The sequence below is a fragment of the Trichosurus vulpecula genome, chromosome 1 (genome assembly GCF_011100635.1).
Source record: "Trichosurus vulpecula isolate mTriVul1 chromosome 1, mTriVul1.pri, whole genome shotgun sequence".
NCBI lineage: Eukaryota > Metazoa > Chordata > Mammalia > Diprotodontia > Phalangeridae > Trichosurus > Trichosurus vulpecula.
Window position 1 is genome coordinate 37,719,468 of NC_050573.1, and position 122,098 is coordinate 37,841,565.

The following is a 122,098-nucleotide window of genomic DNA, read 5'->3' on the forward strand; positions in this document are numbered from 1 at the left end:
AGCAGGTGTCCCAGGCAGGGGCACTGCCCCTCCTTCCCACCCACCTCTGTGGAAGGAGCTTGGGATGGACAACTGAAACCCTTCCACATTCCTTGTATGCCTCCCTGTACTGTACTTAACACCCAGGGAGCAGGAGTAGAGCTAGCCCAAAGCATGGATGACTGAGGAGAAGGGGAGGAGAGGGAGGAAGATGAGGGGAGGGGTATGAGAGGAGGGAGAGAAGGGATAGGATGAGGGGGAAGAGCGGGAGAAGGGGGATGGGGAGGGGGGAAGGGAGGAGCAGCAGCAAGGACAGGCATGGAACCCAAGTTGGTAGGCCAAAGATACAGGCCCAGGTCTCCCGCTGGAGAATGTAAGTGCATTCCAAGCTGGGACAGTTTCAGTCTTTGTACTTATACTCTTAGCTCCTAGCGTGGGGTCTTCGGTACAGGAGGCACCTAATGAATACCTGTTAAGTGACTGACTGATTGATTCTAAGAGGCCGGGATCAAGGAGAAAAACACGTCTCCTGTGGGGGACTGGGGGAAGTGTCTATCCCCATACAAACAGGGCAAGGATCAGATATAATAGCAATCAATAGATCTACAAGTCTTTATGAAGTGCCTACTATGTGCACTACACCGTGATAGAAATCAAGGATACAAATACGAAAATGAAACAAGTGCCTGCCCTCCAGGAGTTCTGGTTCCATCAAGAGAAACAGCACAGATAGGAACCAAGAGCGTGTACTTAGATGAGGAGGGGGAGGAGGGCTGGGCACATGCTGAGAGGCATCTCACTGGCACTGGTTTAGAATCAAGGGACCTGCCCACGGGGAGCCTTGAGCAAGTCACTTCACTTTTCAGTCAGTCAAGGGGCATTTAGTGAGCACCTGCTACACGCCAAGTACAGGGTAGCCAGGTGGCACCACAGTGCATAGAGCAGAAGACCTGAGTTCAAATCCTGCCTCAGACACTTAGTAGCTGTGTGACCCTATGCAAGTCACTTAACCCTGTTGGCCTGAGTTTCCTCATTTGTAAGAATGAGCTGGAGAAGGAAATGGCAAAACCATTCCAGTAACTCTGCCAAGAAAAACCCAAATGGGGTCACAGAGAGTCAAACAGGACTAAAAACAATTCAACAAATGTACCAGGCACTGTGCTAAGCCCTGGGGACACAAAGAAAAGCAAAAGCCAGTCCCTGCCCTCAACGAGCTCATAACATACAAACAAGCTGTGGACAGGCTGAATCGTTGGGCAGCAACAGAGGAAGCCACGAGGGGCACAGGGAACTCCCGGCCTGAAATGGAACTAAATGGACTCAAAGGTTCCTTCCAGATACACGAGAGAGGGAGGGATGAGCAGCCTGCATGCCCCACTGGCCTATATTCACAGTCCAGAATCCTCGAGGAAAGACTCGGACTTACGAAGGAAAAGGCTCTCCATCCTCAGAGAGACAAAGGGCAAAGAAGTATAGCACGGGCTTACATACATGCATATGAATGTATATGTCCATACGTGACTATGATGATAGATATCCAAGTGTATGCATATGTATATGTATGTATATATCTTTGTGTGTAGGTTTGTATATGTATGTATATATCTTTGTGTATATATGTATATGTTTGATATTACATGTATGTGTTTATATATCTTTGTGTGTATGTTTGTAGATGTACGTATATATCTTTGTGCATATATGCAAACATGTTTGTATATACATGCATGTGTGTATGTGTGTATAGATGTATATTGTGTATTTATATGTATGTGTATATGCATATGTCTTTGTGTATATGTTTGCATAGTATGTTTGTGTGTATATGTAAATATGCATCTTTGTGTATATGTGTGTATGTATAAATCTTTGTGTGCATATGTGTACGTACATGTATGTGTATGTGTGTACATGTATATATGTGTATATATAGGCTTAATTGTAGCCTTCTGGGGGAGTCGGCGGAGAAAGGGGAAAAACAACAAAGAAAACAGCGCCCAGGAAAGAACAAAAGAAAACTTACAAGGAAGCACAGAAAAGATAAACAGCTCTGAACACACTGAGTATGATTTATTATATAGACTTTCTTGAAATGAAAATTTATTGTTGTTCATTTTGAATCCTTTCATGTTCCGCCATGCACATGGCAATGCTTTTTCCTTTCCTTATTTTGAATTTAAGTTTTAATATTTGAGTTTATTATATGTTTCTTTCTCGTTTCTTACTGTGTCATTTAAGTTTTCATATTTAAGCTTAAAATAACTTAATAATAATTTAAAAAAAAAGAATCCTGGAGGGAGGCCCCTAGCATGTTCTGAGGACCGTCTGGGGCCAAGAGCTACCCAGAAGAAGGAGGCCTGCCGCACCTTTGGAGGACAACACAGTATAACAGAGGGTTACTCTTGGAATCAGTAGGACCTAGGTAACCTATCATAGCAGGGTGCAAAAATTAAGCATCTACTGGATACCTAGTGGCTAGAATCACCCACCAGAAGCTCTCTCTACTTTACAAACCAACAGATGACAAATATCCATAGTATAACCGTGCCTCCCACCCCCAAATAGCTTTAAGAATTCCACAAATAAACTCCACAGGGCCTGGAGCATCACTGTGCTCAGGCCAGTTTCTCACAGCAATCTGCACGTGGTAGGGATCCATAAAAATTTATGAACCACATTTTTAATAGCCTCTGACATAAGGAAGATTCCACCACCAAACCAGGTAGAACAAAAACTCTCAGAAGAGAGAGAAGCTATGAAAACCACATACAAACAGGACAAGGTACACAGCCCAGTTGTCCTGACTTGCTACTTGCATCCAAAAGATGCTTCCTAGCAGCCTACCAAAGATGAGCTGTCATCCCTAGATGACCGTTCAATTACTATGAAAGGTAATCATTTGTCCATCTGTGCAACAATCCATAGCACATTAAATATAAGAGGATGAGAGCAGGATGGTTACTTGTCCTCAAATCATTTCTATATGATGCCCAACAAAAAACATCAAATTATACGTAATTACAATAATTGTAGGGGCAATGGATAGAGCGCTAGGCCTGGGGTTAGGAAGATCTGAATTCAAATCCGGCCTCAGATACTTACTACTTGTGTGACCCTGGGCAAGTCACTTAATCTTGTTTGCCTCAGTTTCCTCATCTGTCAAATGATCTGGAGAAGGAGATGGCAAAGCACTCCTGTATCTTCACCATGAAAACCCCAAATGGGGTCATGAAGAACAGGATGTGACTGAAAATAACTGACCGACAATAATTATAGTAATAGGATATGATCTAGAATGATGATTTCATTGGTATTGGAAATCCCAGATTAGGTGACTCCTTCTACCAATGCAAAAAGGTACCTTCTCTTCTATGTCTAGTCTCAGTCAGCTGCCTAGGGCACTGAGAGGGTATAAGTGACTTACTGGGGTCACATGGCCTAGACGTGCCAGAGGCCTTTGGGCAATAAGAATTATAAGAACAATGAATTAGCTGCAGAACTCCAATGGCCAACCTAGTGATGACCAGGCTCTCTGCACTTAGCTGGACTGTTCCTCAAACCTCACTGCCTACAGGGGTGGGGAACCTGAGGCCTCAAGGCCACACGTGGCCTTCTAGGTCCTCGGGTGTGGTCTTTTGACTGAGTCCAAGCTTTACAGAACAAATGCTTTTATTAAGGGGATTTGTTCCGTGAAGTTTGGATTGAGTCAAAGGGCTGCACTTGAGGACCTAGAGGGCTATATGTGGTCTAGGCCTCAGGTTCCCCGCCCTGGCCTAGACCAAAGTCAAGGCCTTCCCTGCCTGATAAGGCTAGCCAAAGCTAACTCTGCTGTTCCCTACCCTAACCAATCCTAGGCCATAGTTGGTTGGTTGTTGTCCTCTGTTTTCAAAGAGGACCAAAATGACATCACTATGTTAGAGTCAAGGTACAGTGGGTCCAATTGTGGCTGATCATAGTGAGGCATCAGAGGAGGGCTTCATGGAACCATATGGAACAATTACGTGTCTGGCCTAGCAATGGACTCTGAAGTCCGATGGATTGTATGGCTGAGATAAGATGGAAATCACCAAATCTATTCCTTCTAATGAGATGGAGGAGCATCAGGCCATACTGCTTCTGAAGGGTGTGCGGGCTTTACCATCTACCCTGCTTCTACACCCCTGCAGCTGTCATCTGATAGGCCTTGCCATCCATACTCACTGCTGCACCCTGAGGATTTCCAGCCCTTTCTTTCATTTGTTGGCTCCTTCCCTTCGACTGTGAAGGCAGAGGACAGTCTGAAGGTAGGGACAATCTGATGACAAGGACATTCTAAAGGCAGGGGACAATCTGAAGGCAGAGGACACTCTAAAGGCAGAGGACAATCTGAAGACAGAGGACAATCTGAAGGCAGAGGACACTCTAAAGGTAGGAACAATTTTCATCCTTTTTTGTATCCCCAGCACTTAGCACAGTGCCTGTCCCAAAGTCAGTATTTTATTAAATGCCTGCTAACTGACTGACTGAGAGCAAAGACAATCTCATTTCCCCCATTGTTTGGTAGCTAGTAAGCACTTAAATGCTTTTTCATTCATTCTTTCATATTATAATATTATATCTTTTCAAAAGTCCAACTGCTAACAAAGACATGGAAGAAATTTTGATCCCCTCTGCAAAGGACAGCAGAAATCGGGAAAGCTGTAAGCACCCTGGTGTTAGTAATGCTTCAGTTTTCCATAGCACTTGCAGTTTTACTTGTGGACCTCTGTCCTCAGAGCAGACCTATGGACACAGCTATCAAAAGGGTCATCCTAAGGTACAGCCTGACCATGTCCCTGCAGCAAGTCTGGTGGCTTCCTGTTGCCTCGAGGACAAACTCTAAACCCTCTTCTGTTCAGTATTTAAAGCCCAGCCCCAACCAACCTCACCTTTCCAGCCTGATCAACCGCTAATCACCCCGTCCACACCATCTGGGGTGGCCAAACTGGCCTCTTTCACTGGCGCCATCTCCTATGCCGGGATCCTCTCCCTCCTCATCTCTACCTCTAGAATCCTTCCCTTCCTTCAAAACGAAGCACCAGCACCACCCCTTTAGGCATGAAGTTTCTCTGGATCTCCTGAGCTCGTAGCAGCCCCTCCCCTCCCCAAATTACCTCATACTGATTTTGTCGAGGTCTTTATATGATTAATGAGTATGTAGCAATAATGTGGCACGATAGTGTGGCATAGTAGATAGAGACAGATAGCCTTGCAGGTGGGAAGATCTGGTTCAAGTCCACCTCTGACACATACTGGCTGTGTATCTTTGGGCAGCTTATGTAACCTCTCTGTGTGCCCCGAGCAACCCTCTAAGACTACAAAGTGCCAGCCTTCATTGGTAGAGGGACTTCCCTCATTTGGGAATTACTTATGCAGATGAAATTACAGAGCCAGTCCTTATCCTTTTATTTATTTTGTTTTGGTGGGAGGCAATCGCAGTTAAGTGACTTGCCCAGGATCACACATGTCTGAGGCTGGATTTGAACCTAAGTCTTCCGGATTCCATGAACACCGCTCTACCCACCAAACAACCTAGCTGCCCCTTCCCTTTATTTTGTATTTACTAAGACAAAAGCAGGGGTAGCTAGAGGGCCAGCCCTGGAGTCAAAAAGACTTGAGTTCAAATTCAGCCTCAGACACTAGCTGTGTGACCCTGGACAAGTCACTTAACCTGTTTGCCTCAGTTTCCTCATCTGTAAAATGAGCTGCAGAAGGAAATGGCAAACAACTCCACTATCTGCCAAGAAAACCCCAAATAGGGTCGCAAAGAGTCAGACACAACTGAACAACAACAAAAACATAAGCTCCTGGAGGACAGGGCCTGGTTCATTTTTGTTCTTGTACCTACTACATAGTAGGAGCTTAATAAATGCTTGTTTCATGACTGTACTACACTGCAGGCACTTAATAAATGCTTGTTTCATGACTGTTGTGAAAGTATTCTTATCCCTGCTTCACAAATGAAGAAAAGTGACTCCCCATGGCGTGCTCTGTCCATGGCCATCCACCTGGTAAGTGTCAGAGGCAGGATCTCTTGACTCCGTGGGAGAGAAATCACCTTCTCTTCACAACACCCCCCTGCCCTGCCTCTCTCTCCCACAACCTCCAAGCACAGGGCCTGCTCAGCACACCACGGGCTTCACAAGGGACAGAGATCACAGCATCATCAAGTTTCTGACCTGGAAGGAATCTCAGAGGTCATCCAGCCTAATGCATCCCTGACCAGGGGTCCAGCCCTTAACCTAGGCTCCATCAACCTGATTTTTAAAATATTTTGATAATTTTATTTCAATATAATCTGTTTCCTTTGTAGTCCTGGTTATTTTATTTTATTATTTAAAAACATGCTTCAGTGTCCACGACACAAACAAGGTGTCTATAGCATAGCATAGCTAGCTAACAGGAGATCTAGCCTTTGCTCAGGAGGGGGAACCCACTTTTCCCTACCACCAACCCGAGCTTGACTTTCTGCAGCTTCCACACATTTTTCCTAGTTCTGCCCTCTAGCTACCAAATACACCCTACCAGCTATCAGATCGATTAATCACAGCCTCTGAGTCAAGTTCTCTCTTCTTAATGAAAGAACTAAACCACCGACAAGTCCAGGAGGCCTATATCCCAAAGCACGATACAAATAAAAGCTATTACTAATATTGTCAAGCTAGGGACACATCTGGGCTTCAGTTGGGGCACAAAGCACATGAAGGATGCTAAGACCACTCAGTGTGGCGGCCATTCACACAATGAAGCAAAATCAGCCAGCACTGGGCTAGGTGCTGGGGAGACAGAGAACAAAAAGATACAAGGATATATAAAGTATCAGCTATGTGTCAGGCACTGTGCTAAGGCCAGGGATACAAACAGAAAAATCAAAACTGTCCCTGCCCTCAAGAAGCTTACATTCTATTGTGGGGAGAGGAGATGGAGAACAAATGCACACAAATGCACACACACACACACACAACATACAATATATACATATGAGAGGGAGAGAGGGGGGAAAGAGGGAGAGGGAGGAGGGAAAGGTGGGGGAGAGAGAAAAGGAGAGACAGAGAGAGAGACACAGAGAGAGAGAGAGAGGGAGAGAGGGGGAAGGGAGGGAAAAGAGATTGCGGGGAGAGGGGAGGAGGGAGAGAGGAAGGGAGGGGGAGAGAGAGGAGGTGGGAAGGAAGGAAAGGGGGGAGAGAGAGAGAGAGAGAAGAAGGGAGGGAGAGAGAGGGGAAGGGAGGGAGGGAGTTCGGGGCAGGGGGGCGGGGGAGAGAGGGAGAGAGACAGAGAGAGAGAGAGAGAGAGAGAGAGAGAGAGAGAGAGAGAGAGAGAGAGAAGAATTAAAATAATTTGTAGAAGTGGAGGGCACTAGTAGTCAAATAACCCTGGATTATAATCCCAGCTCATTTACTTAGTCTTAGTTCTTTTATGATTCTAGGCAAGTCGATTTCACTGGGTCTCAGTTTCCTTTTCTATAAAATGGGAATTATTTTTTGGCCAGGATCTATGATTTCATCAGCACAGGAATCTCCCAGAGAGGAATCCCCCTCTACTAGTGCAGCCCCCACTCTGCATTATAGTCTTATATAATTTCTACAGGTTGGATTTGAATCCAAGTCTTCCGAGTCCCTACAAAACAAGGGGGTTGAACCAGATGATATCAGGCTCCATCCTACAACGGGGCAAATTCAGCCTAAGACACTTCCTACCCGGGCAGCCCCTCACAAGGTACTGTCTCAGTTACTTAGTAAGTATGCGCTCCAGGTCAAGTCACTTCACCATCAACCTCAGTTTTCTCGTCTGTAAAATGGAGACAGTGACAGCACCTACTTCCCACGGCTATTTTGAAGATCAAGTGAGATAACCCATGCAAAGTGTTTCGCATACCTTAAAGCACAATATAAAGGCTTTCTTTTGAAAGGTGAGGAAACTGAGGCCCAGAAGGATAAAGTGACTTTAAGATCACAGATTTAGAGTATCCAGGTCACCTAATTCAATCCTCTCCTTTTACATACACCTAAGGTCATGTAGTCAGTCACTGCCAGGACTAGACTCCCTCCCCAAGTCTCCCCACTCCTTGGCCAAGACTATTCTACCAAGTAAAGGTGCCTCAGTCTCCTATATAAAATGGGAACAGCAGACCTGCCAAGTCATCCTATCTTGACTGACTAAGCATTCAATACATCACAAGGGAAGGAAAAGGAAAGGAGAAGAGAGAGGAGGAGGAAAAGGAGGAGGAGCAGGGGAGAGGGAGAGAGAGAAAAGAGAGAGAGGAGAGAGAAAAGAGAAGGAGGGAGAGGGAGGAAGAGAGAGAGAGAGGAAAGAGAAGTGGGGGAGAGCGAGAGAGAAAAAAGAGAGAGAGGAGAGAAGGAAGGAGGCAGGGAGGGAGAGAAAAGAGAGAAAAAAGAAAAAGAGAGGGAAGGAAGAGGATGAAGAAGAGGGAGACAGGGTAAAGGGAAAGGGTACAGGCATTGATGGTATAGATAACAGAGGGCTAGTCTGGGAATCAGGAACTCTTATGCACAATACTGGCTGTGTGACCCTGGGCTAGTCATGAATCTCTAAGTTGTAAAGGAGACACAGTGTTTGAAATGAGAATTTCCTAAACCAATGAAATCACAGATCCAGTTTCCCCAGTTCACAGCCACAGAAGACAAAAATAAAACAGTCCTTGCCCACAAGGAGCTTACATTCTATTGGGAAGCACAGTAACTTAACTTAGCAGAGTCTCCACTGCCCAAAATGTAGCAAGATAAATTCTTTTTCATTCATTCAATCAATCATTTATTTATTTAGTCGGCATTAACTGGAGGAATTCGGACACCAAATAAGCCATGTAAATAACCTCCAGGCTTCCACAGGGGCCTAGAGGGAAGGGACAGTGGTTCCCAAGGCACCTGGGAATTCCCAAGGCATTTAGATGTAGGCACCTTTTAAGTAAAGCACTCAAAAACCCACCCATGGCACCTGTGACTCTTGTCCCACCAAGTGCCCAGAACCATCGTTCCAATCTCTCCTTGTTAGTTTTCTCTACCAAAGTCCTGCTCCCTGAAGCCCTGGCCTGGAGGAGATCTTGGGGAAGGCCAGGAGGCCAAGCTCTGGCATGGCCTACACCAAGGTACCAGGGCTTCAGGTTCAGGCCTAGCTGTGGACTGAGAACCAGTTACCCAACGGCTCATGGTCAGGCTGACTGCAGGAGGAACAGTTGCTCACGGCAACTCTTGAAAATGGTCTAAGTTTCAAGGAGGGGTTTCGACCAGCTACTATGGGAGTGCAGACATCCATAATAATAACAGGAATGATTGGAGCTCTGTAAGTCCTTTTCATTTTCATTTCACATGAATCGCCTCATTTAGGCCTCACAACAACCCTGGGAGGTGGGCACTCTTGCTATTATTAGTCTCATTTGATAAATAAGAGAAACTGAGGCTGGAATCATCCAGAGGTCCCTGATAGTCCTAGAATTGGCCCCTCTTACTGAGGTCAACCCAGTCTGCAAGAGGGCTGAAAAGGGATGGAGGGGATGAGTTCTGTGAGAAGGAAGGGAAATCTCAGCAGGGGAAAAAGAGAGTCAAGCAGGAGAACTGAAGGAAGGTAGAGAGAAGGAGTGAAGTACCTCCAGGCAAAGGGGGGGCGGGGCTCAACAAATGGGGGAGAATTCAACTGAATTCAACAGACATAAAGAGATCACAACAATGTGCCAAGCAAGAACACAAACACTAAAAAAAAAATATGAAATAGCCTCTGCCTTCTTAAGGGGGACTACAAAGAAAAGTAAATGCAAATCCACGAAAACTACTGCTCAAGGGAAAGAACACTTATAAGTTGTGTGCAGGGAGGGCATCCCAATAAGCTTTCTGGTAGTGGACAGAACTTGGCTTTGCAATCAGGAAGCCCCGGGTTCCAATTCAGCCTTGGACAGTAGTGAGTTCACCTCACCTCTCAGGAAAATTCAGGGATTGGCCTCAAAGGCCTCCCCCATGGCCCTTTTCTAGCTCCAATCTATGATCCTATGACCAGGATATATATACCTGGAGCGGGTGTTCAAAGAAGGCAGGGAGTCATGAGGTGGGAGTTCCATTTCCCATATGGAAAGCAACCTTGACAGTGGCACGGGAACGGGAAGGGGGCTACTCTTACCCCTTAAGGCCCTCTCCTGGCCTGTGTGGCCCCTGCTCCTCTGGGTGGGGGGGGGGGGTCACACATCCCAGGAAAGCAGCCTTTTGAGGAGAGAAAGAAAACAGGCAACCAGCCGGCTGGAGAGAGGAAAGGAACTGCACAGGGCTGGGGCGCCACCCCAACACCTTCCCCAGCCTGTGCTTTCAGTAACCAGAGGGTGAGAGACTGGGAACACTCAGCATTCCAGGGAAATCACACACACACACACGCAAGCACGCACTCCAACGACCACAACACTACTTAGCCGTAAGGGCGGCCCGCTCTGTAACACTAGGGACCAGAGCCCACCATGACTGGGTGGAATCCGAACGACGTGAACCGAGCAGAAGCAGGGGCAGGGGCAGGGGCAGGCCCGTGACTCACTCACTCACCCCTGGACCAAAGCCTCTGCAAAAAGAAATGTTCTATTTTCCTGCTTGAGTGCATTCTTCCCCGGGCGTCACTTTTGTGTGTTTACAATTGCTTCCTTGCACATTAGTATTCGGCCCAAGCTCCTGCAGGTTTGGGGGTGTGTGGGGGTGTGTGTATGGAGGGGAGGGAACCTGGAAGTCTTAATACTCACACACCCAGCCCGGCCTGGGGAAACCAGAGACCCAGGAGCCAACCTCTGGGGTGGGGAACAAGACTTCAATCCAGATGCGCTCTTATGGCACTGCTAGCACGCGGATGGGGGGGGGGCGGATTTCTGCTCGGGAGGGAAACGTTTTCGTAGTAGGCAGTGTTTATGCGGGCTGAGGAGACACACCGAGAGCCCAGGGCCGCCCGAGGCGGCCAACTACAAGGGCTCAGCAGCGAAACATCTCGTTCTCTGCCTGCTGCACACCCAGCCCCGGAACAAAATCTCCGGGGGGTAGGGGCCACTCCCCTCCCCCCGGGGTCGCCGCGGGGCACAGGCGGGTTCTGTCGCGGGTGGAGGGAGGGGCGGGGAAGGGGCTTTCGGCTGGGGGGAGTGGAGAACAGAAGGGAGAGGGAGAATGGACCCTTGGCCACGGACCCCCTCCCCCTACTCCAGCTCAGCTAGGTCCGGGTTTGGCAACACCTGGAAGTAGTTTCCCCCACACCTGGAGAGGAGCGGAGGGGCTTCTTTACCGCGCCCCTGGTGCCAGAGGAATCGCTTCCCGGCCGCCTCTGGAAGGGGCAGAGGGCTGGGACCGTCGCTCGGGGGGCTCCAGGCAGAAGGGGCGGAAGGAAGCCCCCCCCGCACCTACCCAGCCGGAGGCGCTGGGACCCGGACTGCCCTCGCGAGTGACGGGGGTGCCCAGGGCTGTGCCTCTGCCCAGCCCTCCCGGGGTGGGGGGATCTGGGTGCCCGAGAGGACACTCACCTCTGCTGGCCTCGGACTGCGTGCGTGCGTGAGGTGCGGGGCAGAGCAGGGCAGGGCAGGGCACTCCCCTCCGGCCTGGAGCGGCCCCGAGCTCTTCCTCCTGCCCCAGCCCTCCGGGGGCCCGCTGCTCCTCCGCTTCAAGGCTGCGCGGCCGGGGCCCCTCGGTGCGGCGGCCCCCGGGCACGGCCGGCCCCTCCGCCTCGGCCCGGGCCCCGGTAGCAGCTCCTCCTGGCTGCCCGGGCACCTCCTTCTCCTTCTCTTCCTCCTCCTCCTCCTCCTCCTTCTCCTCCTCCTCCTCCTCTTTCTCCTCCTCCTCCTCCTCCTCCTCCTCTGGCCACTGCTGCTCCGCCGCTGCCGGATGCAAGTTGGCCTCGGCCCCGGCCGGCTCCCAATGGCATAGTCCGCCCTGGGCGCGGAGCGCGGGGCGCAGGGCGCGGGGCAGCGCCGAGGTCCGGGACTGCCGGCCGCCGCGTGCGCCCCCGCCCTGGCGCCGGCTCCCACCCTCCGGCTCCGGCTCCGCTCCCGGGGCTGCAGCGGCTCGGGGCGCACGTGCCGCGCTGCCGCTCGCGCTCCGGGGCTACCTGGAGGCTGGGGGCGGGGGCCCGGGTCCGGCCGGTGCGCGCCCAGCCCAGGGCACAGGCGCCGTTGACAGCTTTCTTTTCGTGCCCCGGCCCGGGCCACCGCCGCTGCAGAGGAGCCGCTGCCTGTCTGCGCTTGGAGGGGATTGCATTCCCTCACTCGGGGCGGGCGGGGAAAGGCGAGCGGCCTGCGCCTCCGTCAGGCCACGCGGGAGAGCGGCGGCAGCAGCGACGGGGGTGGGGGGTGGGGAAGACCAACCGGCCGGGTCTGTGCCTGCTCGGATCGGTCCCAGAACTGCCCTCCAACACCCGGCTGCTGGGCGGCCACCGGGGGCACTGTCAGCCACTTTGGCCGAAGACAGAAAGGAGTCCAGACTCTGAACTTCTGGACCCCAACTGGGGAGAACCAAGTTCAGGAGAATTGGAGCGCCTTAGAAAGTGGGGTGCCCTTGATGGGGCTCTCCATCCCGGGTCAAAGACCCTGGAAACCTCCAGGGCCACTTGTGCTTAGTCCTAAAACAGTTGACTTTGGCTTCCTGAGTTCCAGATTATTTTGTCATCTTTTCACTCCCTTTTAGGAAATTTACGCTCGCACCACTTGGGGTCAGCTATTTTTAAAGGCTTTTATTCTTTGAAAGAGCTTAGCAGGTTTTCAGAGCAAAGCGTAGTTAAATTGTTGCTCTTTTTTTCACTTCCTGAAGACTATTCTCCCTTCACTTTTATAACAAGACAAGCAAAAAGAAAACACATTGGACCCATCCTAAGCTGTTTGCCCCTCATTCAGTAACCTATAACCCGCTACCATTCTGCCGAGAACTGGTCCGGCATCAGTCCTCCGAAGTCATAATTGGTCACTGCTTCCATCGACCTTGAAATGTTTTGTTTACTGCAGTCTGCCTCCATTCTGAGAGGTCTTTTCTGAATTCTTCCTATTTGTCATTTCTTGTTCAGACACGTCCAGTCGGTTCCTGACCCCATTTGGGGTTTTCTTGGCCAAGATACGGGAGTGGTTTGTCATTTCCTTCTCCAGCTCATTTTACAGATGAGGAAACTGAGGCAAACAACGTGAAGTGACTTGTCCAGGGTCACACAAGTGTCTGAGGTCGGATTTGAACTCAGAAAGATATATCTTCTTGACTCTGGGCCTGACACTCTGGCCACCATGGCGCCACCTACCTGCCCTCTTTGTCATTGCTTACACCACTATATTCCATTACATTCATATACCACAATCTATTCAGCCATTCCTGTCAATGGAGTTCCCATTGCCACTATAAAAAGCTCATTTTGTATATATCTCCTTGGGATATATGCGTTGATTGACTATCACTGGGTCAAAAGGCCCATAGAGACAGCTTAGTGACACGTCCCAGTCTGTGACAGGCCAATGTATATTATTAACCTGACAGTAATGTGGTCTCTTCCCCTTACTCTCTGATAGCCGGGCTACCCCGTCCTCCCTTTCCTCTTCTAAAATGAGAGGACTTGGTACACGTGACCTTCTTCGAGGCCCCTCCAGTTCTATCCCCAAGCCTAAATGTAATTCCAAATCACATGTCACAGCTGTCACAACTTTACTCTTTGTATTAGTGTACTTGGCTTCCAACATTTGCTCTTTCCTCATCTTGGCCAGTGGGTGTGAAATGAAACTTGAAGAGGTTTTTTTTTTTTTATGTGCATTTCTCTTATTAGTGATTCACATGGTGTGGCCCTACTTTTTTTCTAACTTCCAATATATCTCACAGGATTCCACACAAGCCTAAAAAAAAAAACACACCAGAGTGAAAAACACTTGATAGGTAAGAATAAAAATATTTGGTAATGTGGAAGTGTGAGCAGTGGGGTCCCTCCAAAGACTTAAAATTTTAATAAATTTTCGAGAAATCCCTTCCCCTCCATGCTGACAGTGCTCTCTTCTGACCTTCCTCTTACCTGGCTGACTTTTCTCACCCTTCAGTTCTCCTTGGAGAATCATCTACTCTGAGCAGATATATCCCAAAGGCTCTGTACCTGGCTCTCTCCTCACTCCACTTCTGCCCCCTTGAAAAGTTCTATCATGTCTACGTAGATGACTCCTAAGTATATCTACCCCAAAATCTCTCCCCAGTTAGTAATACATCTTCAGCTACCTGGTCATCTCTCTCTGGATGTACCATCAACATCTCAAATTTAGTATGTCCAAAATGGAACTCATTTCACCCATCTCTCCTCCAAAGTTTATTTCTGTTGAGGACATTGATGTTCCAGCACTCACCCAGGCTAACAATCAATGCTCAGTCTTCCTCCTTCACCCTCTTGCTGCCAAGCCAACAACCCATTCCCCCACTCAGCCACCGATTCAGGCCATCATCTCCTTGATCCCCATTTTTCTTCTCTTCCAGCCTATCCTCCACATCGCTTTCAGAACGGGCCAGACCAAGTCACTCCCCTGCTCAGAAATATTCCCTGGCTCCTTGTTGCCTCTAGGACGAAGTATGAACTCATCTCAGCATTTGAAGCCCTTTACAATGTTATCTTTTAAAATTTATTTTATGGTACTACTCTTTGCCCGTGCATTCCAACCAAACTATACTACTAGCTATCACCTCAACAGTCTATCATCTCTATTTGTTTGTATAGGCCATGCCCCATGCTATTAAGCACTCCCTCACGTTTCCTTCTTAGAGTTATATTGTTTTCCTTCAAGGATCAGTTAAGGAATTCTACCCTACCATCAAGTCTTTCCTGATTCCTCACCTCCTCATCTCTAGCAATTAATGCCCTCTTCTCAGACTGCATTATATTTACCATTTACATGTTCCGTATCTCCACGTGGAATGTAATTTGCTCGAGGTCAGAAACTTTTTGTCTCTGTAGACCATGCTGCCTAGCATGATGTCTCTTACACAAAAGGCACTTTTTATTCACTATACTGAGTTGAATGAAGAGTGGTAATCCCCAAGCTGGCACATTACATTAAGCTTTTCTGGGTAGCGAAAGCCAGACAAATGAGAATAAATTTCCACAAAATCTCAGGTGGCTGTGTGCATTGAGAGAAAAGTGGCAGATGAGTTTTGGTGTGGGCAAGTGTAAGGCAATTTATTTAAGAAAAAAATAAATAACAACATAAAGTGATGGGCTTCGAGTTAGGAGTTACAAATAAGAGATATAGGAATCTGCTTAACACAATCGCACAATGAGCCGCCTTGATCCAAAAGTAGAAAATACAGAGGAAAATTAAGAAACATATCAGAAACCAAACAATTTGATTATCCTTACTAACAGTACAAAACCTAGATGCACCAAGCCAAGAATATTGAATTTGTTCTCTTCCCCAGCCCCCCAAAGACAACAGAGTGGGAAAAGATCCAACAACAGCTCAGATGATCAAAGGGCTTCAATTTAAGGAGAGAGTAAAAAAAAAAATTAGGATAAATCAACCTGCCGCAAAAAATGGCTGAGAGGCTATAGGAGCAGTGTTTATGAAACTATAGAAGCATGTGACCACAGCAAATGTGGACTTGTTCACCAAATCCTGAAATATAGAACTGATGAGGCACTTGAAACTCAGAAACTAGGTTTTGGGGAAAAAAAGGGTCTACTTTCTGTGGCAGGCAGTAAATATATGGGTATCAGTATTCCAAGGAGTGATACCAGCTGACTCTGAAGAGGTTCAAAAAGGGCTTGGAATAAACCCCTCAATTAAAAGAGTCCTAACAGGTTATTTGTTCACTGCTTAGCTTCAGTGTCAGAGGCTGGACACTGTGTCCTCATGTGACATTTATGGCCTTATGTGGAAAAAAAGATTTTTAATTCTCATCATAGAAGGTTCAAACCAAGATGAACTTACAAATGGGTCACAGAAGCAGAACTGGAATGAACTTTAGTGATCTAAGCTCCTGTTTCACAAAGAAACTGAGGCCCAGCGAGGGTAAGTGCCTTGCCCAGTCCTCAGCATAAGTTACTTTCCTACCACTTCTTAAAAATATATTAGGATCAGTTAGGGTTTTCTAGGGGCATAGGGAGCCATCTAAAAGGACAACTATCAAAAAACCAGCTTCTTGTTCTCTAGGTCATTCAAAATGCAGCCCATGTTCTGATACCACCAACAGCAAAGCAACTATCGGATTCAAACAGGTGAATTCCAACTTATCCCAAGCATTGTCTTAAAGATTCCTATTAAACTAGACATATTTTATAGCAGTTAGACACTATCAACTAGTATTCCTAACAGGCAAGCCATACAACAGACTATTTTAGAAGTATTTATTGAGTAACTACTTTGTATAAGGCACTGTGCTAGAAGCTAAGCTCATAGAGAGAAGAAAGTATGGTTTCCACCCCACCCCCCCACTACCACCACAAAGCTTACCATCTAGTAGAAAATTGACCTCGGAATGTGAACCATGTAAAATAACCACCAAGGATGCCTTCTTTTACTTATCACCAGCATAAATCACATCTAGTGCCTGCCATTTCATCACTATTTCACTAATGTGATGAAACTGTCACATGATGCGTAGGCCCTTCAGCACAAAACTTGCCAGGGCCAGAAATGGGGTGAGTAAAAATGTACAGGTTGCTAGTGCTATGGAAAGTTGTGCCAGTAGGCTAAGGTCACAGGAACCTGTTCAGATTGACTGAAGATCTGATGGTGTCCAACAATAAACGACTCAACCATTATTTGATCTTGGGAAAAAAAGCAATTACACCAGAACAAAACAATTCTTTTTTTCCAGGAAGGTCAAGCGATTATAATAGGTAATTCAGCAAATTCAAAAATTGTGGTTAGATTCCTCAGACTTGAGCAAAACATCAAGTGGTAAAGCTGAAAAAAAAATCCAAAAGAAACCCCCAAACTAAAGAGGAACAGTAATAGGAGACCCCAGGAGTTCTCCTACATTTTAATCTCTAGTCAAGCTAGGCTACTAGTCATGAAAAGATGGGAATCAATCCTCAATGACCAAATGGGTAGGTAGGCCTGACAATACCCATTCACTCAAGCCAGTAAATAGGTTTGCATCTTATTTTTATAAAGCTTCTGAAAGACCTGCAGCATATAAAGATTTAGTGACATTTGCTTGTGTTGTCTTTAAGGAACTTAGAAAGCAAAACACTTTAAGTAAATTTTACAAGAATATAAGTGCTTCAAAATTAAAACTTCCAGCAAAACCTACATTGCTTTTCTAGACTCTAGGAGGTCATATACATAATCTTAAAAATAATAATTTTACAGTGCTGATATTAAAGCTTTCTAATACTCATAAAAGGATAAATAAGAATGTCATTTTAAGTATAAAGAATTTCCTTTGTATATTCCTATGTACATTTAACATTTCTCAAAGAGACATGTATTTTAATGGAATTTTAAAAATTATTTTTGAAAAATATTTTGGCTATATTCTTTGGAAAAGTCATCCGGCATCTATTATTTATTTCAAATAGGTTAAAATTTACCAACTTTGTGTAGAATCAAGGTAGTATCTGAACCTGTACTCTTTAATTTGTCTTATTACTTTCAATCAACCAACAAGCATTTATTAAGCACCTACTATGTGCCAGGCACAAAGCAGCAAAGTGAAGGTCTTAAGCTATAGGAAATGGGGGGGGAGGCGCGCACCGGGTGTAGACAAAGCTTATAGCCTTCAACCATCAAGTACATCACTTAAAAGTTTGTTGTCCAGAGTTCAGAATCCATTTTCTCTTTGAAACAATGTATACTGGTTAAATTATCCAACCAGCACACAAAAGTCTGCAATACTAAACAGTGCTATTAGCTTGTAAGAAAAAAAAATGCATTGCAAGTTCATGCTAGGGACACCACATGAGGGTGGGGAAGATTTCTACTGGCACCACCAATTTGTGAACTCTCCATATCTGCATAAAAAAGCAGCCCTGACAAAAGCCCAGCCACTTATAAACAATACAGAGAACTGGGAAATGAAGGACCACCCAGAGGTCAGAGTAGGTCTCTCTAGACTTAGATGCAGAACTTTTAAATAAGTCTGTTCCTGCTTGCTGAAACTTCTTGTAGGGTATAAAAAGCAGCAAAGGGAAAAAAAAAAAACCCTGATAGGGAGAGCTTTTCCGGTTTTCCCTTTTGTGCAAGGTATACAGATAAAAGACCTCCACAAAAGTTCTTTTTTTTTGCCTCACAGCATGGGCAGAACCCTGGGTTCTCAAAGATTATACAACAGATAGTACACAAGCTCTGAAAAGTTCTACCATTCTGCAAAAGTTTCAAGAATGGAACCTGTAACAAACTGTGTCGACCTGGCCATATATCACAGAATTTTCAAGGTGGAAGTGAGTTTAATGGCCATCTACCCATTCGTGAAAGGAAATCCCCACTATAATATCCCCAACTAGTGGTCATCCAGAATCTGCTTGAAATACAGAAATTCTGGAAATTACATCATGAACTCTGTGGACATGGCAACCCATGACACAAAATAAAAAATGACCTTCAGTCTTGTGCAGGCCTTTTCCACTGCTACAGTGATGGTGGTAGAGTGGTGCAAAAAAAACCAAACCACCTATTTTACCCTATCCACAATCACTACAGATACTCTTAAATGTCAGATCCTTAACCAACGAAAGCATCCACATACTACTGGAGGAACCAACTTTGTGGATATTGACACAAATGAAGCCAGTTGCACCAAAAGGGAAGGTTGGCTCATCTTGGAGAGGGTGATACAGGAGTTAGTTTTTTCCTGCATTCAAAGAAAAGAAATTTTGATGATTGAGGATGGTATTCTTGATGAGCATAAGCAAAAAGATCACATAAAAAAACTGTAGCTTATGTGCTAACAGATGCAGAGGGAATAAGGAGGTAGAGAAGTTTTACAAAGCCTTTGATAAGACCCTCCAAATCAGACTGATATATAGTCTAATACTTGCTGACTTCAATGCAAAAGCAGGCATAAAGAAAAAGAGCAAAACATTTTAAGGAAAATATAGCACAGAATTAAGAAGCAAAAGGGACCTAAGAAACCTCATATAATGGAATATTTTCTTCAGGAAGAAAGTTGGAAGGCACTGGACCTGACAAGCACCAAACACCACACACACAAAAATTAAGCTGACTATATGTTTTAAAAGACAGGAAATGACTAGTTATAAATGTGGGAGTCATTTCCAAATCTGTCTGTGCAGTAAGACTACTGATTTATTAGAGCAAAGATCAAAATCAACACGAAACTGGTGTGTAGCAATAGTAGCTAATAGCACTTATTAAATGCCCAGCAACTGTACTATGCTTACAAAACTTATTTAGGAAAATATAGCACAGGATTAAAAAGCAAAACGGACCAAAGACTCCCATATAATGGAATAATTCCTTCAGGAAGGCAGAGAGTTGAAAGGCACTGGACACACCAAGTACCAAACATGACACACAAAAATGAAACAAACTATATCTTTTTTTTTTTTTTACTTTTTTTTTTACAAACTATATCTTAAAAAGGCAGGAAATGACTAATTACAAATGTGGGAATCATTTCCCAACCAGCTGTCTGTGCAGTAAGACTACCAACTTATTAGAGAATCAACATGAAATCTTAAGTATAACAATAGCTAATACTAGCTAATATATAAGCGCTTACTAAGTGCCAAGCAAATACGGATAAAGACAGAAGCGATATGTGCAATTCAAATTACTCCAATCTGACATTTAAATAGATTGCCGACAGGGAAATAGATAAAGGAACAGACACCAATATGAGGTATCACCATCTCTATGAATTTTAACTGATACAAAGCAATCATCACAATGAGGCCAAAATGCAACGCTTGCTTTCCTTACCAAGCACAGAAACATGGCACCCTAGAGGAAGAGCGGTTCAAAGCACAAACTCATTTGCAAAACCTTACAGAGAATGTAAGAAGTTGAGCCACAATATTCCCTAAACTAGCAAAAAGCAGTGGAGGAAAAAAATGAATTTGTAGATAGTATAGCATGACAACCAGTTCAGCCAGAGATCATCCTCAAAGCATTTAAAGATGAAACCAGGAAGGATAAAAAATGGGAAAAAAAAAACCGTAAAGATTTCCATGACAATTTCTTTTTTCTATTAACATTGGAAGCACCACATTTGGATTCTATCTAACATAACCGTTCCCAATGTGTTGCACAGGGAAGGTAAACTAGCACTAACAGAAAAAAAGACGAGAACCCCAGACCAGGTCCGTGATGGAAGTAACATGATTCTGAAGGCCTGATTCTCAGAAAATCCAAACAAGGGAAGACAGCAAAGAGAACTCAGTGTAGGACAGCAGAAAGTGCACTGGATTTGGAGGCAGCTGACTTGGGTTCACATCCTAGGTCTTACTACCTGTGTGACTTTGGCCAAACTACTTAACATCTCTGGTCCTGTTTCCTTATCTATAAAATGCCAGGTTTGGACAAGTGAACTATAAAGGTCCCTTCCAGATCAAAATCTATTAACCTCATGAGTTAGAAAATGCAAGTTACCCAAAAGACAGTGAAGAGATGTATGATGGACATAAACATATGTTAATATATGGCAAACTGTCTACAAGAAGCAGCATAAAAGATATCACCAAAGAGACCTGTGATAGACAATGCAATCGTGGTCAAGTCATGAAGCAAGAGCAAAGGATGACAGATGGGACAGCCTACCAGCTTCAGCAATATTACCAAATGTTAAGAGGCTCAGAGAAAAGCCCCTTTGGGTTGGGTGGAGACCTCCCTGTGTATTTATGGGGGTTCACGGACAGGGTTCAGGAAAGATGAGGACATCTACATATGGTCTGATCTGCACTACTGGAGGCAGGAGCCACACTGAGGAAATCACCAAAGATGGATATTCTTTCTTTAACCTCCTTTTTTTTCTTTGTTGTATATAAGCAAGTACAAACTGTCTGTTACTTCTAATCAGTTACACGATTCAAAACAAAGTATATCTTTTCCAGGAGACAAATACAGCAGAGTATATTCACTAGAGAATTTTCATATCATTCTTGGAATAATCCAATATTGGCTACTTAAGAGATAAATAATGGACAAGATAAAACCATAATCTCTTCTGCTTTGTTAATTTTCATCTTTAAAATGTTAACTGAAAAGCAGGATATAATGCAACTTCTTTAAAGAGGATCAATCTTTTTTTTTAAACACTTATATATGTGGGAAAAATTATAGACCAGAGATATCAATAGTAAGGCCAATCCTTTCACTAGATTCTGATACAGGCAAAAATGACAGCAGTCAGGCACACTCTGTTCCCAGGACAGTATTCCTTCATACTGGCTTGGAATCCTGCTCCAATAGCTCTCCTCCTGCCCCCCCCATCCCCCCCACCCCAAGTGTGTGTGTGTGTGTGTGTGTGTGTAGAGAATGTATGTATGTGTGTGTGTATACATATGTGTCTTTCTATATCTTGAGTGTGAAGTGCTTCAATCAAATTATGTGTTGTCAATAACTACATGAGAGGAAAAAAGGCAAAAGAAAATATAAAACCTGAACTTTCTGGTAGAACTATATATTAATTTTAAAAGCTGGATGCTCACAGAGGTACAGAGCTTGAAGAATCCTATCATTAGACCTTAACTGATCACTGCCTCAACAGCAGAGGCTCTTCCTTGTCCACAACTGCTGGTTTTGCCAAGAGCAGTCAGATAGTGCCCTCTGCCAGAGCAGATGGGAAGACACTAAGCTTTGAGGATGGCTGTGAATGAGGGCCCAGTTAAGACTGGTGCTTTTACCAGAGCCTGCTGTATGGAAGCAGGGGCACCTGGAGGACTGTTATTTGCCACCACCCTCTGCTGACAGCTGACCAGTTAAAAGTCACCACAGATAACAGGAACCAGATCTACCATTTTGTTAATGCCTTCCAAGTGGCAGCAAGTAATTTTCAGGTGTGATACACATAGCACATTTCCAGACTGGGAGCCAGCAAAGCCTCCTACTCAACAAAGTGACCCCAAGAACATCACTAAAACAAAGGATAATCTATGTCAATACCAGGTATTTATATAGACCCAGGCTTCTCCTCTATGTAATAAATAATCTTCACAATTTTCAAGCATTGCTATGTGGCAAAATAAAGAATTAAATCCCTCTGATTACTTCCTCACAAAAAATACATTTTAGAGGGGAAAAATGACAATTATTCTCATATTATTCATTTTAAAAACTACTTAAGCATCTTCTAATCTACCAAGAGATGAGGAGCTGGTCATTTTCTCACACCTGTATTTGAAACAGAATTTGCATCCAAATATTTTCAACTAAATACAATGTTACACTGAAATCCTTTTTTGCATTGAGCTTCGATTGTTCTGCCACTACAAAAAGCAGGTGCTGCTAAGTACTTATACAAAAAAAATCCCAAAGTGCATATTTACAATATAAGTCTAGAAAAAATGGTGTGCAAAAAGTTCATCTTAAAAGGGTAACACTTTGTTTTTAGAAAACAAAAAGCCTCCCTATTTATTCTTCCTTATCTTTATAAATTGGAGACATACACTATTTAAAAATAAGACTTTTTAAATAGTAAAATATACAATTAAGAGATTCCTGAGCATAACAAAAATAGCTTTAAAATTTATGTTGGCTATTTGAAGTAAAAAATATTAAGTGTAAATAGCATGATTTTAAAACTACCATTGAGGATTTACAAACTGTATAAAATGATTTGCATTTTCTGAGTGCATAATTATACATTAGTGCAAAGAAAAATGTCTCAAAATTTAATAGCTTCAAATCTCAGAGATTTGCAGAGGAGTGCAAAACATGAAATCTCTTCAGCGTCATCCGAATTGGACCCAGTTCTCTATTAATCCTTTCCAAACGATCTTCTAGGGCCTCCTGAATAAACACAGAAAAAATGTGAAGTTAGCAGCATACAATTAGTTCCATGGCTCTGTAACCACTAGCAAAACTACTGTTTCTAAACTGCTTTTGAATTTACCATTCCCTTTGCAAAGAAGCAGCTACAGACATTAAATTATCAATGTGTTTTATTTCACCTTCAGCACAAACCTCTTTGATCACTTACATTGTCCTCTTTTAACTGAATAATAAAAAATAAATTTCTGTCCTTGGGAAATAATTATGTACCTTCAAAAAGGATCTCATATTTTGAAAAAGCTGTTCACTATCATTACAGAAAAAGAAGAGATCTCTTCTCATTCCAGTGAAAATGAAGAAACTTATTTTAGGAACTTCACAATGGATTTTGAAATAACAACTGTCACCTATACATCCACACTAGGATTTTTTTAATCTAGAGAAATTATATAGGCAGAAAGAAATTTAAATTATCTCTCCTGGATCTATTTTCCAGGTCAGTGGTTTTTCCAAGGAGATATTTCACATTGTCTTCCATTTTTTCATTCCTTTGGTTCTGTTTTATAATATCCTGATTTCTCATAAAGTCACTAGCTTCCACTTTTTTAAAGTAGTATTTTCTTCAGTGGTCTTTTGGACCTCCTTTTCCATTTGGCTAATTCTGCCTGTGTGGGACAAACCACAGGCTCAAAATAAACAAAAACAGAGGTGTCTCGGTTTTCTCAAGGTAGAAACAAAACAGAAGCTTTATTTGATCAAGTCTCGCAAGAATTGGGCATCTCCCACTACCAGGGTGGGATGGTAGTGCAGAGAGGCAAGGGGGAGAAGGCAAGCAAGGGGATATATAACCTTGTACAAACAATTCTAAGAAATTCCACCCCTAGAGGCTGGACCCCTGTCCCTATTTGCTGGGACAGGTGGCCTCACAATCTATGCCAGAATAAGTTTATCCAATACTAGCACAGAAACTACAGAATTACCTTATAGGGAAATCTCAATGTTAAGATGACGGCATGCGAGTAGGCTAGGGGAGGGGGAGAAGGGGAGACCACCTGATTTCCCTGAAATCATATGATTTACAGGAAAACGAAACTTAGGCCTAGTGAGGTCTACATCCTAACTAAATTTATACTATCTGAGTATTACCTTGCTTGATTTATTCATGGGAAGCTTTCACAAACAATCTTGTATCCCACACATGCCTTTCAAGGCATTCTTCTCCTCATTGGCTTTTTGGAGCTCTTTTGCCATTTGAGTTAGTCTGTTTTTTAAAGTGTTGTTTTCTTCAGTGTATTTTTCAGTATTTTTTTGAGTCTCCTTTAGCAAGTCATTGACTTGTTTTTCGTGGTTTTCTTGCATCCTTCTCATTTGTCTTCCCAATTTTTCCTCTACTTCTTTAACTTGCTTTTCCAAATCCTTTTTGAGTTCTTCTATGGCCTGGGGCCAGTTCATGTTTTTCTTGGAGGCTTTTGTTGTAGGCTCTATGACTTTGTTGTCTTCTTTAGGCTGTATGTTTTGGTCTTCTTTGTCACCAAAGAAAGAATCCAAAGTCTGAGACTGAATCTGGGTGCGTTTTCACTGCCTGGCCATATTCCCAACCAACTAACTTGACCCTTGAGTTTTTCAGTGGGGTATGACTGCTTGTAGACTAACGAGTTCTATGTTCCACGTTTGGGGGGGAGGTGCCAGCTCTGTCAGACCCGCACTACTCCTTCCCCAAGAACCCCCAGTCCAGACTGGGCTTAGAACTTCAGCAGGCTGTTGCACTCCTGCTTTGATCCGCCACTTAATTCCTCCCACCAGGTGGGCCTGGAGCCGGAAGTAACAACAGCTGTAGCTGCCCCACCTCCACTGCCCCCGGGGCTGGAAGCTGAACCTCGAACTCCTTCCACTCCTGCAGCTTTTCCCACTAACCTTCTCCGCAGTCTTTGGTGTTTGTGGGTCGAGGGGTCTGGTAACTGCTGCAGCTCACATATTCAGGGCTCTAGGGCCCCCTCCGCCCGGCTTCTGGTCTGGACGGTCCACACCGCTCAGGCTGGGCTCTGCTCCACTCCGTTCCCAGCTCCCAGCTCCCAGCTCCGTGTGGGATAGACCTCACCCAGAGACCATCCAGGCTGTCCTGGGCTGGAGCCCTGCTTCCCTCTGCTGTTCTGTGGGTTCTGCCGTTCTAGAATTGGTTCAGAGCCATTTTTTGTAAGTTTTTGGAGGGACTCGGGTACAGAGCTCACTCTAGTCCCTGCTTACCAGCTGCCATCTTGGCTCCACCTCCTATCTCCCAGAAAGAAATTGAGAGATACAGTGGGACATATATGTAACAGAGGGGCACCAGGTTTGTAGTCAGGACAGACTTGGGTTTGAGTAATGGTCTGAACAATATAACTGTGGCCAAGTTACTTAAGTCTCAGTTTCCCCATCTGTAAAATGAGAATAGCACTTGTAAAACAAACCTATGGTAGGGGGCAGGGGGAGGGGTTTGTGAAGAAAGCCTTTTGCATAGCAGTACATAACTGTGAGCTACTTATCACACCAAATAACATTGGAAATTTTCTATTTCATGTGTATGTTTACTATTGACTTTTAAAAAATAAAGCCCTAGACAAATCTCCAAAGGGAGAGGGACGGCGAGTGAGATTTCATCAGCAGATTAGCAAGGAACGTTTTGCCAGAATTTGTAATTTAAAAAATATACGTAGCCTGATTTTACTATCTTGGGTATTAAAATGTTACATACCATTATCAACTTAGAATACTATGCTAAAAATCAGGTTTTTCAATTTTATCTTAAGTTACAAAGAATTACATCATCTGCTCTTACTTGAAATTCAATATACGACCAACACAAAGGCAAAAATGAAACAGTCCCTCCCCACAATAAGCTTACACTCTTCTGAGAAAACACAAAGCCCACAGATTTTGAACGGGTTTTAATTCAGGGAGCAAAATTCTCTGTATGACAATTCAAAGAACCACTGAAAAGGAAAGTATGTGTTACATCTTATGAAATGTTAACTACTTCACAACAAAATAAGACTGAAGGGTAGGGGAGAAAAAAGAGAAATTAAGGCCCCTGGGCCTTGAATATTTCATGCGATATTATTTTACAGGGGGCCAGGCCAGCAGGATTTTTGCCAACCATGATTTCCCAGATCACTTTAAAAAAAAAAAAAGCTTAAGAGGAGCTTTCCCCAAAGGCTTAGGAAATCATATAAGAAATCATGAAGCCAGAAAGGAAAATTATTTAATAATAGAAACACTGCCCAACTTAAGAGCTAATACTCTTGCTGCAATGTGTAAAATATTACAAAACAGAATAATGAAGACAAAACAGAGCTAAAATAGCCCTATAATTATAAGCATTTCTCTTTTACTTTGAGAAGATTCCAGGAGAAATGCCTGAGGGTTATTTAACACCTGCCACCTCCTGGCCATCTAGTGGAATGACAGCCACAAAGCAACTCCAGTTGCAAAGTGCAACTATTTTAAGTGATCACTAAATTAAGGGACTCAGAGCTATGCTAGTCTGTGGAAAACCTTAAAATCATGTTTTGAAATGGTTCAGTACAAGAGAACTGTAATTTGAAAAAGATATTCTTAAAAAGAAGCACGTGTTTGGAATCCTCCAAAATCGCATTACTTACCAAAACCCACCAAAATGCATTCTAGTTTTTCGCAACTAAAAAATGACCATTTGAAAAAGAATACATTGTGGCCTTAGTAGTCACTCTGGATTTAGACAGATCCGATAATGGGGCTCTAATGTGAGGAAAATGGAAGGCCCAAAGTGAGTTACAAGAAAGCTCCTGTAGGTAGAGCCTTCCTGCAAGCCTCTGGGCACATTTAAATGCCTCTCACCTGGCTCAATCTTGTTTGCAAGGTCGTTCTTCCTCCAGAAGTAGGCATTCGACTCAGCGCTGCTTCTATCTGTGAACACATGCAAAAAACTATAAAACAACATTCTAGGAGTGGGGGGGGGGGCAGGGGGGGCGGAGCCAAGATGGCAGCTGGAAAGCAGGGACTTGCTTAAGCTCTCCCCCAGTTCCTCCAAACACCTGTAAAAGATGGCTCTGAACAAATTCTAGAGCTGCAGAACCCACAAAATAGCAGAGGGAAGCAGGGCTCCAGTCCAGGACAGCCTGGATGGTCACTGGGAAGGATCTATCACATGGAGCTGGGAACGGAGCAGAGCCCAGTGTGCACCGTGCCAGGACCAACCAGACCAGGAGCTGGGCAGAACAGGCTGTAGGGCCCTGAATCATTGAGCTGTGCCAGTTACCAGACTTCTCAACCCACAAACACCAAAGACAATAGAGCAGGTTAGTAGGAAAACCTGCTGGGACAGAGTGAAAGGAGTCTGCCATTGGCCACCAACCCCAGGGGCAGCAAAAGTGGTGCAACTCTGAGGCTGCTTCCAGAGCTACAGCTGCAGTTGCTTCCAGCCCCAGGCCCACTTGGTGGAAGGAATTAAGTGGTGGATCTGAGCAGGAGTGCAGAGCCTGCTTTGCCCTGTCTGGCTCTGGGCCACAATCCCTGTTGGCAGTTCTAAGGGGAGAAGGAGCGCTGGTGTGGCAGAGCTTGCTGTGTAGAAGCAGCGCAGCCCCTCAAGCTTGGGACAAAGTACTCTCTACTCTACAAGCAGTCATACCTTTACAAAAAACTCAAGGGTAAAGTAGATGGCTGGGAATATGGCCAGGCAGCGAAAACAGACTCAGATTCAGACTCAGACTTTGGAATCTTTCTTTGGTGACCAAAACATACAGTCAGAAGAAGTCAACAAAGTCAAAGAGCCTATATCAAAAGCCTCCAAGAAAAACATGAATTGGTCTCAGGCCATGGAAGAGCTCAAAAAGGATTTGGAAAAGCAAGGAAGAAAAGTAGAGGAAAAACTGGGAAGAGAAATGAGAGTGAAAACCATGAAAAACATGTCAATGACTGGCTAAAGGAGACCCCAAAAAATGCTGAAGAAAATAACACCTTAAAAAATAGACTAACTCAAATGGCAAAAGAGCTCCAAAACGCCAATGAGGAGAAGAATGCCATGAAAGGCAGAATTAGCCAAATAGAAAAGGAGGTCCAAAAGACCACTGAAGAAAATACTACCTTAAAAATTAGATTGCAGCAAATGGAAGCCAGTGACTTTATGAGAAATCAAGATACTATAAAACAGAACCAAAGGAATGAAAAAATGGAAGACAATGTGAAATATCTCATTGGAAAAACCACTGACCTGGAAAATAGATCCAGGAGAGAGAATTTAAAAATTATTGGACTACCTGAAAGCCATGCAAAAAAAGAGCCTAGATATCATCTTTCAAGAAATTATCAAGGAGAACTGCCCTGGTATTCTAGAACCAGAGGGTAAAATAGAAATTGAAAGAATCCACCGATTGCCTCCTGAAAAAGATCCCAAAAAGAAAACTCCTAGGAATATTGTCGCCAAATTCCAGAGCTCCCAGATCAAGGAGAAAATACTGCAAGCAGCCAGAAAGAAACAATTTGAGTATTGTGGAAACACAATCGGGATAACACAAGATCTAGCAGCTTCTACATTAAGGGGTCGAAGGGCTTGGAATGTGACATTCTGGAAGTCAATGGAGCTAGGATTAAAACCAAGAATCACCTACCCAACAAAACTGAGTATCATACTCCAAGGCAAAATACAGACTTTCAATAAAGTAGAGGACTTTTAAGCTTTCTCAGTGAAACGACCAGAGATAAATAGAAAATGTGACTTTTAAACACATGAATCAAGAGAAGCATGAAAAGGTAAACAAGAAAGAGAAATCATAAAGGATTTACTAAAGTTGAACTGTTTTGTTTACATTCCTACATGGAAAGATGACGTGTGTAATTCATGAGATCTCAGTATTACGTTAGCTGAAGGGAATATACATATATATAAACATAGGGCACAGGGTGAGTTGAAAATGAAGGGATGATATCTAAAAAAATAAAATCAAAATAAGGGATGAGAGAGGAATATATTGAGAGAGGGAGAAGGGGAGAGATAGAATGGAGCAAATTATCTCACATAAAAGTGGCAAGAAAAAGCAGTTCTGTTGGAAGGGAAGAGGGGGCAGGTGAGGGGGCATGAGTGAATCTTGCTCTCATTGGATTTGACTTGAGGAGGGAATAACATACACACTCAATTGGGTATCTTACCCCACAGGAAAGGAGGAAAGGGATAAAAAAAGGGGGATGATAGAAGGGAGGGCAGATAGGGGGAGGAGGTAATCAAAAGCAAACACTTTCGAAAAGGGACAAGGTCAAGGGAGAAAACTGAATAAAGGGGGATTGGATAGGAGGGAGCAAAATATAGTTAGTCTCACAACATAAGTATTGTGGAAGGGTTTTGCATAATGATACACGTGTGACCTATGTTGAATTGCTTGCCTTCTTAGATAGGGTGGGTGGGGAGGGAAGAGGGGAGAGAATTTGGAACTCAAAGTTTTAAAAGCAGATGTTCAAAAAAAAAGTTGTTTTTGCATGCAACTGGGAAATAAGATATATAGGCAATGGACACAGAAATCTATCTTGCCCTACAAGAAAGTAAGGGAAAAGAAGATGGGGGGGAGCGGGGTTACAGAAGGGAGGGCTGACTGGGAAATGGGGCAATCAGAATATATGCCATCTTGGAGTGGGGGGGGAGGGCAGAAATGGGGAGAAAATTTGTAATTCAAAATCTTGTGGAAATCAATGCTGGAAACTAAAAATATTAAATAAATAATAAAGTATTTAAAAAAACATTCTAAAAAGAATTCTCCTTTAATGACAAGGTTTAATTTGAGGTTATTCACTTCCCAATATTTAATGTGAACTAAAATAAATCTATTTATTCTATCCTTGTCTTTGTTCCCTTGCCCAGTTTGTCTTCAAGTGACTCCATTCTGTTACCGAGAACAGCAACTGCCAGAAAGAGGGGCCCAGCCTCAAACGACTGAGGCCTACTGGGAAAGCTCCAGGAAGAGCAGTTAACAGCACTTCTCTCTCCCATAAAAGGTGAAGCTTAAACTGAAATCTCTTCTGTATCATTCCTTAGTCATAAGCACTAAACTGAGAAAACAAAGTTTAGTTTTCTTTTTCAAAAAGATTGTTTTTACCTGTTGCTTTTCTCTTGTAAGGTCATCAAAAAGCTGTTCAGTTTCACTCAGGGTCCTCACATGTGCCAGATATTCAAAGTCGTTTTCATAAGATGTTACTGCTGACTTAGTTTTACAGGGTTCATAGGGTGACTTATTCTTTTCCAAACTTGGTATTTTCTTCATTCCATTTGGCAATGATTGTTCAGAAGTACAAGAGCTATGTTTACCATGGTGATCAGTAGTAGTGCTGCTTGAATGTTTACCTTCTAGCAGGAGGAAAGGTTACTTTTAAATCAATCTTTAATAAAACACACACAGATTAAATACAATATAGGCAGATGAAAATGTGTCACAGTAATTCAAAGAAAAATATTGATCGTTTGGTGGAAACACTTTCTTAAACAGTGAAGGATACAAACCAACATGCTATAATCACCTCTTTCATAAAGGTGCCTTTTCTCTAAGGAGTTCTAGAGAATCTATGGCTATCTTTACAAAATATCTGACTAATAAACTTTCATTTCAGAGTAAGGAAACCATTCCATTTCTAAGTTGTAAACTATTCTATTTTGGACACTGAGAAATAATTGGACAGAGTATGGCCCCAGTAAAAGGGATTACAGATAATTTTAACAGGGTTTTTTTTGGTCCAGAACTGGATTTAATGACTGTGAGGACTTCCTGGTATGAAAACTCCCTTAACCTATGCAGTTCAGCAACTCTGTAACTTATGTTCTATTTTAAAAAGTTGACTGCGGAACTGAGTTTTGTTAAGTGACTTACCCAGGATCACATGGCCTGGATATGTCAAAGACAGGACTTGAATCCAGATCATCCAGAAAGTAAAACTGTTCTCTCAACCTTCTACATAAACCATGCTTTCTCTCAATGCTAACTAAACGTTAACCATTTGGTTTTTCAGTCTCGCAACTCTTCAGCCCGGACAGCCATGATTCACTCAAAGCTTTGAAGCTTAACTATAACTTTTTTTTTAGAGAACCTAAGATACAAAATGTTTTCAAATGCAAGACACTGTAATATACAGTTCAGACCCTTCAAAGATACCAAATCATGAAGGTAAGACAACTGTCAGAATTTTAAAAGCATTTTGAGAAAAAATACCTTCCAAATCATCCACAGGGAGAAACTGGAGTTGTTTCCTAGAATTGTTAAGTTGCATTGTTGACACAGGAACAGTATCTAAATCGTCCATAAGTACGTCAAACCTATTAAAAGATGAAAATAATTTGATTATTTATGAGGTAAAAGGGTTGAACAGCGCTAGTGATATTATTTCTTTTGTCCCCTTTAACAACTAGGGCGCCAGCACTGGCCACTTGCACTTCAATCCTTGAAGAGGTCTGCCTGCGTAGGGGTACATCTGCCTTCTCCTAGGTCCCTGACCTTAGACTGCAGCATTTCAATGACTTCAGGGCTGGGGGTCCTCCTCTCTTGTGGCACAGATCACAGCCCAGTCACATCTTTCTCATCTTATAGACCGTACTCTGTGTCCTCCCACAAAGCGCCACTGAAGCTCTGCCCAAGTGCAGATGACCTTCTTTCTCTGGTCTCTTAACATTCCCTGGGGCCTAGAGCATCACTCGAGCTCATTCATCTGTTATTGTTAGCTCTCACTACCCAAGGAGCCCAACAGCTTTCTCTAATCATACATTTCCTGGGTGATACCACTTACATCATTTATTGTACACAAGTCTCTCTAGACTTTGTCCCTTGTGATTTCATCCTCTCCCATGGCTTTGCTTATCATCTCTACATAGATAATTCCCAAATCTATAAATCCAACTCTAATCTCTTTGGCAGAAGGCCAGTTCCATAACACCAACTGTCTGCTAGACATCTAGTTTACTGACATCTACAACTCGGTGGATCCAAAACAGAACTCATTATCTTTTACCTAAACCAGTTCCCTTCTGTAATCATCTCTGTTTAATTTCAACAAACATTTATTAAATGCCTACAATATGCTAGATACCACTAGGTACCAAAGATACAAATACAAAAATAAAGCTCTGCCCTCAAGTTTTATTCTACTGGAGGGATATAACATGTACACAAATGTATACAAAGTAATTTCAAGAAGGAGAGATCACTAATAATCGGAAGATGAAAAAAAGCTTCACATACAATATGGCACCCATGCTTAGCAACTATTTCCACTGAGGTCACGACCTCACACCCAATCATTTGCCAACCCTTGGCAATTCTCCTTTAAAATGTCTCCCACCAAAAAGGACCCATATGTACAAAAATATTTATAGTGGCTCTTTTTGTAGTAGCTAAGAATTGGAAATCAAGGGGATGCCCATCAATTGGGGAATGGCTGAACAAGCTGTGGTATATGAAGGTAATGGAATACTATTGTGCTATAAGAAATGGGGATGATACGGACTTCATAACAACCTGGAAAAACTTACACGATATAATGCTAAGTGAGTGGAGCAGAGCCAGGAGAACATTATACATAACCACAGATATATGGATTCTGTGACAACTAACCCTGATAGACTTGGTTATTCTCAGCAACACAAGGTGCAAAGACAACTCCAAAGGACTCACAATGGAGAATACTATCTACATCCAGAGAAAGAACTATGAAGTATGAATGCAGATTGAGGCACACTTTATGCTTGCCTTTTTTTCCCTCTCTTTTGTTTTTGTTTTTGGGGGTTTTTTTGGTTCTGTTTTTTCTTTCTCATGATTCATTCCATTGGTCATAATTCTTCTCCACAACTTGACTAGTGTGTAAATTAGTTCCATGCGAAGTTATACATAGAAGATATATCAGATTCCATGCCATCTTGAGGAGGGCGGGGGGAGGGAGGGAAGAAAATCTGGAACTCAAAATTATGTAGAACCAAGTGTTATAAACTAAAAATAAAAAAAAAATCTAAAAAATAATAAAAAAAAGAAAGAGGATCAAAAAGTAAAAGCCTTTTATCACATAATCGGAATGTGAGACTGAATGACCACTGGGGATCTATGTGAATTCAGCTATGAAAGTATGGAATATCTTCACCATAAAGTGTAAAAGTAAAAAATAAAATAAACTGAAATGAAATGTCTCCCACCTATCCCCTTCTCAACACTCACAAGGCCACTGTCAACTTGGGCTTTTTGCTACCTCATCTGGATGATTGCAAAAGCGTCCTACATGGTGTCTCTGCTTCCAGTCCCTCCCCACTTTAATCCCTCTACCAGACAGCTACCAAATCAATCTTTATAAGGTCTAGCTCTACCATGTTGCTCCCCATTGTCTATTGTATAAAATACAAACTTCTCAACCAGCATTTAAGGTGCTCCACTGGCTGGCACCTGTCTTCTTCAATCCCTCCTTTATACTATTTCCCTTTATGAATGCTACATTTCAACCAAACTGGATTACTAAATGTTGCCTGAATTCAGTGCTTCATTTCCTGATGTTGCCTGGATGCACACCTTGCCCCTCCCTGCCCCGCCCCCCACCCCCCATCTACCTCTCAGAATCCTTTAAGGCTTTAATCTTCCCTTAAGGCTCAGCTCAGATGCTACCTTCTCTATAGAGCCTTTCTTAATTTCCTTCCCCCAGCTGTTAACTGCTCTGTCCCCTCCTCATTTTCCTTGTGTGAGCATCTTATTCCTCCCCCTTTTTCCCCCACTCCAATAGAATACCAGCTCCTGGAGGGACAGGATTGTTCTTCATTTTGACTTTCTATCCCTAGTCCCTAAAATACTGCCTTGCACATAGCAACTTAATAAATAAATGTTTACAGAACTGAATTAATGTTCATTAATAAACGCTATATATTTTTGACCATTGGGGGGTCATCTACAATTCTGCCTCTTGGGAGATGTTGTTCCATTATTTTTAGGGCATTATTTTATTGGGCTTCTGTGTCAAGAAGCAAATAGTACACCTGCTCTCCTCTTCCTAGTCAGTTCCAGGGTGTTTCCTACCCCTCTGCAATGCCTGTTCCCCACCTACAGACTAAGTCAGTGGGCTGCCCATTCAAGGGCACATCATAATTTGGACAGTATGGCTTCTTTCTCCCATTTGGTTCTTCCCTTCATCAACCATGAGGCCTGTCTCTTTGAATGAAGAGGCCCTGCAGCCATTCTGGAATTTGATGCCATCAGTACAATGTCATTTGCAAAAAGGAGCACCAGAAGAACCTCACCATCTGGAGGAAATTCTTCCTCCATTTGGAACCTGAGCTGAGCTTCTTCCACATTAATGAGGAACACCACTGACAACGTCTCCCTCCCTGGGAGTTTTATGTCTATGACGATGATAATCAGAAGATTGACGAAGTTATTCCTAGGTTTGTATCTATCAAGGAATCTTGTAATCTTAAGTTAGGATCATAGGGAGATTTCTTGTTTGAGGAGAGCGCTGTTATTTTGTTCTAGCAAGTCCAACACTTTTTGTAATGGTAAAGTCATAAATCATACTGGATTACATATGATACGGCAGCCAAATTCACCAACGTTATCACAGGCTGCTTTAGATGAGGAAGAGTGTCTAGAGCCAGAAGGTAAGGTTCTACTGCTACTGTCCTCTCCACTGGTGAGGTCCAGATTATACCTGGACTAATACTGCCATCAGTTATGGGCATCATATTCTAGGAAGGACATAGCTAGAATGGGGCACATCCAGAAAGGGGTAACCAGTATAGTCAAAGGACTTAAGACCATATCACATGAGGATTATCTGAAGAAGCTATAATAGATATTTAGCCCGAGTCAATTTAGGGAAGATATGAGAGAAATTGTAATGTACTTTAAGGACTTATCATCTCTGCTAGGCCCCAGAGGGCAGCGGAAATTACAAAGAGGCAGAGCTAGAATCAATATAAGGAAAAACCAACAAGGGAGTTAGCCAATGAAGAATGGGCTGATTTGGGAGGCGGGGTGGGGATGGGGGATTCCCCATAACTTGAAGGCTTCAAGCAAAGGCTCATAGTTAGTTGGAATGAGGATGTGTTTGGACTAAATAACCTCTAAGGTCCCTTGCTACTCTAAGATTCTATAAAACAGCAGAGCTCTAGTTATACTTTCCTTGAAACTAACAACTTAGATCTTTATCCAGGTATTTTTTTTGAAAAGGAAATGCCTTATATTTTTCTAATGCTTTGAGGTTTTCAAAGCATTTTTATACACGGTTGCCTCATTTGGGCCTCAAAAAGTGCTCAGGATTAGTACTGTTTATGGCTGCTTTTCAGATGAGAAACTGAGGCTTAGAGAAATTGAAGTGACTTGTCAAGGTCACACAGGCAATGAAAGGCAGAACGGGGGCAAAAATCATGATCGATGTGCCTGCTTTCTAGTCTAGTACTCCCTTCCTCCTCCCACTAAAACACACATCACACTTTTCTTAAGGGCTATTCAGAAAGTGGACAGAAAGGGTCACATTCTGCTTTCCTTCCACTTTCTCACAGCATGGCTGAGGACAGACCTAAACATAGGGCCAGGACTACCCCAACACCAACATAGCCCTCTACAGCATGAAAGAATCAATTGTCTCTCATAATCATCACGGGATTTAGAGCTAGAAGGTCTAGTCCAACATCTTCATTTTACAGATGAGAGAACTGATACCCAGAGAGGGGAAAGTGACATCCCCAAAGTCACAGAGGCAATAGAGACAGGATTTTAACCCATGTACTCAGAACATAAATCCAGTGCTCCTTCCATCAGGAAATACTGAGGTTCGAACCAAAGTGCTCTCTCCATAACCTGTGTTTTGGTTCATGTTATTTCTTCTGCCTAGAAGTGCCCTGTCAAGGAAGCAAACCAACACAGCCACCCCACACCTACCCTGAACCCCTACGTGCTCGCGCGCGCACGCGCGCACACACACACACACACTTACTCTGTTATGGAAGGGGTTTTGAGGTAGATGAATGGCCGTACACAAATGATAGTCATTAATGGCCCCATATCAGTTTGAAGGGAGATCTTTAGTTGAGTGACAAAACACACATGCTCAGCCCCCCAAATTTTTCATTAACGTTTTAGATGGAGGCATGTCATGCTTATCAAATTTACAGATAACATACAGGTAGGACGGATAAGTGATGTGCTGAGTTCGGTTCAACAAGCATTTATGTTGAAGGTGCCTAGGTAGGAGGGATACAAAGACAAAATCGGTCCCTATTCCTCAAGGAACTGACATTCTCTGGGGTGACGAGAGATACAACATATACACAGAGAAGCAAAAACAAGAGATTTGAAAAGGGAGATGGTACTAATAACCAGGAGATCAAAAAAGACTTTCTGCCAATGGTGGTACTAGTATTGAGCTTTGAAGAAATCCAAGGACTCTTAAAAATAGGCCAAGGAGTGGCCTCTAAGGTTGGATGGGGTGGCCTCTGAGGCCTCTCTTCAGTATGGAGCCTAGAATCGACCAATTCAACCATATACCATTCTGCTGAATCACTTTCTGCCTTGTCCTCTTGTCCAGCTCCAGCAGGTGGGGTTAACCTCCTGTCAGCTTTCTTCATTTCTGCTCTTGCTATTGAACACCAATGGAGAAAAGTTATATAGTCACACCAATGAGGTCCACAACAAATCTGTTATCTAATCCCAGATGGACACTCAGTGCTGTGCAGAAATCCTTTTATTTTTCCTTGACTGACTTGCTTGCACACTACAACAAAATGGTTATTCCAAACCCTCCCTTCTCTCTTCAAATTCCCAACCAACAACCTTCTCCCCTCTTCCCACTCAACACAGGCTCTCTACCCCTATTGGTTCTAGGAGCCACATTTCAAAGTGGACATAGGAAAAATGGAGTGTCCACAAGAGGGCAACCAGGGTGATGAAGAAATTCAAGTTCATGCCATAAGTGGACCAAATGAAGCAGCTAGGAAGGTTTATTAACCTAGAGGGCTGCTGACTTGGGAGGAAATGACAGCTGTCTTCAAGTATCTAAAGGGCTCTCACGAGAAAGAAGAGTTAGATTAGTTCTCTTTGGTCCCAGAAGGCCAAACTAGGAGCAATGACTGGAAGCTGCAAAGAAGCAAAGTTAAGCCTAACAACAGGTCAAAAGCAGAATAGGCTGCCTTGGGAAGTGGGTGGGTGGCTCTTCATTGGAAGTCTTCGAGCAAAAGCTGAATGACTACTTTTTGGGTAGGAGAGGAAATTAGTTTTGAGGTACAGGTTAGAGTGGCAGGCCACTGAGGTCTGACCTTTCCAACTCTGAAATTCTGTGAGATTTTACTGAGAAAACAGAGGCCATCTGCCATGAGCCCTCTCTTTTCCCCCCAAATCCCTCTATCTGACCCCTAATTCCTTCCTCCTTTGCTGCAGTCTCTCGAGTAAAAGGATGCCTTTCCTCTTGCTACATGTGCCCTTGTGATCCCATCCATGACTTCTCCTCTCCAAGGATGCCCCTTCAATGATTCCCACTCTCTCATTTTCAATCCCCTTTATCCACTGACTAACTAGTTCTCTGCTACCTCCAAACATTCCCAGATTCCTCTCGTCCTTAAAAACAAAAATAAAAACCTTCTTTTCATTATTCTGTCATCCTCTCTCAAGCTGTTATCTTAGTTTTCCCTTTCACAGTTCAACTCCTAGAAAAGTCTATCTTTATTTGTTCCCTCTAATTCCCCACCTCTCAGGAATTTAGCTTCCAACCCATTGCCCCAAAGAAACCAATGACTTCTTAACCACTACATCCCATGATTTTTCTGTCTTCGTTCTACTTGACCTTCCTGTTAACACTGTCAACATCCCTGGCCTCCTGGACACTCTTTTTTCCCCTTAGCTTCTGGGACACTGCTTCCTCCTGGCTCACCTCTTACACATCCATCTGACCACTCCTTTTCAGTCCCCTTTGCTGGGTCATCACCATGATCTAGGGGCAGCTGGGTAGTACAGTGGACTTGGAGTGAGGAAGACCTCAATTTGAATCTGGCCTCAGACACTTACTAGCCGGCTGATCCTGGGCAAGTGATTTAACATCTCTCTGCCTCAGTTTCCTCATTTAAGAAAGAATAATAACACCTACCTCCTAGGATTGCTATGAAGATCAAAAGAGATAACATTTGTAAAGTGCTTAGCTCAGCGCTTGGCACATAGTCATTGCTGTCAGGTGCCTCAGTCATGTCCAACTCTTTGTGACCTCTTTGGGGGTTTTCTTGGCAGAGATACTGGAGTGGTTTGTCATTTCCCTCTCCCGCTCATTTTACAGATGAGAAAACTGAGGCAAACAGGGTTAAATGACTTATCAAGGGCCATACAACTAGCGTCTGAGGTGCATTTGAATTCAGGTCTTCCTCATTCCTGGCCTGGGGCTCTATCCACTGAGCCACCTAACTGTCCTTCTGGCATATGCTGTTTAATAAATGCTTGTTTTAAAAAAAAAAAAGGTTCTTAGGTATCTCTTCCAGCTCTGGATTCTATGATCTCCCACCTGCTAAGCAGGTGCACTCCTTAGTTGCCTCTTTACACTTTCATGGATCTCATCTCAGTGAACTTCCATGAGTTCTTAGGATCATCTGATCTGACGTCTATCCTGCCCCAATTTCTCTCCAGAACTCTAGTCCTACAATGTCCATGGCCTGCTAAACACCTCCGCAGAGATATACCACTGACATCTCAAATACATTCCAAATAGAATTCCTGATCTTCCCCACTACAAATCACCCCTCCCCACCTCCAGAATTCCCTGTACCTCCCAAGAGCACTACCATGCTTACCCTGTTTAAGGCTTACAGCCCTGGAGGCATTCTTGATCCTTCACTTGCCCTCAGTTCCCTAGTAAACCAGTTGATATTTGATAATGCCACATCTCCAGCATCCATCCTTTCCTCTCCATTCACACTACCCTAATTCAGCCCCTTATTACCTCTGAACTGAAAAAACCTCCTCATTAGTCCCCCTGCTTCTGGTCTTTTTCCCTTTCACACAAATGTGAAATTCACATCTTTAAGAAATAGACTTGACCATGTCACCCCTCTGTTCAAAAATCTTCAATGCTTCTCTACTATCTCTAATAAAACAGAAACTTCTCAGCCTCACATTTAAAACCCTCGACAAGCTGGGGCAAACCTACCTTGCCAAGCTGATCTCATAGTTAGAGGGTTTTTCCTGGACTGGATCTGTGATTTCATTGCTGTAGAGTTCAGGAAACTTCCTCCACCAGTGTAGAATGCAACTTAGGGTCTCTGAAAGTTGCCTGGGGCTCACAGAAGTGAGGCCATTTGCCCAGAGTCACAACACCATGTCCGTTAGAACCAAGAGCTTTCTGACTCCAAGGCCGGCTCTGTGTCCACTACTCCATGCTCAATAAATCTTGGCTGAATTGACTGAAAGTTTGATATAAGTCAAAAGAATAATAATAGCAACCAAAAAAGTAATGCTATCTGAAGTTGCATGGAGAAAGGCCTGGTGCACAGGGCAGGTCTGCTCCCCTGGGCAGACAAGAGTCAGCGTGCCATGCCCAATGGTAGGCACCACATTTAAGAAACATGCTGATAAGCAAAAAATATCCAGAGAAGGGCAATCAGGATGGTGAGAGACCTTAATATCATGCCATGTGATGATTAGTTGAAGGAAGCCTAGAGAAGAGAAGATTTAGGGGGCAAATGATAGCTGTCATCAAGTACTTGAAGGGCTGTCCTGTAGAAGAGAGATTAGACTGGTTTTACTGGTTTTTCTGAGCCTGAGAGGGCAGAACTAGGAACAAAGAGGGTAAGATGCAAAGGGGCAATTAGAGATCAAAATGAACTTCTTAATAACTGGTGAGTTCACAAAATAGAATGGGCCGCCTGGGAAGGGAATGAAATCCCCCTCAACGACAGGTCTTTGGGCAAAGGCTAAATGATTGCTTGCTGCGGAGGATGAAGAGGAACTTTTGTTAAGGTACAGGTTGGACTAGATGCCTCTGATGCCTCTTCCCTCTCTGAGATAGAGGGATTCTGAAGCATTCACAATCCAGCAGCATTAAAATCGACATATTTTACTCTATTTTATTACTCAAACCAAGTTTCTTAAGATTTTTATTGTTCCAAACTGGAAATTTGACCGCCAAGTGAGTTGAGCTTCCCTGTGACTGCTGAGGGCACCGTTACCTTCCTGACCTTGGATTTTCCACATCCCTTACTCTCATACCACACAGCCAGTCTGCTGCCAGCTTCTGTCCTTTCTCTCTTCACAACCTCACATGCATCCTCTTCTCTCCGCTCACATAGACCCTTGGTATTTATCCTCATCGCCTCGCATCTGAATCACTGCAAAGGCTTTCGAATTCACCTCTCTTCCTTCCAAACCATCGTTCACCTGGCTACCAAAGTGATTTTCCTAATTTGCAGATCTATATCACTCTCCACCCCACGAGGAGATTTTCCTAATTCGCAGGACTATATCACTCTCCACCTGCCTCAATTTATATTGTTGTTGTCTCACTTGATCCTCATAACGACCCTAGAAGACAAATGCTATAATTATCCCCATTCTCCAAAAGGAGAAACTGAGGCTGAGAGAAGCTAACAGGGTTGACTAGGACCACACATCTACTAAGTGGTTCCCTATCACCTCCAGGATCAAATATAAATCCTGGCCCTTGCCCATCTTTGCAGTCTTCCTACATTTGACAATAGCTTTGACCATGGCCTTCTGGCTACACTCACCTCAATGGTCCACCTCCTCTGGGGAACCTGTGGCCTTGAGGCCACATGTGGCCTAGATCCTTGGGTACAGCCTTTCGACTGAGTCCAAGTTTTGTAGAACAAATCTTTTTATTAAGGAGATTTGTTCTGTAAAGTTTGGATTCAAAGGACTGCACTTGACGACTCAGAGGGCCACATGTGGTCTTGAAGCCACAGGTTCCCCACCCCCTGCTCTAGACCTTTTCACTATCACTTTGGCTATCAACTGTAACTAGAATACTCCTTCCTTTCTTCTTCACTATCACTTAGTTTCTGGGCTTCTTTCAAGACTCATGTGAAATCCCACCTTTCTCAGTCCTTCTCCTCCCACCACTACCTGACACACCTCCTCCTCTCCACCTTCCATCTGCACTGGACCTATTTTGCATGTACAGTTATTTGCATGTTAATTTCCCCCATTGAAATGTGAGCTCCTGGAGGGAAGAAGCTGTGTTTTTGCTTCTCTTTGTGTCCCCAAGAGTTTAACATCATGTGTGGTACCCAGTCCAAGTTTAATAAATGACTGAATAATTTCAACTTAAATCCAAATCTTTCCCACTAACAAATCAGAAACTACCTAATAATAAAGATACTGGTTTCAGTCATTTAAAATAATTTTCATCAATAAATTATATTACAGCCTAACAATATTTTAATTGTTGACTTTTAAAATCTTATTTTTATTTCTATCTGGTTTTTTATAGCACTTTCATTTCCACATCTATCCCTCCCCTTCCCTACCCAGAAAATCATCCCTTCTAACAATGATTTTAAAAGAAAGGAAGAAAAAGCATTTCAGCAAAACCAACCAACAAATAAACCATATCTGACAATATCTGTAATATTCCTCATCTTAGCTCTCCATCTCTGAATACAAAGAGGGAAAGGAAGTCCATTTTCTCAACTCTTCTCTAGGGCTAAGCTTGATCTTTACGAGTCTAATGCTATTTTAAAGAACTTACCGATTTAAACTACTACTATCATCTTTGCTACGTAGGTGGCTAAATCCTTGGGAGAAATTCTCTTTAGGGGACCGCTTTGGACTGTATGCCATCGTCACCGGTGTTAGCATTATATCTCTTTTAGCTATAAAGAAGAAAAAAGAAGAGCTTTTTCTGTAGAATGCAGATCATCTCATATTATCAAAATATATTTGCAAAAATAACCAAAACTGGTTTTTTCAGGAATTTAGAAATAAATTGGAAACATCATTGGAATGCTGAACATGTCTACCACACAATAATCCAGACATCTTCTTAGTTATCATCTAAAAAGGAAACCTCAGGTACAGAACTTTGCTGCTCGACAAGGGAGAAGGTGATTGCTATTCAGTGTCCCTGCTGCCAATGAATAGATGCCTCCATTTTCATCATGGCTTAAATTCTTACATCGAATATTCAATTAAAGCAACCATCTAACTTATCTTTTTACATGGGAGAAGAAACAAGAAATTCTCTTGACTCAAGAAATTTCACTCTCCACTTAGCTCTTTGGTCACATTCACGGTAAGTGCAAGCATCCCAGGAGCTCCTTCACTCAGCAAGCTTTTACTGAAGGCCTGCTGTGATCAGAGAACTGTACTGGATGGAGAAAACCCAGGCACAAATATTCCATTCTAAATAGGTACAAATCACATTTAACTTTTTTAGGATGCAAGAAATGTGTAAATTTAATCCTTACTTGAAGGACTTGATTTTCGGTTTGAAGGTGGGAGAGATGATGATCTCTGTGCAGATGAGGAATTATATTTCTTTGACCTGTGATGAGAACCTTTCTCTGGGGACCGATTTCTACTGAAAGTGGTCTCAGGCACAAATGCTACAGTTTGATGGCGACTTGATGTTTCTGTTATAGACAAATGTAAAGAAATCTGGTTTCTATGTTTTCTGTCTTCACTAATAAGTGGTTATGAAAGTTCTTCCTTCAGTTGGCTTTTGTACTACTGCCCTGAATACTACATTCACCCATAACTGGGTTAAAGTGATTAGTCACTAACTCATTGCATACAACAATTATATTTGTTTAAGAGAAGAAATTTATAATAAATGTATTCCTGTTCTCACTTTACATATGACAAAAATATAGTCTTCAAAATAATTTTATTTATTTATTCATTTCTTTCTTTAGCAAATTGAGGTACTGATTTAATCTAGGAGGATAGGCTGCTTTTCTAAATATTCCAGTAAGGTATTTATCAAATAAGAAAGAGATATGACCAAGTTAAGCACAATTTGGGGAGTAAAAAGAGATGAAGGCAATTAAAATATTTAATATTACACGCCTGTCCAAAGACTGTCTACTAATGAAGACATGGAAATGAACAATATTTAAGCACTGCTATACAAACTTTATTACTGTCACTATTACCGTATTATTATGACTAAAATTTCTTTTAAAACCATCCTATTGTTTAGAGGAATAAAATATAATATGAAACAGAAACTATTCAAATATCCATAATAATGACATACAAACCTTAGTAATTAATAAGTGAAAACCATGGTATGCATTTTGATGGAAATGCATACTTCATTACTTCAATTTTTTTAAAAATTTTTTTGGGGGGGAGGCAGGCCAATTGGGGTTAAGTGACTTGCCCAAGGTCACACAGCTAGTAAGTGTGTCAAGTGTCTGAGGTCATATTTGAACTCAGATCCTCCTGACTCCAGGGCCGGTGCTCTACTCACTGCGCCGCCACCTAGCTTCCCCCTATAATTTTTAAAATGTCCATGAAGTAAGTCAATAAGACATATTCAGAGAAAAGTAAAATTTTCATCTGCCCTACATTTTCACTTCCATTAACAGCTCTTACTTATGCCTTTGAAAAAAAAATCAAAATCATTTCCAATATACACTACTACCCTTCATGAATCTTCCCTGGTAATAAAGAAAATATGAGCTAAATTCAAATGAAGATGTGACTGTTTCTGCCAACAGGCATCATTCCACCCCCACAGTACCTCCCCCCAATTCCCTACCAAGAAAGGGGAGGTATGTTTTCTCTTCTTTTCTCTGAGACCAACCAACACAGATCACTGTAATTAATCTCAGTGTTCTAGCATCTTACTCTTGCTTTACACGTTTTCTTTTTAAACCACTGTCAGATATGATGGAAAAGTTGTTTCTGTTACTCATCTATAAAATGGGCTTTAAACCATAATATAATTACTGTAATTTTACTCTAGTACTTGAACAATTTAACACTAAAAAAGGAATGTAATCTATAAAAATAAAGTTAATATATAGCAAGAAAAGGAATAAATATTTACTATTTGATGTGTCCTCGTTCTCTGTTTGTGTGCCCCAATTTTTAAATATTTTTCCTTCTTCATGATTTTTATAAACTTTGATGATTGTTGTATCTGAAGCCTCCCTTTCTTTTAAACTTGTTGAGTCTTTGAGTGGACAGTCCTTTTCGGGAGGAGTATGGTACCTTAAAAAGTTTTTGTTAAACATATAAGTAACTAAGATTAATTTACTATGTAAATAGCATAACAGTAGATGGATGATTACACCCAAAATTGAATGAAATGCTTTGCAAATTAAAACCCATTCCCAAATCCAAGACATTAAAGAACCAAAATGATGACTCTTCAAGATGTTCCAAGCAATGAAAGGCAAATGAATCTCTTTGACCATGAAAATCTCTGTAGCTCACCAAAATGTTTTACAAATAAATTAAAACATGGAGAATTTCCTACATATGCTGTATTTTGAAGTTATCCTACCTAAGAAGTTATCCTACCTAAGAGTATAGGATTCTCCAAGCTGGTTATCGACCAAATTATCTTGACTGTCTAAAGGCTGGCCAGTAAAGATGGAATATTCTGCTCCTGGTATCAACCACTTCCGCCTACTAACATCAGAAGCTGTTACGGTGCTACTGGAGTGGAAAACATCAGAATGGTTAAGAAACGAAAGAAAGTAAAGCATTCTTTTTATTTTGAGTGGTTTGTGGCTTGCTCATTTTAACGAAAAAATTAACATTCTGATCAGTGAAATTTAAAAAGACAATATAGTAACATGATAAACAAACTAATAAATAAATACTTAAATGGAAATGCTTAAGACAAACTTATTTGCTAAAAAGATTGGACTTATTCATATTATTGTTAAAGTGACTGCCAGTGAACAAGTTTGTATTCTATATCAGTGCTAAAGTTCAATTTACTTTAGACCAAATTTTAAAAAAATTAATTACTATACATTACAAATGTTGCTCTATTGACAATACTGTATAACCATATTTACCATAGTCTAATTAATACAATAGTTATTCTAAAACTGTTTACAAGAAATGTCAAACTTAAACAAAAATTATGGTTAAGACCTAGTTGTAACTTTTACCAACCACCAAGTACATAATGAAGAATCTGAGACCAATGCCAGGGTTAGATGAGCCCTCTACTAAAATTCAAAACCCATCTTTTATTTCCCCCCAAGAGAAAAACTGAAGTTCTAATAATAGGCATAACCCTTATCTTATAATACACAGATGAGATGGAATAGCTTACCTGGTAAGGGATGGTGGTATTTGAGTTTTGGTATTAATACGGAGTTTTGACATATTTTCATGTTCTACTTGCTTGATCTGGGCTTCCAATTTTGAAATTGTTCTAATTCAAAAGTAATAAAATATATTCAAATACTTTAAGATAGACCCTTTTCATTTCAACTATTTTATTTCCAGAAACAGATACTCATGGGAAAAAAGCCAGGAAGGAGAGATATAATACTTCCCAATACCCCTGGATTTAGAGAGCTTGTTCTTTGATTATAAGTTTACTATGAAAATCATGCCAAAGATAAAAATTGAGGGAAAGAAGGGGAGAAAAAGAAAAAAGCAATCATAGCCATTAAATTCCATAAAGGAACATTTCGAAGGCTACAATGGAAGAAGAAAATATTATTAAAGCTTTAAACTTTATAGAGAATAGCTTATTAATCTAAGAATTTGTGTGAAAAATACACTGTGTATTTTAAAAGTCTAAATACAATCCATAATAAAAACACAGTACACAATTAGGCAAAAAAGATCTAATAAAATTGAAGACAGTATTCAAGTAAACATTGTTTTAAAACTCGGATTTCATATCATCTAGAGTTATTTTAGTTAATACGAAAGTCTCAAAAGTAAGAATTTTATAAGTATCAATTAGAAACTTTTCCGTTTTCACTAAAGAGAAAAACAACTCACAAATAAGAGGGATTCAGGTAAGATATTAACAAAACTTTCCAAAAAATTTTTTTTAAAGAAATGTGATCCAACAGAATTAACTAAAGGGAGCTTTATTCATTGCACCCCTGCTTCCAATGTCACTTTTCAAAAACAGCAATAGTCACCTTTGCTGATATCCTAACATGTACTCTAATAAAAGTAATAAATACAGCTAACATTTATATAGCACCTACTATGGCAGACAGACATTAAGTGACTTACCCAAAGTCACATAGCTAGTTAAATGTCTAAGGTCTCATTTGAATTTGGGTTTTCCTGACTCCAGGAGTGGCATTCTATCCACTGACATTCTTATTTCCTTTTAAACCAAAATTCATCACCTTCCCTGAAGACAGGTTCTGAGAGAGGGTAGAGAGTGTTTAGGTTGGTGTTTAAATTAGCTAAACAAACTGCTTCTAGAATGAAACAGATCCAGGGAAAAGCTGAATTCCTATTCACAGTAAGTAATTGAGTTCAAATTTGACCTCAGACATGTACTAGCTGTGTGGCTGAGGCAAGTCACTTAATGCCGATTGCCTCCTCCCAGCCCCCAAAAAAGTCCTTTTTAGTCCTATGACTCTACATAGTGATTAAGGCTGCACCTATGTAAAAAAAAAAAAAAAAGCACAACAGAGAAAAATGTGCACTATTGGAGCAATAGCTATACAACCATTCTATAAAGTTTATACTCTCATGCTAAATTCTGCTCTATCTGTTCATGTCTTCAGAAGCTGATAACAGCAATTTTTATACTTCAATGAAAATCTCACTCTTCCAAACAGTTTAAATAAAAGTCATGTATGTTGAGCATTCAATTAAGAAGTATTCGTTACAATCACATAAAAGGTAATACCACATTTTACCTTTTCAAATCAGAAATCTGAGTATTTGCGTCAAACAACTTGTTCTCAGTTGTAGTTAATGTATCCTATGAAAATAAAGAAAAATTTAGATAACAATGTAGATAAATACTTCTTTGTACTACTTACATTTTAAAATTTGCAATACTGTTACCCAAATGTTTTACCAAACAGTTTAAAAAGGCAAATTCGTGTAATTCTACAAATGTGGAATCCTTCAAGTCCACTTCAGACAATTCTGACCAAAAATAAAGATGGTCTTTGCCCAAATCATGTGAACAACTCTGGGACTTATCCCAAACCAATCAGGTGTGACATGTTCTGACTGAGTAGAAACCACCTAATTGGAAAATGAATAAACCACAAAAGCTTCAATTTTATTGTTCTTTAGTGGAATGATCCTTCCAAAATGTAGTCTTCAAATTTAGCTTCAATTAAAAATTCAAACCCAATCAGCAAACAGTTCTGTAGGAGACAGGCGAAACAATGTCCACATAAGCTCTTAGAAAAGAAAATCTTTATTATCATCTTCCAATATTATTTAACAACACGTGGTGCTTGTTCCCATCTCGTCTGATCTTTACAACAACTTTGTGAAAGAGCTATGGCATCGTCCCGTTCTGCTGATAAGCAAACAGAAAGAGCTAGGTGATTGGATTTGCTCAGGGTCACATAGTAACTTAGGCCTGGAACCAAATCTATGGGACTCAGCTCAGTGCTCTTTCCACTATTCAAAATATAAATGATAAGTCTCTACCTTTACTCTTTCATGTTGTTGTCCAAGGGATTGATATTCTCCTAGAAGCTACAAGAAAAAGCATAAACTTTACTATAACGTTACCTACTACAAAATATCACAGAACTACAATTTGTACTCAGCCAGGGAAAGGATTTAAATTCATTTATTAGAAATAAGATTTTCTTTCTCATGATAAGCTACATGTACACATTTTTACAAAACAAAATGAATAATTTCTAATTTTTAATAAAAATATTCATACAATAATTATGACTTTAGAAAGGAATCTGAAAAATCAATACAAAAATAAATTGTCAACAAAGTTCTTGCAAATGTTACACCAGGACAGAAAGAATAAACTACTAAGTAAAATTCTTTTACTCAGACTAGAATAAAACCCAAAGTTTTAACCAAACTTAGTTACAATGGTAGACTTAAAACCAATCTCAAGTAAAACAAAAAAAAGGGAAAAAAAGTCAAGACTTCCCAAAGTTGCTCTAAGTCTGGTTCCTAACATTTTTACCTTACCAAACACCCAGATGGTGGGTCAGATACTTCAACAGTTAAATTGAAGACAGAAAACAACTGGGTAGGAGGGGGTCATACCAAAGTCTTTTAAAGCTCTGCCTCCCTGTTGTTGCAAGATGATAAGACCCAGCTGTCCGGATTGGTATAGTATAAATGCAGTTAGGGCAAAGTTATATTAAACTCAAATGTACTTTGAAAAAAGTCATAATAAAATCAGTTTACAAAAATTCTGTAACAAAAGAAAGCATTACCAAAACCTTAGCTAAAAGAATGCTAAACAGCTATCATTGCTTTCACACTTACAGCTTGAAACATTTTGTTTTCTTGTTTTATTCTAGCATCTTTATCATCTGAGAGTTTGTAAGCCTTATCAAATGCTTCTTCTAGATCCTTTAGTCGGGATTTGAGTCGACTGATGGTGTTATCTTTTTCTTTATTACTTGCTCGCATTTCCTCAATACGTTCCTGCAAAATTTTGGAAGCATTACTGGCTGCATTGAGGTGTTCTCTCAAATCACTCTACAAAATAAAAACAAAGATAATTATAAGTTATTCTTAATGGATGAACACATCTCTACCTCAAATGCCAAATACCACATAAGTGTTAAGAGGACAGAATGTAAAGTTATCACTGTGGACAGATAATGGAAAACAGCATCAAATTTAAACATCCCATGGGAAGGTGATAGAATCACTGGAGAAGAGTCAGGAAATCAAGCCCTCCAAAAAGATGACAGTTTCCTTCACCCTCTGTAGTGAAAATGAATAATCCTGGTGGCACAAAAAGATTCTAAATGCACATTGCAATTTGATGCTTATCATTTACATACATGTTACATGCAAATGAATTCATGGATTTAAGAGTTGCTTCTCCCCTTCTATCTCTACAAAAATGGAAAATAAAATGGAAAATGTCCAGCTAAGTACATATACCAATCAATAAAAGAAAAAGATGGAGGACAAAACCAAATATTTTTTACTCTAACACCAAAATGCAATGTTTAAAGGGATAAACCTTGGGCGATACATGAAAGATACAAGATTTATTTCAAAGCAGTGGAAAATTAGAGCATTAACATACCACATGGGGATTCCTTTAATGTAAAGGTTGGAACTGAACGGCTGAGGTCCCCTTCAACTCCTAAATTTTGTGATTCATTATACTGAGATTGTGATACTCAAAACAATCAGCCTTCACAAGAAGATATCCTAAAAGATTTGATGCTAAAAATAGTAAGGACTACAGCTTAAATTGTGTTTTAAAGTTTGCAAGTCACTCTCCTCACAAAACCTCCTTCATTCATATCTCCATCCTATGTAATACAGAAAGCATAAAGCTAGCAGCACACAACATGAATTACTTACCACTTCCATTTCCAGCAAATTATTTTTGTTCTCCAGAATTTTCATATGAGCACTGGCCTCATTCAGAGCACCACCTAATTGGTCACATCTAAAACCATAAATGAACAATCAGAAGAAAATGATGAGAAAATTTAAAAGCTAGAGAATGAAACCTCTTTCCTTCGGAATTACACATAAGGCTGGTTGATTGTCCAGTGTTGGCTAAAATCCAAGCCATTAGATTTTATCTCAATAAGAGATACTTCAGAAGATAACTGATGATATTTCAAAAACTCCCTAACTTTCAATGTGTTACTTAATTGATGTGTGTGTGTATCTATCCTGTTAAGATACAGAGTAAACCACAAACTACTTAAACATAAAAATAAATCAATCTAACGTGATGCCCTCAATTGTGTAGGATCATGGAGTCAGTGTACAAGTCACATCTATAATAGATGTTATACTGTCAAGAACTGGCTTTAGTTGGGTTGAAGCTTTTTCTAAGTCAACCAATCATTGGACTCTTATCTTGATAAAAGTATCCCATCTGCTGCCTCATATATTCAAAATCAAAAGCCTACTAGAAGTCTTAAGAGTATGAAACAAGAATCTGATCCCAATACTGTGATTAAACAGGAAAAAATGCTTCATGAGAAAGCAACAGTATGATTCCACATAAAGCCGATTTTCTAACTGCACGGTCAATTTAGAAAAATGATTTATAAGGGGGTGGGGGGGGGAATAAAGCAGAACAATTCATTATCTACCATGTGTCTGACCAAACACGTTGGAAGAGTCTCTGGGAAAGAAAGATTCTATGCTCAATTTTACTTACATGTGATTAAAGATTACTGTCAAAATGTCATGATAGCAGTCATCCACTATGACAAATATATAAGACGTCAGTACTACATTTAAGATGCCAGGAATACGAATTCCTATCATTCTAACATAATGAAACTTGATAGTTTTCAATTCTTTTATATGGCAAAGCTAGATATGATAAAGCTGAACAGTCTAACCCTGTTGAATGAAAACTTACAGATTCATGCTAGAATTTTCTGAAAAAGAGAATAGGATGCAGGGGTGAGGAACCTGCGGCCTCGAAGCCACATGTGGCCTCTTGAACTCAAGTCAAAGGGTCACACTTGAGGACCTAGAGGGCCACATGTAGCCTCGAGGCCACAAGTTCCCCACTCCAGTTTTACACTTAAAGGTGTATCTATGACACATACATTTAGGGGAAGAATATTATATCTCAAGGTAGAGAACCTTCCATTTTCCAAGTAAGTCATACTAACACACTCTACCTGTCTGCAAGACTCTGGTTAGTTTTCTTCAATTCTCCATATGCAGATGCTTCACTTCTCTCTAATTGCTGTTTCAGATTATGTATCTCGGAGTCATAATAAGCCCGGAGATCAGCTATGTGTCGAGCGTGCTTCTCCCTCAGGTTCTGCCTCATTCTGTTCACAGGAAGCAAAAGAGAATTAAGTTTGAGTCAAGGCTTAAGAACACTTAGGTTGTTTCTCTGCCTATCCATAACAGACCTTCACAATGGATACCAAATTAAATTAATTTATGATAAATTTATAAGATAAATGCTGTTAATATTTTTTAAATGTCTCCTAAAAATCCAGAGACATTTTCACACATAGTGATAATCTTGTTCAATACCTTCATTCTACAGACAAGGGAAGACAGACACCTACAGAGGTAAAAGTGATACAAAGTCCTTACTATGAACAAGGTACTACTTTTTAAATAAACAATTTGTATTTTAAGATGTAAGGTATAAAAGATAAATGCTAAATTCTTTTTCATTGTCTTCTATTTCAGTCAACATACACTTTACTTTTTGCTCCAGATTTGTTATTTCAATGGTGTGGGACACCTTGCCCATACGAACAGGAAATTCATCTGTGACAAAATCATGGGGAATATGTAACAAGAGGTTAAGTAACTGATTTTCTGAGGTCGCTAGTACAGCTAATACATGCCAGATGCAGAACTGAAAACCCAAATTTACCTGACTCTGATGCTAGCCTGCATCCACTATCTACTCTAACATATGAGAGAAAAAACAAATAAAATTGGTAACTAATTTTGCTGCATTTAAAAAATGATACGTACTTGGATAATGCAACTGGGTCTTCCATGCAAGTCACTGAAACACTGCCTTCTGGCAAACTGTTGTCTACGCTTGCCACTAGGGAAGGAGTGACGGTGGTTGAATTGTTTTCTTCGTCTTCAACGTTGAATGAAATTTCATTACTAGTAACACTATGTGCTAAAGGAAAAGCAGAGCTGGCCCTACTTTCATTTTGGAGTGCATGACTTGGCCAAGAATCTATAGGTAAAGTTTTAATAGCTGAAGGATAGTTGGGGGATCTAGCTAACTGAGAGGAGGTAAAGTTACTTGTTTGTGAAAACGAGTCTGTGTCAGAATGGCTAGAAATACTAGGATCTAATATGGACTCTGGTGTGAAAGACAATCTTTCAAGATTACATCGAAAATTATTTGATTGAATCCCTGAAATTTGTTGATTTGGCTTCCTGTGTAGCGTTGGATCTAGAGTTAATACCTAAAAGTAAAAGAAACAAAAGTAAGCAATGATATTTAATGCTCTTTTTAAAATGAAAAACTTTACTGATGTCATATATAGCTTATCAAAAGTCAAAAAGCTTATCATAAAAGTCAGAATCATGAAGCACCTTGCATTTTGAGTCTGTAGTATTCAGAAAGCAATCCATACAGGAAAAAACCAAGTGGATGAAGAAAGTACACTGTCCAGATTCAGACATATAGCTGGCAAGGGCCACTCTCTAAGTCAGGACATATATCTTAGATTGGCTCTGCAAACAGACAATTAGCTGGGCCCAGAACTGAGTAAAGAAGGAAGAAATCTGGCTTGATCACATTCAAGAAACTAAACAGGCACTTTCAACAACCCATAACTTTTTAACATCAAGATTCTAGAAATGATGTGCATGAATCATCGCACAGAATGTCTCAGGAGAATCAGAACTGTAGGTGACTGAAAGGACAACAGGAAAACATCTGATGCTATTACCTCTGGTGGATGACTGGGATTAGAAGGAGATGTCCATTCGGATAATTGCTTATTTTTCCTTTGATTCGTATGATAAATATCCTTCAGTGACGGCAGCTTCATCTCATTAGCAGAATTAGGCTTTTAAAATATAAAATAACATATTTCAATATGTGTAAATGTTTTTATCTTATTGTTGCTACTGGACACTACACCAAAATACTGGCCTGCAATTCGGAGATTTTTAAACTGGATTGTCAAGATTAGAAAAGTACTGGAAAAGGATCACCATCCACTGTGAATGAAAGCCTCTGATTAAAAGAAAAAAAAAACCTTTCCTGAAAGATCTGTTCCATTTGGTCCCAGGGAACAGAACCTGAAACTATAAGAAAAAGCTGCAAAGGAGCAAATTTTGGCTGGATGTCAGGAAAAACTTCCTTACAATGAGACCTGTCCAAGAGTTGAAAAGATTGCTGCAGGACGTAATGGGATTCTCCTTGTTAAATGTCTTTACTCAAAAGCTGTATAATAATTTCTTGATGATGTTTGAAGAGGATTCCTTTTCAGGTACAAATCATACTCTATGGCTATGGAAGTGCCTTTCACCTCTACAATTCTGTGATTCTACAGTTTCACAATTCTCTCTCTAACAATTAGAACTAAATTGTTTTTAAAAAACAAAAACTCACTGTTAATTTGGTGCTATTTTAAACCTAGGTATGAAGGCTGACCCGAGCCTTCAGGAATTTTCAAAGAAAGACCAAGAGTATGTCATCAATATATTTATTGAACCTTATTATTTTTACTTTCTCCTTCAAAAAAGGTCCAATATTTGAGAATAGACAAGATTTTGTGCTAAGTGTCTAGAGATAGGTCAATTAACTAGCTAGAAATATAAGTTCTAAAAAGAGGTTAACATTTTTGCAGAGAGTTGGGTAACAACAAAAGAACTTTTTTTAAAAGTCTTAATATTTTTAATGGCCATGCTTGGCCCCAAAGGAAAAAATTAAGAAAATGCATCTTTCCATACCACTACCACACATACACCCATCTTTGCAAAGGTGGGGGACTAGGAGTATATAAAACTGAATACACTGTCATACATGGGTGACATATTGATTGCTTTGGGAAGGGTCTTATTTTTAAATGAAGGCAATATAAACATTTTTTAAAACAATAAAAATAAGCTTTTTTAAAAAATCTTAACAGCAACATCATAAAGTCACAAGAAAGGAATATTACTTCATGAAAGAATCTTACTTTTTTTCTCCACTAAGAAAACTCTCTCCATTTTCCTGAGCAGGAAGTCAAGGACGTTCTTTAATGACAAGGAGGAAGGATTTCAAAAAATATCTTTTCTTCTTAACTTCATATGGGAATGAAAAACCTTTTATAACAAATTTTGATCACGTTTATCTACTTGAAAAAGTCAAAGCAAAGTTAGGGAACCATGTCATTCTTCCTTCATTCCCTTCCCAGGAGTGTCAAAGAATCTGGTTTTTTTTTTTTTGTTTTGTTTTGTTTTGTTTTGCTGAGGAAGCTCCAAGAGGACAAGGGCCATTGGGGGATACAGGAAAATGAGTATCCTAATGCAAGGCTAGTGGAGTTGTGAATTAGTCCAACCATTCTGAAGAGCCATTTGGAACTGAGTAGGTGCCATCGATCGAGCATGGCTGAATAAGTTATAGTACACATGAATGTGACAGAATACTACTGTGCGTAAGAAATGTTGAAGATTTGGGAAACCTCGTATGAACTGACGTGGGATGTAGTGAGGAGAATAGTGTATACAGTAAGAACAATATTATAAAGATAATCAACCTTAAAAGTAACTTTGAGCAACACAATGACCAATCCCAACTTCAACAACTCATGATGAAACATCCCTACCCATCCATCCCCCAAACAGAGCCAACAGACATAAGTGCAAGTTGAAGCATATTTCATTCTGTTGCTTTCTTGTTCTGGCACAGTGAGCAGAGCACTGGGTCTGGAATCAGGAAGACCTGAGTTCAAATCCAGGCTCAGACACCTACTAGATGTGTGACCCTGGGCAAGTAACCAGGCCTCTCTGCTGGCATCAGTCTCCTCATCTGTAAAATGAGGATAATAAGAGAATCCACCTCCCAGGGCTGCTGTGAGGATCGAATGAGATGATAACTGTATAAGGGCTTGGCACAGTGCCTGGCACACAGTAGGTGCTATAGAAATGTTAGCTTTTTTTTTCCCTTGCATCTCAATGGGTGGGAGGGGAAAGGGAGGGAGAGAATTTGAAACTAAAAATAAAATAAAATTGGATTTTTAATTTTTTTAAAAGAAGCATTTCCTACTCTCAGTAGGCTTGTATTTCACTGTGAAAACAATACGTACATATATAAGCATACAGAACACAAAATAAATGCAAGGTAGTTTAGGGAGGGAGGGTATTAGCAGTTGGGGATAACGATAAAAGGCTTTGTGGGGAAGCATGAAAAGCTTAATCTTCAGGCAAGTGATGGGAGGAATAAGGAGGGATGAGGAGGGAGAGCATTGTGGCCATGGGGTACACACCAGCGCAGTGGAGGAAACAGGAGATGGAGTGCTTTGTTTGAAGAACAGCAAAGAGTTTAGCTTGGCTAGACCACAGTGTGTGACAAGGGGAATGATATCCAAGGAGGCTGGAAAAATAGTCTAAAGTGCTTTAAAAGCCTCAGAGAGGCAATAATATTAATATCTTATTCTAGATTAAGTAGGAAGTGTATTGAGTCAGTAAGTAACACATTCAGTCTGGACTTGAGGAAAATCATTTTGGCAGCTGGGTGGAGGATGTGGAGAAAGACTTGGCAAGGAGACCAATTAGGAGACTATTACAATAACCCAGGCAAGAGGTGAAGAAAGTAGTGAGTGTGTGTGTGTGTGTGTGTGTGCGTGTGAGAGAGAGAGAGAGCAAGCATGTACACACACGTGCTCACACATGTATACACACAGAAGGGGGCAGATGCAAGGGATGTAGTGAAAGACAAGATCCGAGAACTGAACTGATATGCGGGAAGAAGCTGAGTGAAGAGTCAAGAGTAACACTGAAGTTACTAACTTGGGAGACTGGAAAAATGATGATGCACACAAGGAAAATTAGCATTCAGAAGAGAGGGCAGGTTTGGAGAGAATAATAAAGAGCTCTCTTTTGGATAGGAGGGGTTTCAAATATCTGTGGGACACAACTCCGTTTGAAAATATTCAATAGGCAGCTGGTGATGCAAGACTCAAGAGAAATTTCAGAGGCTGGAAATATAGATGTATGAATCTTCTGCACGGAGATGATAATTAAGTCTACAGGAACAGACAAGGTCCCCAGGCGGTCAAGTAAAGAAAGAGAAGTAGAGATGACCTGGGAAAGAACCCTGGAGTAGTAGGTTCTGATAGATGTGATATGGATGATGAGACTGCAAGTGAATCCAAGGAGGTTTCGAACAGGTAGGAACAGAATCACATAAGAGTAGTATCATGAAAACCCAAAGAAGGATATCCAGGAAGCTCTAGAAGCTGCTTAGCAGCAGCAAATACAGCAAAAAATATCAAGGAGAAAAAAGATTGAGAAAAAAACCCATTAATTCGGAGATTAAGGGATCATTGGTAACTTTGGAGAAAGTAGTGTCAGTTGAGTGAGAAGGTTAGGAGCCAGAATGCAAAAGTCTGATAAGTTTGATGGGAGGGAGTAGAGACCACAAGCATAGACAGCTTTTTCTAGGGAAAGAGAGGAGATGATGGTAGGGTCTAGTTAAAGCTTTTTAAGAACAGTGCTGAGTTGGGCTTGTTTGCAGGAAGCATCAAAGGAATCAGTAGATAGACTGACAATTAGACAAAGGGAATATGTTTTGAAGAGGGATTAGACTGGTTCCATTTGGCCACAGAGGAAAGAATTAGGAGCAGAAGTCAGAGAGAGGCAAATTTAGATTTGATGTGAAAGGAACAACTTCCTAACACTTAGCTATCTAAAAATGAAAGCTGACTTGAGGATTAATGGTTTCTCCTTCACAGATCTTCAACCAAACACTGTATTACCTCTTGGCAAGTAGCACAGTGCCTGACACATAGTAGGTGCTTAATAAAGGCTTACTATGTCACTGGAAGATTCATTTTCAGGTGTGAGTTGGCCTGGATGGCTGTTGAGGTTCCTTACAACTCTGAAATTCTCTGATTCTGTGAATGGGATCAAGAGCGCAAACAGAAGGATTAATCTCCAGAAGGACACTTCGTAGCTAAAGGAGAGGAGTAGTGTATTGGTAGTGAAATGATGGTACTAAGAAGTTACATAGACTGAAGAACAGAACCTCTGAGAATTCATTTTTGATGGCCCCAGTCTCTCTTAATGAAATAGCAAGTTGTTTTATCTGCTAAAAATATGTATGAAGATATGAAACTGGGGCCAGAGAAGCAAAATCTGCAACAGTCAGCATGAGGAATAACATAGTGAGTCAAGTGAGTCAAAGATTTACTACGAAAAAATAGTAAACAAAAGTTAGTCCTTTTATATGCCATCTCCCACAGAGAAAAAGAGCCTTGACCTTCTGGGAGTAGAATTAGAGAGACAGAGAGAGAGAGAGATTGATTGATTGATTGATTGATTGATTGGTTGATTGATTGATTGTGTGTGTGTGTGTGTCTCTAGCTCTTTAAGCTCAGATTTCCCCAACAGTGGTGATGACATATCATTAACTTGCATTTATCTGTCTGTAGTTTTCTGTTTATTCTCCTTTAGCATAAAAACGCACTGGCTTGTGATGACTATGCATTTTGTGGCCATGGAATATACATAACTAAAAATACATTTTGCCACTGCCCAATAATGTCTTTAAGATTATTATACTGACCAACAGAAAGGGTCTCTGTATTACATTTCACTTTAAGCAAATCACATGATTTGCTTAAAGTGAAATGTAAACATATGTGTGTGCATATATGTAATGTATATATATAGGTATTATACATAAATATATAAATAACATAAAACTGAGCTTTATAAACAAGATAAATTGGGCATTAACTTCATATTTTTCAAAAGAGTATTTGCTTTGCAAAATAGATTCACCATATAATTCCCTTATTACATAATTAACTCCCTGGAGAAATAGAAATGTAATCCAATTTGCAAAAATTATAGTTACATACATTTTGTGAAGACATCAAATATATAAAAGAGGGTACATTTCTCTACTTCAAACATAGTGAGTCAAAAAGACTCAGAAGAGACAAGGTAACTATCTTCTAGTATTTGAAGGGTTGTCAAACAGAAGATGGATTGAGCCCGTGTGGTACAAGGGGGCAGAACTAAGAGCACTGGGCAAAAGCTTCCAAGATCCAATTGTAGGTTTAATATGAGGAAGAATGCCTTAGCAATTCAAGGTATCCAACAAGAGCAAAATAATCTGTCTCAGAAGTGGCGGGTTCCCCTCACTGAAGGTCATCAAACAAAGGTTACCCAGCTGGTTGGTGGAGATGCTATGACAGGTATTCTTATACAGGTACAGGTTCACCCACGTGACCTCTGAGGTCCTTTTCAGCTCCTCTATGATTCTATGAAGGGCAAAGGCTCATCACTCCCCGTGTTTACAGTTCCATTTAGAGTTAGCTGAATGACATGGGACACATCGTTTCAATGTTCACAGCTAAAATGAAGACCACAATGGACAAAATGACCATAGCACCTAATCAGACTTCCTCTCCTCCCTCTCTCCCATTCATTGCCATCATCTCTTAGCATGGCTGCCTAGTTTTTGGCACTTCTCTGCAGATGTGGGTACTTGCTTCTCTCTCTGGGCCTCCAGGTCCATCTTCCTTATCTACTTATTTCTCTCCTTCCCTCCCTTCCCCTGTCACTTTCATTTCCTTTATTTCTCCTCCCTCTCTTCTTTAATTAGCCACATTTTTAGATTGTGTTGTTTCGTTAGTACTTGCCATGTTACACTCGGCACCCACCAAGGACAGAAGGCTTCTTGGGGATGAGTTCTTTCATGTTCCTCTCTGCACCACAACCTTCTAGCAGAGTGGGCACGACTCACATATTTGTTGATTGACTGATTCAGTGGCCAGGTGGTAGGTTCCCCACCAATAGGAGACTAATTAGTTCAAATATCTTTCAATTAAAGGCCTATGATTACAACACCTGGGAATCAGGATTATGTGATTCAAAGCTAAAGCAGAATTGTTATTACAGACTCAGAAGAAACAGTATTCCAATGAGAATATTGCCCTTTTTATTGATTTGATCATGATTTAGACGGCTCAGCTGGGAACTGACAAGTGAGATTATTTTAAGCAAAATGACAAACATCATAAACTTACCAGCACATTCATGTTCCAATCTTTCTTTAGTTTAAGTAGATCACAAAGCTTAAGCAAATGAAATTGTTAAGGATCAAAAAACAGGATGACCCAACAAGATAAAAGCACAGTGGGAGAAACCAAAATTTGAATTGTTGTTATAAAACATTCAAAGATGTGAACAACAACAAAAATACCTGGTTTGGTGACACTTTCATGGAGTTGATATTTAAAAATGATTTTTCCAAAGTCTCAGGCAAAGAGTCATACGTGTCCTTTTCTTCTAGTTTCCAATAATTCATTCCTAACAGGTAAAAGAAAGATGAGTGAAAAAGAGAAGGATGCTAGTGAAGGAGAAGAAAAGCATATAAGAAAAAGAAAATAGGATATGGAGAGAAGAAAATGAAGCGTTCCTAGTTTTTCTTACTATGGGAAATCATATATGTAACCATAGTATGTTATATAACTTATTGTCACTCAATCGACAAGCATTTATTAAGCGCCTACTATGTGCTGCACACTGACCCAGGCACTCTGTCACTAGCTCATTGCCTAACCTTGAGAACATTCCCTCCCCTCATCTCATCTTCACCTCTTAGTAAAATGAAGGGTTGCCCTAGATGGTCTCTCTTATTCCTTCCCGACATGAAATTCTATAAGACTATCAATCCCCCTACCAACGAGCATTTATGAAGCCCCTCTGTGCCAGGCACTCCACTATGAACTGGGGATACTAAGACAAAAAGCAAACAGTTCCTGAGCTCAACAAGTCTACATTCTACCAGGGAGAAACAACATGTAGACACAAAACATATACAAGGAAATTTCAGTGGGAAGGCATCAGTAGTTGGGGAATGAGTAGGAGGGATAAGAAAGGGCTCATGAAGGAGGGTAGGCTTAAGCTGAGCTAAGAAGCAAACTAGTAATTCTAAGAGTTGGAGTGAGAAAAGTGTGCATTCTGACCATAAGGGACAGCCAGTGCAAAGATATGGAGACCAGAAATGGGATGTCCAGTGTAGCAAAAAGTAAAATGGCCCGTTATATTAGTCAGCAGCCTACATGAAATGGGTGATATGTTTTTCTTTTTAAAAAAATCATTAGTAACTGAGGAGAAATAAAATACCAAATTAAAAAAAGAAAAAAAATTTAAAAATCATTAAAAAATAAAAAGTTATGTGTCCAGAAAATGAATACATAAATTATTTTGATGTAATAAATAAAATTTTGGTGAGAAAAAAGTAATATAGAACACAACAGTTAACAAAAGCCCAGAAATGAATGAGATTCAAACATCCACAAGGTGAAATGCTTATTATGTAAAAGCAAATTAAATGTTTTAAAGATATATAAATTCACAGATTCAACATTTATAAGAAGAGAAACTGAGTACACTGCCTCACATATACAATAGGTGTTTAGTAAATGTTTGTTAAACTAAATTATTATAAACCAAGACTTTTCATCAAATCGATTACAAAAAACCTAATTACACGGAAGAGATTTTGAGAGCCTTGAACATAATAAGCATTTAACAAATGTGTAACCAGCTGAATTATTGAATTTTCAAAATTCCTTTAAGGAACAGAGAAAAAATGATGATACCAGAATCCTTTCTTAGTTGATTTAAATAACTCCCAAAGTACAACTTCCTTTTATCTCTGTAGAATAATGTATAATGTTGTTGAGGCAATTGAAGCTCATTTCTAATAAGTGAGCATTTAAGCAGAACCGGATATCATTCCCTGCTAAGAATTTATAGGCAAGTCTCTAAGAAATAATATAAAAAGGTTTAAAAAATAACAAATTAGAAAGATATCATACCTGTTCCTTCAGATACCCAAGAACTTGGGCTTTCATTTGGTTTATTAAGGTAAAAAACATGAGGATATGTAGCAGCACTGAAGTCAGACTACAATTCAAAAAAACAAAATATTACTATAAAAGTCATGCTTAAACTTACTGAGCACAATTCTCCAGCCCACTAAATGAGTATCATATGGAAGCCCCCCCAAATGTTTACAAAAGAGTAAAACAATTTGGTTTCATTCAGCACAGGTACAAAAAGTTGCAACAGGAGAGGAATAAAAAATGGAAGCTGCCCATCCCTAACAGTGTATGATTAATTCTGCATGACATCTACTCCAGTGTCTAATTAGGACATGTTGTTTCACTCTATGAAGCTAGATGAGGAGAAACTGAACCAATTATCATTTAACAAATTCAGAACTAAAGTAGTTAGTCCAGCAACGAACATAAAGCCTTAAGAAGAACATTTAAATTGATTTCATAAATATACAATAGCAAATAAAATTAAATTTCAAAACCAAGAAAAGTAGCAATCAATGCCAAAGCCTAAGTGGAAAAATACTTATGGTTGATAGTTTAAAAGAAAATTGGTTATAAATCTCAGTAGGCCCAGTCTCAGTAAGCATATAAATCTCGGTAGAAATAGTCACAGTTTGAAGATAGCTCCACACTATCCAGAATTTTCCTAACCATTTACTCTAAAGATGATTTTCTTAAAACTTCAGTCCTAGGAGGAGAATTTTTTTATGTTGAATCAATAAAACTCTCCATGTGCCAGGAAGGAGGATTAATATACCTCAGCCATATAAGGTACTACTTACTCCCTTTTTCATCAGTCAAAAAAATTTACAAGCAATCTTTTGCCTCTTTCAAATCCATCTTTCTAATTACCATAAAGATTCAATAATACAAAAAAGTCAAGAAAAGTGGATCAGGGAAAGACTGATCTGCAGTCAAAAAAAAAAAAAAAAAGAAAAAAAATTCTGCTCAGCTGCCACCCAGGAGGAACTGAGAGGTGAGCTTACCTTCAACAGCTTCTTAAAAAACAGGGCAGCCACTGAAGAAAAAAGGTCTGGCTTTTAATGAGAAACAAAACAATGAAGCAATAAACAACCCTTTTCAAAGGTCAACCCTTTTAGCCCACGAAACTATCACAATCCAAGTAGGAGAACCCTTCCTTAGTCTCAATAATAGTGTTTAAAGGAAAAAAAAAAAAACAAAAAGAAAAATGAAAAAAAATCCCACAAGGTCCTTCATCTTCAAGAGCTTATATTACAACAGGAACAGAAACAAAGACAAGCTCTCTAAGATGCTTAAGCTAAACCACATTTTTAAAATGGGCTTCAGAACAGCTTCAGCACAAAATATGTTTTTACATGAGGAGTTTGGGTCAGAAAAGACAGGATAGCTTTTGCATTATCTAAACTAAAACCTGCCCTTTGGAACTCACTGAAATCCTAAAGGAAACCCTCAAAACCAGAGGACCTCAGAGCATGAAGTGGTGTCAGGTCATCTAGTACAGTGCCCCTCAACCTCAGACAGAAACTGGATTCCTGCAGGTCATGTATTGACTTAGAAAACCACAAACTAACAATATCTCTGTTGTATTGTACTTTTATATATTTTGTTAAATATTTCCCAATGATATTTTAGTCTGGTTCCTACCTGTGGGCAGGGAGTCTGACACCTCTGATCTAGGCCAACTCCCATCTCACCAAGAAGCCTTCTACAACACTGCTCCCAAGTCCCTTAGGATCGTCTCCAAGTAGAGGGAATCCATTCACTGGTGAGGTACGTTCGTTCTGTTTTTGCCCACTTTTAATCACAACGAAGTATAAATATTTCTACATATCAAGCCTACCCCTAACACTGCATTGTCTATGGTACTTTGCTCCTAGTCCTACTCTCTGGGACCAAGCAGAATAAGACTAATCCCTTGTCCGCACCAAAGTCCTTCAAACATTCAATCTTTCAATCAGTGAAAGGTCACACTAACTACCTTGGGGCTCCCCAGAAAAGCAGATTCTGGCCTGATGACTCATTGATCTGATCTGGTATGAATCTCCTTAAGTAAGTGACTCCTCATCAATTTGCAGCTGGTCTCATCTACACTCCACAAAACCAAAAGAACATTAGACTGGCATACAGCTATGATATACTACATGCTACAACATATACTCAGCAAGAAACAAACCACAAGAAAATCCAATCACTCAATTGAACTGCATAACAAAACAGATTGTTTTAAAAGTTCACTAGAAGTGGAAAATTCTCCAACAAAAGGTAGAGATAGGTAGAAGAAAGGCAACCACTAGGTGACTGAGAGAGCATTTTTTTTTGGCTGTTCTCTCAATCTGGCTGTTATTCAGTCAGTCTAAATTCCCTTCAGATTATGCAAAATGCCTTCACATCATATCACATAAGGTTATACTGGAGCCACCAATGCATTAAAGGGTTTTTCTTAATATGCATGACTTTGTCTTACCTCAAAAAGGAGGGTTAATGTTGCTTTTATACTTTTAATTTTCCTTCCTTTAAAAAAAAATCTGGAAAAGGTTGAAAGAATGTTAAGAAACCAAGACCTGACCAATCTTTATAGACTGAAGAAAAGAAAAATTACAATAGAGAAAGAGAATAAATAGTGCCTTATTTATGAAGGCTGAGTGAATGGCTTTTTTCATTCCTGCTTCCTAGTAGATTGTTATAAAGACTGTATGAAAAATGCCCTTAAGGATGGCAAAGGAGATACATATAACATGAATACAACTACATAATTTTTCAAAAATTAAACTTTGCAATTTATATGTACTACATTAAAAACTGATACTTTTATGAAAATTGAGGCCAAAAGGAACTTTTATTTACTTTAACCACATAAATGAGATAAACTGAAAGCCAAATGACAAGGTAAGTGTCACAACAGAAAAGGTATTTTAAAAGGTATTTTTTAAAATTTCTAAGCCCTGGAACTTATTAGCTGCCCTTTAACACAGCTAGTGCTACAACAAGAAACAGGAGAGATAAATTACATTCGTATTTTAGACAACTATTTCATTATTTCCAAAATTTTGATAGGCTTGTTTACATAGTAATTTTAAATTATTTAACAAAATAACATATTTTTAATGTACCAATTAAATAAATATACCTACCAATAAAAAACTTTTACTTAGGTTTAAATTTTTCAATTTTCAATTATTGTTAGATGTCAACACTTCTAATGCATGAAATGACAATGCCTTTAAAAACGATTTTTAAAAATAATATCCTCACCTCTTAGTTTTTACTGGCAGCCACCTACAGAACAAATGTTTATAGCAACTCATTATTTCCAATCTTTACAAACAGAGTCTAGAAGAACTGCTTGTCAGTGGAGCAAATTAACAATAAAATAGGATAAAAACAAATAGAAATAATGATAACATAGCCCTATCCTAATATAATTATTAGTTTAAAAACATGCCAGCTTGAAGTTATTACCTACATTCTCAATTGTTGATTTTTTCCTTAGTTCATTTCCTTGAACAGATGGGATATATCCCTCTTCAGTGTGTACTCTCTTCGGTTGATTTTGTTTCAATTTTTGTGCCCATGATGTTAAAGATTTACTATGAAAAAATAGTAAACAAAAGTTAGTCCTTTTATATGCCATCTCCCACAGAGAAAAAGGGCCTTGACCTTCTGGGAGTAGAATTAGAGAGAGAGACAGAGAGAGAGATTGATTGATTGATTGATTGGTTGATTGATTGATTGTGTGTGTATGTGTCTCTAGCTCTTTAAGCTCAGATTTCCCCAACAGTGGTGATGACATATCATTAACTTGCATTTATCTGTCTGTAGTTTTCTGTTTATTCTCCTTTAGCATAAAAACGCACTGGCTTGTGATGACTATGCATTTTGTGGCCATGGAATATACATAACTAAAAATACAATTTGCCACTGCCCAATAATGTCTTTAAGATTATTATACTGACCAACAGAAAGGGTCTGTGTATTACATTTCACTTTAAGCAAATCACATGATTTGCTTAAAGTGAAATGTAAACATATGTGTGTGCATATATGTAATGTATATATATAGGTATCATACATAAATCTATAAATAACATAAAACTGAGCTTTATAAACAAGATAAATTGGGCATTAACTTCATATTTTTCAAAAGAGTATTTGCTTTGCAAAATAGATTCACCATATAATTCCCTTATTACATAATTAACTCCCTGGAGAAATAGAAATGTAATCCAATTTGCAAAAATTATAGTTACATACATTTTGTGAAGATATCAAATATATAAAAGAGGGTACATTTATAAACATTTCTCTACTTCAAACACACGCATAACAAAATTCTACTGTTGAAAAAATGTAGAGGTGTGTTTTTTCAACGGTGTCAAATTACTGGAAAATACAATAGGGACTTTCTAATTATTCCTATTTTGAGAGTACAACTTGTAACAATCTAGCATAAACTTGAAGAAATTCAGACTTTATAAGGTACAGTTTAAAAAATTATTAAATTAGTTAACAAGATTTATTAAACATTTACCATATGCCAGTCACTAGGTTTGCTCTGCCTAGATACTAAAGACACCTCAGGGTAATTTGACTGACCATCTCTGCTAAACACTTCTATTCTGATGTCTAAATAGTGACACAGAAGTGATCCTGGGTACGTACTCACAGGCTATGCCAGCAAGGCACAAAGAGCCAGATCTGGCAAGTCCTATCCACCAAGCAGCAAAGGCTTCAGGTAGAGGGCAGCATGTATGTATGTATCATCTAGGAACAAGGGTGCGTTAAAAGTAATCTGACTGATTTAACTTCAATACTACCTATAATCTGCCAACCAGCACACCTGTTTTGAAAGGCTCTATCTAATAAATATTTCAGGTATCCGGTCAGTACCCTTGACAATATTCCAACTGAAAGCCTTTATAAACTGGGCTCAACTTAATAAATGAACAAATAAAATTGTTTTCAAAGCAAGAAAACTTATCACTTACCTGTTTGGTTTTCCACAATGTGCTTCAGAAATCTTATTTTCACTAGTAAAATTATGTTCATATTCACCAGGAAAAATAGAGACGTCCTCTTTGAGTGCTGAGGCATACTCTTCTGTAGTCTGGATACACAGGCTCTTGTTCTTGACATCACTTACAAATGACTCCTTCTGGGGCATAGGGGTTACATGTTTGCCTTTGGAAATGTCTTTGTGCTCCTTGAATTCTTTCGAGTCTTTAGATTTGTAAGAATTTCGTTCTGAGGTAAAAAAATTACTATACCCACCATTGTTCACTGAGATACTATCCATAATGCTGTCTTGATGTGAAGAAAATGTTTTTGGCCGAATTTCAGTTTCTTTAAGTTTAGGATAATTGACAACGTACTCATTTCTTTCACAGCTTTCAGAACACAACCCCATTTGACTTTCTAATGTAGAAAAATTGCTTGTCAGTTTGTCAGGGGAATGTCTGTTACTAGAAGACCGAGAAGCATTACTCTTCTGCAACTTAATTAAACTTCTTATCTCTTCTTCAATATGCTGAAAATAAAATGTAGGAAAATGCGTAAGAAAAATAAGAAAGCACATGAAACAATGCCATCTGAACTTATTATAATATTCATATATTTTTACAAATTGTGATGAAATATGCTCTAGCTGAAATATTGATTCTAGAACACTCATTTATTTGTACAAGACATATTACATAGGTCACTGTAGTTCAGAGGGACAGCAAAGTGAAAATACGCAAAGGCCAAAGAGAGCTGAACTGAACATGCAAACAAGTTCTCACTTTGATTTGGTTACTGAACTGTTCTTGCTGGGCAACGATCTGCTGCTGTCGCTGTGTTTCCACCAAACTGAATAGCTGTAACCATTTAGCCTAGTAAACAAAAAAAAAAAGAATGATTCAAAAGAGAAAACTTTGTCTTAGTCGTTCGACAGCACAATAGGAGGCTAAAGTAAGGGCAATGTTTCTTAACAAAATATGTCATAAATGAATAAGCCACAATGAAGAACTTCTAAAAATAAAGATGACTGAATACAGGAAACCTTCAAAACTATTATAATACTTTAACTAGAGTTTGGACGAAATGAATAAGAAGAGTATCTTCAAAATGACCTTCATTATCATTTGAAATGTTCCATTTCAGGATGGGGGGAGGGGAGGGAGGGGGACAAAATTTGGAACTCAAAATCTTATAGAAGTGAATGATGAAAACTAAAAATAAATTAATTAATATTTAAAAAAGAAATGTTCCATTTCTGGTGGCTCTTCAATTATTGGAGGCAATTAATACTTTAACTTGAAGTTTTCCTCCAGCTTCATTCTCCTTACCCACCCATATCAAAGAGTTAATGATTTTTGAACACTTAAATGTTCCTAGTGAAAGAAATCCTATACCATAAACCCAAAGAATTCTTCTGTACTGTGTGAATAATTACTCCAAAATGCATTCTTTAAATTGATATAGTCATACACAGAGTTTGTCTGTTTTAAGTAAAACAAGTTATAACAGAGATAAATAAGCTATTCCATAGATAAGGGGATCCTAACTGTGGCTCCCCTTTGGTAGGCTGGTGAAGCCTATGGACCTCTTCTCAGAATATCTTAAATATTCATAAATGCATTAAATAAAATACATAAGATTATAAGGGAAACCAGACATTAGTCACAATAAAGATGTAATTTTTTTTCCTATCCAGGCTCACGGACCCTCTAAAATCTAATCCCTGCCATGTATGGTCTTGGGGCATGATGATGGGTAGCTCCCCTGCAGCTTTCTTTAAAAGACTTTTCCATTGAACTCGACAAGCCCTTATTAAACACCTACTGTGTTCAAGGTACTCAAGCTACAAAGAAAAATATTTTTAAATGATTTCTGCCTCAAGGGGCTTTGCATTTTCCTGAAATTCCATCACCCCTTGTTATAAATGGGACAAGGTACTTAAATGATTATGTCCACAGCAGAACAGAGTGCTGAAAATCAAATATGAAAAACTAAGTTGTCTGGACGGTCTGTGTTCAATAGTAACTCATTTTTCCAACATTAAGATTGTTACTGTTTCAATAAGTCTAAATACATTATCATATATTTTAGTTCTATACAATAAAATCCTGAGAAATGATATAAATCAAATTTAAAGAAAACATCAAATAGAACTGAACACCACACCGTAGGTGCGATCTGATCAAGGCAGAGTATACCTTGAGGTAAGAATAATTTAATTTACTAAATAAATTAATAACAATGATATAAGAAAATCAAGGCTCAGATTCAATCTAGCTTAGCAGATTGAATCTGGCCCGCTTGTGAAAACAAGCATCACAAATGGTGAGATTTCTTAAGACTCTACCCAATAGGGCGAATCTTTAATAAACTTTATTTTTCTTTGGCTATAAAAAAAAATCAAGGGCAAATTTATATCAGAAGTTCCACCCTTTTTGGTGTTTTGTATTAGTGACCCAATCTTTCATGCTAACTTTGGTCATATTTGCGTTACAAAGCTTCTTTCTCAATTCTCCTTCTACTCCCCAATTTGAGACAAATGTTTTTTTCTAATTTATAATAAGTTAAACTGAAAATAAAACATGAGAAGGGAAAATAACTCACAGGAAGATAAAATGCTATTATTTAAGTGATATTAAATATTTCTCCTAAACCAAGTAACTTTTGAACAAGGTATGCTAGGATAAATTAAACCTTATTTTTTAGAACTAGACTAAAATCTAAGTATGTAATACAAACTGAAATAAGGAAGAGACATATAGGCCATATGACTGACTTAATTAAAAAAGGGCTAAAAATAATACAATAAGATGTTCAGAGTTTCTACAAATGAAAAACCAAAGTGTGTTCATATTTATAGAAATACAGTAAATTAAACTAAACGAAAACAGAAATATTTTACTCAGGCCTGGTGAAAAAAGCAGCAAGTACGGAAGACAGTGTGTTTAGTCAGATTGCTTAGTTAGAATAAGGAAGACCTAGCTTCAAATTCGTCCTCTAACACCTTCCATCCACTCTATGTAGATGTCATCTGCTCCATTAAAATAGGAGTTCCTTGAGGAAAAGAACAGTAGTTTTGCCTTTCTTTGTATACCCAGCACCTGGCATAGTGCCTGGCAAATAGCAGGCACTTAATAAATGCTTGATGACTGACTGTATGTCCATGAGTAAGTCATTTCATCTTTGTGCACCCAGTTTCCTCACCGGTAAAATGGGCTAACTGTAGTATATTAGGCTAATTGAGATAATGTACCTTTATAAAGCATTCTGTAAATCTGAAAGCACTATATAAATGCCAGGGATTATTATTACTACTGTTACTGCACATACAAGCCAAAATGATTTGTCTACACCTGCTACGGCACTATATTCTTATTTTTATTACTTTGGGATACAGACTATTGAAAAGATAATTGTTCTTCCATATCAGACTTCATTTGATATGAAACATCTCAGAGAGACATAGAGTGTATTCTCTATTATTAGTATCTTGTATTAAATATTTTATACAAAACTTGCTATTAAAAGAGATGAGTATAATTAAATTATAAAATAAAAATGTAACATTGACTATTTTTAAAAATATTCTTAAGATGCCTATCATTTATTTGTGGCAAAATTTACCATTTCCATGCATTTGCACAATATGCATAACTACTTAGTACTCTCAAATTATACTTAATTCTCAGCTATTTAACTCTGAACTGCCCAAATGAAAACAGGGTTTTTTTTATACTTTTTATCAACTATTTGCACAAAAGGAATAGAAACATTAACTGCACTCTCAAAATCTCACTCAAATAGATGAAAAGATTGTAGACAGATCATAAATTTAGGGTTGTAAGGACCTTAAAAATCTTTCATTTTACAACTAAGGAAGCTGAAGCACAGTAAGGGTGAGTAACTTGCCCAATGGGTAACAAGTGGTAAGGCTCAGATCTGAACCAGAGGTGGATTTGAACAAAGGTCCACTTCCTCCAAATTCATGTTAAAAAGTATAAAATATTTTAAATGATTTTTCATTGAATTGGTGAATTAAACACAGAACCAAGCAGTTCTCCCAAATCCAAATGAAAATGATTTAATGCTTATTACATATGCCAACAATATGTTTTTGTTTTGTTTCTAACAACATGTGTTTTTGTTTTGTTTTTAACTAAACTGAGAAACAGGAAGAAAAATTTGGATGCCAATATGGTGGATGAATTTGGATGCTTCCTTGGGATTTCAAATTGAGTTATCCACAGAGGAAAAAAATTAAAAGCAGCAGTTCTTAAACACACAGGAGTTTGTCAAAATTAATTAATCTTCATCTACTTTAAATCATGTCAATGAGTATCTTATTATTTCAAGCAAATGAAAGCATGTTTTGTTTCATATTTTTAATGATAAATTAAAAGCCTCTGCCTTAGCACAAGCCTGCACAACTTGTGACCCATGGCCAACTCTGGCCATTTGCAGCATGCCAAAGGATTTCCTCTACATACAAAGGATGTTTTCCTCTATGTTGTTCCTGAGTTGCCCAAAATCCTTTGGCTGGCCACAAGTTGTGCAGGCCTGCCACAATCGCTAACATTTACACAGAGCTTACTGTGTGCCAGGCTCTGTGCTAGGCACTTTACAACTGCTGTCTCATTTGATCCTCACATCAACCCTGGGAAGTTAGGTACTATTTTCATCCCTATTTTGCAGAGGAGGAAAATGAGGTTAAGACTTGCCTAGGGTCACACAGCTAAAAAGTGTCTGAGGCTGAATTTAAACTCAAGGAAAAACATAAATAAAAAATTCCTAATTATCCATATATAAAATTTTTGAAAACTATTATAGATTTTTAAACTTTATAACACATTTCATTGACAAAACTTCAATAATTATCTATACAACTCCTAGTGATGGCTTTCTTGGATATATACGTATCCCGCAATTTATCTACTCTTTCATTATAATAAGAATTTGCTGCTTGAGGTCTATCTTATGAAACATCAATTTGCTTTTCTTCAATACAGTACTAAATATAACAAAAGATAATTTTACAATCCTCATTAGTGTTTTAAAGCAAACCCACTGTTTTTGCCAAAGTGAAGAATCCAATTCATTCCAATCCAACTGCCATAGTGAAAATTTTACTATAATTCAAATGTCACCAATTCCAGCCAACAATGAAGACTATTTTGAGAAAAAAATTCAACATACAAATAAACTAAGACCACTATTGTTATTTATGAAGAGTTCAAATGTAACCTGCATTCTAAAGAAAAAAAATATTCATGAGAAACAGAGAAAAATCACAGGTAAATGTGATATGACACTAAATAGAAATTTTGTTTTACAATTTTTTTAAAATTTTTACTTCAAAGCAGGTTTTGGATCATTTTTTTTCAACTAATTAAAATATGAGGTATGTATATCCATGATTTTTTAAAAATTAGATTACCAAATTTAAAATTTTAAGGGCTTTTATGCTGCTCAGCAGAAACATATCGTACAAGGACAAATTCAGTACAAGAACAAATTAACATTGCAAAATATATCTACTTATTATGATGTAGCAAAGACAAGCATTTTGGTTATCTTTCATTCTTTAAACATCCAACAAATTACACAGAGAAAGAAAGAAAGAGGATGGAAGGAAGGAAGAGGAAGGAAGGAAGGAAGGAAGGAAGGAAGGAAGGAAGGAAGGAAGGAAGGAAGGAAGGAAAGGGAGGAAGGAAGGAAGGAAGGAAGGAAGGAAGGAAGGAAGGAAGGAAGGAAGGAAGGAAGGAAGGATGGATCAACAAAGCTATGAAGTCAAATTTTTCTCTTCTCTATGAATTCCATGGAACCTTCCATAGCTACCTCACACTTCCTCCAAATTTCAGAATCCGCCTTGCCACAGTTTTGTAGATCTTGCATAAAAGAGGTTAAGACTTCAACTGCACTTTGAATTAGAGAGACACTGCTCTTCCCTGAGAAAGAGGACAATCCATTTGCACTAAGGAGACTGTTTCTGCTTCTGTGGAAACATAAATAATGCAAAAGTTTTCCTCATTCTACTGAGCAGCTGAATAATTCACTAGTTCAGATTAAGCTAAGCAGCACAAAACCACAGTATTTAATTCTATTTAATGGGATCTCATTTGCTGAAAATCTGATCAGAGGATTATACAGAAGAATAAAAGAGAAAGAAATACTGATAGCTTTTTATTTTGAAAAAGAAAAACCAAATATTTCTTCAAAGGTGTCAGCTTTCCTGAAAATAAAAAAAATAACAAAACAAGAAAAAACTAATGCAACTATATGTTAAAACTTCCAGTTTCTCAAAAGTATTATGAGAATCTTTTCACCAATGATTATTAAACTTACACCACAAAACATCCTTTAGAATCACCGTAAACCTCATCAACTTCCCTTACTAATTTAGTTTAATATATATTGGAATGAAATTTATCTTTACATTATCTACGAATGGATGTGCTGAGCAAATTAATAGTGTAAACAAAAATATTGAGCCCACTTAATGTTTAAAAAGCTATTATAACACAAAAACTCTTTTCAAATCTAGTGCTGCTGTCGAAACATAACTTGCTTCAGATTTTCAGTTGCATCATTCAAGCTGCAGAACACTACAAAGCCTTCTTTCATCAAAGGCTACGGTAATACAAAAGAAATCTGTCTCACCGTCCACACTGCAAAAAACAAAGTGGATAAAAAATGCATATTGCTCAAACCAAGAGAGTCAAAAGCTATCAATGGGGAAAGCAGTTAAGTTAGTTCACCAATGTGTATATATACTATGGACAGACACTACAGAAGGAAAAGGAGGTGGACCCAGAATTCCAGTATGAGATTAGACTGAATTGACATTGAGAAATCACACAGCACATTCAATAAGACCAATCTCTTCAAGTTCTTCAAAAGGCCATCTCTTCAAGACCAAAATTCTCCACATGACACTATGTGGCTGTGCACAGAATACTGTGACCTCAAAAGAACCAAATTTACAAATCCGAAAGAAAAATGGAAAGCTACAAGGTAAGAATAAACTGGCAACAACAAAAAGAGATATTTTTCAAATACATGTATGACCAGAAAAGGAAATGGTCAGTCATGAGCAAGAATAGGGAAATAATAGATGAACAAATATCCCTCACAAAATATATTTTTAATCTTTTTTTCCCTATATACACAGCGGGTATATATTTACATACATACATATACACATACACATATAGTAAAAAATTAAAGGTCTTAAATTTATAGGTTAGAACCTCTGAAGAGGATTTATGAAAATATATAGCCAAAAATTATATAAGATAACATGGGAAAGTTGCCATCTAAACCTCTACAATGAGAGAGTACCCACATCAATGAAATCAACAGCTCGCCACACTGAGCATCAGATTTGTTTGAAATTGTTTGAAACTGAAACTGAAATAAAAGAACATGGCATACAATAGCTTGGTTTTAAGTATGAATTTTTTTTTAAAGTTAAATGATCAACATACTTATAATGTTTTAATATGTACAAGCTATTATATGTTAGTATATTTTTCAACATGAGGTATAGACTAAAACTTCAGCTTAAGTGCTTGGGAAATGAGCCATTGTGGATAATCGAGTTTTCCAGAAAGTTAAGCGGCAAAATATTTATTTTAGCCATATTAAGTAGAAATCTCTCCAAAATGTTTTACAATTTCCACCTTTCCAAACTAACAGAATTTAAACTTTTCTTGATGTCTCAGAGTTAAAAATCATTAAGAACAATGGTCACACAGTTGCTGTATATTGCAGTCCTTTTATGATTTCTAAAACATTTTACATAAATCATCTCATTTGCCCTACGACATAGTAAACAGATTAATATCTTCAGGGCCTGAGGTATAAGGACTGCTTGATGCTTCCTCAAAAACCTACTAACCCTTTTGGGGGGGGAATGTGTGTGTGTGTGTGTGCGTTTTCCCAGTTTTATGCCCCTTCCCTTGATGTCAGGATATCAACTATCACTCCTCATATTATCAATGTGACTGCCAGAAGACTCTCTCTCAACTTCTAATTTGCTACAGATTTGACTAAGTTGATCAGAGTTCTAAATAAAATAAATAGACTCTAAATGAGGAGCTACCGACTCTCTGGAGTCAAGTATGTGGACTATGTGACACCTGTTTTAAATGTTCAAAGATCTTTTTCAATTCCTTGAATTTCAGCCACATTGTAGAGAAGGGATATTGCTGAACTGTGTAATTCCAAATAGGGAAAAGTACTATTATAATACAAACCACCAATTTGGTAACCTTAAAATCAAAATTTGGAAAGAATTTTTGAGACCTGAGACATAAGACTTCAAAGAAATGTGATTTTCCAAAAAAAAAAAACAAAAAACCTCATGTATAAAACCACAGATAGAAAAGCAAGTTACTACTTATCTGTTCCCCAGATAAAAGTAAGATCTTAAACTCTCTCTTGAAAAAGTGGGCAACATGAAAGGGGGAGAGTAAATCAGATTGACATGGTGCAAAAATTAATTAGATATAGTTACTGGTTATATAAATAAAAGTTATATAACTATAGAAACTATATAACTAACAAACTACAGAATTCAAAGGCCAAAAAGGTTATGATTTAGGGTGAATTGGGGTACTATCCAAATATACATAATAAATAACACTTATTGTTTGAAATGTTTAATAAACTAGTGAATTGAACTGTTTAACTGAATTAACATATAATATGATATAGAACTGCTTTTTAAAAAAATTCACACTTTTCCATTGTTACCTGTTTGTATTTAAGCTATATCCAACAGAATCGTGAGCATTTCTGTCATCAGATTCTATAGAAGATGGAAAGGTTTCTTGTTTAGTTTTCACCAAGTCCAAATCTTCCATAGTTTATGTCTAATAGGAATGTGGTTACATTCTCTTATTTGAAAAAGTAGCTTGACTTCATTGTTTGAAGAAACTGAATCCGATTCATCTTCAGATACTTCATCATCTAGGAACATTTTCAGTTCCTAACATTCAGAAGCATAAAGTCTTAAGCTTCCAACAGATTCTGAAAAAACGAATGGAAAAGACTTAAAAGCTACTACTATATCTTCTGTTCTTTCTGTTCTTTTATAACTGGAAACATTTTAATTTCTGCACATAAATCCACATTTCAAATAATGGAATTAGAAAATGTCATCACCTTTTTAGTGATATTACTGAATTTTCTAAAAAAGAAAGTCAATTTCCTAGACCCCATTCTGTTACATAACCAAATAACAATAGTGATTTGGCCAGGGGACATGGAAAAGTAACTCCTTTTGCTTTCTGTGGTTTTGCACATAGATACTTGCTTGCAAAAACACCAACATATCTTTTGTTTAGTTACTAATTTGGCTTCTTTAATTAAGCTCTACAAATTAGAATTACTTCTATATCAAAGGCTTCTTGTGCTACATATAGAGAGGCAAATAAATACTCAATTTGCTTTGTCAATTCAAACAATATGCCTCCTTCAGTAACCCCAACTCCTTAAAAACACACACAAAACCAAAATTAAAAAACTAACATTGCAAAATGCAAATTCTTGCAATTCATCCAATAATTTTGTCCATGGTTTGTTTCTTTTTAACCACTTTCCACTGTGAAACCTATTCATAAAGAGGGCATGATTAGGAACACCAGCACACAAAAGGGAGATTTCCTGAAAGCACAAATGTAAGAATAAAAGGGGAATAGAACCCAGCTAAGCAGATTTCTCCTTGAATGGCTTGGGCAGTAAGTGACATCAGCTGACCAATACCATATTTACAAAAAAAAAAAAAAAAGGTAAGATAGCATCTGCACTAGCAATGAGAAAAAAAAATGTCGATTCAAATCAGCTTGCCTCTTGTGTGCTGGATTTTTATCTGGAAAACAAGCCTTCTGAGAAGATGGAGCTGCATATCAGGCTATTCCTTTCCCTGTGAGGTAATCTTGATGCAGTGGATGGAGATGTAAATCCAGCTGAAATTCAAAGGTGCTTTTCTAGTCAGGAGGCAAAGAAGAAAAGAGAAAGAAAACCGAATAACCAGGTGCTCAATGTGCAATTAACCAGACTGGAAATTCTGATCCTGCAAAACTAGACCCGGGAATTGGCTTGGTTTGGGATTTTTCCCTTCCTCAGCCACAGGACACGGGTTTGGCAGCTTTTGCCTCGTCCTGCGAAAAGGAATGGGGGCGAGGGAGGGGGGAAGGGCCGGGTGGAATTGAGGCCATCAACCACCACCCCATGAGCACGAGGTGGGAACGGGCAGAAGGGGGAAGGGAACGTCCTGATCTGTCACCCACAGCCGGGGTCATCCATCACCGTCGGGCCGGAGACCATGCGGAAGGGGGACGGGGGATGGCGAACCAAGAAAGTAAAAGAGCGAGTCCAGTTAGCCGCGCCGACCAAGGCCAGGACGAAGGAGTGAGTCGGGCTACCACTGACAGCTCCTGCCCGCTACCTCGGAGAAGAACACACCGGCCACCCCAGACGCGGAAATCCCTCCAGGAGGTTCCTCCGCAAGCCCCGCCCTCAGCAGTCGCCTTGTAATTGGACCACAGAAACGTCACTCACAGGCAAGGGGGAGGGGAGCCTAGAGAATCGGCCTCAGGCCCCGCCTCCCCACCGTGAGGTAGCCTCGGGGAGGCTGGGCTGCGACGGCCACCGCTCCGCCCTGCCCCCCGCTCCCTCACTCCCCTATCCGGTCCCCCCGCCCAGCTGCCAGGGGTCCGAAGACTCTGGGGGGTACAGTCCCCGATCCCCAACTTCCCAGAGCGTAGGCCCCCTTACCTGGTGAGCGCCCCAGCCGATGGTAAGGGCCAAGCGAGCCGCCCAGCGCGACTGCTAAGACTCGAGTGCGCGCGCCCGACGCCCCGCCTGCGATTGGCCGCTCGGGCGCTGGGAAGGTGGCAGGGGGTAGGCGTGCGCCCGCGCAGTTGCCACTCCCACTCTCGGCCCGCAGAGGAGGGGGCGGGGCTCCTCCGCGCCACCCCTCTGATTGGCCTGCTCCGATTCTTTCCCGCATTCACGTAGGAGGGAACAACAACGGCTCCCATGCGCAACGCTCCAAGAGAAAGACGCCAAGGAGTTGAGGGGCGGGGAAAGTGTGAGCGCATGCGTAGGCTCATGCTCCGACGGGACCTATTTTTTCCCAGCGGCGGCTGCTCCTTTTACCCCCTTTAAAGTGACCCTGGATGCTCCTTCTCGGGCCCAGGTAAGAGACCCCGCGGCGAGCTTGGCCAACCCCGCGCCTCAGCGTCGCCCTTGCCGGCGTCCATCCGTCGTGCTCTCCGCATGTAGCGGTGCGGGGGAGGCGGGAAACTGGACACGGGACCTCGGCGGGCCTCAGTTTTCCCCATCTGTAAGTGGAGGTCGGTCAGGGTCTGGAGGAGGCCTTCGGACCCGGCTAACCCCCAATGAGCTGGACCCCCCGACGTGCCCGCCCTTCGCAGGAGAGCCCGTTGGTTAGGTGCCTAGCACACAGTAGGCGCTTAATAAATGCTTTTTTGGCTTCCTTTTCTCCCCTCTCTTTTCTTCCTACCCCCCCTTCTTACCTTCTCTCCTCTTCCTCCCTCTTTTTCTACTTTCCCTCCTCTCTTCCTCCACTTCCTGAGGGCGGCCGAAACCCCCACCCCAATTTCTACAAAACCTGCCCCCCAACCTTCATGAAGTGCCTCCTAGATGTCGAAACTCGTCCCTAGCGTAAAGAGAAACATGTCCCGTCAGTCCTCACTCATTTCATTTCCACGTAAAAGCGCCTGCTATGAGCTAGGTGTCAAGGAGAAAAAATAACCCGGATGAGGAAATAACGCATGTGAACCTAAATGTCTAACCAAAATTATTCTGCCTGCTGTTTTGAAACACCTTTCTTCTGGTCCAGTGTTGGAGAAAAGGATGGATGAATGAATGAATGAAAAAAGCATTTATTAAGTGCCTGCGATGTGTAACGCATTGTATTAAGTACCAGAAATTTAAATGCAAAAATAAGGATCCTTGCTCTTAAGGAATCCACATTCTAATGGGAGGGAATACATATTATTTGTATGTGTGTATGTGTGTGTGTGTGCAAGTATATATGTACATGTATATATGTGTGTGTATAGATATAGATATGGAAGAGATTGGCCTAATGTGTATAGTGAAGTATGTTTATCATTTTGGGACACAGTCATGATACCTCTGTCCAGCACAACTGATTTTGGCCACTTCATGCCTCTGCTGCAGACTACCCCTGGCAATTCTCTCAAACTGTGATTTGCAGAACAGTTCTTGATCTCCTGGTGGAGTGAGGGAGAGGGAATTTCCTCACCTGGAGTTCCCTACTCTAATGGAATCACAGGTCTGAACCAAAAACACTTCTTAGTCAAGGGGCAGTTTATCACCCTGATGGATCTCTGAATCTTGAGGGGTTGAAGAACTTGCCTGACCTTTGTATGTTCTGGCCCATATAGCAGGACACTTTTGCAAAGTTACCTGGAGAGCCTGAAGCAGGATTGATGGAAGCGCTTAACTCAGGCTTGTCATCTTGTAGGTACTATGTAAATGTGAAGACAGGTTTGTTTGATGGCCACCATACTGCACCAAAATAATCAGGCTAATAAACATGACTGAGCTAGGTGGAGTCTTTATTATGCATTTTTGTCAGCAGCAGAAACCTGTTTGTTTTGGTGATGTATTTTTGACCAGTGAAAAAAGCAGTCTCCCTCCAATAGAAATTTTTGTATTTAGGGACTAAAAATAGGACTATTTTTTAAAACATCCGTCACATACTGTTTTCCTGAAGGCTGTCCAGCTAGATTGGAGTCAGACTTTTCCCTTCTTTGTGTTTGAGCAGTGAATGACACACCTGCCCAGAAGTGGTGGCAGTCTCGTTATCCGTCAAGTCAAATGTTTATTGGTTGTCTGTCCTGTTTTAGACACTGTCTACATCAGTAGATGAGCAATAAATGGTTTTTCCACAGAAATATGTTATTGAACCAAATAAACTGTCCTATCTGCACTTTTCTCTGTGTGTACCAGTCAACCAAAACTGCTTGACCCTCTAAGGTTGTTTACTTTTTATATTATATGTCACACAATATATCATATAGTATATAAAATATATTATATTTATATGTGTTCTTCACAGAACTCAGGTTATTCCAAGCAGTGACACGTTTGAATCCTGCCAGTGAGATTTGTTTCACCTCCCGTTTCTGTTGGAGTCCAGAATCCTATATCATTGCATCCATAAGTATCAGTAAGTTATACAAGAGTGAGACAAAACCACCGACTCCTAAAAGACTTAGTAAACTACTTTGGTAGAAAAGCACAAGGTGTACTTACTATTGTGACAAAAACCTACGCCGCCTGTAAAGTTTATAGTGTGCGTTAACTGCAGCAAGCGCTAGTGATAGTTGTTTCTTGTTCAGTAACTGGTCGGTTTCTACTAGAAAAATTCTTTTTTTATGATGAAATTTTAGAGGACTCCTTACTCACCCAATAAAATATCTTACTGAGCATCTTAGCGAACCAACTTATTCAGGAAATAATGGTCATGTTAACTGAATTTTTCATTTAACCCATTTATTCATGAATCCCAAGTCAGAGGTACTTCATCTCTACAGCTGCAACACAGCTTGAAAGAAAACTTGTAAAAAGTTATTTCTAGCTGTGTCTTGATGTAAACAGAATAAGCCTAGAAGGCTGAAAGATGTGTGTACCTTCATTAGTTAAGCACTACTCTGTGGCTTTACGTAGTCATGATGAGTGTATAGTAATAGAATTTTGTTATTGCAGAATAAAGTTTTTCAACATGAAAGGCTTTTTCTTTGAAGGCTTCATAGGCCACTTTTGAGGGAAGATCTTTGATCATCTTAAAGCAATATCTGGGAGATTGGCAACTTGCACATCATTTTGAAATATCTCAGTTGCCTGTAACTCACTTATAAAGTCACTTTTAAGGTCTTCAGAGTGCTTTTCTCACAGTCCTGTGAGGGTGAGCAAATGTGAAGTTGGAGAGTGAGGTAAAAGATTATTACATCCATTTTACACATGAGAAAACACTGATGACACAGGTCCCTTGGGCCAGGTCCAGTGTTGTGTCTACTGCAATATACTGTTAGTATGCAGTAGAACAAAAGATTGAAGGTAAGGACTTGGGTTTTTGTCTCTTTATCCACAATGCCGTGTACATAGTAGGTATTTAGTAAATGTTTATTAAATTGAAGATTTCATTGACTTTTATATTCAAATTGTGCCATTTGGCGGCCCACCTCTCCAAAACAAAAATAAAACATTATAAATTGACATCTACAATTTAAACATGAAAGAAAATGACATTTTCAGGGTAAGTGTGAATCATGTAATTTCCTATGTCATAATTTTTCTTATAATTAGTATTTAAATCACTAAACTTGCATTGATCTCAGTGGTCTTGTCTTCCTGTGTGGTTCTGTGAGAAAGCTTGATCCTTTGTATTTGATATCATAACTACCTCCTTGGAAACTGAATTCATAATCAATGAATTGTGATCTCACCAAAGATTTAAGCAAATGATAAATAGGGGTATGAAGATGAGCCTTTACTAAGAAAATACCCCCAGTATGTCCATTATGATCTTTTAAAAACCCAGGGAATAATCTTCATCCAGCAGAGCAGTTAAAGATAGTTTTCCCCTTGGTAGAGGGGGTGGAAAACTAGGGGTGCAGTTGTTGTCAGTGTGTCTGTTCAGTTTTTCTTTGTTCAAGAGAGGGTTCCATGTGAGGAGATTGCATCAGAAAATTATTGATATAAATTGCTTAAAAAATAAAAGGTGTCATTAAATTTTTTTAAGGTGAAGTCATCCTAAGTAGCTTTTTGAGTACTTCAGTACCTAGTAATTTCTTTGATGTGAGTACTTCCTCTATTGGTGCAGATTGTAAGCCCTCAAGTCTTCTTCATCCCCTGTGATTCTTAGCTATGTCTGTAAATCTCTGGAGGGCATCCACTCAGTGTTCTCAAGGGGGACACCGAGTTCTTTTAATGTGTTGTTTTAATAGTAATTAAGTTGGGACTTTTTGCTGTTGACCTTTATTGATTCTGGCCTTTGTTTGAATGGGGCAGATAAAGTGGGATGTTTTTGTATTTCTCAGCACTGAGACAATTGGAAGCCATTGATTTGTATCAGATGTGATATTGGGGGTGGGGAACTTCTCCACGCCCAGCCTGGGTGAGGTTGCAGCCCGAACAGGATATGTAAGCGCAGAGGTTAGCGTTCTCTCTCGGAGCTGTGAGCCACAGCAGGAGTGGTGCGTGACTCTGGGCCAGCCATTCTAATGAGCTCCCCGGCTGTACACCCAGAAGTTGATAACTACGAATTGTATTTGGTCTGTAATTCAGGGTGCTGGCTTTTTCCCCTGAACTAGGTGGATGTTATTTGTATGCTGGATTAAAGTAACATTGTTAACCCCTTAACATTGTTTTCCTTAAGTAAAGCAGATCAAAAGGACCCGGGTTGGCAGCTTTTTGGGGGCTGGTTGTTGGTGGATCTTACACCCCGACAGAAGCTGCTAGCTGGATTGTTGATACAGATGTAGACCCTACCAGGGCAGCACTCAGGCTATGCATCTTATTTGCTAGCCCTCACTGTAGCTACCATAACTGATCTGCCTCCATTTCTGGATGCATATGTGTGCCCTATATAAATAGTATCTTATTTTCAAGGAATAAAAATGAAAGATGTGAACTCACGCTGAATGCAGTGAGAGATCTTTATGCAATGCAGATATAAATATGATAAATGATCAACACAGAAAGCAATGAAACCGTCCAATTATTTTGCAGATTGGGTTTGTTCTATAAAACCACCACTTAGCAGTCACACTGTAGTCACTTTACCTGTGCTTGTAACAGCTTCCTACTGTTCACATAGAGGTTGTCAGGGATAGAAGGTATTACTGGGTAAAGAGGAAAGGAGTCACTGAGAAGTGGAAGGAGAGAGAAGACGTAGAGATTAAGGAAAACAGGCTAATAGTTATTTATTGAAGAAGAGGGAAAAGAATTATCAACAAGTGAACAAACATTTGTTAAACACTGTTAAGTGCTGGGCATACAAAGAAAGGCAAAAACAGTGACTGCTTTCAAGGTTCTAATGGAGAAGACAGTATGCACACAACTGTACAGACAAGATTTATGCAGGACCAATTGGAGAGAATCACAAAGTGAAGGCACTAGTATCATGAAGGAGACTGGCAAAGGCTCCTTGTAGAAAGTGGGGTTTTAGTGGAGATTTGAAGGAAACCAGAATGTGAAGAGGAGGGAGATCATTCCAGGCATGGCACAGAGCCAATGAAAATGCAGAGTTGGGGGATAGAATGTTTTGTGTGAGGAACAACAAAGAGGCAGTGTCACGGCATTATAAGGTGTAAGAAGCCTGGAAAGGTAGGAAGGGGCTAGTTATGAAGGGCTCCCAGAATTAATAGAGCACCACTGGTGTTTATTGAATGGGGAGGACATGATATGGTCACATCTGCAATTAAAGACAATAAATTTGACAGCTGAGTTAAGGATAGACCGGAGCGGGGAGAGACTTGAGTTTGGGAAACCAACCAGCAGGCTGTTGTTCCACAAAAGTATGAGGTGATAAAGGGCCTACCCCAGGGTGGTAATAGTGTCAGGACAGGAGACCTGTAAAAGAAATGTTATGATGGTAGAATCAATCAGGATTTGGCCACTGAGTGGTTGAGAAATAGTCAAGAAGTTCAGTTTTAGAAATGTTGAGTTTAAGATGTTCAAGGGACAGTTCAAGATGTCCAGTAGACAGTTGGACATGTAAGACTGGAAATTAGGAGAAAAGACGCAAGCTGGATAAATAGATCTGAGATTCCTCTGCATAGAGATGATCCTTGAGCCCATGGGAGCAAATGAGATGACCACACAAAATAGTACAGAGAGAGAAGAGAAAAGAGCCTTGGACGGGGCCTGGAAAGGAGACCGAAAAGGATCAGTCAGACAGGAAGAGAAGCAGGAGAGACCTGTGTGTCACTAAAGCTTAGAAAAGAATATCAAGAAAAAGGTGGCAATCAAGTGTGTCAAAGGCTGCAGAAAGAAGAGAATTGAGAAAAGAACATTAGATTTTGCCATTAAGAGATAATTTAATAGCTTTGGATTTATGCTAGAAAGTAATTAACTGTGGGTCCTTCAGGAAGGATGAATTTAGGTGTTGAAAAAATGCAACATCCAAAGCCATTCTAAGCAATGTAACTGCCTTAGCTAGATTACATAGCAGCTGTCTCTCAGTTAACTTATTTATATGAGGAAATGAGATAACAGGCATAAAAAGTGCTTTGAAATCTTCTGAAGAAAGATGATGTGAGACATGTAAAGTGTTTTTTGGTATTTATAAGACTTTCGAAATAGTATTATATTTTGAGATGAGCTTTAGTTGGTTCTGTTCTTATACTTGAGTCAATATGTCACAAGGCTACTGTTGGATGCTTTAAATAGGACAAGATCACTATAGAGCTTTCAAACAGGACAGTTGCATCATTTCTGGAATTCAAAAAGATCCAAACTTTCTGTCTAGATTTTGAAAGCAGAGTGTTTTCTAGAAGGGGGAGGAGGGGAAATTTTGTAAAAATTGTTCTTTTTCCTTCTATCTTATAACGCTAAAGCTAGGAGCCTGTGAATTTCAGGCCAGAGCCGCATTTCCTCTTATCCATTTAAGTTAAAAATAGCTTCTGTATTTCCTGGTTAAGCCTTTGTGTTTTTCCTGTTTGGAACAAAAATTCTCTGCAAAGACTTTGAGTTGCGGAGAAAATGCTATATTCCCAGCCTTGAAATCAGAATCCAATGCGTGGTTGTACAGTGGCAGTGATGGGCCTCTGCTATAAGCAAGCTGCAGGGGCGATCTCTGCATTCTGACTGTTCTTTTATGGGGCTGCCTTGATTTGGAAGGGCTGAGATGGTTATTTTAAATGCAGCTTTGTAGGAAGTGATGAAGAGGATCTCTAAATCTGAAGCGCTGAACGTTTTCCCTGAAAATCAGCCCCCTTTCATCAGTTGGCTTTTGGTGCCATCAGCTGGTCATTTTTGTTTCATCTGAATGCTGCAGCATTGCCTTGCCTGCTGGTTCATTCATTTATTAGGTTTATTTGTTGTTTTTTTAAAGCTTATTGGAGCATAAGAGGCAGCATAGCCTAGTGAGCAGAGAGCCACCCTCAGAGCTAACAGAAGCTGAGTTCCAGTTCCACCTCTCTCAGATTTGGAGCAAGTTCCTTCATGCCTGAGTGTTCTGCCCCAGAGGTGTCAAACACACAGCAACCCACAGGCAGCTAACCCACAACACTCCCAAGCCTGGGACCAATTTCAAATGAATTTGGGAAATATTTAACAAAACAAATAAAAATATAATAAACACAGGTCATATTAATGTGATTATTGAAATCAATGTGTACCCTCAGGGATCCTCAAATAGTTCATTTTCTATTTTAAACTCATCTGGTTCCATTGGAATTTGACACCTCTGCTCTGCACAGCTCTGAGAACTGGAGGTAGAAGAGGCTGTGCTGCCTCTGTACTGGCTCGATAGTCCCGCTCCCTTCAGCAACAATATCATGGAAGACATTATACGTCTTTGAAAAGCGAATCTTCCTGCCGCAGCGAATGACAATACTCTCACTTTAAGAAATATGTCATAGTTGATGAAGAAAAAAGCTGCTCGTTGCATCGATGCTCTTTTTATTAAATGTGAGTAAATAACTCATATAGCCGACCCAGCTATTGAAGTTCTCCTGTCAGAACCACTCACTCTAGCACAGTAATGCAGTAGTGATCTTATATTTATCTATCTTCACTTGGCATCTGACTAAATTTTAAATTTCACATGAACTTTAAATAAGTGTTTTGGCTTTTTTCCTTCAATCTTTCTTTCCCTCTCTATTCCTTACAAACCTTTACTGATTCCTTACTTGGTTTGACCCCATTACAATCTCTTGAGCTTTCCTTGGTCCCCAGCACTACTTTTGATTTCTTGTGGGCATGACACAAGGCCCTATGTTTGAGTGGAAGGGCTGTTGGACTTGGGGTTAGAAGACCCTGGTTCAAGCCCCAGCTCTCACACTTAGTAGCTTTTAGACTGTGGGAAAGCCACTTCACTTATCAGCACCTTGGAAATCTTGTAAATCTTACATGCGTGGTGGTTGGAATCATTTTGGTCCTAAGGACTTGCGGGAATTTCTGCAGAATTCCAGTAAATACTAGAGCTTGCCATAAGGAAAATAACCTGCCACTTGTGGGAAGCTATTAAATCCTATGTTCATATCTTGAGTAAAACTTTTTTTCTCAACATTTTATTTGCAGTTAAAGTCAATAAATGTAGTAGGTGCCCACTGTGTGCAAAATGAAGACCTGGATTCAAGCCTAATCTGGCACAGTGCTTGGCACCGTAGGTACCTGATAAACGTTTATTGATTGATCTCTGACCCATACTTGCTGTGCGCCTCTTCTCAGAGCAGCAGGCCGCCCTCTGAGCCTGTACATTGCAGAGAAGATAATGACCTGCCTTCACCCTGCAGTTCTGTGTGTCAGTGACATTGCAGTTCCAGTCCCTGTCCCCATGTGGAAGATACTGTGTGTTTCTGTGACGCGCTTGATTTCAATAAAAATGCCTGTCCTCTCTGCTTTGGACAAGTTCCTTTCTACAAAAGTGTGGGACATTTTTATGAAAAGTTGAAGTTAAAAGAAGAGATGTTGTTTTACCTTTCTAAGTGACTCTATTGGTAATGAAATGTGTACAAAAGAGAGACTTACTTAACAAGCATCTATTAAGCACCTACTACTTTGTGTCAGGCACAATGCTAGTTCCTGGAGAAACAAAAATCAAGCAATCTTTATCCTGTTATTGTGCATATAAATAAATACAGCATAGGGAATAGGGACTGAACCTGTAATTTGATTGGTCAGTGGTATCAAACAGCAAGGGAATACTGACTTAGAAAACCATGAATTAACATTCTCTATGTTGGTTGTATTATTTATTGTATTTTTATTTTGTTAAACATTTCCCAATTACATCTAGTCTGGTTCTGGCTGTGGACACTAGGTAATTCACTCCCACTTCCAGTGTTGGTGGGTGGCCACGTTCTCTGCAACTGACAGTCTTCAAGAGTTACCTCTGAAGAGGTGAGAGTGGCCACACAGCCAGGATGTGGCAGAGCAGAGCTTGAATTAGGTCTTTGAGGTTAGCTCTCTATCCACTGGGCAGCATCGACTCTGCTGTGCAAAAGAAATGCAAGGTAATTTTGTGGGGAGCAGGGCCCTAGTAACTGGGTAGATCAGGAAGGGCCTCAGGATGGAAGATAGAGCTTGAACTAAGCAACTAGCAGTCTGAAAGACAGATAAGGAGTGCATTTCAAGCATGGGGTGCAGCCTGTGCAAAGCCCAGGAACCAGGAGATGGAGTGGCCTGTTTGAGGAAGAACATAATGAGGCTGGTAAAATAGGTTGGAGCAAGCTTACAAAGAGCTTTAACTACCGAGCAGAGTAGTTAGGTTTGCCCCTAGAGGTGATAAGAAGTTCAGAGACTAGCATCTTCCAGCCCTGTGTAGCTTTCTCCTTTTCAAAAACACTGGAAGGAAATGGAAAACTCTGCTTACCTGTGTCCCTAACCCAAGGTTTGAAGGCAGTGGATTCCATCGCCAATTCAAGTGTGTGGTCCATCCAGACCGTCTTACTCATGCTCCACAATTCTGAGCTATTGACATCATAATTTTAATCCTTGGTTGTGGTTCAAGATAAACTTCTCTCCTAAAAAATAACAATTCTGTAGTAAACAATGTCATACTGAGGTCCTGCTTTCATTTTTTCCAAGCAGCCTTGTGGATAAGTATACCAAATGGATCCGTTTCAGCCTGCAAATGTGAGAAACAAAACTAACATGCTTTATCATAGACCCAGAATTGTTAAAGGTGCAGGCAAAGTAAAAAGGGGCAGATTCTGTAAGACTTTCTGAAAAAGGATGACAAATGTGAAGCTTAAACCTAGACTGAAGTCAGCTGTTTTCTGCAGAAGTGTTCACGGATTGGGGGGCGGAGGGGGTGTGTGCATTAAGAGAAAATTCAGGTAGACAACCAGCTCTCTACTAAAATCTACCACACAGAAGGTAGGAAATGGGTCAGAGCTGCTGTGGGTATTGGTTTCTTCTTACTGAAGCTTTTTTAGTTTTCCTTTTTTCCCTTTTAAATGTCACTAGGAACAAAAATTTGAGCTGCTTTTATTGTTCCCTAAAGACTCTGGGCTCCCTCTGTGAGTGTCACAAAAACCAAGATCTAATCAGGATTCTTTTAGGCTTGGGGAAGTGGAACCATGGGCGTATTGGTCATTTTTAGCAGCCTTTGGAGTCAGGCCACAGCTCCAGAAGATGCTAGGAGTGCCTAGAAGAGTCTGATTGGCTCCTAGAATTAGCTGCCAAACAGAGCGTCCAGTCAGTGAACACTGGGCACCTTCCTGAACTCCATTTGGATGGGAGTGTTTCCAGGGCATCTGAAAGCACTGAACCAAGACAAAAAGGTGGAGGCTCGAAGAAGAAACACAGTGGGTTAGTCTAGTGAGCCGCTCCCTCCTTTGTCTGGTGAGTTCACAGCCTTGTCCCAGAGTTGTTTCCCTCTTTGTTAGTGCCCTAGACTCTTCACTGTCCTGCCTGTTCAGATTTGCTAAGGGGGCGGAAGAGATCAGCTGCAGAAAAATCAATAGTCCTGTGTTCCACATCCAGCCTCAATCAGAGACAAGCAGTTTCACAAAGAATCCTTGTTCCACAAGGAATATTTGGAGAAGACAGTAGAAAATGAGCTGGGGGGAGAGGGGGGAGGGCAGGGGAGGTTTCCTGCATTCTTCTAACATGAGAGAACCCAATCTAATCTACATCTTTGTGTGTTTATAGTGAACACTGTTCTTTCTTGTGAAAGTTACAAGAAAATGGCAGTGTTGATACTACCCACAATACCTCGCTGGCTACTTGATCCAGGGCATCATGGTGTCAGTTTTTCATTTAGTCTACCAGCTCATGAAAAGCCTCCGTCACTTTAGTGAGTCATCTTCATTTTCATTGGACTGTAGTTGGACTATACTGTGCCTCAAAGGTCTTCTCAGAGGCATGGGATTACTTCCTCGAATGCCCTAATTAGCATCCCACGGGGCTAGCCCAACTAAAGAGAAACAGGTTCGGACCATTATAATAGCCACACAAAATGAACATAGCATTGGTATACCTCCTATGTTTTAGATTCGTTATCTAATCGATGCAGGGACTCCCTAGTGCAGATTGCAGCCCAGCTTTATCCCCTTATCCTGTGTGATTATTATCAAAGATGCTGAAGGTCTTCCTCTTGGTCCTTTAATATTTCCTGGTACCCAACACAGTGCTTGGGCTATTGAGCTGTTGTCAACTGGCCCACCTCCTTTTCCATTCAGCAGCCACATTGGCACTTAAAATATTCAACACCTCCTTGGTTTTACCATTCAGAGTCTTATAAAAATAGGGTAACGACAGATAAAATGTGGATTAAAATCATTACAAGAACTAATTCCATCAGTGAAGGCACAACCCTTCCACAACCTAGTTGATGGTTTTCATTGCCAAAAAATCACTCGTTACTTTACAGCCAATCTGCTGGTCCTTAGCTGATAGACAGCACCTGTCACCAGGCCTGTACTGGGCACCTTTCCAGTTTGGTAGAACCTGCCCAAGCTTGTGCCCTGCTGGCATAAACATCATCATAAATGACATTTTCCATAGCACTTTAGAGTTTGCAAAATGCTTTACAATGCTCTCATTTTAGCTTCACAACAGTCCTGTGAGGTTATAGGTACTGTGTGTATCATCCCCGTTTTACAGATGAGGAAATTGAGATTCAGGTGAAATGACTTGTCATGGCCACATAGCGAAGTGTCTTTGAGAGGCAGGATTTGAAACTAGGGCTTCCAGACTCCTTAATCCAGCCATAACCATATGCCACACTGCCTTTTTGAGAAGCCAAGATCACCTATATGTCACAGGCTATGGGAAGACCTTAGATCTATCCTTTGTAACATTTTCAATCATGTTTATTTAGCACACAGGGAGAATAGATGTACCACACTCTACTCATTCAAAAGATAGCATTAGAATGCCATAAATGAGCAAAAGGCTAGAAACCTTTCCAATCTGTATATTTACCAAAGAAGCAATAAATGCTTCCCTTCGTGTTTCTTCTTTTTTCTGCCTTCCCAGCACTGGACACAAAGGAGAAATGGTTTCCTTTCAGGAGGGTGGAAAGGCTCAAGGGTCCAAAAGCAGTCCATCCATCTTGGCGATGCCATTTTAGTTGCCTTATGAGTTTGTTAAAGTTGTCCTTGGTCTGACTTCAATACCAGTTGCCACAAACCAGAACAGAATGGAGATTTCAGATTGGAGAGGAAGCCATTTCTGAATTGTGGGTGTAATAGTTCAACTGAGAACCCCAAGGCGTTAGTCCAGATGGCATCTAACAAGCAGTTGGCTACATTTGTAGCTTTCCAAACCCAGGCAGTTACTGATGTCTTTAGAGCAATTAGTCTCACATACAGCAGTAAGTGTAATCACATATATCTGCTATTAAAATAATTGCCTTATGTGTTTTCATACTGAGGAATGAGTTAATCAAATGTATTTCAAAACTTGAATGGATCTGTATGCTTTTGTTGGGATAGGTACTCCCACCACTGGTTCAGCAACAAACGGATCCACCCTTTATTGGGGGGGAAGTAGGGGGAAAATGAATTAATTAAATTTATAGGTGTTTCTCACTTGTACTTTTTCTCCATTGACCCTTATATTCAAAGAGGATGTTATAAACGCTGTTGTGCTTCACATAGACATGTGAAAGCCGGACCATGCCGGTTTTCTGCTCAAGACGTTTTAGGCTAGGCTTCTAAAGCCTTTTATACTCTAGCCTATTTTTACAGACTGATAACACACTACTTCCTGTTACATATGCTTTACTTTAGCCAGCCTGGTCTGTTTACTGTTCCCCATACGTAACATTCTGTCTCTTGCCTCCATCTATGCCTTTGCATTCTAACATGTCTAGCATGATCTCTGTCTTCACCTTTGTATCTTGGAACCACTGCTTCTTCCTTTTTTTTTTCCTCTTTTTAAAATTTAATATTTTTCCCAATTACGTGTAAAAACTTTCTACTATTCATTTTTAAAATTTTTTTGAGTTCCCACCCTTTCCTATCTAGTTGCATTTCGTATACATGTCTTTCTGTAAATCCCAGCCCTTACCAAGTGGTTGATTCTTTATAGAGAATCTGCTCGACATGCCAGAGGCCTCCTTTTACTGCTCTAAGTGCTTGTCCATCTTTCATCCCTCACTGTTGATATATGATGGCCAACCATGTTGTTGATGTTTTGGATTAAGCTGCAAATCATTGTTGAATCAATCACCAGGCATTTGTTTATGTCTGCAGAGCAATTTCTAATTATAACAGTGTAATCAGATACATTTGTTACTAAAATAATTACCTTATATGTTTTCATACTGAAGAATGAGTTAAATATCAAATAAATACAAATGTTAAATATATTTGAAAAAATGTTTTAAATGGATCTGTATGCTTTTAAATTCAGTCAAACACCAGACGCACTATGCGAAACACTGGGGATACAAAGAAAGACCAAAACCCAGTGTGTCCTCTAGAAGCTCACACTGTCATGAGGGATGTGACACGCAAGCAACTACATGCAGAAAAGATAGACGTGGTGTGTGAATGGGAGGTGATCCCGGGGAAAGGCGGGAGGGCGTGGAGGAAGAAGAGTAGGATTCGTGAAGCAAGCCCAGAGGTGGCAGTCGGGAAGGGACTCTTTGTGACCTCATTTGGGGTTTTCTTGGCAAAGATACTGGAGCGTTTTGCCATCTTCAGCTTGTGTTACAGATGAGGAAACTGAGGCAAATAGGGTTAAAGGGCTTGCCCAGGGTCACACAGCTAGTAAGTGTCTGAGGCCAGATTTGAACTTAGGTCTTCCTAACTCCAGGCCTGGTGCTCTATCCACTGCACCACCCAGCTGCTCCATAGCAGCATTACAACCATTAGAAGCATAATTTCCCAAAGAAAATTCAGCTTATTATGTTTAATTCTGGGCCTCAATCAGATGGGTCCTTACCATTAGGAGAATCTGTGTCTCTGTCTCCCCCCCCACCCCACCACCACCAACACACACTCACCTGACTAGCTTTGTGGGTTGTTACTTCTAACTATATATCCTGGTTTGAGCAATAGCCATTCTTCATCCACTTGGGTTTTTGTATGAATAAGAAAAAGCTTTTCAGTGATTAAGTATCTCATTTAGGGGATGCTACAGTGTTCCAAAGTTTGATAATATCAACATAACATCCTGCTCAAGACAGGAGCATTTAGAGAACCTCACCTTCTCTAAGGGGAGCTTTACATTCGGGCTCTGTCATCATTCATGACAATGGCAGACATCTCCCTGCTTCACACTTACTGGGTATTAATGATCAAAGAGTCCTTAAGTAAAGTCACCTCTGCTACCTCTTATATAATTTTAGCATAGGAATAGGAGACGTATTCTGGGGACAAGCCTTTAAAGTGATTTTTATTCCTTTTTTTATAGACAACAAACAAGTACAATAGAATCTTGTGTTCTTTACACCTTTAGTGTCAGTTGTGTGATTCTAAAGATGTGATTTGCTGTGGAACATCATTTGTGAAAGCTTGCCTGTTCCCTTCTTATACCTTTGTCAAGGATGCCCTCAATGGACATGTATATTATTCTAATAAGGACTTTGTGTAGAGATGGCAAAATAGCCATATAGATTGGCAATTATGACCATCCTCCTTCTTGTGGAGTAATAATAGGGTCTGCGATTTTTTTCCAAGTATTTTGTATCTTTCAGAATTCTTGAGAATCCTTCAGAATCCTCCAAACTGTGTCATCTCCAGCACAGACCTCCTCTCTACAGATTTACTTTAAGTTCAGGTTCTCTACCTATCTTTGTTCTCTTTAGTAGTATTTCTCCTTCTTCCTGCAGCCATGAGGATGCTTTGTAGTCCAGATGATGGGTGACTTCACTGGCATTGGTGAGGAGAATTTATTATAGAAATCAGATATTTTCCATTTTTTCTGTTGTGCTCATTCCATTTTCAGCCATAAATGGCTACAGGATGATCCGAATTAACTGACTCACTTTCTGTTACCATGTTATTCCCTGTACTGTACTCAGTGTTTTATGAAATAATACTTTTCATAATCTACCATCATCTTCCCTAGGATTTTACAAACTAGTTTATATTCTGAAGTGGAGTTGATGTGGACTGGCATGTCTCTTTGCTCGTTAGGAGATCATGTTTGCCAGACAAGGTGGTGTCTAGGTTCTTATGGTCTCCTCACCATGACAACTCATTTATATCGGTTAAACTTCCTTAGAAAATGGTAGGAAAAAAAAAAGAAAATGGTAGGAAAACTAATTTGATGTCTGTTCTTTTATCCACTTCCAGATTTTGGCATCAACATTTTGTTTCATGGTTAAGGTCAGAGTTGCTTTATCTGCTGCCCTACTTCCATATTTCTGTTCTTCTAATTAAATACTGATTTTGATCATAGCTGAAGTCAGTGATCTGACAAAGCCTGATGATTCCCATTTCAGCTGCCAATTGTTTCTTGTTTAAAATAACTCATTCCATTTTTGTGATGTTACTTGGTCCGGCACCTCTCAAATCTTAAGGAAAAACATTCATGAACACAGGTGCAAGGCTTCAAAGTCCACAAGCCTTTGGCCTCATTTCTTTCTTGCTCCTCACCCATGCTTTCCTGTATCCTGGAGCCCTCATCTGTAATAGGACTAGATGACTTAAAAGGTCTCTTCCAGCTCTGATTCTATGAGCCTAAGTTCAGATGATCCTTATCATAGTAGCTGATCTCCTATAGTATTAGAAAGCTTGCATAGTGCTTTATGTAGGTTTCCACCATCCCCTCTCTGTGCCCACCTTTCAAAATCACTAAATCTTTTTTTTCTTTTAAAATATTTATTTTAAACTTCAATACAAAAACTTAAATACACAATAAGAAAAGAAAATATGATAAACAAATACAAAATAAGAAAAGAAAAAAGCATTGCCATGTGTACAGCAGAACTTAAGAAAGGATTCATCAAAATTTAACTCCTGTTAAAGGAGTTAATGTTAAAGGAATCTTTGTAGAAGTATTGAGTACTAGGGATGGAAATGTAAGAGCAAGACAACTGCTTGTCTCTAGTTCACATTCTAATGGAGGAGAGGCAGATGAACAAGGCCCATTGGTCTTTAGGGTACCAAGGACGAAGCAAAAGGTATAAGGCCATTTATAAGCAGACCATTGGTCTGGGGAACACTGCTATTCCTAGGACTCTGAGGTCTAGCTACCAATTAGTGACCGTTGGTTAGCAGTCAATGTTGGTGGTACCAAGGAAAGTAGGCCCTTTTCTCTACAGCAATTGTGCCCCTCAGTGATGGCTGCAAGCAGGAAAATAGGGACATGTGGATCGTCTGTGAGTTCCCTTCCCCAGACAGAAGTAAAACTTATTATTTTAGAAATAATTTATTGTATTGTGTTTATATATAAATGTGTGTAAACAAATAGAAATCTAATTATGTGTTACATGTCTGTGCACGCACACATGCATGTGTGTGTCCCTAAATAGACTGTAAGCTCTCTGAGGAACTTTTCTTAGAAATATGAGAATATGAGCTCTGTGTGTGTGTGTGTCCCGTGTCCAGCTCAGGATTTTGCCCATAGTGGCTGTTTAGTAAATATTTGTTGATTTGAGTTAATACCCCAAACAATAAGTTAATACCCCTGACAGAGTGCCAGCCCCATCCTAAAAGGTCTTAGAGGGAAAAGATACATCCATTCAGCCTCGTAATACCAGTGCCATTAAAAAGTAAGTTAGGTGATTGTCAGCAATTGACCGAGATGTTAGTTACAGAGTAAATCGGAGCCGCTCATCTGGGGCAGGCCATGTTCTGGCTTTAGCAGCCCACCAAGGTTCCAGCCCCACGCTTAAGGATGGCTGAAGGATGTAGTACATGGGATATTTGTGTATTTAATGTAAAAAGCTGCTTTTTTATTTTAAAAATTCTGGTGCTTTGTTTCTTTCATGTTGACTCCAATTCAGCCAGCATTAGCGTTCCTTTTACAATAGCTGCAGCCCAGACCCTGCTCTCCCCAAGTGCAGTCTAATCCAAGCTCCTGCAGGAAGGCCTTTGGTTCTGGGCTAAGCAAGTCCTCATCCAGTTTGTCATTTTCTGCAGGAGGCAGGTTCATAACTTTAGAGCAGGCTGGGAGAGTTCTGAGAAGGTGAGCAGCCTCACACCCCTTGACATCTGTGATGAAGCACCTCCAGTACTTATCTGATCGCCCTCAGAAGGAACGGGTGATTCTTTTTGGAAAACAAGAAGACAAGCCAGATGGTCTGGTGCAAACACTTGGAGTAAGGAAGTCCAGGTGTCTGGGAGGAAGTCCGCCTGGCCCCCACATTTACTGGCCCCATCCCTGGGGGTAGAACAGTGCATGTGCTTATTGTCAGACCCATCTGATTATTGCTTTTGTTGAACTGCTCCCCTCCCCCGTTTCCTCTCTTTTCTGTTCTTTGTTACTAGCAGTGACCTCTGGGGAGAGGAAAGAAATGTTTGGAAATGAAAGTGAAGTAAAACCAACAGATTTCCCCCCCAAAAAAAAAAAACATTTAAAAAGAAATGCAAATATCCTTATTAAGCAAGTATATGTGTTCATGTTGATGGTGTGTGTGCTTGATAGTAGAGTGGCCATCTCACTGGACTTGAAGTCAGGAAAAACTTTGTTCGAATCCTGTCTCCATCATGTCTACCTCAGCCTCAGTTTCTTTATCTATAAAATGGAGGTACTAGCCCCTACGTCACACTGTCGTTGTGAAGGTCAAATGAGATAGCCTATGCAGTAAAAGTCCTATATAAATGCCAGCAGCTATTATTATCAACTTTCTGATAAGGCATTTAATTTTTTAATTAAAAGAGAGAGAAATGTCATCTGTTTATAAGCTCAGGATCCCCTTTACTGTGAGCCCAAGGTTTTAGTAGTTGGGTGTTTGAGCATCTTGTCAAAATGTGGTCCCATTCCTCTTTTCTCTTGCAGATTCCTTTATGAACACTTTGGGCTTCACTCACCTTCCAGGCTCACTGAGCAGACTTAGCGCAGGGCTATGGAGGCTCTGGCAGTGGAAGAAGCCTTCATTTTTATTTCCCAGGACAGGAGCTTCTGGGCCCCAGGTGGCAGGCAAGACAGATTCCCACGTCCTCCTTCCTCTGAACGAAACCGACTTGGAAGAGCAGTTTGTGAGAGGGCACGGTCCTGGCGGCCAGGCAACCAACAAAACAAGCAATTGTGTGGTGCTGAAGCATGTCCCGTCTGGCATCGTGGTCAAGGTAAGGGAAGGGGGAGAACTGTCTGGAGAAGAGGTTACCCCTTCCCCTGCCCCAGCAGCTTTGGTTGCCAAAACTATACCTTAAGGAGTGACTTGTACTCCTGTCAGAGGAGGTGAGGTCACAGCTGTCCACCTGTTCTTGTGGGGCATGTAGAGAAGCTAGCTGAATGTTTGTGACTTAAAGCCTGCTTTTGATGGATTGGACTGGTCTTTCGGGGTGCAGCTCAGGGTTTGATCCATCCCTTGGCCTAAGGGCTGTGCTCTAAGCAAGCGGGGTGTTCTGTGCCTTCTGCCACAAGAGGGCGCTGCAGCACCTCCCATGTGAGGGCCGCTAAGGAAGCCAAGCGAGCCCCGAGCCACAGAGGCCCCTCACCATTAACTCAGCCCACATCCCTTGTGCTTGGCCACTGCCCAGGAAGCCACGACTGCCCAGAGCCAACTCGGGGCGGATGGGAAGACCCTTTGTTTGGCTCAGTCTTCCACACCTGCATTTGTGTGCTTTGCCAGGCCCTGGTTAAGCGCAGTCCCTAAACTGACCCAGCCAGCTAAGAAGTTCACCAGATTCTGTGACGGGCTGGCAAGAGCTCTGTGCTCTGGCAGACCACAGGCAAGCCAGGGCCCTCTCTGGGCCTCAGTCTCTCCATCTGTAAGATGAGCTCAGGCTCGATGATGTCTGAGTGCCCTTCTCACTCTGTTATGCCACGAGTGCTTAACAAAATGCCCTTATGTTTTCCCAGTGCCATCAGACAAGATCGGTTGATCAAAATCGAAAGCTGGCAAGAGAGATTCTGCAAGGAAAAGTGGATCTCTTCTACAGAGGAGAAGACAGTCACATTTACAAAGTCAAAAAGGAGGCAGAGAAAAATAAGAGAGAAAGGAAAAAAAAGGCAAAGGAAACCCTAGAGAAGAAGAGACTGTTAAAGGAGTTAATGTTAAAGGAGCTGAGGCCTGAGGTCCCATTGCCGAGAGAGGAGTGATGCCGCCGGGGGCAGGGGCCGCTGCCAGTCAGTGGCACAAAGGCTGGGCCACGAAGCATCATGACTGCCTCCACAGTCAGCACCCTCCCAGGGGCTTCCAATAAACGTTTGTGGATAAATTCCCAAGCCCCATTTTGTTCCGCATGTCAGTGGCAATCAGCGGCTCCTCATTATGTGCTAGGAGATGTCTCTGGGATGTGGAGCAGTTACCAGTTACCTCCATACCAAGTTAGGGGAATGAGGAGGGGAAAAAATAGGGAAAGATTCTGAAAGCTAATGTGTCCCTTGCCCATTTACTTACTCTCTTAGCTAACGAAGGATAAGCAGGATGGAAAACCATTAACACCCTGCCAAGTACCTTCTCTGATTCCCAGAGGTGTGTAGCTGCCCACTCAGTCCACACTAATTAGGCTATGGCCCCGGGACCCCCTTTGCTCACAGCCTTGCTGTACGTTTGTTTCTTCTCACTCCACATGGATTATCCAGTAAGAGAGATTTTCACCTTATAATTATGTTTTAGGCAAGGTTAGTGGCTTGGCTTGTTAAAGCATGCTTATGATTAATGCACAAAGGGAGGGGGAAAAGGAGAGAATGACTTCAGAGAGACAATAACACACAAAGGTTTGTTCTATTTAATCTGTTACTTTAATCAGCAAACCAAGCAGGTTGCCCCCCCCCAACCCACCTCCCCACTGAGATGAATCACGTACAGGATGTTAAGTTGAGGTCTATATCCAAAATCCATTCATTTCAACAATCTATCACTGACAAGAGTGGTGGTTTCACTCAGCAATCTGTCCTTTCTGTTCTACCTTGTGTATGGAAATATCCTCTCTTTTTTGGCATTAGGGTCAGCATAATATTTTGAATAATCACTTTATAACTTCCAGAGGTCATACCATAATTGATTTTTTCCTGTAACAGCTAAATTTTAATTTTTTTAAGACCACTTCATCACCTTACACCTAAACCATCAAAGAAGGTAAAAGAAGGAAAAATTCACTGTTGGCAGGGTTGTGGGAAAACAAGGCACAACAGTTTACGGCGGGTGGGGCTGTGATTTGGTCCAACCATCTTGAAAAACAAATTGGAATTATGCAAGAAATTTTTACAAAATTGTTCCTACCACCCTTTAACCCAGCAATCTCACTACTGAATGTACACCCCCAAGGAAGCTACAGCCAGCCAGATAAAAAGCACGTGAACAAAAATATTCAAAGCAGTGCTATTTGTAACAGCAAAAAGTTGGAATCAAAATGTGCCTCACAATCGGGGAATGACCAGACAAATCATGGTATCTGAGTGTAACAATATTATCTTGCTATAAGGAACAACAGGTATGAAGAATGTGGAAATACTTGTGTAAAGTGAGGCAGGGCGGAAAGAAACCCAAAGGAATGCTGGACATCAGCGACAGACATGGAAACTCTGAACAGCACAAGACTTGGGGACAAGTTGAACTAAATATTCCTGCCCAGTCTCCTCCCAGGCTTGAAAATACAGGCTGCATCAAGAACGTTGGGCATTGTGGGTACTAATTTATGACCAGTCTAATGGTAAACTCCTAAAGTACAAGGTTACGTGTATCGTTGGTTGGCATCGCTCTTAGGCTGTTTTAACTTTTCAGAATTAGCTTGAGTTTGGTGTCAGAACAAATCAGTAAAATTTTCAAAACCTAGCACCTGTCAATGAAGGTTGTTAGAGCTGCTTCTCCATTCTGCCTCTGCCCATGATTTTTTCAGTACACGTGACCCCCCCAAGTAGAGAGGAGCTGAGAAAGCCACTCCCTAGATCAACCCTACTAGCACTTAGGGATTCAGCTCAGTAGTTTTAAAGTCTCACCTCCTCCCAAACCTGACCCCGCCCATCTCTCATTCTGTACCTGATGCAAATCAGCATTTAGATCATTCCCTTACTAAAGGCTTTCTGTTCCCACCTCTGCCCAAAAGGCTTTTGAAGCTGGATCGTGCTACATCAGCACATTCCTCAGTGTCCCTGGTTCAAGTGAGCTCTGACCCTGCCACCCAGCAATTTGACCTTTTATCCAGCACCTCCAAAATGGAAAGCAAACCTACATACATTTGGATACAAATTGTTAATGAAAATAAGCTTTATTACATCAAGTAATAAATACATACAAAGATGCACGTAACAGTTTTAGTCATTTATCCAGATTCTTTTTTAATCATTCTATGGCAAACTCAAGACCTGAAATCTATAGTCTTCGTCTGAAAGGTAATTATCTGGGTTTTTTAATTTTTTAGTAGGCTGATCAGTCCTCTGTATTTATAACTCATGCATTTTAAATTTGACTTCAAAGCACGAACAGTCATGCAAATGCTCACACACCAAAAACAAAACAAAAAAAACCCATGTTATTTTTTAAAGCAGGGTCTCTATCATGTGGCCCTAACTGGGAGATACCCAACTGCCAGTCGGCATTGACTCATGAAAAAGTCTTTTTAAGAGTTATTGGAGATTCTGGAAAAGGTGCAAAAGAATGACAATTTGGGTGGGTTTAAGTGTACTTGAAGAAAAAGACGGGGGCAGGTTAGCAGGGCAGTAAACTATAGTCGGCAGTAAAATAAGCAGAACTTTCTACATGCAATTTCTGGACTCAATGCTTTAAAAAAAAAAGTAACCTAGGTTGTTCCTAACTACTTATAATGCAAATCTTAACTGCAAAATTGCCTTTTATTCTATTCTTACAGACTGTGGTAGGGATGGGAGGAAGAAAAGGGGAAAGAACCCAAACTTTTGGACCATTCAAAATAAGGGATTCATATGAATGTTTTGAAAGTCACCAGAGGAATAAGTGTTACTCTTTCTTCTTCACAAAGAAATGGAAAACTTTGGAAGTGAAGTAGGAGGCTAGGATCTTGCATTTCGTTCAGTCTCCGCCAGGCATTCCCGGACTAATCCTCGAGCATGAATGATGCCTGGAAAAGGAAGCAAGAGGATGGAAATAATTGAATTCATGTGACGACTGTTCATGCCAAATCAGTACCAGGAGAGGATGTGAAAGCCCTGCCTTGAACCCCAGTCCTGGCAGGAAACCAAGGGGTCAGCAGGCCCATCCAAAAGTCTGTGCCTCAACACCCCCAAACAGGCACTTGTCAATCCTATTTTGCTCAGCCTGCCCTGGGGAGGGCTGGGGAAGTAGCTGGAGCCTGGAGGTCCTCCCTTGGTTTGGGGCCATCTTCCACCTGTTTCTCACCATCCAGGCAAGACGCATGTCCTGATGGAGTGGAACAAAGCGGGCTGGATTTGGGACCAGAGGCTCTAAGTTCAAATCCCGACATTGCTATCTACCAGCTGAAAAATGTTCTGACCTCCTGGGCCTCCCCATCTCTTCCACCATATCTATTTTCTACTCCAATTCCACATGGAGCGAGGGAGAACCCAAGGGGACACAGTGCATTGACCAAAGGCATCTCACCAGAGCCACGATGTCACTGCTCTGAGCCTACCTTCCACAGATTGCAACCCCTCTTGTAGGTTTCATGACTTGTTGCGGCTTTTTTTTTTTTTATAAAAAAAAATTAGTGATTAACAGTGACCTTGGACAAGTCACTTAAAATGCCCTGGGCCTCAGTTTCTTCATCTGTATTAATAACCAATCCATCTCCTGAGAGGTGATGGATTCAAGACGCAGAATGAAACATGACCAATGCAGGAATTCCTTTATTTGATGAGGCAGATTTGTTACAAGGGTTTCCTCTTTCTTTTTTTCAATGGGGAAAGGGAGAAAACAAATATTTAATCATTTTTAAAAACTTCAAAAGAAAAAAAACAGAACTAGCATTTGCCTAGCATTTTTAAGGTTTGCAAATCACTTGACAAGTATCTCATTTGGTTTTCACAACACTGTGAGTTAAGGGCCATTATTATCCTGATTTTACAAATAAGGAAACTGAGGCAGAGGTTAACTAATCTTCCCAGGGTCACCCAGCTGGGAAGTGTCAGAGGCAAAATTCACACCCGGGTTTTCCTGCCTCTGAGTCCATGCTACAGCCACCAAGCCACCTCTTGAAAGATGAGGGGGTCGGGCTAGCCGGCCCCTAGGGTCCTCCCAGCTCAAACTCTGTGATCCTGTGGACTTCCTGCTACTGGCCTCCTCCCAAGTCCCTCAAGCTGCCCCTCAGGTTGGGCATGGTCCACATCCTCTAAGTGCTCCCCCCTCAGAGAGGGCATGTGCGCCCCGTCGGGAGCACCTGGCAGAGGGTCTGCGCTACCAGCCTCCCATCCCAATGAGCCTCCTGGACAGAGGGCTGTAGTGGGGGAAAGGCCAGTGGCAGGAGAGAAGTCGCTTCTATAACTCTTGGCAGGCTCTCAGAGCGGGCATGGGCAGGCCCCTCAACATTTAGATGAGGTACTACATTAGTAAGGACGTAGCATGGTACAATACAAAAAACACCAGCTCTAAACTCAGAAAGCCCGAGTTCAAATCCTGCTTCTGAAAATGACAACCTATGTGTCCTTGGACAAGTCTTGGGCCCCCTCTAAGCCTAAGTGCTCAGACCAGTCGGCCTCTGAGTCAGCGGATGATCATTGCTGGGTGAGTCCTTCAGCCTCTCTAGGCCTCAGCTGTCTCATCTGTAAAGTGGGGGGGTCCCTTCCAGCTCTAGCCTGATGAACCTGTGGTCCTAATCCTCCACCCCCAACGATGGTAACTTTTGCAAATAATAACTAGCATTTACACAGCGCCTTAAGGTTTGTAAAGTACTTTACGAACATCTCGTCTGATCCTCACAACCACCCTGGGAGGTAGGGGCTGTTACCATCCCCACTTGACAGATGAGGAAACTGAGGCAGACAGAAGTTAAGTGACTTGCCAGGGTCACACAGCTAGGAGAAACAAGATCGGAACTCGGGTCTTCTTGCCTCCAGGCCCAGGGCTCTCTCTATCCACTAGGCCACCTAGCCTCACTGTATTTTATTTCTAGGCTCCAGGATCTGTCAGTGGGCCTGTTCCCTCCACTAATGCAGATGGCTCTTCTGAGCCGCTACATCCAAAAACGTTGCTCCCGGGGCCAGCATTCTGGTGAGGACCCTCTTCCAGATTGGGCAGGCTGGTCCTCCCGCCACAGACCCAGGCCACCCCCTCCCTGACTCAGCCTTCCCCAGCCAACGTCACCTGCACACACCCATAGGGCTTCCGAGGGGAGGAGGAAGGGGCCGCCACAGGAGGCAGGTTCTTTTTCTGTCATACTTGGGATGAAAAGAGGACGTGACTCCTCTTTCATCTTCTGTTTCCATTTGACTTGATCCTTTTCAATCATCGTCCCCCACCCCCAATCCTGTTCTCGATGACCCATTTAGCTGCATTTATAAAAAGGCAGCAAGATGACTCAGTGGATAGAATCTGGGGGCCTAGAATCAGTAAGACTGAGTTCAAAATCCACCTGACTCACCGGCTTTGTGACTCTGGCCAAGTCTCTTAACCTGGCTGCCTCAGTTTCCTCATCTGTAAAATGGGGCTGCTAACAGCCCCTACCACCCAAGGTTGTCAGGAGAATCAAATGAGATAATATTTGTAAAGTCGTTTAGCACGTAGTAAATGCTATGTAAGTGCCACTTATTACCATTAGAGTATTCTTATTCTCCCAAGACCTGCTCATAAATGACCCAGCCATAAAAGACTGAGCAGCAAGCTAATGACAGAGATGGCAAAGTACACCAGGACTGACCCGTATATCCCCTGCCCCTCCCCCCCCAGGAGTGTGCTGGAGCCAGCTCATACTGGCTCACAAGAGTCGTCTTGAATTTTCAATGTGAGCATCTACCCTTCAAAAATCTGCCGATGCTACAAATCCAAGCTTGATTTATTGTCTTCTAGATTGTCTAGACTTAAGAAAGTGATGGAAAAAAATATCAGTCACGCAGATTAAACTTAAAACTGTGTCGTGGGGTCCTCCCTACCTATCCAGGGAAGTGGAAGTCACTGAGCAGTGCACCTTGGGTACAGCCTCACACACCTCCCTTAAAGAATATGGGCTGCCATGTCTTGCCAGTTTATTAAGCCTCTGGAGTATCTGACAATCTCAAGGATTGGAAGGGACCTCAAAGGACTTACCTGCCCTCTCTGGGCCTCAGTTTGCCCACCTGTAAAATGTAGGGTAGGCGGGGGGAGACAACCAGATGCCCTCTCTAAGGTTCCTACTAGCTCTAAATCTTAAGCTTACACATCCTCTTTGGTTTTAGGATTCAGTGGGGAACCGGAGTCCTCGAGGCCCCATGTGGCTTTGAGGCCACAGGTTCCCCACCCCTGGTCTAGGTCCTTTAGTGAGGGTCGGCTTGTTTAAAGTCCTCCCCCTAATCCTACTCCTGCACCCAAGGCCCCAGGCTTTGCTCCTCTGAACTGCCACCTTTTAAATTAGAAAGGCTTTTTTTCCTTCTTTTTGGGTACACAAGGTAACACCTCCTTAGGTCACCTCTGCAATCACCCAGTCTTATTCTCACTTTAGTCATGCCTTCTTTTCATCTAACCCTCTTGGAGAAGAAACAGTCCCAAAAGGTTCCCTGGCCCCATATCCCCCAGGACCCTGTGCTACAGGAAGCCCAGCAGGAAATGCCCACTCTAGAACCCCTCTGTCCCATCCCCTCCTGTACAATGCCCAGGGACGGGGTCTCTTGGGAGAGAAAGCTGTGCCCATTTCAGGTGAATGGCCTCTTTGCAGGAAGCCAGCCTGCCCACGAGGAAGAGGTCACTCACCTCGCCAAGATGAAGGTTTTGTTTCCAAGAGGAGGTCTGTTTTACTTGGCACTCTCTGCTCCAGGGCTGGGATCAATGTCAACTAAATGAACCACAGGCAAGCTGGGGCTAAGCTTCCGTGGCAAAAACCAGATGGACTCCAGAGAGACCTAAAAACTCCCCTTACACAGGGCATCTTACTGGGGAAAAAGGCCTTGAGCTTGGCACCGCACGGGGCCTCATGTGCCCAAGTCAGCAGTGAGACTAGGAGGTAGCTCTCCAGATCCCCCTGCCGCTTTGCTAAGGAACCTCTGGGCCCCAAGCTGGAGCCAACACTGGGTCCGAATCCCAGCTCTGCTGCTTAGTGCCCGTGGAACCCTCTCTTTGCCTCATCAGTCAAGTCATTTTAAGAGCAGGTGTCAGTCTGCAGTGGGAGAAGGGGCCTCCACACTTGGAACTGAAGCTGGACTAATAACATCTCCCATTTCAACAGCAAAGCCTTTTACAAATGTGATCTCATCGGATCCTATAACACCCCGAGAGGTGGTGCTGGTGATTCTTTAGCTGTTTCTCAGTCGTGTCTGACTTGTGACCCCCGACTGGGGTTATCTTGACAAAGATTAAACTAGAATTATTTGTCATTTCCTTCTCCAGTTTTTTTTTACAGATGAGGAAACAGAATCTGAGTCAGCTGAAATAACTCACCCAAGGTCATACAGCTAATCCGTGTCTCGGGCACGATTCAGGCCTGGGTCTTCTCAAATCAAGGCTGGTACTCCATCCACTAGGTCAGATTGCCTCCCCTTCCTAAGACCATGATACTAGATTCTCACTGGTCAATGGAGGAACTGGTCCTCTGGTCCTCGGCTGCTCCATGCAGCCTAGGGCCAGTGTTTTTGGCCCTGTGTTTTAATCCCAGCTCTCATGACCCTAGGCAATCACCTCACCTCCCGGTGCCTTCCCTGGTCCAAGGCCAAGCTCTGCAGCTTTGGTATATCTGATGATTCTGAATCCCCTCAATTAAGCCCCACCCTCTGGGGCCAAGCCCGGAGCCCACCCGACACATACCTCTCTTAAGCCTCTCCATGGCGCTTTTGCTCCCCGCATACGTGGGTCTGATCTCTTTCCCTAGCTCTTCGATGATAGCCAGAAGTTCTGCATATTTGCTCTGGGGTACCTGGCTGCTCCCCGTACCCTAGAGTCAGAGAGAAGTTTATTAGGATGACTGTGGAGAGACCCAGAGCCCGAGACCTCCCCGGCGGCCAGCCTGGACCACCAGTCGGGTCATGTCATGCCCTGGCAGCTGCCAACAACAGGACAATATCCAAGAGCAAGGGCTGGGCCCCCATCACCCTCCCATGCACCTCCCAGCCCAGGCATGCTCAGCAGCATGACAGTGACCAGAGCATTAGGAATGGCCTCCAGAGCTTCGAATGGGCAGGGCATGTGAGGAAGGACATGATGGGAAACCAGGCTGGCCCTGAGGAAGGGAAATCTGAGAAATGGGAGTCGGGAAGGCATCCTGGAACAGGACCAGGCTTCCAGTCCTGCTTCCTCCTGGTGTATGACCCAAGTCACTGCCCTCACCTGTAAGATGAGGGTGTGGGGCTTGATGGCCTGGCAGGTCCCTTCCTGCACCAGCCTACACTTTGGGATCTGAGATAGGAAAAGGAGTCCCAGCTCCAAAGTTCCAAACCTCTCTGTGCCCCACCGGCGTAAATTGATTATTGCTCCACCAGGGGCACAGGGGGCAACCTCTCGGGTCCCAGAGGAGGGGAAAGGTCCCCACACGTTAGAGATCTGTGACCAGAGCTGAGGAGAAACAACTGGGCCCTAAAACCAGCTGGACATTGTTTTTAAACAACGGAAGGCATTTTTATTCATCCCATCTCCATGTCTCCATGATGCTCTTCTGAAAAATAAACCTCTTTTTCCCCTGACAATTACAAAGAATAGCACAAGGCAAGCACCCAGATCAGCGATGCCGGGGCTCCCAGGAACACAGATGTTTGTTCCTTCTCTCTCCTTTCCCTCTCTTCCCTTTCCTCCTCTTCCTCTTCATCCTCCTCCTCTCCTTCCTCTTCCTGTTCCTCCTGTTCCTCCTCCTCCTCTTCCTTCCCCACCTCCCCATCCCACTGCTGTATCAGGGCAGCCATATTTTGGTACAGCGTTTTCTTCCTCTCTTCTTTCTTCTCCCTCCTCTGCCTCTTCTTGGCCTCACAGTCTTTCTGCTGCTCCTTCTCCCTCTTCTCCATATTCTCCCTGCGCCTCCTCTTGGCCTCTCTGTCCTTCCTGCGTTCCTTCTCCCTTTTCTTCTCATCTTCCCGATGGCGCTTCATGGACTCTGCATTCCTCAGCCGATCCAGGCTCCTTTTCAGGCTGTCCTCCCGTTTGCGACGTTTTTTGAGCCGGTCCCGCTCCCTGGCTTTTGCTTGCTTCTCCTCCTGGGTCAAGAAGACTTTACGGGGCATGAGGAGGTGAGCTCGGACTCCACCGGGCGGTGGGCTTCTGTGTTCCGAGGAACAATCGCCCCACTTCTGAATGGGCTGGATATGTAACAATGTTCCTGCCTTTGGAATCACGTTCCACCCCTCTTGAGCTTGGGGATCCAGCTGCAGCCGATGGTGGGGGTGCGGGCACCTGGCTCCCATTCTCAGAAGAGGGTATTAGAATCAGGGACCCAAAGGCCCCTTTCCTGTTTGGTTAGGCTGGACAAGGTACTGGTCTTTCTTCCCCTCTGTATATCCTAAGGGACCAAAGCTGTTAAAGGCCTTCGTTCTCCTAGGGAACACCACTGACTCACAAGAGACTCCTCAGCTACCTCTCAGGACTGGTGCCAGCTAGAAGGATCTGTCTTGGTCCTTGCCACTGTCCCAAGTCTCTGACCTCCGGCATGAAATGGAAAAATCTGTTATGGAGTCACTTTTCAAGCCTATAGCTACTTTTGCTGAATGAGGAAGGAAGGCCTCTGGCCTTTGGTTAATAAACGTCTACTGAAGAACACAGAATTGAAAGCCGACATGTTCTATTTTCTCTGCTGCCATCCTGGCCAACATGGAAATGGGCCCATTACCAGCCACCCCAAGCCGTGGATCTGAGGGAAGATAAACAATTCCAACCCAGTCCTTCCTTTGTCCACTAGGAACCAAGTGGGAGCTCCAGGGAATCAAGAAGTAAGCTTCTGAAAAAAACCATGAGGCCAGGGATGCCTTCCCCTTTTCAAGCCCTGTTCCAAACTCTCTGCCTCTGAGCTTCCCCTATTTAATGCCACCCAGCTCTGGTCACTCCTCAGCTCCACACTGTAAGACACATTTGCTTGTTGGGTATGGGTAAGGGCTTGTGTGCCTTCTGCCGTACAAGTTTATGGCCCACCTCTCTGCCTACATCACAAGGTCCCTTGGGGGCTGGCAGGGATGCCCATCTTTACGGTATTCCCCTAGGACAAGCCCATTTTAAGGAGGATATTATGGTCATTCTCTCGCAGCAGAATAGGATCCCCCAGAGCACAGTGACTACCCTTGTATCCCTCTACTTCCCATATCTCAGGCCTGAAATAGCCCACAAGGAAAGTAAAGGAGAACCCCTGCCTTACCTGGGTGTAGCCTAGAGATGGGGGTCCGTAGTCATTGATCAACTGCCGGTACTGGGTGGAAGCCGCCATGCTGGCAGAAGGAGAGTGGACACTCCCAGCTTTCAAAGGAAGGGAAGTGATAACAAGAATTACCAGGAGAGGCCTGGAATCCTGGGCTACCTTCATCCGCCCCCTCCCAACTCCACCCTCCTTTTCTGGCCTAATCTGTTTATTTCCTGTGTTCTATTCTCTTGGGAGACAGCAAGGCATAGAGAGCAGGCCTCAGTCCAGAGCAGCCCCACTCTGACACATCCTGGCAGCGTGGCCCTGGACAAGTCACTTAATCTCTCCAGAGATTAAGTACGGATGTGCATTAGCAGAGGGAGCCTTCCTCACTGGGAGTTTCTCAAATACCAGTGAAATCATAGGTGCAGTCTTAAAAAAAAAAACAGCTTTTCTCACAAGAGCCTCACTAAGAAAGTGGTTATAAGCATCCCAGACCCGATTTTACAGATGACGAAACTGAGGTTAGTTTCCTTCTTTGAAATCTACAAGTGGCCTTTGCTTCCTGGACAGATCTGAAACATACTAGAGGCTGCTGGCTTGACAAGCCCTCACCTCCCACTAACAATACCTGACTTAACTCCTACTTAGGATGCAAAAACTAGGACAGGTAGGTGGCACAGGGGATACAGCCCCAGCCCTCGAGTCAGGAGGACCTGAATTCAAATCTGACCTCAGACACTCACTAGCTGTGTGACCCTGGACAAGTCACTTAACCCCAACTGCTTCAAAAAAAAAAGTTAAAACCACCAGGCAAAAATTATTAGGAGCTCTTAACCTGGGGTCAAGAAATTTGATTTTTTCTATTTTGATGACTGAATTTCAATATAATTGGTTTCCTCTGTAAACCTATCTATTAAGTGAAGAGGGCTGTGCAAGCTCACCGGCCTCACTTTCTCCTCCGGAGCCATCTGGGTCCAGTGGCCAGATATGGATCAGGACGACTGGAGATTCAGTGGGAGACCCTGGCCCTTTTAAGCTAAGGTCTTTAACAGGTCTCAGTTTGACTGAGGCAACACCCATTCAGTGATTAAGGCTCAATAATTTGATGCAGAGAATGGCCTCTTTACCTAGTCAAAAAAATATTTTTTTTTAATCAATCCGGGAGGGGAAGACCCTCAGGGTTTCTGGTCAAAAATGACCCAACAGGGCTTGGCCTGGGACCTACTATTGGCCAATCAATGAGAGCCAGAGTAATTTGGGTTTAAGGCTGGTCTTAAAGAAAAAAAAATTTTTACAGATAAAGAAACTGTGGCACAGAGAGGTTAAGTGACTTATAGATCATAAACCTACAGTGGGAAAGGACCTTAGAGGGCGTCTAGTCCAACTTCCTTGTTTTATAGATAAGGATACTGAGACCCATGGAGATCAAAGGACTTGTCCAAGGTCAAAGAGGGAAGTGGGATCTGAATCCGGGTCCTTTGACCCCCAATCCAGCATTCTTTCCCTATACCATTACTGCTTCTCATTAAGAAAGAGAACTATGATAAATCAGATGTTTTTCCAATTTCTGGACCAAAACAATCACAATGATCTCCAAAAGCCATAAAACTTCCTGGCAGAAGGTGGTTAAAAAGCAACTAAGGAATGAATTTTTAAAAAAAAATCCAATGAGTTTCTGCCATCATGCATCAGCCAGAATCCCAAGGGGATAAGAAAAGCAGCCCCTCCAACACAGCCGATGCCAACATCTCCCCCCTCTGAAGACAGTACACGTGTAGCCTGCACAGCTCTGTGCCCAAAGACAGCATGAGCAGAAAGTTCCCCGAAGAACGGCCCAGGGTGGGGACCTTGGAAGCTTCTGGGGAACAATAGCCAGCAGTGACCAGTGCAGGGTTCACATCCATAGGGTTCTAAATTACCTCCCACTCTGTACTGAGAAGGTCCTGAATATCCAGGATCATGAGCCTCAACAATCCAGGGGGGCTGAATTTGCCAGGTGGAGGTCAGTACAAAAGCCTAGGGGGACTCAGGGTGAGCCCCAAGAGCACAACAGTGAATGAACCATGACCCTAGCAATGAGCACCTAATTGGGAACTAAAGCTGAAGAAATAAGTCAAAGGAAACACCAACCACTATTAAAAATTATTATGAACATATAGATCCCTCAAAAAGAAAGGAATATAACTTCAAGCATAGACTAAAAGGAAAAAATGGACTTTCCATAAGGACTACATGAATACCTGGAAGAAATGAAGCAAGAGGGAGACAACATTTTTGAAAAGCTCCAGATCAGGGGGCAGTTAGGTGGTGCAGTGAGTAGAGCACTGGCCCTGAAGTCAGAAGGACCTGAGTTCAAATCCGGCCTCAGACACTTGAAACACTTACTAGCTGTGTGACTCTGGGCAAGTCATTTAACCTCAATTACCCTGCCCTCCCCCCCTGCAAAAAAAAAAAAAGCTCTAGATCAAAGAATTAAAAGAATAAACAGATTAGAAGACAAAGAGGTAAATTTTTTCTGAGAAATGGAATCTCTGAAAACTAGAATAAATCATCAGAAATCAATGACTTCATGAGACAGTGAGGAATATTAGAACAAACCCAAAAGACTAGAAAACAGATTAAGGAGAAATAATTTAAGAATCACTGTACTCTCTGAAAAATATTCTTTTTAAAAAAAAGCCTTTCTTCACCATTTCAAGAAATCATAAATGATAACTGCTCAGAACTATTAGGGCAAAGTAAGGATGGAAGGAATTCACCAATCACCTTAAGAAAGGAACTCCAAAAGGAAAAGTTCTAAGAATGTCACAGTGAGAATTCAGAATGCCTAGATCACAGAAAAAAAAATACCGTTAACTATCCAGGAATAAGCAATTCAAGTACCAAGTAGACAATCAGGGTCACACAAGAGCCGGCAGCTTCAACCAGGAATAAGAAGAGAGCTTGGAACAGAATAGGCCTAAAGGCAACCAAGAATAACTTACCCTACACACATGAGTACTATCATTCAAGGTTTAAAAAAAAATAGACCTTTAATGGAATGGAAAAAGGCCTTTCAAGCATTTCTGATGAAGAGATCAGAACTGAGTGGGAATTCTGAAATATAAACACAAGAGTCCAGAGAAATCTAAAGGTAAATCTATTTGAGCAACTGGAAGAAACTGTGCGATGCAATACTAAACTAATAGAGAAGAAACAAGTGTGGGACTCAAAGGACACTTCAAAGGGCATTTGGGGGAGTAAAATAAGAAAAAAATATCAATCCTGGGGGTTGACTGGATCTATTCTGAGGGTCTGAAGAGGAAAAAAGAAGGAAGGCTAAAAGGAATAAACTAGTATAGAAAATAAGCGAAGGTGGGGAGGGAACTTGCTATTCTTCATAACTACAGTGCAGGAGAAGAGGAGTATCTAAATACGGTGGAAGGGGTGAAAAGAGCAAGCATGGGAGGAACCTCACTTCTGAAATCAGAGGAACCTCAAATTAAACATGCATGCACACACACGCACACAATCACACATGGTCACACACAGTCACACACATGGACATAGTCTGGTGTAGAAATACCTAACGGAAACAAGGCAGGATAGAAAGGGGGTGGTTAACAGAGAGGATAACATCAGGGAGGGAAGCAAAACAAACTTTCTGATCCCCAAAGGGCTAACTAAAAGAAGCAGGGGAGGGCATAAGGAAAATGATTCAAATCTAAAGGAAGGGGCGCCATACATTGCACTGCCTTTTAGACAGAGAACAGATTTGCCTGTGAATGTAACGGAATAAAAGTGTGCTGTAAAAAGTCATGAATGAGATGATTTCGGAGAATCCTGGGTATTATGAACAGACACAGAGTAAAGTGGGCAGAACCAGGAGAACAATTTATCCAAGGAATGAAACACTAAAGAAAACCAACTTTGGAAGACTGAAGAACTTCCATCCGTGTAATGCTCAATTATTACATCTGAGACCCACGATGAAGCGCGTTACCCACGTCCCTGAGAGGGGGTTGGGGGTAGACGCAAGGCACAGAGACAAACATTTTGGGACATGGCCCCCGTGTCAACTCCTTTGGCTTCATTAAGCTTAAAAAGGTTCTTTTTTTCTTCTCAGTTTTATGAGGGAAATGTAGAGGAGGTGTGATAGTGATACCAAAAAAGAAAGAGGGCCATTGTAACATTTTTTTAACTGTACAGATGCAAACAGAAATTAAGAAGAACGCACAGGAAAAGTAGGGCAGTTTTGAAAGTAATGTTTATAATTTATTATATACCTTTTTTGAAAAAGCAAGTAGAATAAATAGATTCCCAATTTCCTACAGAATCCTCTATGTTCTGATTCATGTATGGAAATAATTTAAGATTTTTTTTTTTTTTGCCCAAAAGGCAACCAAGACGGATTGGTTTCTAGGAAGAGCAATCAAGTCATGAGAAAAAGCCTCAATGGGCAGCAGAAACGGAGCCTGATGGGAAAGTGAGAAGCACTTGACTCCCAAGTCGGTGTGCTCATTATCACCTACTGAACTGGGCCAAGTGAATGAAATTCAACAAACATGTATTAAAGTGCTTACCCTATCTATGCCGGACACTGTGCTAGGCACAGCTAGGTGGCTCAGTGGATAAAGCGCTGGGCCTGAAGCCAGGAAGACCTGACCGAGGTCAGAGTTGGCCTCAGACCCTTCTAGCTGTGTGACCCCTGGTAAGATGCTTCTTCTCTGTTTGCCTCAGTCTCCTCACCTGTAAAATGGGGATAACCATCTCCCTGGGCTATTAGAAGGGTCAAATGAGATAAAAATTGTGCCTGGCACACAGTAGGCACTACAGAAATGTTAGCTGTTCCTGCCCTTAAGGGAGGCATTCCACGGAGACCCAAGGCCTTATTTTGCAACATTCAAGACACCTCCCAATTGGAGCCCAGTCTACCTCTCCAGCCCCACCCCCCACTCTCTCCCTCCACAGGGCTGCTCTTCTGCCCTCCCGGCCACTTTCCATATTGTTGTTCTACCCTCCCAACCCCCCCTGCAGAGACCATCCTTAGGTAAAGCTGGGCCTTGGCTCTCAACCCTCTGATCTCTCTCTAGCTTCTGCCAGCCCTGCCCTGCTGCACCTCACCCCACCCTGTCATTTCCACCTTTTGTCCTGAAAACCGTTCAAATCAACACCATCATTGCCTCTGGACCGGTGCCCAACTGTTCCACTTCTGGCCCCCTAAGACGCTCTTCCCTGGGCTATATACACCATTAGAATATAAGGTCCTGGAAGGAAGGAGGAACTCATGCTTTTGTATCTCCAGCACAGTGCTTGGCACATAGTGAGCATTTAATAAATGCTGTTTCATTCCTCCATTCCACACATCCTATATTCCCACAAGAATAGGCTACTTTCTACTTCCTGAATAACCATTTTGCTTTCCTGCCTCCACACCTTTGCCCATGCCACCCAACCTGGAAAGCCACTCATTGTTTCTGTTAACTCTTCCATCAAAAAGCATTTGATCAGCACGTCCAATGGTCAAGTTCTGTGCTTGGTGCCGGCACCAAAGGACAGCTGTTTCTCCCTTCAAAGAGCTTACGATCAATGGGAGAGACTCGTACCTATATAGGTCTGGGTGTGTGTCTACGTATTCATGTATGCATGCATGAATGCATCTATACACATAAAATAGGGGGAATGAAGGAATAAGCATTTATGAAGTGCCCACTATGTGCCAGGAAATGTGCTAAGAGATTTACAAAAATTATACCATTTGAGCTTCACAACAACCCTAGGAGGTAGGTGCTGTTATTATCCCTATTTTACAAATGGGTAAACTGAGGCAAAGGAGAAGTGACTTGCCTAGGATCACACAGCTAGTGAGCGTCTGAGGGTGGATTTGAACTCAGGTCCCCCTGTACTCTAGACACTGAGCCACCTGGTCACCTCTTAAAGAAGACAATTATGGAAGGGAGAGTCTAACTTTGAGGAGGATGCAGAGAAATCAGGAGAGGCCTCCTGCTGAAGGGGGCACTTGAGATAAACCTTGACAGAAAGGAGGGATTCTAAAAAGCAGATGGAGGTGAGAAGGATGTGCCAGGGTCAGACCTGCACCCTAGGAGAATCCCCTTGGCATCTGAGAGAAGGATGGTCAGAGAGGGGAGAAATCCTACCCACCTTCTGAGGCCCAGCTCAGGTGCCACCTTCTCTGTGGAACCTCATCCAGTCCCCCCAAGGGAGGTCCTGGGACTGACTGGAGGGCCAAGCGGGGTCAGAGGTCTTTCAGTCCAACCCCCTCGTCTCACCCAGGCCAGCAAGTAGTTTGCTCAGTCACAAAGCCAGAATTCCAGCCCCAAGGACAATGCTCTTCCCAAAGTGCCCTGCTGCCCCCGCCCTCCACTCGGGCCTCCAGCATCTGCTTGGCTCACCCCACACTCATTGCAGGTACACTCAGTTCTGGGCCCAACTTAACTGCTTCACTGAACTATGTGTCCCATGAGGGCAAGAACAGCCTGGCATTTACATGGGCAACCTGCTGCGTCACCTTGGGCAAATTACTGGCCCTCCCAAGGCCTCGGGCTTCCTTGTCTTTAACTGCAATGAGATGAACCAGAAAAGCATCGGAGGGGGCAGCAGAGCTGGGAGGCCTATTGACCACATGGCTCCCCTCTGCCATCTCCCAGCAAAAACATTACAGGTCTGGCCTAGCAGCAGCTTCACCAGACACCATGATGGTCCCATTTCAGTGGGGACCTGTCACTCAATATCTCAGCTGCTGAGCATGGCTGCCAGGTGGGGAGAAGGGTTTGGACTGCCCCTCTCTCTACCCCACCCCCCAATCTCTGTCTGCCTGTCTGTCTCTCTCTCTCTCCCCTTCTCTGTCTCTTTCTCTCTCTCCCCCCCACCTGTCTCTCTCTCCTTCTCTCTCTCCCCATCTGTCTCTCTCTGTCTCAGTCTCTCTCTCTCCCTCTCTCTCTCTCCCCCTCTGTCTCTGTCTCTCTTTCTCCTCTCTCCTTCTCTCTCTCCCCCCTTTGTCTCTCCTCTCTCCTTCTCTCTCTCCCCCTCTCTGTCTCTGTCTCTCTTCTCTCTCTCCCCCTCTCTGTTTCTCTCTCTCCTTCTCTCTGTCTCTGTGTATCTCTCTCTCTCTCTCTGTACATGCTAGAATTTAATCATCACAATTAAATCAATTTAATCAGCATGTGTTAAGTACCTCCTACATTCAAAGTGCAGGGCACACAAAGTCAAAAACACAACAGGCCCTACCCTCAATTAACTGGGAGGAAACAGCTTGGTACACAGAGAAGTAAATGCAAAGTAACTTTGGAGGAGAGGACAAAGTCCTTCTATTTTGGGAGAATCAAGAAATGCCATGTATAGGATAGCAGTAAGCCTCGAATGGAGCTAAGGCTTGCAAGAGGCAGAGATGGAGAGGGAGAGCACTCCAGGCATCCAGGGCAGCCCTGTGCAAAGGGGTGGAGGTAGGAGATGGGATGTTGTACATGGCCAACAGCTAGGTGGATATTTGACAGGTACATGTCTGGAACATATTTAAAAGAGAATAATGTATCTGGAGAGCTAAACTGAACAAGAGGAAGGAGGAAACAAGTATTTATTAAACACTTACTATTTGCCCAGCACTGTGCCAAGCGCTTTACAAATATTATCTCATTTGATCTGAAGATAAACAGTAAAGGCTTTTAAATGCCAAACAGAACCAAGTGGGAGCCACAGGAGCTTCTTGAGTAAGGGAGTGACATCTGCGCTTTCAGAATGTCAATATGGCGGCTGTGTGGAGGATGCACTGGGGAGGGCCAAATCGGAAGCAATAGCCATTGTCAAGGCAGGAGGTGAAGGGGGCTGGGAGTGTGAGTGCGGAGAAGCCATGTCGTGGACCCTCGCACTCCCCCACGGTTCTCCAGAAACTCTAGTTTGTCTACATCATTCCTACAGGGTAGTGCCCAGGGCTGAATGGGGCGCTCCGCAGGACTTAGAGTTGTTCCAGGGTGTCCCAGCCTGCGCTGAGTCTTTCAGGCGCCCAGCCAGGCCTGGCAGTGAAGGCTGAAAGAGCAGGCCTCAGGGAGCTGCCACTCATCCCATACCAAGGGTTCCTGAGGGGGTAACCACTACCTCCCCATTCGGCATTCCCCACAGGGAGCCCCAGCACCTGCAGGCCCTGGCACTGACACGGGAGGAGCTGAGGGGGTGGAGAAGGGGAGGCCTCTCTCAGCCCACCACAGCCAGACCAAGTTAATTCCATTCAGGACTCCATCTCCAGCCTCCCCCATGCCTGGAATGCACCGCCCCCCCCATCCCATCCCTTAGACTCCCCAGCATCTTTCACAGCTCAGCTCAGGTGCCGCTGCCTCCATGAAGCCCTTCCTGATCCCCCCCTCAAAAAATTACATTGTCTTCATTTTTAATATCCTTCTAAATATACAGTCTCCCCTGATAAGAGGTAACGTTCTTTCCTGTCTAGACAGAAAAGTGTGGGGGGAATGTAGCTTACATTCTACTGAGAGAAGCTCACAGTCATTCATGTATCAACGTGGTGAATGGGTTATCAGAGAGGACCCTGGACACCATAATGGAAGTCTCTGGTCTTCCCATACTCCCCCCCCTCCCCCACCTCCATTACTCCCCCCCCCCATCATTCCCCCTCCCCCACCATTCCCCCATCCATCATCCCCCCTTTCCCACCCCTGTCATTCCCTACCCAATTTTCCAAGCTAATATCATCCCGAACACACACACACACACACACACACCAGCTTCCAGGAAAGCCCAGAGCCCAGCCCCAGATCATACTAAGGGGGCAGGAAGGAAGCCATTGGGCCCCAGCTTGGGGGAAAGGGCCTGTCTTGGGACAGCAGGCTCAGTCCTCCTCAGACGTCAGTCTAGGACAGGGGTGGGGAACCTACAGCCTCAAGGCCACATGTGGCCTTCTAGGCCCTTGGGTGCAGCCTTTTGACTGAGTCTTTACAGTTTTACAGAACATTCTTTTACTAAGGGGATTGGTTTGTGAAGTTTGGATTCAGTCAAAGGGTCACACTTGAGGACCTAGAGGGCCACATGCAGCCTTGAGGCTGCAGGTTCCCCATCCCTGGTCTAGAACCTTTCTCAGCCTCAGTCTGCCCTGACAGTATCTCCTCCTAGAGAAAGTGAGGTCCCAATCCACAAGACTGAAAGGCAAAGTCTGGGAAAGTGAGGGGATCATAGTATCGAGAGCTAGAAGTGATCTTAGAGAAATCCAGTCCCACCTACCCCCCTTTTAAGGAAGAGGAAACTGAGGCCCCGCCCAAGACTGATCAGTAAAATGACTGGCCTTAAAATCATACAGGCAGTCAAGTGGCAGAGGCAAGATTCAAATTCAGGTCTGTGGACTCTTTCCTCTACCCTCAGCCCGGAAGGCCCTCCTGCCTGTTCCCAAGCAGGGCCACTGAATGAAATTCAGGTCCTGAAACAAGCTGGCTCACCATCAAGGACTGACCCTTTGGTCCCACCAAGTCCCCCCCCCCACAGCCCAGCCTTAACCTTCGGGCCCCCCCAGTCTGGCCCAGGCAGAGCCGGCATCCCTCAAAATGCCATGTCCAGGATCGGGGGGATCTTGTCGACAGCAAGGCAGGGAGGGAGCCTCTGTATCTACTTTACCCTGAGCATATGCACCCCCATAATGGAGCTCGAGTGGCCATCAGCCAGCTGGCGAAGGATGTCCTGCAGAATCTCAAACGGCAGTAACCATGGAGAATGTACCTATTCCTCCGCAGCTCGCCTTTGCACGCGCACACACATACATCCCAAACGGGGTGGGCGGGGGAGCGATATCCCCCCCCCTCGGGCTGCCGCCACCCGGGAGAGACAGCAGCAGGCCCTCCACACGCGGACACCACTCCCAGGCACACAGACCCAGCGGCTTCTGCAGAGCCTGGGCTCGGCCCCAAGGGCAGGTCCTGGTGCCAGGGCTGGCTAGGCAAGCTGGGCTGACTGCTTGTGGAATCAGGGAGCGGGGGGAGAGAGAGAAAAGTTCTAGATCAGGAAATGTTAGAAATCGGAGGGGACTTGCAGAGACCATCTCCTCGGACCACTCTTTTCTCTGACTTTTCTTTTTTCTTAAACAAATAAGAAAACTAAAGCCAGAAAGGGTGAGTTCTTTGAGATCACACAGCAAGGCTCTTTCTGTCCATGGCCCCATTCCTCCTGCCAGGTAAATAGGAGCCTTGCCACTCTGCTCCTCTTAAATCCACATGGTGGGACTCTGATCTGAAAGGCATCTTGTGGGCTCATCGCTAGGGCACTGTGCTCCCCCACACTAGGACAGAAGGTCCGGGGGCAGGGAGCTGCCGTCGTCCCGGCCAGCCAGAGTACAAGTGGAGGGCAGCCTGGTGAGCAGGGGACCTCTCCTCCGGGACAGAGAAAGGAATTTTCCTTCTGAATTTCAAAGGTGGTCTTCCAGCGTCTGGAGTGGAAAGACCTGCGTGTGAATCTCACCTCAGACACTCACTAGCTACGTGATTCTAAATATCCCAGAGTCCTCATTGGCAAAAACAGAGATGATAAATAATACTTAATACCTTGCCTCATGAGGTTACTGTGAGGAAAGCTTGTAAACTTTAAAGACTATAAAAGTGTCTGTTCGTTCATTAGACAAGCATCCATGAAGCACCTACTGTGTGTTAAGGAGTGGTTAAGTTGTAGATTGGATAAAGCACTGGGCCTGGGGTCTGAAGGACCGAAGTTCAAATCCAACCTCAGATACCTGGTGGCAAGTCACTTAACCCCTGTTTGCCTCAGTTCCCTCATCTGTAAAATGAGGATAATCATAGCACCCTGCCCCCACCCCAGGTTGTTGTAAGGATTAAATGAGGTAACTGTAAAGCACTGAGCACAGTGCCTGGTACACAGTAAGCGCTATATACACTGGGGGGGCTGGCACTGGAAGGAGATCAGCAAAGGTCTGCTGTGGGAGATGGTACCTGAGCTGTTTCCAGGGAAGCTAAGAGACCCAAACAGAGGCCCCTAAGAGGCATCTCTACGAGGTGGCAGTGAGGAGGGGGAGCCATCTAGGAATGGGCACAGGGAGAGGGAATGATGGACTCTCCTGAAATCGCTGGCTCCGACTCTGGCGTACGAATTCCCATGAGCTCCAGGGCTCAGCCCCGGTGCCCTCCTCCTTCTCCACCCCCCACACTAGCCCCTCTGCCATGGCCAGGGACCTCTCATCAGTGTCAGATTCCAGGGCTGAGTCAAACTGGGGACCGGCTTTATCCCTGCTGCTCTGAGAGGGCGGGAGGGCAGGAGGCAGGGGTGTGAATGGGGTCAGGTGGCTGGAGGGAGTGACTGGTCTCAGGATGTGCTTCTCCTAAGGGGGAAGGAAGGCTAGTAGTGGTGGTAGTAAAGTGGCATCTCCTTTCTTCTCTTCTCCCCACCCCTTCTCCTCCCTTCCTTCTCACCTCTGTTCTCTTCTCGTCTATCCCTTAGGGTCCCAGGAGAAAGGCTACCAGGATTGGGGGGAGGGGAGGAAGTTAGGAATCCTGGTTCCTTCCTCCCCATCAATTCAGGCCCTGGGCATAGTGCCTAGCACATAGTAGGAGTCTTAGAAATGCTTGCTGTTTGCCATGGACCTAATGCTTCTTGATGGGGCTGCTCTGTCCAACCCTGTGCAGGTGGAGGGGGTCAGTACTGACCGGGTAACAGAGAACCAGCCAGCTTCTTCCTCCCTCCCTCCACCTCCCCTCCCTGCTCAGAGGACAGGGGGCGGGCTATGCACTGCATTGTTAAAAGGAAGTGGAGTCTAGCACTCTCCAGACTGTGCCCCCCCCATTCACCCAAGTCAGGAAGCCTTCCAAGACTGGGGGAGGTCAGATGGGGGGATGGGTAGGCAGTGGACAGGGAGAAGTTTTGAGTTCTCCCCAGACCTAACATCAGCAGTCCCCACAATCCTCTCTCCCTCAGAAAGGACAGCAAACAGGCTGGCTTTTTTTTCCCTGTCTGGTCCTCATTAGGATGCCGGTTCCTGGGGGGCCCCCTGACCTGAAGCTGAGACACGAAGAACAATGATCAATGGGCACTCCCCAGGGACTCGGGCCTGAAGGCAGATTGAAAAGAAATGACCCCATGGGACCTGAGAGGGGGGAGGAGCAGGAGGAAGGGAGGGGGTCAAGATGGGAAGAGAGTGGAAACCAAGAAATCCCTGAACTCCACGTCAGCCCTCTCTGGAAAATACCAGACAATGAAGCGCTGTGTGAGGCAGACGCAGCATTTCTGGGAGGGCTCAGGAACCAAACAGGGGTTGGCAAAGGACAGGCAGATCTTCAGGGCAGGAGAGAGCTGTGCCCGCCCCCTGCTCCCCCCTTCCCCTCGGGCCCAAACAAAGCCCCGGCCCCAGCACTGGCCTCCCAGCCACCCCCACAGGGCCAGTTGGGGTCCTGGCTGGCTCCCAAGAGGGAGGTCTGCTCCCAGCCCAGCCAGGGGGGGAGGACGCAGGCACTGTCCAGAAAGGGGGGCAGAGCCCCTGTGGAGGTGGCTGCTGCAGCTGCGAAGGAAGGGAGGGAGGGGAAGGGAAGGGAAGGGAGAGGGAAAGAAGGGAAGGGAAGGGAGAAGAGCAAAGGAAGGGAAGGGAAGGGAAGGGGGCCGAGCTGGAGCTGGAGCTGCAGTCACGTCACTGGGAGTGTGAGATGAGCGAGGGGAGGACTCAGGCTTTGTCTAACTCTCTTGGCCTTAGGCCACGGGCTGGCATTCCTACTAGCAGGAGGCAGGGCTGGTGTGTGAGGGATAATGACAGGAGAGGGAGAGAGGAGAGGAGAGGAGAAAAGAGAGTCCATCTTGGATGCAGATGGCAGGGGAGAAGAATGGGGATTGTGACCAAGAAAGACCCCAGGGACAGGCGAGAAGGAGGCAGCCCCCCCCCCCCCCCAAAAGAACAAGTGTCATTTGAGGATTGTGAGGCATCTGACAACACAGAGTAAAAGGGAAATGACCCAAAGAGGGAGGAGAAGGAAACATTAGGTCCTAGATGGAAATGGTGCAGGTCAGAGTGACAGAATCTGGGAGCTCCTGGGATCCGGAAGCAGGGCTGGGGCAGGAGGTGGCCAAGACCCTTCCTCCACTCTGCTTCCCCTCTCCATGCACAGCTGCAGGGCACCAAGGCCAGGACTGGGGGTGATTATCCTGTATGTACTGCTACCCCCCCCCCAAAAAAAACACCTTGAATGAGAGTCAGCAAAGAAAGAAAAAAAATCTATTACCTCTGTCTTCCTAGGGGGAGACAGGAGCTGGTCAGCAGCTCAGTGATAAGAATATTTAAGGGGAACATGGTGGCCACTTTCTCTTTGTCCTTCAACCGCATGCCCACACCTGGTGGAACCACGGGGGCTGACCTGGGCAGCCCCCTCCCCACCATCCCTAGGGACAACGCCACCCCACCGGCACTGGGCACCAGGATTTGGCTCTCTCCATCCCCACCCCGACCCCCACCCCCAAGGCGGTTCTCTCCCTGGCATTCTACCCCCACCCCAGCCTGGGTGTATAAAGGGTCAGAGTTCACCCCTTCGAGGGGGCGGGGCAGGGCTGGAGCCCAGTCCCAGAGTTGCCATTTTCCCCCCTGAATGGAGAAAACCCCCAGCCGGGATGACGCTTCCCCGAGGCACACCCAGACTTCTGGGGTTCCACCCTCTCCCCTCTCCAATTCAAACTGGCACCAGAAAGGCCGAAGTCCCTCCTTGGGAGCATCTAGCAGGCTGGCGGCTCCCTCTTCTGCTTGGACCTCTCTGGTCTGGGGCACCCCGAGCTCCGCTTGGGAGGCCAGAAGGGGCCACTTCCTGGGACCCTCCAAACTTTTCAGTCCCTGCCGATCCTACTCCCCCTCCCCCGGAATCCCTGGGCCAACCCTGGGCAGGAAACCATCAGCCGGTTCCTAATCCATGGGAGGCGAGATGGAACGTCTTCACCTAGCACCCTGAGCCCCAGGAATGTAGACTGAAGTACTGCCTGCCCCCCCGAATAAAATACCTGCCCCGCGGCCTCGGGACCCTAACCACCCATCGCCCCAGTCCCACCTCCCAACGACACAGCCCCCCCTTCCATCAGCACCCCCCCCCTCCGTTTCCTGCCTGAACACTGGCTCCTACATCCATATTCCTGGACAATCCCCCCATGCACACACGGACACACTCACACTTTCACACACGTGCTTTTTTTAACTATCTACTTTTCCGTCCCCGTCTCACCGTTTCCCATTTGCACACGCACATCCAGTCTCACACACACATTCGGGCTCCCCCGCCACGCCGCCTTCCCTCCCGCACCCCCGGCCGCGCGCCCACCCGGGACCCTTCCCCACGCACCGGCCGGCGCACACACCGTGGCCGGGGTCCCGGCGTGCCCGGCTCCTCCAGCTGCCGGGCACGGGCGCCGTCTGCCCCCGGCTCACCCACCCACCCGGACACGCACACGCACTCACACACACACTCGGGTCAGCGGAGCGGCCGGCAGCCGCTCCCCGCAGCCGCCGGCAGGGGCCCTCGCCGAGCCGCCCCAAAGCTTCCAGCAGGAGGGGGGGGGACGAGAAAAAAAGCCGCCCTCCCCTCCCGGGGCAGCGGCATCGGCGGCATCCTCGGCGGGAGCCCCGCCGCCGCCGCCGCCCCCCGCTCCCGATCATCGGCCGCCGGGGCCGGGCAGGCAGGACCGCGGGGGCGGGCGAGCCGGAGCGCGCGGCGGGCGGCCCGCCGGTGGGGCCCCCCGGGCCGGCTCCCCGCGCGCCCCGCGCCCCAGCCCCGGGGCCGGCCGGCCGTGCGGGCGGGGGAAGTTTGCGGGGGGCGGCGCGGGGCGGGGGGAGCCCGGCGCCCGGAATCATGGCGGCGGGGAAGCCGACCCCGGCCGGGGCGCCCCCCGGCCCCCGGCGCCGCCTTTGTGTCCGGCTCCGGGGCGCGCGGGGCTCCGGGGGCAGCTGCCAAAGTTCCCCCGCACTTGGCCGGGGGCTCACTTACCCGGGTTCAGGGACGCGCCCGGCATGTGGGCGTTCAAGTTGGGCTTGTAAGACATGCCCGGGGCGGCGAGCGGCGCCCGGTGCCCGCAGGTCCCGCGATGCGGCGGAGCGCCTCCGCGCCCTGGCTCCCCAGCCCACTTTTTGTTTACGGCTCCGCCGGCACCGGCAAATATGGCCGTCCCTTATCCCGACACCCACAATGCAGTATAGTTTCCATACATCACCCGGGAAGGGGAGCCACAAAGTTTGGAGCGGGCGCAGCCCGGAGGCGGGCGGCCGGGCGCCCTCCGCGACCCCTCCCCGCACGCCCCGGCCGCCGGCGGCGCCTCCCTCGCGCCCCGAGGCTGTCCTTTCTTCCCTTCTATTTTTTGCGACCAGCCTGAGGATTTCTCCCCCCCCTGGAGGATGAACTTGGCAAACTTTTGGGGGAATTGGTTTTCAGCTCCTGCGCAGGGTGGGGAGGGAGGGGCCACCAGGGTCAGAGGGTGGAGGGGCTTTTTTTTAAATTTCAATTTAATTCTTTCTTTTCAGTAAAGAATTAATATTATCTTCCTTTATGGCCATTTTTAACTCTTTCAAAACCCACACTGGGAAAAAAATGTGGGAGATCCCAGTTTCAGAGCTTCAAGGGTCTTAGAGGCCAACCTGTTTTACAGAAAGGGAAACTGAGTCCCCGAGAGGGGGCCGATGAGTTTCCAGAGTACACGGGTCGTAAGTCATAGGAGCATCCATCTGGAGGTTGGAAGGGTCCCCATCGGCCATGCAGTTCAGCACTCTCCTTTCACAGAACGATCCACAAGCATCTTATTAAATGGTTACTGTTTGCCAGGCGCTGTGCTAAACCCTGGGGTTACAAAGAAAGGCGAAAGTGTGGTCTCGCTGAAACTGAGGCCCAAGGAGATGAAAATGACTGGCCCAAGGTAACACGGCGGCCGCTGGATTAGAACTCAGGTCATCTGACTCCAAACTCAGCGTTCTTTCCATCGGCACAGAATTAAAATGGAGAGCGGGTATCATTCATTTTC

At 42.5% G+C, this 122,098-nt stretch overlaps 4 protein-coding genes across 11 annotated transcripts in view; 1 reads left to right on the forward strand and 3 right to left on the reverse strand.

Annotated features, from left to right (window-relative positions):
- Window positions 1–11,624, reverse strand: part of PITPNM2 (phosphatidylinositol transfer protein membrane associated 2) — a 307,066-nt gene extending 295,442 nt beyond the window's left edge. For all 6 annotated transcript variants that reach the window (XM_036760339.1, XM_036760373.1, XM_036760364.1 and 3 more), the window contains exon 1: window positions 11,489–11,624. The gene's annotated coding sequence lies outside the window, so the exon portion shown is untranslated. The remainder of the gene's footprint in view (window positions 1–11,488) is intronic.
- Window positions 11,625–22,604: 10,980 nt separating this feature from the next.
- On the reverse strand, window positions 22,605–74,485 carry MPHOSPH9 (M-phase phosphoprotein 9). The gene is made up of 23 exons (XM_036741527.1): window positions 74,214–74,485; window positions 71,295–71,451; window positions 66,242–66,331; window positions 65,450–65,988; window positions 63,928–64,051; window positions 60,459–60,546; window positions 58,835–58,941; window positions 52,359–52,478; window positions 51,418–51,869; window positions 50,595–50,750; window positions 49,303–49,390; window positions 48,241–48,456; window positions 47,428–47,475; window positions 46,674–46,738; window positions 45,107–45,208; window positions 44,338–44,475; window positions 43,862–44,025; window positions 42,273–42,437; window positions 41,555–41,678; window positions 31,063–31,166; window positions 29,959–30,206; window positions 26,714–26,782; window positions 22,605–22,879 (listed from the first exon to the last, which is right to left on the reverse strand). The coding sequence occupies exons 1-23, from the start codon at window positions 74,321–74,323 to the stop codon at window positions 22,778–22,780; spliced, it is 3,576 nt and encodes a 1,191-aa protein (XP_036597422.1). The 5' UTR covers window positions 74,324–74,485; the 3' UTR covers window positions 22,605–22,777.
- Window positions 74,486–76,537: 2,052 nt separating this feature from the next.
- Window positions 76,538–95,981, forward strand: C1H12orf65 (chromosome 1 C12orf65 homolog). Its single transcript, XM_036741528.1, has 3 exons — window positions 76,538–76,662; window positions 94,593–94,882; window positions 95,619–95,981. The coding sequence occupies exons 2-3, from the start codon at window positions 94,601–94,603 to the stop codon at window positions 95,856–95,858; spliced, it is 522 nt and encodes a 173-aa protein (XP_036597423.1). The 5' UTR covers window positions 76,538–76,662; window positions 94,593–94,600; the 3' UTR covers window positions 95,859–95,981.
- Window positions 95,982–97,943: 1,962 nt separating this feature from the next.
- On the reverse strand, window positions 97,944–121,388 carry CDK2AP1 (cyclin dependent kinase 2 associated protein 1). Of its 3 annotated transcripts, none has more exons than XM_036741530.1 (4): window positions 121,075–121,388; window positions 106,145–106,242; window positions 103,621–103,747; window positions 97,944–98,797 (listed from the first exon to the last, which is right to left on the reverse strand). In XM_036741530.1, exons 1-4 carry the CDS (start codon window positions 121,127–121,129, stop codon window positions 98,730–98,732), a joined length of 348 nt encoding a protein of 115 aa, XP_036597425.1. In that variant the 5' UTR covers window positions 121,130–121,388; the 3' UTR covers window positions 97,944–98,729. The 3 variants fall into 3 exon arrangements, with proteins under 3 accessions (XP_036597425.1, XP_036597424.1, XP_036597426.1); XM_036741529.1 differs by lacking the exon at window positions 121,075–121,388 and adding an exon at window positions 115,844–115,862; XM_036741531.1 differs by lacking the exon at window positions 121,075–121,388 and adding an exon at window positions 112,271–112,327.
- Between the last annotated feature and the right edge of the window lie 710 nt (window positions 121,389–122,098).

Bases quoted from the DNA above. Each gene is read 5' to 3' on its own strand.
- MPHOSPH9 (XM_036741527.1), bottom strand. From the start codon at position 74,323: ATGGAAGATTTGGACTTGGTGAAAACTAAACAAGAAACCTTTCCATCT. The intron at 48,457-49,302 runs GTAAGTAATTCA...TTTATTTTGTAG, and splicing joins ATTTGCTGGAAATGGAAGTG to AGTGATTTGAGAGAACACCT. The intron at 41,679-42,272 runs GTAAGGATTAAA...TCTTCTTTATAG, and splicing joins CCGAAAATCAAGTCCTTCAA to CTAAAAGAGATATAATGCTA.
- C1H12orf65 (XM_036741528.1), top strand. From the start codon at position 94,601: ATGAACACTTTGGGCTTCACTCACCTTCCAGGCTCACTGAGCAGACTT. The intron at 94,883-95,618 runs GTAAGGGAAGGG...ATGTTTTCCCAG, and splicing joins CGTCTGGCATCGTGGTCAAG to TGCCATCAGACAAGATCGGT.
- CDK2AP1 (XM_036741530.1), bottom strand. From the start codon at position 121,129: ATGTCTTACAAGCCCAACTTGAACGCCCACATGCCGGGCGCGTCCCTG. The intron at 106,243-121,074 runs GTAAGTGAGCCC...TTCCTTTGAAAG, and splicing joins GGGCGCGTCCCTGAACCCGG to CTGGGAGTGTCCACTCTCCT. The intron at 103,748-106,144 runs GTAAGGCAGGGG...CTCTGACTCTAG, and splicing joins CATCTCTAGGCTACACCCAG to GGTACGGGGAGCAGCCAGGT.